This window comes from Tribolium castaneum, chromosome 7 (genome assembly GCF_031307605.1).
Source record: "Tribolium castaneum strain GA2 chromosome 7, icTriCast1.1, whole genome shotgun sequence".
Lineage (NCBI taxonomy): Eukaryota > Metazoa > Arthropoda > Insecta > Coleoptera > Tenebrionidae > Tribolium > Tribolium castaneum.
This window is the reverse complement of record NC_087400.1, coordinates 16,427,115-16,571,293: the sequence shown is the minus strand read 5'-3', so window position 1 is coordinate 16,571,293 and position 144,179 is coordinate 16,427,115. Positions and strand designations below refer to the sequence as shown.

The window sequence follows — 144,179 nt, the reverse complement described above, 5'->3', positions numbered from 1 at the left end:
TCAAAAAAAGATATTATTTCTGTAATATAATTTTACATTAACTTAGATGAATTTATTTTTAATTTTTATATTTTTTCTAGCAAATCGCCTCGTCGTCCAGAAGTGCAACTGGCGAAGCGGCGATTACAACAAATACTACCACAGAAAATGTAAGTTATAAAAATTTAAATTGTAATTATATTTTGTTTAATTTTTAGTAAAAGTTTACTGATAACTCTTATGGATATATTTTTAATTTTTTATCTTATTTGCAGGATATAATTACCATCAATTTGTTAACGCCTGTTTACCCCCAGGACATTCCAGCAAATCAGGCAGAATTTGAGGAATTTTTTAATTCTGGATGCTGGAGTGACTGGAATAGTCAACTAGAGTTACATGAAGTGTCCATTGTAAGCGAGGACATAGAACAAAACTGTGAACCTAAGGCCGAACCGAGAATTAACATAACTTCAAATAAACTGATCAGACCGATAAGTAGGTCAAGAGGTGTAAAGGACCTCAATCTTCTGAGGGAATCCTTTATCGAAAACAGTTCTGAGGAAGAAGCGGAGGAAGCCACCCTAGCCACCCAAGCCACCCAAGCCACCCAACCTGAAATGAGGTTGCAACAAATGGTGGAGGAAGTTGCAACCTCATTTAATGCGGAACGGATTGAAGAAGAAATTCGGGTCCTTAAAAAAAAATTTTTGATAAAGCGGAAGCGCTCAAAAGGACCCGAAGCTTCGGGGAGGACCTTTTGAGGGACCTCGACGCAGAAGAAACGGAAATTCGGACGAATATGGAGCGTCAAATTTCAGTGGTAAAGAGAAGGCGTCAAAACATCCAAAAAATTTTAGACACCCAAAAAAAAGAAGAGGACGAATGCAATAGATTTCTGAAAAATATTTTAGTTTAATTTTTATAATTATTTTTGTAAATATTTTTTTGTATATATTTTTGTTTATATGTTTTTAATTAGTTGTATAATAAATAGTAGTTAGCATATCTGCCTTTTATTTTCACATTACAGGTTCAGTGACTGAAAGGTGATATGGTTGCGTACTACAAGAGGTTATTGAAACTCAGATCGTTGCATTCAGAAGCGTTCACAAACAGAGACTTACAATACGTATAAAAATTAAAAACCTTTACATTACGCTTTAGTTGCTGGTTGTTCATCATCATGCGAGTAATAAAACAAAAAACTAAGCTTCCAATAAATATCAGTGATTCTGATATTTTAACGAACCAGAATCGAAGACATGGTGATTTACTCATCTATTCGATGTTTAGTTGTAGGTCCAAGCAATTGCGGTAAAACTAACTTATTTATTAATCTTATTGAACAGATGAATGGAGTCAGATTTGAAAATTTATACATTTATTCAAAATCATTATATCAACCAAAGTATCAGTATTTGGAAAAGCTTGTAAAACCCATAAAAGGTTTGGGATATTTTGCATTTAGTGGATTAGAAAACAATCTTCCGCAGCCGCATGAAGCAAAACCAAATTCTATATTTATATTTGATGATGTAGCATGCGATAAACAAGATCTTATGAAAGCATATTTTACTATGGGACGACATAAATGTATTGATTCATTTTACTTATGTCAAACATATTCACATGTACCAAAGCATCTAATTCGTGATAATGCAAATTTAATCGCTCTATTCAAGCAGGACAACCTAAACTTACGACATGTTTTCATTTTCATTTCAAAGTTTAAGATAGAAACGTTGATCATTGTTTTATTTGAGTTCAGTCCCAATTAAAGGTGGTGAAATTTATGTAATAGTGATTAGTGTTGTGAAGTTTTTGTGATTTGAGGTAAGTAATTATTAGAAAAGTAAGGATAATTTCATGTGCATGAATTTTTTGTTACCTAAAAAACTAAACAAAAAGTTGGTTTACAGAAAGTAAAATTAAAATTTAATACAGAATTAAACTAATTAATTTGCCATTTAAAATTTATTGACAAATGTCATGTTAATTGCGAATTAAACTTTAATGATTGCGATTAAAGCGATCTGTAAACTGGCCCTTAGTAATCATTTAAAATACATTGACAAATGGCAAGTTAATCTAGAATTAAAATTTGATAGCAATTAAAATGTTCTGTAAATGCTTAAAGTGGTATTTTAATTTTAGAAAATCTCTTATAGTTTATGCGATCTTTACATTAACTTTACATTACATAAGCATATAACTAACGTGCTAATACTCCTTTAAAATGATTTTTAGAATGTCTGATGGGCGAAAAAGATTGTCTGGTGCTCAATACAAAAAGAGAAGACTCGAAAAAAAAGTCCAAAGTGAAAAACTGGCTGGAAGTTTATTGAATTTTCTACAAAGTACGAAAAAAAAGGACGAAGACCCAGAATTCTCTGACAATGAAACAGAAGCAGATCTTGATGTTGGGGCTACCGTCGAAAATATTATAGATATCGACACTCTTCAAACAGAAGCTATCCCGGGGACATCCAAGGAAGGGACACTTACTATCACTTCTGATCCAGCATCCTGGCCAAGTATTCTATCAGACGCTGACAGAACATTTTTAGTAAACCAAGGACCACCCAAGGCATTAACGGAATATAACTTTCCACACGATGACACAGGTCGAAGGTTTAATACACGTTATTATTTTAGAATTTTAAAAAATGGAGAAAAAGTAATGCGTAACTGGTTAGTTTATTCCATTACAAAAAACTGTTTATATTGTTTTTGCTGCAAACTTTTTGGTTGTACTGTTAATTCACTTTCAACAGAAGGGATTAAAAGTTGGAAGCATCTTATTGAAACTTTAAAAGAACATGAAACCTCAAAAAAACATATTTTAAATCAAAAATCTTGGATTGAATTTAGCCAACGATTACAATGTTCTAAAACGATTGATAGTGAATCACAAAGACTTATTACTGCAGAAACAAATTATTGGTACGAGGTCCATCTACGCATCGTTTCAAGAATCAAAATGCTTGCTCAAAATTCTTTGGCCTTTCGAGGTACAAGTGACAAATTGTATTAGTTTAATAATGGCAATTTTTTACAAATAATTCAGTTACTTGCTCAGTTTGACCCAATAATGGAAGAACATGTTCGTAGAGTACTGAAAAAAGAAGAGACTAAAGCCCACTATCTTGGAAAAAATATTCAGAACGAAATAATTTCTCTTTTACATAAAAATATTAAATTACATATTATTAACGAAGTTAAAAAAGCCAAATATTATTCGATCATTTTGGATTGTACTTCTGATGTGAGTAAGGTTGAACAAATGACATTTTTAGTAAGGTATGTGTCTGTAGACAAATCTAACCCTAATGAAGTAACCGTTAAAATAAATGAAAGCTTTTTAGGGTTTCTTCCAGTTGAAAGATCGACAGGAAAAGAACTTTCAAATTTAATAATTGAGAAACTTGCAAAATTAGCATTATCTTTGCACGATATGAGAGGACAAGCCTATGATAACGGAGCCAATATGAAAGGCGATAAATCAGGAGTACAATCTAGAATTAGAGTTTTAAATCCACGAGCATTTTATGTACCATGTAGTAGCCATTCCTTAAATTTAGTCGTTAACGACATGGCAAAGGCATCCTTAGAAGCCGCTAATTTTTTTAATATGGTCCAAAAAATTTATTTATTTTTTTCTTCGTCAACTTTCCGTTGGGCCATATTATTAAAACATGTTGAAGGGCTCACTTTAAAACCACTAAGTGATACTCGCTGGGAAAGTCGAATAGAGGCTCTAAAGCCTTTAAGGTATCAATTAGGAGGTATTTACGATGCTTTACTTACTATATATAACAATGCTGAAATAGACAACTTAATAAAAGTTGAAGCTTCTGGATTGTTAAATTGTTTGAAACAATTTAAGTTTTTATGCTCCATTATAATTTGGTACAAAATCTTAAATTGTATTAATCCAATAAGCAAGCTATTACAAACACAAGACTACGATTTACCAACTGCTATGGAACTGTTGAAAAATTGTACAGATTTTTTTAAGAATCTCCGATCGGATGAGGCTTTTGATAATATCCTTTGTGATGCAAAAGAACTGGCCGATGAAATTGATATTACGGATAGTTTTGAGATAACACAGCCCCGTCACAGAATTCGACGAAAAAATATTAATTTTGATTATGAAGCACAAGATAATCCAATAGAAGACCCTAAATTAAAATTTAAAATAGAGTTTAATTTTTTTACAATAGATCAAGCTATTAATGCCTTGAAATCCAGATTCAGTTTAATAAGTACCCACAGCAATTATTTTCAATTTTTATACAGCGTGCTCAAAAACTGGCGCACCAACTCAATGGTGTGTGGTAGAGAACTGGTTACATATAAAGGTAAAAATAGTAAAAAAAATTCTTTGTATTAAAGTTATTGAGTAATAACGGATTTTAGATAAATGATATGTGGCAACGTTGTCTAACAGTCATGATCGCAATAGAATTTGAGCAACAATAAAAATAAATCATTTTTGAAACGGTTTCCTAGGAAATAATTCCCAGTGTTGGCACATCTACACATTGTGATTTTTTGGATAAATTTTAATTTTTTTAAATTAAAAAAACTGCTAAAATCTGATAGTAAATTTAAAAATAATTATTCATCGTTTTGTTACGGAACGATTACCTGGTATGAAACATAAAAACATAAAAAAATAATGAAAACTAAAGAAGTTAACACAACAAGTTTGTAGCTCCAGATTTTTTAAAATATGACTTTAGGAATTTTTTCAACATTTTTCCCGTAATCTGCACTTGCTTCTCAATAACGTACCACTGAGTTGGTGCGCCAGTTTTTGAGCACCCTGTACAATGTACATGAATTAAAAGATACGTCAAAGGAAAAAATAATGAAACACTGTAAAGATTTGGAAATTAATTTGACCGATGGGGAATCAGTAGATATAAGCGCGCTAGATTTAGCTGACGAAATAATTGCAGTTACGTCATTACTAGGCGAGAAGAAAAGTCCAAATGAAGTTTTGAAATTAATATTAACTTTAAATTTTGCCCCAAATCTTTGCATTGCTCTAAGAATTTTACTTACTTTACCAATAAGTGTGGCAAGTGGAGAAAGAAGCTTTTCAAAATTAAAATTAATAAAAAAATTTCTTACGATCTACAACTTCACAAGAGCGGTTAAATGGTTTAGCAACTTTAGCGATTGAACACGAGTTGGCTGACCAAATTGATCTTAAAAGTGTAATCAAAAAGTTTGCGGAATTGAAAGTCAGAAAAAAACAATTTTAAATATCGTTTATTAGTTTTACTTTTGTTTTCAAGTTACGTAATTATTTTTTATTGTTGTGTTTTATTTTAATTGACTGTTTTTAATACAAATTATGTAATATTTATGTAAAATAAATTTTTCTCTTACACTTTGCCGTTTTTTTTCTTTTTTTATAATAAATAAAATTCAAAGAAAATCAATTTTTTCTATTTGACTTTCACAGTCACCACTGAATTTAATAATTATTAATAAACTCACCTATAAATAAAAAATATCTTTTACAATAATTTTTATTCTGTGAGGGCGGCATTTTCAGTTTTGTCCGGAGCGGCAAATTCGTTAGAGCCGGCCCTGTGTACAGTTCAGATCTGGTTATACATGGTTCCTAAGAGTTGTTCTTGAGTTAATGTTAATTTACCTTTAATGTTAAGTCTGGTAGTTGTTGACATAAATACTCAACAACCCTTTTTACTTCATTACAGAATGAAGTCTGAGCTGGTTGGTCTATCCGCTGGAACGGCCTGACGAAAGAACTTCCTGACTTGTGATTTGAATTATTATTGACAATGTAATTAACGCCCAAATAAAAATATCTATATTACAGATCTAACAAATATTGTGTATTTCACAACTAGTCATTATAGTTTTAACAAAGGCTGTTAAAGTGAAATTCCTAGCCAGTCAGTATTGAAATACACGGCGTGAAATATGCACTTTTAGTTGGAAACCGTGAAAAAAATTACAAGCTGCCAGAGTCTATGGAAATTTCAAAATTCAAAAAATAGTTTTGAAACAGTTTATACCTAGGAATGACCACAAACTTTAAAGAACTCTGCGTTACCGACGCCTACTGAGCTCTATCCAATCTTCTGCTGCTAACGTCATTCGTTTCCTTTTGCTTGGAAATTGACAGCGACTGCTGATTTTCTTTCGGTTTCCCCTTACCAAAGGTAAAATATCGTTTAATTTAATTCTCTCCTACCTCCTTTAGGTCGATTTTTACAGTCAGACATTTAGGTTGCAGTAAGTATTCGTTATATCGATATCGATACAGCAAAAATTTGAACGTTAGATCACGTTGCGCATTCATAGCGTGGAAATGGGAAAATCGAACATATCTTCCTCTCGATCTAGTTCTGTCTCCAACACGAACATTCATAGACGCAGCAGTCAAGACAAATCTGACCTTGAAAGGTGCTTACGCCATTTGTAACGGAAATTCCGCAAATCTCGTTACGCCCGGAAAGATCACACCAGGCGTAGTCGTTCTACATCTCTTTCTCCAAGTCATACATATGAACGTGGAAAAAGAACAAGTGCTACTTACAGCGGGAAAGGGTCAGAAATCTGAGGAGATTCATCTTCATGAAGCACTAACTGTACGATGGAACCATAACAGGTAAAAACAGCATTATTGGGAAAATACCAAACATCAATCAATTACAAATTACTCAAAGCACCAGAAATTAATCCGGAAATTCTGCCTGTATTAGCCGATATACAGATTAAGAAGGATAAGTATCAACGTTTAGCTCATTCTCAATTGGGTGTCGGCCTTACCTCACTTGGTGAAGCCTTGACCCTTCTCCTGAAGCAGAGTGGTTCCCAAAATGAGGAATTACTGAAATTGTTGATAGATTCCGGAAAAATTTTGATAGACATTTTCTTTAATATGTCCCGATCTAGAAGAGCAAAATCAAAAAATGATAAAATCAGTGTCGCTTCCTCATTTGGAAGTGCTGGTACTATTGAAAGTCAATCAGACCAAATATATTCTCACAAGGAAACTTGGAAAAGTAAACATGTAAATAAACGGGCATCTTACTTTCGAGGAACTCATTTAAAGAAACAATTATTTGCTGATAAATTGAATACTATCCAAGAAGTCTCAGAAGTACCCGAAATAATTGATGTGGATAAAGTTCCGACATAAATGTAATGACACCTGTCGCCGAAAAATCGTTTCAAATAAATTTCTTGCCCAATGGCTTAGTAAACTCCATCGAGTATTATTTAAATAATTTTACCGTCAGCTGAGCGAATACACTTTGGATCCTTTGTGCTCAACTGCAAACGGTTTAATGGTATATTGTATTTTAACAAAATTGGTTTCAAAACAATCAAAACCGTTAGATGATTCAAGGTCATTTGATCACGAAAAATTTATCAAAGAAATTCAAACACTTCTTATTCACTTTTCTGACGATATGACAAATAACTGTTTAATTTGTCGAAAAATGGGACTGGATAATACAGTAAATTGGATCTGTTGTATGTTTCATGACGACATCAACACAAGTCAAAATTTAGATTCGTCTAAAGCCACATTCGCCTGCTTCTTGTGTGAAAAATTTTTTAATATTGAATCATTCACTCATGAAATCGTAAACTCTCATCTTCGCGAAAATGCTTTAATAAAAAACGTTGATTATTATGTTGAATGTAAAGCAATGGGTAAAACATATACCGTTGTCGGTATAATTAATGTTTTATCAGTAGAAGATTACCAGGATCTTCATGGTCAGAAATGGTTAAGTAGCATGCTAATTGATCAATATTTAAATTTGTATTATAAGGTTAATTGCTTAACCAAGGAATGGTTCATAGAATATTTGATTTTGGAGTCAAAAAAAGTGAATTCATTTTTTTTAATGATGAACTACAAAAATTACCAAGAAGTTTTTTCAACGAGCTACCTATGCTGGCGGGAAAAAAAGTAATTTTAATTCCAATTCTCAGAAGTTCCCATTTTACACTGGCAGTAGTGGATTTTGAAAATAAAACATTCCAATATTTGAATCCAATAAAATCCAATACAGATCACACATCTCAAATGTTTATTCGATTTAAAAAGTTTATTTCAGAATATAAAAAATACTGCAGTTTTAACGCTGATCTAGAATGTTTTCAATTAAAGACGGTTGAACATGGCTACCAAACTGATACAAATAATTGTGGTATTTTTGTTCTCTTTTATACTGAGGCAATTTTAAATAAAAACTCATTAAAACAAATGTCATGTACACCACAACAATATAGAGTAAACGTGAAGGATTTGTTGTTGGAAAATTCAAATGACATTGTCATGATATACATGTATGTTTGATTGCATAACTTGTAGATATTGTAAATATTGGAACTTTAAAATAAAATCAGTCTTCAACTGGCTGTTGTCTGGCCCACTATCCTCCAACCCCGATGCCTCCATAACATGGCGCACTCACGCGGTCAAACAATTAACGCAAGTGTTACGTTGTTAATGTGAGTGTAGTACTGTGAGCGGTGCGGCAACAAATAAATAAACAAAATGAATGGAAACAAATTGGCACCACTCCAAACAGCAGGTAATCCAGCCGAAAATTGGAAGAGATGGATTCAAAAATTTGAAATCTACGCGACCGCAAGTGAACTAAACAAAAAAGACGAAAAAATTCAGTGTGTCCAATTATTGTATTTGCTTGGGGAAGAGTGCATTGAAATCTACAATTCCTTTGAATGGAAGAATGGACAAATGGAATTTGAATGGAGGAAGAAAAGGACAAATTTGAAACACCAAAGAAAAAATTTGAAGATTACTTCGTACCAAAAAAGAACTTGACCTACTGTCGACATAGATTCTTCTCGTCCAGGCAAGGAAATGAATCCATTGAGCAATTTGTAACGGATTTAAAGAACAAAGCAAAAGAATGCGAACTCGGAAACCTGCAAGATGAACTAATTAAAACGATGTTAATTACGGGAATGAAAGATGAACAAGTGAGAGAAAAACTACTTCAAAAAGATGGATCTTCGTTAACCCTTGAAAAAGCCATTGAATGTTGCATCATGACAGAAAATGCCCGGCAACAATTAAAAGAGATGAAGACGAATTCAAGGACACAGTCACAAGGAAATGCACCGGAAATAGATGCAATAAACAAGAAACGAGCACCGGCGAGATCTAAGAAGTACGAAAATCCCAGGAACGAGAGGCACAACGACCACTTCCAAGAACGGAACCCCAACAAACAAGGTAATAAACTCATAAAGGGATGTTCAAGATGTGGACGTGACCATCCAATGAATAATTGTCCGGTCTACTGGAAAATTTGTAATTTATGTAAAAAACCAAATCATTTTGCAAATTTTTGTAAATTTAACAATTCAAAAAGAAAAGTCAATGAAATTGAATATTGTAATGACGCAACAAGCACTTCAGCTGATTATTTTGTAATTGAAAGCATTGACTCAATTGAAAATAACATAAGTAATCCTAGTTTAATAGACTTAGAAATTAATAATAAAATTATAAGGTGTAAAATAGATAGCGGTGCAAGCGCTAATGTAATTTCGAAAACGACACTAATAAATTTAGATTTTGATTTAAGAAAAATACAAAAAACAAATGACAAATTAGTTACGTTTACAGGGCAAAAAATTCCGCTTCTCGGAAAATGTTATTTAAAGATCAAAATTTAATAACAAAACTTATGAGACATGTTTTTATGTAGAACAAGGCTCGCATGAACCAATAATTGGTATTCACACAAGTGTTTCGATTGGAATTTTAACAATAAATGAAGAAATTAAGGTAATAGATAAAAAGTCAAATAATTATGTTCAATTAACAAACAAGTACAAAGACATTTTTTTTGGGTATCGGTAAATTAAGTAAACCGTATCATATAAATATTCAGAAAGACACAAAACCAATCGTCAACCCAATTAGAAGTGTTCCATTTGCATTAAGGGATGAATTTAAGCAATGTTTAGAGGAATTACAAAGAGCGAATATCATTAAAAGAGTGGAAGGTAGCACAGAATGGCTAAATTCATATGTTTTAGTTAAAAAAGCTGACGGGTCATTAAGAATATTTTTGGACCCAAAATATTTAAATCAAGCAATCATAAATCAAAGTTACAAGCTACCAAGTACAGACGAAATAATTTCAAAACTAAAAGACTCAAAATTCTTATCCACTTAGACGCGGCAAACGGTTTTTGGAATATTCCTCTCGATGACGAATCAAGTAAATTATGTACATTTGGCACACCTTTCGGTAGGTTTAGATTTTTAAGAATGCCATTTGGAATAAAAATTGCAAGCGAGGTTTTTCAGGAATATTTCTACGACATATTTTGGATAGAAGGCGTTGAAATTTATATTGATGATATTTTAATACACGCCAAAATAAAAGAAGAGCACGATATTAAATTAGAAAAAGTTTTTCAGTTAGCGCGTAAGCATAATATAAAATTTAATACAAAAAAATGTCTACTCGGTGCTAATGAAGTTAAATATTTAGGTTACAAATTTTCAGACAAAGGCGTATCAATTGATGAAGAAAAATTAGAGGCCATAAAAAACATGCCTTCTCCTACAAATAAAAAAGAAGTGCAAAGATTTTTGGGTTTAATAACGTATGTAGGTCGATTCATAAAAAATCTTTCGGAAAAAACTCATCCACTACGTGAAATAATTAAACGAAAACATATTTTTCATTGGGGGGAAGAACAACAAAAAACATTTGATGAATTAAAAAATCTTTTAGCTAATAAACCGATTTTACAATACTTTGACGCAAATAAAGAAATCACTTTGTGGGTAGATGCATCGCAAAAAGGTTTGGGTGCAGTTTTATTGCAGGATAATAAACCATGTACCCATGCTTCAAGGGCAATGACACAAACACAACAGCGGTACGCTCAAATTGAAAAAGAGCTATTGGCCATCTGTTTTGGGGTAAACAAATTTTATCAGTACGTGTTGGGGAAAAAATTTAACGTAGAAACTGATCACAAATCATTAATCTCAATTTTTAAGAAACCCTTAAATGATTGTCCAGCCCGGTTACAAAGAATGCTTTTATCATTACAAAAATTCGACATAAACTTAATTTATAAGCCCGGGAAAAAATTAATAATTGCAGATCACTTATCAAGATCTAATTTAAGTAAAGAGTTCACAGACAATTTAAATTTAGAACTACAAGTTTGTTTAATTGAAAAAAAAATAGTAATAAATGATGAATTATTGTCGAAATTAATTAATGATTCTGAAAACGATAAAGAAATTAAACAATTAAAACATTATATAAGAAACGGTTGGCCTCAACAGATTCAAAAAGTTCCAGTGGAATGAGAAATTATTTCAAAATTAGGTCTCAAATTATTGAAGGAAATAACGGTTTGATTTTCATGTCACAACGCGTAATCATTCCTAAATTATGGCGTAATAAAATACTAAATGACATTCATATAGGTCATCTTGGAGTAAAAAAATGCATACAGCGTGCTAATTTATCCGTGTATTGGCCAGGTATATCCATGCACATTGAAAATTTAGTAAGTCGTTGTCACATGTGTAACACATACGCAAATTCAAATAGAAAAGAACCCATGATCTCTCACAACATAATTAAGCAACCTTGGCAAAAATTAGGAACCGACATTTGTGAAATAAATTGTCAAAATTACTTAATTGTTGTAGATTATTATTCCCAATTTCCGGAAATAATTAGTTTAAACAAAAACTTAACGTCAAAAAATATAATTAATAAGCTAAAATCAATATTTGCACGACATGGAATTCGAAAAATTTTAATCTGTGATAGTGGCACAAACTACATAAGTAAGGAATTAATACAATTTTCAAAAGAATGGAATTTTAATTTAATAGCAGCCTCACCAAAACATCAACAGTCAAATGGTATGGCTGAAAGAACCATCCAAACTATCAAAAAAATAATTATCAAAACTGTTGAAAATAACGAAGATTTGTATTTAGCTCTTCTGGCATACAGAAACACTCCAGTTTACAATAGTTTTACCCCATCCCAGCTATTAATGTCTAGGTATCTAAGGGATAATTTACCAAATCTTGACAAAAAACTGGAGCCACAAATAATTGACAAAAAATTATTTCACAAAAAGATTGATAAGGCGCAAAATATAAGCAAAAAATATTATAATCAAAAAGGAGTCAAAACTTTAAATGAACTCCAACCGAACACACTTGTGCGCTACCAAGAAAAACCCAAAAGTAAATGGGAATTAGGTCACATTGTAAAAAAAATTAGAGATAGGACTTATGAAATTAAAAAAGGGGATGGAAGATGTATAATTAGAAATCGGATTTACATCCGACCAACAAAAGAAAAATCAGAAACACTTATACAACCTCCTGAACCTAAACCACATTATGTTGACTATAATTCAGATTCTGAGGACGAAATTGTAGATATAAGTGATGTATTAGAACAAAACGGTGACTTAAATCATTTGGAACATAGTGCGGAAATTGCAAGTGATGAAAATGACAGTGCATCTGGTGCTAGTGACGAAAATAATAGTGCAAGTGAAATTTTGGACTGTAACACGAACAATACCGGAAATATCGAAACCGAAAATAAACAAAAAGACTGTAGTGCGGTAAAGTACACCAGGTCCGGTCGTAGAATAAGTAAACCAAGTAGATTTAAGGATGTTGGAAAATAAACTAATTAGTACATACGTTTGTTAACTGTTAAAGAAATAATAACATAAAAAAGGAGATTTTGCATGATACGAATTTAGATGTTATGAAATGCTAGTGTGGTAATGTTAATAGATAAGTTTGTTACCATTTCCTTATTTTGTTTTATAAGGAAAGGAGATGTCATGATATACATGTATGTTTGGTTGCATAACTTGTAGATATTGTAAATATTGGAACTTTAAAATAAAATCCAGTGTGACCAACCGTAGCGGAATTCCGCTACAGTAGCGGATTTTTACACTCTGTAGCGGCGTAGCGGAGATTTTGTAAATTAAAGCCAAATGTAGCGGTTTTTTTTCATTAATCACAAAACCTGCTAATTGCAGGGTGTACCACATTATTTTTATTTAATTTTTTTCATTCGAACGTCCTAGTGCAAGGTGTGTTGCCTATTCAAATTTAATTGTGAAAAGTAAGGTTATGTGGTTTTAACATTGACATTTGACAGTTCGTAAAATAATTTGTTCCTAGTTCGGACCAGAAAGTAAAAAAGTTTGGGTCTTGCGACTTCGCGAAGGAATGAAAAATTAATGTAAGATAATTTTCTTCTATTATTTACAATAATTTGTATACGTGTTTTTACCCATTTGTAGCTAGTTTTATAAAAACAATGGAATATACTCCGATTGAATCATCAGGCTCAAGCAGCAATGAATCAGATACAGCAGATGTTTCTTTGAAGTCCAAAACGAAAAGCAAGACAAAAAGTAGAAAACAATTCTTTTCGAACAAGTGGTTAAACGATTCGCGGTTTAAGGGGTGGTTACAACCATTAAATAATGATAAAAGCAAAGCATCATGCACTGCTTGCAACACAATTTTAAACACAAAAGTTAGTGATCTAATTCACCACTCCAGAACAAAGAAACATTTGATGAAGGTCAAGAATATAAAAACTACTTCAAAGATTGATGTGTCTTTTAAGAAAATTCTTGAAAGTCGCGAAGAACATGATGTAATAGATGCCACTTTAAGAAACTGTTTGATGGTAGCAGCACACAACATCAGTTTTAGAACCATCGACCACATAACAAGTGTAACCAAGAAAAATTTTAAGGAGTGTGAAGTTGCAAAAAAAATGGCATTAAAACGCACAAAAGGAGAAATGATTGTAAAAAATGTGTTGGCTTCTGTAATAAAAGACAAATTAAAAGAAGAATTACACAACCAAAAATTTTCTGTACTTTTGGATGAAAGTACAGACATAAGTAATAAGAGACAACTATGTATTCTAGTCAAATACTTATGCAAATCACAGATTAAGACGCAGTTGCTTGATATTAAAGAAATGGGGGCTGATGACGGAACAGCTAAAGGCATTTATTCTTTATTTAAAGAAAGTTTGAGGGAATTTAATCTTGAAGGGGCGAACGTTTTTGGATATTGTGCTGACAACGCAAGTGTCATGATGGGGTCTAAAGAAAGCGTTAAAGTATATTTGCGAAGTGAAAATCCATCTCTAATTGCTAGTGCTTGTATCTGTCATTCAGTGCACTTGATTGCAGTTTCAGCTGCTGACAAGATTCCACCCAATGTGGAAACACTTTTACAAAATATAAGTACGTATTTCTCCAGAAGCCCTAAAAGGCAAAAAATTTTAGAGGAATTTCAAGATTTTATGAAAGCAGAGAAACTCAAATTTTTAAAACCTAGCCAAACAAGGTGGTTGGCTTTATCACATTGCATAGAACGCTTTCTTTTGATGTGGGACGTTCTTAGTGAATTATTCAAAATGGCCGCTTTTGAAGATCAAAATGGGGTTGCTTCTCTCATCCACAACGACTTATGTAGCCCAGTTGTTAAAGCCTACTTGTATTTCCTAAAATATGTTTTGCCAATTTTCAATGAATTTAATATGTTTTTTCAGTCCGAAAAAAGTTTATTACATTTGTTATATTCCGAATGTTTGCGATTCTTAAAGTTTTTAGGTGCAAATTTTTTAAAACCTGAATTTCTTGATGAGACACAAATTGTAAATATTAATGTTTACCATCCAGATGTTTTAAATGACATTGAACAGATTAATGTAGGTCCAGAAGCCTTTGACTTAATCAAACATTTTGATAATAATTTAAGACTGCAATTTAAGCTCAACTGTGTGCAATTTTACCAAAAAGCATTCAGTGAATGTTTAAAACGATTTCCTTTGACTGAATTTTATAAAAATATTATCTTTGTTATTCCAGAAGTAGCTTTAAAAATTGATTCTCAATTCTGTGATATAAGCTGTGTTGCAGAAAACATTTACGCTAATAAAACAGTAGATTGTGTAAGAGAATACAATAAATTAAAAATCTTTTTTAGTGAATCAGAGAAAGAAAATTTGCCCAAAGAGTCTTTACCGTTCTGGAAACATTTACAAACCTTAAAAAATTTCAGTGATGAACACCTGTTCAAAAATATCTCAGAACTGGCACTAACAGTGCTACTAATTCCTCATGGTAACGCGGACGTGGAACGGGTTTTTTCCCTAATGTGTGATGTAAAAAGTAAAAAGAGGAATAGAATGTCAACCGAAATGCTGTGTGCTATTTTGAGGATTAAAATTGATTTGCATAATGAAAATAGTTGCTGCGAAGACTACGTATTTACAAACAAACATTATGAAAAATATAACCAAAATATGTATGACCATAAGAATAAGAAAGATAAACTTGCTGATTAGAATTATAGAATTAGTAACGATAATTAATATAATTAATATATTGTTTTTATTACTTATCTTTAAATATTTTAAATTATAAAATTTATTTTTGTTATGCGTTTTTGTTAATTTTCACGCTATTTATGTTAGTGTAAAAATTCTATATTTTGTTTTTCTTAGAATTACCCATTTAATTTTGTTAATAAAAATATTAAATTTTTAATAAAGTAATAATTTTTTTTCCAACTGTTAATAAATGTAGTGGTGTAGCGGAATTTTTGTTGTGGTAGCGGAATATCCATGAGATGGTAGCGGGGATAGGTGTTATAGAGTTGGTCACACTGATAAAATCAGTCTTCAACTGGCTGTTGTCTGGTCCACTACCCTCCAACCCCCATGCCTCCATAACAGACATGCAACATGTTTGTATGGGATGTGCCAAAGAAGTTGTAACTTCTGAAGAAAATTTGAAGGTTGCATAATTTTAGACGGTAAGGTTTACTAATTACTATACTATTTTTGTTTTGAAAGAAGGCGTTGTGTAAAACATTCTGTATGGAATGTGCAATATAAGTTTGTTACTTTATTTAATTGGATAGTAAATTTTGTGTTGCAGTCGACAATACTTAAAATATATAGTTTTACTTGGATTATACTTGCTTTAAAATTTTTCTTTTAAGAAAGACGTATTTGTTGGATGAATAATATGAATATTATAAATATTACAAATAAGTAACTAAATAAGGGCTAATATTCACAGTTTGTAGAAAACACAAAAAAGACAATTATTCAATAGTCCAGTGCCACATTGGCAGGGCCCCTGTAGGCTCGCGTGTAAACAGCCTCTTGGACACTAAAATTAAAAACAATACAGAGAAAGAAATTAACTGACTATACAAAATTAAAATTTTAGTCATCCATTATGCACAAAAATATACATCAAACAAAATGTCCAAATTTTATCTGAGTCGTCATTTTCTCCAGTAATTTCACTTGTTTCTCGGAAAAACTCAAGCAAAAAAATCGATAAAAGCATTCCGACAACTAAAAGGTCATAATTTTATTTTTAGAAAACGTCTTTCTTATTGTTGAATTGGTGATCAAAAGGGCATTGTGTGACAAAACCGATTTCGGGGTGAAATGGGGCGAAAACTGGAATAATGCATTTGCGGAGCTGGACAAGATAACATTTTTTAACATTGTTCCGACGTACATTATACGAAATTGTTTAATATGTGAAAATTATCCTTACCTTAGTATAATCCAAGGGAATGACTGAACCGTCGCAGTTACACCAAAAACTTTTCTTTCACTTTTTTGAGGTTATGTAAGCAAACACTCAAATAGTAACACAAGCACTGAAACACAAAACGCACATGTCAACTGCATCGCCCGCTATAGAATGACCAATGACAGTTTTCTCCAGTGTCGCCAACAATTTAAAACCAAATTCTGCTCAAATACAAACTCGATCTCTACATCATGAAAATGCAAAAAACGCTAAAAAGTTATGGATTAATTAAATTTTATTAAAACAAAAATAGAACACAAAATAAAAAAACAAAAATTAAATTAATAACTCTTCTCAATCAAGAGCAAATAAATAAAATATCAACTCAAAAATAAAAAACAAACACGGTTACACAGGTACTTTAGTACTCAACGTAACATTAGACACAGCCGTTATGGGAGCTTAGTCATCATTATTATCATCAGTCTTATTTTTAAAGTCATACATTTTTTGTGTATATAAATTATAATGTTCTTCAGTGAAGACATAATCTGTACAACAAATCTTACTATTAAATAAATCAATTTTAATTCATAATATTGCACGATGCATATCAATTGACAGCCGATTTCTTTTTTTAGTTTTAATGTCAGTCATGACAGATAATAAATACCCTTTGCATTTGCATTTCCATGGGGTACAATGATCACCATTAATGCCAAATTTGCAACATTTTTAAAGATGTAGTCATCATTAAAATTTTGAAGATTACCAACAAAGTTCCAAAATGATAAAACGTTTTTTTTCATTAAGTCAGTTTTTTCCTCATCGGAAAAATGTACTTTTAATAAATTAAATTCTCGAAGACATTCATCGCTATTACTACATTTAAACACTTTGGTAACTTCCATTATATTAATATTATTAGAGGAATATAAAACACAGTTTGGGTCAATAAATTCTAAGTTTTTAAAGAAAGGTGCCAAAGGGAAACGCTTCAAAGAATCATGAATTGTTTTTTGGTAGAACTGAATACAATTTAACAGGAACTGTTCTTTTAAATTTTTGTCAAAATTTTGCATAAATTCAGATGTTTGTGGGCCGACAGTTACCTTTTCAATTGGTAAAAGAACGTGGGGGTTGTAAACGTTTAAATTTAGGATTGCATTATCTGAAGGAAACTCGACTTTTACAAAGTTTGAAGCAATATTTTTTATAAATCGTAAGCTTTCTTTATAAATTTTATGGGTTAACATTTTTTCGGATTGAAAAAAAGCATTAAATTGATTGAATACTGGCAATATGTATTTGAAAAATAATAGATACGCCTTAATTACCGGATTACACATATTGTTATAGATTAATGAAGACATTCCATCCTTTTCTTCAAAATCAGCTGCTTTAAACATTTCTAGTAAAGTGTCCCACATTTCAATTACTCGATCCACACATCTTGAGAGTGCTAACTAACCATCTGGTCTGACTTGGTTTTGGTAATTTCAGTTTTTCTGTTCTCATAAACGTTTGAAATTCTTCGAGTATAGATTGCCTTTTGGGGCTCCTAGAAAAATAGCTGCTCAAATGCTGTAATAAGTTTTCTACCATATCAGGTATCATTTTTGCGGCAGCAACAGCTATTAAATGAACACTATGACAATTACAACTATTTGCTATAATAGTAGGGTTTTCAGCAAGTAAGAAAGCTTTGACGGATTCTTTAGAACCCACCATAACGCTCGCATTATCAGAACAGTAGCCAATTATTTGTTCTGTCTTAATATTAAAATAATTTAGACAATTTTTTAACAAGCTAAATAATCCCATGGCTGTACCCTGATCGGCACCTATTTCGACTAAATCTAATAGTTGTGTTTCGATTTTATAATTGTGGACATATTTAATTAATATGCAGCAGCCTCTTATTGCTAATGTCGGTGCTTTCGTCGATCAGTATTGAAATGTGATTTTTACATATTTCGTTCTTAATTTTTTCTCTAATTTGAACATTTAAAACATTTTTTGCAATCATAGAGCCCTTAGTATGTTTCAGTTGAAGTTGCTTTGCTACTTTTGAATCTGAGAAACAGCTTATTTACCTCAACTAAATGGTCAATTGTCTTAAAACTAACGTTATGAGCAACACAGATTAACGGGCTTATTTTGTAACTTTATCGTTATTTTATCGAGATCGTTATTTAACGAGAATCGTTATATGAGAATATCGATCAGATAACGATTTTTGAGAAAATGGTGATTTTGTAACTGTTATCGATATTTTTCCATAACGATCTAAAAAATAACGACACAGTCAAATTTTTTTTAAATGGATAGTACATTTTTAAATAATTTCTCTAGTAAAAATATTTATTTTTTACAAAAATGACAAACTCGCCAATATACTGTCAAAATGCTCAATTCGTTAAAGAAACGCGACGAAAAAACCACGAGAGCACAGTTTAATTATATAATTATGTCAAAAGTTAAATATTTCTGGTGGTCTTACCCGAACAGATTTCACAGATTGGAAATGTTTGGTGCAAAAGAAAGGTTGAGTACCAAATTCAATACAATATGAACCAAATAAGATATGGCGAAGCTGGACAACCCCTTAACAATTTAGAGAAAACTTCTACAACTTACTGGGAACTTAGTTGTCTCAGGGCTGTCTGGTGTTCGTAAATTAAGAGTGGTGTGTTTAGAGGGAGAACGTGAGTTTACAATAGATACATATATACCTCCCAGTAAAAGTGTGTGCTATTATTATATTTATCATTTAATTTTTAATAAACAATGTGTTTTGAGATACGATTAAACAACCGAGCTTTTTTCTTGAAGTAAAACTCTTTTTGCTAATATTTTTTATTGTGATATAGCTCCAGGAGTAAAAGAGTGTTGAATTTGATGGCAAATTTTAAAGTTCTGCGACAGATGGTCACAGATTGTTATGATATCTACTCGTTGACAGCATAACGTTATTTTAACGATTGAAGTAATAACGTTCTCGTTATTATTCGATCGATAATCAGATACAAAATCGCTTTTATAACAAAAATCGTTATTATTTCGACTCTCGTTAAATAGCGATATCGTTATAAATTACAAAATAAGTCTGTTAATTATTTACACAAACAAAAAATACTTTTTTTCTTCAAAATTTTTGGCACTCAACCAAAAATCAAAAACGCAATTATTTTGCCGAAATACTTCATAAATCACCGAATTGTGTCAAAGGTTAAATTATTTTTCTTTTTTGAGCGCTTAAGTGAGGCTTTATTAAAATGAAACGAAAAGTTGCTACACTATAAGCCAAAGTTTTCTATATTTTCTTAAATAAATTCTGGAAAAATTACCGAAAAAATTACTGAATTTGGTCAAAAATGATGTTATTTTTGCCTTTTCCGGGCACGTGAGCTAAAGTTTAAAATAATGGAAAGTGAGACTATTTCGGCATTATATGTGTTTTTTCGACCAAAAATACCATTATTTTTCAAAATTGAGAATTTTTAACAAATGTGTCGGTAACCAAGCAAGCACATGTAAGTACATACATACTTATATCATGTAAGTATTTGTTCATAACAATAAGCATCTGTTTATGAATATGTATGCAAGTATTTACTTTTAGATGGTAAATGCTAATACTAATGCTAAGTATTTCGTTATAAGTAGATACTAATTTTTATGAATATGACCCATAGATACAAAAACACTGATGCTTTATTTCCAACCACACATTGGCCAAATAACAAATTTTGCCACAATGGTTCATATTCATAAAAATTAGTATCTACTTATAAGCAAATACTTATAAGTATTAGCATTTACTTATAAGTATCAGTTGAACCTAAAAGTAAATACTTGCATCTATATTCATAAACAGATGCTTATTCTTATGAGCAAATACTTACATGATATAAGTATGTACTTACATGTGCTTGCTTCGTTATCGACACATTTGTTAAAACTTCTCAATTTTGCAAGATAATTGCATTTTTGGTCGAAATAGTCTCACTTTTCATTATTTTAAACTATAGCTCAGGTGCCCGAAAGAGGCAAAAATAACATCATTTTCGACCAAATTCAGTGATTCTTTTGGTAATTTTTCCAAAATTTAATAAAAAAATATAGACAACTTTGGCTTATAGTGTAACAACTTTTTGTTTCATTTTAATAAAGCCTCACTTAAGCGCTTAAAAAAGCAAAATAACTTGCCTTCGACACAATTCGGTGATTTATGAAGTATTTTGGCAAAATAATTGCGTTTTTGATTTCTGGTTAAACAAAATGCTATAAATTTTAAAGTAAAAAAGTATTTTTGTTTGTGTAAATAATTAAATTTCTCTTAGACTGTAACAATTTCGGCCAAATTCGGCAATTTTTTCACTTCAAATTTAACGAAATTTTGCAAATAATAATATAATATCAAAATTTTGCTAAACTAAATACATATACTAGACAATTACTACATATCCCAGTAAAATTTTCATTTTAGTGAAAGAATTTGCTGCACCACCACGAGTTTCATCATCATTTGAAATGAAGAGAAGATGTGGGACGATGAGGACGTGTCCTCACTCGATCCGCAAAAATCTAATAATAATTGCAAGGTGTGTAAAGGTTACATCGGTAAAAATGTGCCCAAAGTACAGTGTAAAGGATGCAGTATTAAAGTGCATACAAAGTGTTTCGATTATATATGCAAAGTTTTTGCAGTTGAAAGTGAAAATTGGGCATGTAAATCTTGTTATTTCCATGAACAGAATCCTAACAATGTGCAAGAAAATACTGTGTTGTTAAAAGACAAAGTGAAAATTCTGGAGAAACTTGTAAGTGAATTGGAAAATGTGAACGCCGTACAACGCGAAAAAATTGCGAATCTTGGAAAAAATGCCGATACTCTATCGCTGCCGTCGACTTCTTGCAATGAGATTTTAAAACGGAAATCCGTTGATATATTCATCAAACGCCAAGGTTCAAATAATATGGTCAGTAATCAAGTCTTCAGCACGATTCGTCGCAACGTTGATCCGGTTGCATTAAATCTTCGCGTTGATTCCACAAAGGTGTTACATAATACTCTATTTATGAAATGTGCTGATGAAAATTCCGGTAAGGTTTTGATTGAAAAACTGAAAAGTTCACTGGGCTCCGATTACGTAATAGAGAAATCGAAAAAACTGAATCCTCGTTTAATTGTAAAAGGTGCGAGTTTGGACATAGTTAAGTGGAACGATGACCAACTTATCAACAATATAGTGGTGCATAATAAGCTTGATGGTATCGGTGATGCTTCTATTGTAGATCATTTTAAAATTATAAAAAATTTAAATTTAAGAATAGTTGCAATTTTATAATTGAAGTTAATCATGTCTTACGCGAAAGAATTTTACGTAATGGTAGTAAGTTATACAGCGTGCTCAAAAACTGGCGCACCAACTCAATGGTGTGTGGTAGAGAAGTGGTTACATATAAAGGTAAAAATAGTAAAAAAATTCTTTGTATTAAAGTTATTGATAAATAACTAATTTTAGGTAAATAATATGTGGCAACGTTGTCTAACAGTCATGATCGCAATAGAATTTGAGCAACAATAAAAATAAATTATTTTTGAAACGGTTTCCTAGGAAATAATTCCCAGTGTTGGCACATCTACACTTTGTGATTTTTTCGGTAAATTTTAATTTTTTTAAATTAAAAAAATTGCTAAAATCTGATAGTAAATTTTAAAATAATTATTCATCGTTTTGTTACGGAACGATTACCTGGTATGAAACATAAAAACATAAAAAAATAATGAAAACTAAAGAAGCAAATCGAGCTTCTCAAATCTTAAACAGATTATGGGTAAAAATTTGTCTGTTGCATTTTTAAATGTTAGGTCTTTGACAAACCACTTTGCTGATTTTAGAGCGTTAATATTAAAGGAAAATTACGATGTAATAGGTGTTACCGAAACGTGGTTATCAAACAGCATATCAGATATTTCAGTAGACATTGAAAATTATAAAATATTAAGAGTCGACAGAGCCACGCGTGGTGGTGGAGTAGCTTTTTATATAAAAAATCACTTATACTGTAGTCAAATTTCTTCTAGTTTATCATTTGAACTTGAACATTTATGGGTGAAATTAACGTTTTTGAACAAGTCATATATTGTTGGTGTTCTATATAGACCACCAAATCAAAATATAACTGCATTCTTAAACTTATTCGAGGAAATGCTTTCTGATATCATACCTGCCTGTAATAATATCGTTTGTGGTGGTGATTTGAATATAAACTTACTGAATGTTGAATCTCAGAATTGTATAAATTTTTGTAATGTGATTGAAATGTTTAATCTTATACAAATTATTGATTCCCCAACTCGAATAACACGTCACTCGATGTCACTAATTGACTTTATAGTAATTTCTGAAAATTTAAAAACTCAAAATGTAGGTATATTAGATGTTGATCATATATCTGACCATTGCTTGTTTTTTTGTTTATTACAAGATGTTGTTACAAATGGTTGTGGCCGTGTAGTTGAATCTAGAGACTTTTCGCATCTTGATGAGCATTTATTAAATGAATTTCTAATATTATCGGATTTGCATAATATAGTATACATAGATAACGTAAATGATAAAGTCAGATATTTTAATAATATTTTGTTAAATATTTTTGACATTGTGGCTCCTTTAACTACACGTACTATTGAAAACAAACCCAAGCCTCCTTGGCTTACAGATAACATTTTATTATTAATTAAATTAAAAAATAAAACTTTAATCAAATTTAAACAAACTAAACAAGAAGCGCATTAGAATTACTATAAAGATTTAAAAAATTAAACTACGACGGCAATTCGAAATGAGAAAAAAGCCTATCTTGCGTGTTGTCTTAGAGAAAAGAAATTACATACTAAGGTATTGTGGAAACAATTGTCTTATCTGGATGTTTATACAAAAAATAAACCAAGTAGTGTTATTCCAGCTCATCTATATGACCCCAATAAAATTAATCAGCACTTTTTACATTCAACAAACAATACTCTTCCCAATGGAAATTTACTGAATTTTTATTTAAGTAATGAATTTACAAATTTTGGAACTCCTTTGGAATTTACTCCGGTTGATACAATAACAGTATATACAAATCTACAATATATAAAGTCAAAAGCAGTTGGCAATGACTTAATAAGCATTGACATGCTGCTCATCTGTAGAGATTATATATTACCGTATATAACAAATATTATTAACACATGTCTTCTAAATTGTGTTTTTCCTAACGAATGGAAAATTTCGTACGTAATACCTTTTCCCAAAACGAAAGAACTTAATTCATATACAGATTTAAGGCCTATTAGCATACTTCCGGTTTTGGCAAAATTAATAGAAAAAATTATGTATAGTCAAATTGTAGAACATCTTACCACATTCAATATATTGCCCGAATATCAATCAGGATTTAGGAAAGGCCATAGTTGCACATCGGCATTACTTTCAATAATAGATGATTTTATTGCAGATGTAGATAATGTTAAGACAACGGCTTTGATCTTGCTAGATTACTCAAAAGCATTTGATACTATTAATCATAAACTACTTTTGTCTATCTTACATTTTGTTGGTTTTTCACAACAGGCTATCAAACTTCTAAACAATTATCTTTCAAATCGTAAGCAATATGTAAAAACCAGTATAGGTAATTCAAATTTGGAAAGTATATCTTGTGGCGTACCCCAAGGTTCGATTTTGGGGCCGTTACTTTTCTCTATATATACCAGCAATTTTTCAACGTGCTTGAAAAACTGTAGAGTTCACCTATATGCAGATGATACCCAAGTTTACTACAGCTTCGACTTTCATAATTTAAAAGTTGCCAATGACATTATTAATAAAGATTTATTACGACACGTAGAAAACTTAAACAAACATTGTTTATCTATTAATTCTGCTAAATCTAAAGTTATGATTTTTGGTAAAAATAGAGATTATGTTTCAAATTTAATTGATGTTCGGGTAGGGAATTGTAAGTTAAATTGCACAAAAGAAGCAAAGAATTTGGGGCTTTTATTAGATACTGATCTACGATTTAAGAATCACATAAAGAAATGTACTCAAAAAGCGTACATAAATCTTAAAAAGCTATATCCTCATAGACATATTTTACCTAACAATATTAAGATTATATTAACTGAATCCCTAGTTCTAAGTGACTTCAATTATCTCGATATAGTATATGGACCCTGCCTGGACAAAGTAACACAAGAACGTATTCAAAGAGTACCAAAATCTTGTCTACGTTATATTTATGGTATCAGAAAGCATCTACCCATCTCATATAAACTTAAAGACGCTATGTGGATGACTATGTGTTTGAGACGTAAATTTCACTTTGTTTGCTTCTGTCACTCTTTAATTATTAATCAATGTCCCCCCTATTTATATCGTAAATTGTGATATCGTACCCATATTCACAATTTAAACCTAAGACACAAGGGTCTCATATCTTTACCACCATATAGGACATCAATATTTCGCCGGGGTTTTGCTTATAATATCTATTCATTCTACAATGAAGTTCCTTTGACGTTAAAAAACTCTAAAATCAGCAATTTTAAACACAAATATAAAATGTTTCTTTCAAAATAATTTTTCTGTTTTTCTTATTTTCTTATTTTTCCTCTCTGTAATTTTGTATTAACAACAAAAATTAGTTTATATTTTTTTTATTATAATTTTTATGTTTCATTAATCACATTGTTTATTTTTATTTTTTATTATTTTTCATTTATTGTCTGGGCCAAAACCTTGATCAGCTTTGCTGCCTTTTGGTTCAATTTGTGGTAGGAACAACTTGTAGAAAATTTTAATTTTGTTATCGTATTTTTTTATTTATGTTGTAACTAATTACATTGTAATTATTTTACTGTTATTATTATTATTATTATTATTATTATTATTATTATTATTTTTAGTTTGTACCCCCAAGAAATGTTGTGTTAACCACTCAATACTTTCGGCAGAAAACCCATACATTTGAATTAAATCACGTTCGCGCGGATTGTCTCGCCTAACTTTAAAATCTCTGGGTGTTCTTGGTGCCACAAGCATAGCGGCGATTAATAAATTGACTTCTGACAGACAGATAAGTCTCACGAATAGCAGACTAGTGATTTTATAAGTATATGCGAATTTTTCCTAGTAACTACTATGTTTTATGAATATAGACATTAGTCGATACTTATGTTTTTATGATCTTATAAGCATATGCTAATACTACATAAGTATTAGCGTCTACTTATTACTACAACAGTAAATACTTATAATTTTATGAATATGGATCTAAGCATCTACTTAAAAAATATAAATATTTGTTGAGTTCAAGTGATTTCCGTTGGTGCCACTGTTCTGGGAACCATGGTTCTGGGCACATTTTTTGACAATTCCAGTTTTTAAGGCTAAAGTGTTTACCTTAAAAATTTTAAATCTCTCGAAAGTCTCTTGTTTTGTTGTACATTGCCTTCTCAGTTTTTATTAGTTTTTGATGATTAATTAGTAAATTAGCTACATAACAACGCGCGTAAGCAACAAAAACTCCGGAACACCGATCCAACGCATTTTTTACGAAATACCCATGCAACAATATTATTAATACATTTAACTTTTTTGAATCAATTGTCGGAATGCAAACACATTATACGGCCCTCTAGTGGTAAAACGTCGAACGAAATGCACCAAAACGAAAAACTCAGTCCAATTTCCCTAAATACGAGTTATAGAAAACTAAACTATATCCCATTTCAGTTTATAGTAGAAATGCAACAGCGCATTTGAATTTTTTGGAGTGAAAAATAAAGCACAATTTGATCGTTTCTGTATAAAAAAAAGATTGTGTGTTAAACTAAATCTCAGCGACACTTTGAGAAAACCCTCCTGACACTTTCAATTTGTGCTCCATTTCATTCACAAAAATGCAAAAGCGTTGTTGCAAACTTGTACTATGAACTGAAATGGGATAATTATAATAATTTATCATTTTCACATTTGACGTTTCGACAGCTAGCCATTTCAAATAAGGAATGACGAGTTTTCAAATCTCGTGTAGGTTAACAAAAAGCAACAATATTAACTTTGTTCTCATAGGATTTTTAGATCTAATCCTGAACTAATTTAGCATTTATTTAATGCATACAAGTTATCCCAGCGAAGTGAAAAGTCCATTATTGACCTTTAAATGTTAGAAAATAAATCCTTTTTTTTAATGCCGTACATACTAACCTCCTGACAAATATACAGGGTGTTTTCAAAATTAGCTACAACATAAACTTATGTTTTTTTAATGGAGCAATCTATAGTCTTTGTAAATTTACTTAAAAACGTCAGTTTTACAAGCTACATCCAAAAATGCAAAAATGTATGCTGTTTTATTAAAAAAAGGCACTGGCTAAACGACCGCCGGCGGTACTCTTAGTTAATCCTAAAACGACCGCCGCACGGCGGCTTCATCTGCTCACGTATGAAAAAACCGCCGAAAATCTGAATTAAATCATTAATCACGGCCGTATAATATAAATATATTGATGTATGCCGCCGGTCGGCGTTCTTTTTATTTAAATTATCAAATACCGCCGAAATTTTGTCTCTAAATCTAATTCTAATTATTCTAATATGAATTTTTTTTTTACAAAAAAATTAATTCAGTTGAGGAGGTAATCATTCTGTGATTGCAGTCTTTGTAAAGAAAAATTGTTTGAAGATATGTTGCTACTTATCTATTAAGTATAACTTATTAAAAATAAAAATTTTTTGTTTTTTAGGTACATCGAGAAATTTGTGTTAAATTTTTTCACCCATAGAATAAAAAAATTACCAAATGGCTACTTTATTCTATCAAATTTTTGTTGTATGGCTTTAATTGAAAAAATGTATATAATTAAGTGTATTATTGCTCACCCCAAATCCGGGTACGTAATGAAAATCGAATTTTCCAATTTTTCCTTTTAAGACTATATGAACCACTTTTACACCCGATTTTGACACTGATAATTGTTTATAAAAAAACAGACCATAACTAAATGAAACAATGTACCATAGTAATCATTTGTAGAATAAAGGTTTACTACGTCTACACGTATCTATGGAATAAGTATAAGGTTATTACAACCTGATAAGAAAAAAAATGGACATCCGGAAATGTAAGAATTAAAGTTAGGTATATGTCATAGTTTATAGGCGCTGCTGTAAAAATGTGACAGTTTTCAACTTTGAGATCAATTTTGAGTTCAATTTTTCTGAACAGCAACCTACCATAGAACAATTTTCTTTGGTCAAAACAAGGAATTACAAGCACCTCACTTAAATTTACTTTTTGTCAGAAGACATATTATTTTCATACTGGGTAGTCATTTGAGAATAAAATGTGCATAACACAAAATTAAAATAAAATTTCATCTTTAACATATATTTTTGTTATTTCTAGCCTTATATCTTTCACTAATTATTATTTTTTGAAGACAAAGTTTAAACTACCTTCTTTAAACAATAATAAACTTCCATATATCTATATTTTTTGTTAGTCGGTATACGCAACGCATACGGAACGTTTATGAAAAAATGAAACTTGGCGGCACTTCCGGAGATTATTTCAATGCTTTGAATAATTTATTCTAAATAAACGAAGATTGATTTTGATTAGTTTTACCTTTTGCTTTATTTATTTATTTCAATTTACTCAGTGATTTGTACGTTGTATTCTATAAAGTAAATTGAAGAACACATGTGTATTCAGGTGGACAAGATGTAGACAAATACTATGAAAATGAAGGATTAAAATATAAGGTTAGGTATGACAACCCAATTTTAAATAGAGAACACCACCAACCGGCGGCATCTATCTATAAATTCATATTAAACCGCAAAAAATAACGATTTAATTCATAATTTTGCCGTCTTTTTTATACGTGAGGCGATAATACCTCCGGACGACGGTCTTTTTAGTATAAATTAGGAGTACCGCCGGCGGTTGTTTAGCCAGTGCCTTAAAAATAACATAATTTTGTATTGTAGCTCATTTTTGAAACACTTGTACAAGATGTTTCAAGTTTTAATGTCAGTCAAAAAATAAATATTTCTATGTAGTTGTCCAAAGGAAAAAAATATATTTGAAACGATAGAGTTTCTAACATGCTTCTCTTTCATACTTCGATTAAAAAAAAATTGTCCTCAAATTATTGCAACTCTTTTCTCATAATAAAATTCCTCGTGTTTAAGTAAGAACGTGGGAGATGCTGAAATAGTAAAAAACCCTAGGTGTTTTGCAATTGAAATCTGAATTTAGAAAACAGAGCGCGTGTCTTTGCTTAATTCACAAAAATTTTATTACCTACGGAAGATGATATATTTTTTGAACCCTCCTTTCCTCCTTAGAAAGTGATTGATTTCTATAGCAACCCGTGGTTGAAGGTTCCACGTTTGTTCATTTCACTTTTGCTCACGCGTTTATGTTTATTTTGTTTATATTTCTGGCAACATCTCCTCCCGACTATGTAATTTAGTTTTATTAATTAAATGTCAAAGGGATGTCACCTGATTCACTTTCCTTACTCTTACTGTAATTATTAATTAACAATTTTGTAGTTCGAAAGTTCTTCAGATCAACTTAGATTTAGATTGACAGATTTTTATTGTTTTTGATAGATTATCGTTTTACTCTGTTGAAGTGTCAAACACGCTACTTGCTGTTTTCTCCAACGCCAGATTTTTGTATGTAGTAATCATAAGAAATCAACATACGTTCAAAATTTCACAGCAAGAGTTATTCTAAAGACTTTCTGAACGCGCTGTATAAATATTAGCTGTTTCAAAACTATAAAAACGCCAATGTCGCATTTTACCGAATTATTTTTTCAAATAAGATTGATAAAATTGTAAAGTACTTATTAATGGTTAGACCTCTCATTGTAAGTATAAATTACGTTAGCTATTAGTTTATTAATGTGCATGAATAATTTACAACAGCTAATAGGATCTATTCAAATCATTTGCAATGTTAGTATCCTCAGTCGACACTAGAGGTGCGACTATCACTTACTCACAGCCGCGACAAACAGATGCGTTTCTGTAAAACTATGCTACAATGTTGGTTGCCTATAGTTAACATAAAAGAAGAATTTAACGCTGGATGAAAAAATTAAATACTCTGTAAAAATAGAAAACGAAATGTGTAAATAGTAAATATTCTAAATATTGTTTATTTTAAAGAAACGAATTTGTAGCTGCAAATCTTCTTGTCCACTAGGTGCAACTGTCTTTTAAACATTTCTTCTTTCCAAATGCGTCTCTGGGTCCTTTCCATTCCTTCAAAAAAAAACTTAGATAGCATATTTAACTTGAAGACTTTATTATTATTATGCACATAAAAGTCGCGTAATGTTTATTTCTCAAACCAAACAATGTATACAGAGTGTTTATTTTTTGAGCTCCATCATGAGGATCTCAATTATTATAATAGAGATACAAGGTCGGTTAAATTAGGGCGAAGTTGTTCATTTTTATGCTGAACAAATATCTAAAGGAAAATTTGTTGTGTCATCATGTTTAGTTTTTGAATTATTAAAATAATTGTAACTTTCGTTTTTAATTTCTTAAGCGAAAACCAAATGAACTAGACGTTTTTAAGGTGGGCATCCTTCAGGCACTTTTTTATAGGATATCTAAATCTGTCATCGCCTTTCCAAATCGTTCTTGATATCAGAGATACAACACTCAACTTTGGTTTTTCTTATGGACGCCATATTTGATACTTGTAGAAACCTTTTTGCTCCTGATTACAATTATGTATCACATGATATGAACGAATCTTACATGTTGATGAAAATTAAGAAAAACCGTTTTCCAAAGAGTGCTTTGGATAAAACGTCAAAAATGTTGTTTAACAAACTAAATTTTGACAGTTCTATTAAACGTGCGAACAGAATTTTTATAACTTTGTCTGGTTTTGTTTTGCAAAAATAATCTTCTAGCTTATCATTTAGTTTAGTTTTTAAATAAGTAAGCTTAGCGAAAATATGAACCTCCCAGATCCAAATTCAATTAAACCTTTAAAATCTAGTTTGCGTAAAATCAAAATTGTTGGAATGCATCGTTGTAATCAGGAATAAAAACACCTTTCAAAAATACAAAAAGGAAGAATGGCTTACATAAAAAAAACAAAGTTGAGTCGTGTTGTAACTCTGACGTCAACAATGGCTTGGAAAATGTGATGACAGATTTAGATTCCTTGTAAAAAAGTGCCTGAAGAACGTTCTAGCTAAGAACGTTTAGTTCGTTTGGTTTTCGTTTAAAAAATAAAAGCAAAAATTATTGCCGTTTTTTTTCTAATAATGCATAAACTAAGAATGACAAATGCAGATAATTGTTCAGCATAAAAATGCGCAATTTCACCCTAATTTTACCGACCTCTTGTCTCTTATAATAATTAAGATCCCCATGGTGAAGCTAGAAAAACGAACATCCTGTATACGGTAACTCAAGATCTACAAGTACTCGTATGTTTCCAAAGATCACTTAGGTACATTTAAAAAAACGAACAAAGCATTTCAAAAACAAATCATGATGCATATTCATCTCTTCAAATTTACCACTTTAAAATTCGTTTTCTATAAATTTATTAAGGTAATTTCATCTTTTTTTAATAAGAGGTGGCAAAAACATGAATGTTTACCGATAAGACTTGTACAGTATGATAACAAATATATTAAATATTGAAAATAATAGATCTAACCTAACAAAAACTTGAAAAAAACAAGACAAATATTTGCTTTCTATGAAAAGGTAATATCGGCATCAGCATACAAAAAAATGTGGTTATTTTAAGTACAACTAACAAATAAAAGAAAACAAACTTTTTGATGCACTAGATGCGTCGTTGCGTAGAAAAATTGTAAAAGCACATTTTTGTTTCTTTTTTCTACTTTGATTTCGTATTGAAACCAGTAAAAAATACAGAGTGTTTCCATTAAAAAAAATAAAAATATGGCATAAGTTTGTATTGCAGTTTTTTTCTGAAACAGCTTGTATATTCGTAAGTAATTTTAAGTGATGGGGGAGCTTAAGTATCTATAAATTTTGAACAAATCTTTAATTTCAATAATTTTACATTAACGGAAAAATTAAGGATTCTATACCAATATCCCGTATATTTAACAACACTTTGAACATTTTTAAAATAAAACACTTTCTCGAATCCCAATACAAAAATTTTTAAATAATTTTATAGCAGCCTTAAATTCCTCCCATTTTTTTCAAACAAAAAACTTTCCACGAAATTTTGCCGAAAACATTGCAATTATTTTACACTATTATTCACTTGATGCTTCTTTGGTTAAACATTCAATTAGGACAGTGTATATAAGAAATATAGGTTGCATTTCAAATTAATTAATAGCCGGCATCTCCCTAAAAGCTTATAAATAAAAAGGAATAGTTTTTTATTATGACTGTCGGTGCTTTTGATCGGTAACAATACTTGTAGATGCCTTTGATTCATCTTCTAACCAATAATTCTTTTCTAATTCTTTATCAAAGAGAAGGTTCATATATTTAAATAAGTTTTTTGTTAATCGCGATGCCGGTGGCCACAAAGTGTTTTTTGTTTGTTCGACAGGGACCTGTTCTAGAAAAATTATACCGTAAATCGATTAGTTTTTGCTTCATTTCACTAACCGCCACCACCAACTTATAAATTAAGTTAATTAGGAAGGTACAAAACAAACAAAAACAAATACTAAAAAATTTCTAAAGACATAGTAAAGTTTATTTGGAATTTAATCAAATCACTTTACTAAATAAAAAAAATGCAAAAATTGAACACATTAAACGATTTGACAAAAGGAATTGAAAATGTAATTATGTGATTATAAGCAAAGGAATTACAGGTTGCTGCATTTTGGATGTCCGAATTCGAATTCTTCGAAACTAAGAAATTTGGAGAAAAATGAGTGACTTATCCTTGGCTTTGTTTTTTGAAAAAATAATTTTGGTCAAAACCACATCCCGCTATCGCGCTATCGTCTTTTGTTTTCGACTTATAAGCAAAATGTGACATTTTAGCAAAGTCTTAAAAAAATCATATCCTCCTTATGAAAAATAAATGGTACACATTTGAAACACAGACATTATACATGCACGTTTTTACAGAGACTTTAATAATCTTATTATTTTTTTAAATAGGAAACAAAGTCGACTATGACATTCTCGAAAAGCTTATTTTTTCTGATTTGATATGTGTATTTATGTAACACATTATTTTTAAATATTAAAAAAAACATAACATTTCGCTTTGTCTTTTTAGTAGGCAATGAAAAAAATTTTGGATTTTCAATTTCCAAAAAATGTATTACCCAACAAGTATTTATAATTTAATGATTTTCTAAACACTCATTAATTCAAAAACACCAGAATAAATTATTAGTAAGTCAAATTTTTGCGATTAATAAAAATTATTTATTTTAGATTTAAAATGGCAAATTTACATAATCATTATATTTTGTAATTAAACATGAAATGTCGGAAAAAGAAAAATCTTATTAATTGTATGACTGCCTGTCAATAATATTTAATTTTACAAAAAAATGTCAATCGAAAGATCAAAATCAAATCCCATCTGCGGTAAAAAATACACAACATTATCAACGTCACTTTCATTGCACTTCACTAAATCATAAAAAATTGTCATCAAATGGTAGTGACACATCATTTTTAATTTTCTACACATTTTTTATGTAATTAAAATTTGTGACGATCGTATATTTGTTTAATTGAAAATAACTTTAACATAGCTTATTTTTATAATTTTACATTGTTAACTTTAATAACCGTTCACAAAATTTCTAGATTATTCACACCTTTTATGTGAAATAATTTTTCTATGGCCAACTACTTTCAAATATTTTAAAGATATTTTTTATCAAAAGTATATAAAAATATCAAACTGTATTTATATTGTTTTCAGTTCAGAAAAAAATAAGCTTCTCGAAAATGTCATAATCGCGCGTGTTTTAAAGATCTTAATATCCACTAATAATATACTATTTTTTTATTGGTACACTTTGAAATAGTAAATACTGATATTAACATTACAAACATTGGAAATAGTGTAATGTGAGATCAGTATCAAAGCTTTTATAAATTTTAAAATCCTAATTTGTAAGCAAAAATATTCACCTCTGATAGAAAATCATTATTTTTTACTTTTTAGTGAATCTTTTAAATAATAGCTTTTTTCTAAAAAAAACATTTTTTCAATGTGTTTATTGCATTAATAATATTTACGTGATTTTTTATTTTAATTCAATACAATCAATTTTAAAGTTATTTCTTGATGATTCCACTTGTAATTATAAGTTACTCATTTCTCTCACATGCGTAAACAGTCACAAAACCAATAGTAATTACAGTTCAATTAATCACTTTTTAATAATTCAGAATGTCTGGAATTTAACAAAACTTAGGAATCGGAAATGGTCGGAAATCCTCTAAAGCTATTATCGCATCCGACCCCAGATGTCCATCAAGAGTGCGGCAAGTGGCCCCAAAAGTAGAACTGTAGTGGGGACGTCTGCATGAATCAACTTTCTTCTCAACCGGAGACAAGATTTATTTCTTTTACGGTAAGTTAAAAGTTATTCATATGGGTTCGGCGTGGTGGGAGTGGAGTGGAGAGACTTGAGAACAGAACGAACAGTCTGTGATGTGATGGAAGTATGGAAGTGGATTTTTAGGGCGTAGAGTGTTTGGTCGGTTGGTGCAGTCGTGTGCGAGTGCGAGTTCAACATTTCATAAACGCTTTTTTTTTCACAATCGAAGTGTATTTTTATATCGGATATCCTATTTCTGTATTGTTTCATTGTTTTATGGTGAGTTTTTCATTTAGATGAGGGTTTTTAAATGTTACTCTTGACCTACCGTACTAGTGGTAGCAGACACGTGGTCGGCTTTGTTCGAATATTTATGTCTAACAAAATTTAAAAGTCAAAAAAGAACAAAACGTTTCATTCTAGTTTTTCACCTATTAACCCAAGTGACCTTTATAAATCGATCAATTTTAAGTTATCAGTAGAAATTCCAAAAGGAAAAGAGATAAAAATACACATATAATTGCTCCAGTTTTAAATTTTTAAAGTAATAATTGATTAAGATTTTGACATAATTATTGCTTAAAAATATTTTTATTATCATGTAAATATTAATCATCTTATTGGATGAATAATCGTTATGCAGGGTCTATATATTTTTTGTTATTTGAAATATTATCAGGCCGTTTTCATTATCCGATAAATCTACTTAAAGTCCACAAACAAAAATAATTTTTATTATACACAGGAGTGTTGAACCAAAGTTATTTTTTTTAATTTTAATTCATATTTTTGCATGATTAGATTCTACTCAAAAATGTATTTTATATAAACTATTTTCGTTTCGGAATTATTCAATTTTTCGTTATAAAAAAAACAATTTTGAAAAATTACTGCAAAGCCGTCTGTAAATCTTTTTTGAAAAATTTGCAACAGAAAAACTCAGAATAACCTGTACTTTTGCAATAGTCGACTTTTACTTGAAACACGGAGGTAATGTACAGGTGTGCCAAAACGCAAAAAGTTGAGTAACTCATTTTTTTCAAATGGAACACCATGTATTTTTTACACGTATCGATATCATTTTTCATAAGCTTTCTTATGATATACGTTTTGTACCTATAGCAAATTTGAAATATTTCTTAAAATGTTTTTTTTTTAATTATTTAATATTAATTCTTGATCAGTGAAATTACGTATCAAGCAATAATTAGATTACTAATGTAATTAGTCACATTAGTACATATCAAAAAATTAATTACTATTTGAGTTATCAGATTCTAGGCTAACAAAATTTCTTGTAATAAATTATTTTTTTTAAATCTCGAAAAACATTTTAAATTTTCTATGCAAACCCCATACCACTAGAAAGCTTATCAAAAATGCTATCTATACGTGTAATAAAATACACGGTGTTCCATTTGAAAAAAAATGAGTTATTCAACTTTTTGCGTTTTGGCATATCCTGTACATTATCTGCGTCTTTAATTAAAAGTCGACTATTTACTAAAACTGCAAGGTATTCTAAGTTTTTCTGTTACAAATTTTTCGGAAAATATTCATAAGCGACTTCGCTATGATTTTTCAAATGTTGGTCTTTTTTATAACGAAAAGTTAAATAATCTCGAAACGAAATAAGATAGACCCATAATAGTTTATATAGAGTTACATTATTTTTGCGTAGAATTCAACTATGCAAAAATATATAGGATGTTCCATTAAAAAAAATATAACTTTGGTTCACCAGCCTGAGTATTATACTATATTATATGTAACACCATGTGTATTATGTAAATATTTTTAGTTTGTGGACTTTAAGTCGATCTATCAGATAACGAAAACGGCTTGGCACTATTTTAAATAGCAAAAAAGTTATGGACCGAGTAGCGATTACACACCCCTGGGTCACGCTGTATGAAAAAATATAAATATACAATTAACGGTGACAAAGTTTCATGGTTATTTAAGAGGTTATTAGGTTATTACTCGAAAAAATGTTATTTTTTACATTTTCAAAAAAAATTTTTTATACTGCTATTTTGTTAATATTATTTTTACAAGAAAGCAAATAAACACATAAATACTTTGGAATTAGTTATACCAAAAGGAATTTAAACGAAAATTGCTTGAAATTGCTCAATTGTAAGTGTAAGAGAAGTGCGTACAGATATAGGTAAAAATAGTAAAAAAATCTAGACAATAAATTTGATAAATAAAAAATTTCAAATAAATAATACACATTGTTGTTACATCTACAAATTTCATTTTTTGACGATTTTTTTATTCAAAAAACTGCCAGACATTGATAGTAAATTTAAACACAATCATCATTATGTTATGAAACGATTAAATGGTGATAAGATTTAAAATAATGTGAAATGAACAAGTTAACAATAGTATATTAATATTATTATACGAATTTTCTAAGACTTTTTATTGTGTGCCACAAGTAAGTTTTATAAAACAAGTGTAATATACTGTTTTTTCTACTTTTTTTTAAATATAACTTGTGTTAAAAAAGTGTAACTCAGAAACGAAGATAAAAGTAAAAAAAAACAAAATCCAGAAAATTAGCGAAAACGGTGAAAATTAAAATACGAATTTACAAAGTTGTCTTTCCACAAATCTGGCCTTCTTTAGCGAAATGTTTGACAGAGTTTTCGAAATTAAGAAAAATGGGTCTATTGTTTTATAGCCTTATATTTTTTATTAAAAAGTCTATCCTTTTATTTAATCCTCAGACTCGTATTTTACAAACGATTTACCTGACTAATGAAAACTTTAATTCACAATGATTTTTAAGGTACTCTCGAACAAACTGAAAAATATAATATATTTTATAAAAAAAAATATATTTTATAAAACAAGTGTAATATACTGTTTTTTCTACTTTTTTTTAAATATAACTTGTGTTAAAAAGTGTAACTCAGAAACGAAGATAAAAGTAAAAAAAAACAAAATCCAGAAAATTAGCGAAAACGGTGAAAATTAAAATACGGATTTACAAAGTTGTCTTTCCACAAATCTGGCCTTCTTTAGCGAAATGTTTGACAGAGTTTTCGAAATTAAGAAAAATGGGTCTATTGTTTTATAGCCTTCTATTTTTTATTAAAAAGTTTATCCTTTTATTTAATCCTCAGACTCGTATTTTACAAACGATTTACCTGACTAATGATAACTTTAATTCACAATGATTTTTAAGGTACTCTCGAACAAACTGAAAAATATCATTTCACTGTCAAAGCACCTCAAACAAAATCTTTTGTGTATTTTTCGATAGAAAGTTTTCTCTTTTTCTGCGAAGCATTCGTGTTTTTTTACAAAGTTGGTAGCGGGGTCATTGATCCCCAAACCTCTGCATAACCTCAATTTTTGTTATTAAAAAAGCATCACTATAAGTTCAATTGTATTAAATTATTACTTCTTTCTCGATTTTCTCTTTGAGATAAATTTTCCAGTAGCATTTCTCTGAATCAGGCTTTCTTTTTTATAGCGTTTGAAAATCATGCAATTAGCCAGTAATTCAGTTATTAATAATTATACAAATTAAATCGTACAATGAATGCTTACGAAATTTCACCTGAATTATGCCAACATTTCCAACTCTTTTCACCCACTTTGATAAAATGGTAATTAGTCCCCGATTTATTGCTTTATCGGATATTGATTTCAAAATTTTAGAGGAATTTTATTTTATAGAAACGTACAAGTCTGATTAAAGAGCGGCATTGTAAACTTCTGACCCACATATGTACCAAACCGGTAATTTTAATCCGATTTTAAGAAAATGCATCGTTAAAAAGCCATGTGTCTTTGTTATGACACCTCAGGCCTCATTACACCTCGAGTGTTACCTTTTGTAATCAATTTGCATCGTTAAGCTGCTGTTACAGTTTGCTCTGTTTATAGTTACATAAATACAATGTGTTTTTAAATGCTTTTCATCTAGTCGTCTGTGAATTTCTCATGTAAAATCAGAAAATGCCTCTTCATATAACTAATGATAGGCATTTAGACATCGAATCAAGAAAGACATTTGTTAACACTCCAATTCGGAAACAATCTAAGTGTTTTCTTGCACGGTGTAACAATTTAGTTGCATTTTAACGTAATTTTTAAAAGAAACTAATTGAATTTCTCAACTGACAGATTTGACATTTATTGAGAGAAGATTCAATTGAGCAGAGCGGCACAAATTTTTTTACATATAAACCAATTTCAAAGTTACCTAGATGAGAATCATTTAGAAACACATTGTACATACAGACATTTTTATATTGTTAGAGTGACATATTTTCTTCATTTTGTTGCTAATAACTTTCTATTGTTAACTAGTTTTTGGCAAACATTTGTCAATTTTCAAAAATAATAATTTCTCTTGACTCATATTACTAGCGATCATTGCTTACTCAGATTGCACGCGAATAAAGCTATATTAGGAAATTTAAAAACTGATTCATTGCCGCTTATGTCAACATCTGTCATACATAAAAAAATCCAGTATTGTCGTAGAAGAAAGCGTGAAACAAACGTCAATTTATTATGGCCCACAAAATTTAAATTAGATGTAATTTACTTGCCGTTAGGCCGTACTTCCTGTGTGAAATACACAATCATAAGTAAGAGAAACCTCAAATATGCAAGTTTTTATCAGTGTGAAGACGTTGACTGTTATCACAACAAATACTTGCAGTTTTATATTAGAGTAGGTCACACTATGTCTTGTTTACGCATTCCTTTGCTCATTCATTATTTTTTATTTCTTGGAATTGTGTTATGTTATTAATTACGCGAAATAACAACAGAAAAACACAGGAATTTTGTATTTGACATTTGGTTAATTAAAATTTTGAGCGCAATCATGCATAACTCGTGTTTAGTTCTATTTCTTATTTGTTTCGCTTTATGATTTTGCTTACATTTTTTCACTTTTTCTTCCTTTAATTGCCAATCAAAGTTTGTGTAATACGAGATAACAGATCGTATGCAAATTGCATCGATAATTCCTCGCTGTAATTTCCGCTTGATTTCTAGCAATTATAGAGCAATACAACTTCTTGTTGTATTTCGGATTTTTTGCTCAAGAAAAGTGATATTTAAAACCGAATTAATTTCATTAGTTTATCATGTTTCCGTTTCCGATTTCGACACATCTCGCGATAATTCTTTCTTCACTCGTTACCTTGAAGTGCATTTCAATTTGCATCACAATCAACATAAATTTAAAAAACTTAAGCACATTTTTAACGGATTTGAATCTTTGTGGTTTCAACGGTTTTTCTGCAAAAGGTTGTGAATGCCGATAAATGTACAGTTTGTTGTTGTAAAGACACAAGGATACTGTTTCACTTGAATAATAAGTTGGTTATTCGAGTTAACAAAATTATTGTGTAACCAGAACAAGTCTACATGTGTTGCTTAATTAAGAGCGAAAAATTATGGCCTTTGTTAAAAGTTTATTCAATTTCTATACAGGGTGATTCTTTTAGGGCCTACATTCTTCAAATCGACCATTTTGAGTTCAACTCAATTATTTTCAAAATGGCTGAGCTTAGGGAACTACAAAAAATTGGCTCCAAGTTTGAAATTTTTGTTCTAAAATGGTTGTTCATCAAGTCATCTATAAAATTTGAACGTATTGTGCCGCTTAATTTAAATTGTGAATGTCGTCAAAGTGATAGATTCGTCAAAATAATGCAGAAAGGCTGTGGAACCAAAAACGAAGAATATACAACAACAAAAAATGACGAAAATATAAAACACAAATCAAGACAAACCCTGCACACACTTGAAACAACTTTGCAAAAAAATGCAAAAAAGTGAGTAAAAATCTAATTCAAAGATTTGACAAAGAAACTGCAATAGTCATTTAGACAAAGCGGCACATTGAATTTGAAGTCCATAGTCAACTTGATAAACAATTGTTTTTGAACATATTGTAGTAACCATACAATTTTGTTGCATATTTGAATTCACCTTTACAAGCTGAGTAAAATTTACTCAAGTTGTTGGTACTTATCTGTCATAGTTTTTGACATATGACAATTTTTTTGTTAAAGAGTTTATCTAAGATATCACAGCTCTGGAACCTATTGCGATAAGATTATAATTTTTTTGCATTCGATAACAGAAGGTGTGAAAAGTCTTTAGAATTTTCAAAATTGTCAACTGTCAAAATTCTAGTATGATTTTTTCAAAATGGTTATCAAAAAATTGCTATAACTCAGTTTTTTTTGTATAGAACAACCCTATTTTCTTAACGGCAATCGAAAGAACATCGATATTTATGGTGACTTTTATCAATACGTCCTACACCTATTTCTTACAGTTTTTGAAAAACATCGCAAAAAACGGATTTTACTTTGTAATTTTCGTAGATAATCAAGTAGAACTTGCAAAATGGTCAACGATTGTCAAAATTCAATATTTTATTTAGTTTTGAGCTGGTTCATTATCGAATTAGCAGCAAAACAATGGTATTTAATTATGGTTTATTATTATTATACTTTAGTGAATTATGTAAAGTAACTCAATCAGTCTGCCATCGAATTTTAAACTTCTTGAATAAAAGTAGTGAACAAATCGAACATTTCTTTTAATTAATAGCACAATTTTATCGTATTTTTACGATCAAATGCTTGCTTAAAAATGAAAATAATGAGCTAAATTTTTGCAATTTGCAATTTTTGCAGTTTTTTGCAATTATTTCAAATGCTGTAAGATTGCATTTGCAAATGCATTGATGTTTGTTTGAAAAAACAGGGTCATTTCATCTGAAAAAAACTTTTGTATAATTATTTTTTAATCATCATTTTCAAAAAATCATAGTAGCTTTTCAATTTGAAAGATGACATTCCTGAAGACTTGACCCTTCGAACTTTTGGCTCTCAAATGCAAAAAAATTATTTACTTATTGTAAAGGGTTCACGAGCCGTGATATTTTAAATGAAGTACTGCAAATGAAAATTTGTATAAAAAATTGACATACGACAAAAAATCTAACAACTAGGATACATTTTACTCAGTTTCAAAAAGCGAATTTGAAAATGCAATAAAAATGTGTCGTTACTATTTAAAATTTCTAGTAGTTCCGGAAATTCAGCCATTTTGAAAGTTTTTGGAATAATCGCAAAAAACTGAATTTTAGCTCATTATTTTCATTTTTAATCAAGTAAACTTTGGAAAAATACGATAAAATTGTGATATTAATTAAGAGAAATGTTCGATTTGTTCACAATTTTTATTCAAGAAATTTCAAATTTGATGCCAGATTGACTTGACATAATTCACTGAGTTATAGTAAACCGTAATTAAGTATTATTGTTTTACTGCTTATTTGATAATGAAACTAAATAAAATATTAAAGTTTGGCAATTGTTGATCATTTTGTTTTGCAAGGTCTACTTGATTAAGTATGAACACTACGAAGTAAAATCTGATTTTTATGATTTCTTTCAAAGACTGTAAGAGATAATTATAGGACGTATTGATAGAAGTCACTATAAATATCGATTTTCTTTCGATTGCCTTTAAGAAAATAGGATGGTTCTATTTGAAAAAACTGACTTATAGCAGTTTTTTGATAACCATTATAAAAAAAATCATACTAGCTATGAATTTTGACAGTTGACAATTTTGAAAATCTTAGAAGACTCTTCAAACCTTCGGTTACCGAATGCAAAAAAAATATTCATTTATCGCAAAGGGTTCAAGAGTTGAAAAATTTTACTCTGTTTGAAAATGTGAATATAAAAATGTAATAAAAATGTGTGGTTACTATTTGAAATTTCAAACTTGGCGCCACTTTTTTGTAGTTTCGGAAGCTTAGTCATTTTGAAAATAATCTGTATAGCTGTATTAGAAGTTAAAAAGTTTCTAATGTAGGCTCTAAAAGAATCATCCTGTATGTTGAAGTCGCCTGTCGACATTTCATGGAATGGCTGGTGACTCTTCATGAAGTTAAAAATTTCAAATGTAGGCCGTAAAAGAATCAGCATGATTTGTTCGGTTTTGTTTATTTGTAGTACAGTTAATTTTTCTTTTATTCAAACGTCTAAATATAATTTGATAGTTTTGAAGCACCAGCGACGAAGGAGCGGTTATCTTAATTGTGTGAAGACGGAATAATTACCTCAACCACTTATTATCCGTATATTAAAGCACTTTTCCGAGTCCAATTCAATTGTTGCCTGTCTATATAATAAAATTTCGCATTGAACACAACCGTACACAAAAATTGCCAGTACCGTTCCAAGTTCTAAATAGTGTCAAGTAGAGAGAGATGCGTACCCAGAGTCCACTGACTGCTGACCTTTATCTACTTGTTCTAAGCAAACGTTTATGAATATTTATGTGTGTGTATACTTTTTATGATTTCGTCGCGAATCCTCTTATCTCCATGGATTCACCTAAGCATTCAGACTCCTGAATTATACTTTCTCGGAATCATTTAATGCTAATTGCCTATGGTTTGAGTAAAGTGCGCTTTGAGATGTATGAAATAGTCGAACTGATAGAAATAAGAAATGGCTGTCTTTGATAGAAGCAAGTCCAATGACCTTGCGGGCGTGAATATGTAGGTATTTACGGTTGACTGGCTCTTGCAATCATTCTGATCGCTAGCTTACTTGCCATACTATGACCCTACAATAATTGATATTACAGGCAATGACTACAAAAAGATCAAGTAAGAGTAAATTCAAATTTTTAAGAAAAGTAAAACAAAACGTAAAAATGATTCTTTAAGCCGTATAATTTTTTACGAAATAGTCCTGTAAAACATGAGTTATTTTTTATTGCATTGACCATACAGTACGCCTGCCCTTCAAACTTTTTCTTTCAATTATCTTCTTGTATTGTTGTCGACATTTCTGTTGGGCAATAGATGTTTCTCAACCTTCACAGTTCTTCAGAATTTTTACGATTGTCTAACTTCAAACTTGTTGCTTTTGTACTAATTAATTAAAATTCGTGTCCACGCAAAATAATGTATTCAAATTATCCTATTTAGAAGTCGTGTAGGTGCTAAATGGATAACTTGAACTTGACGCTTAGATGAATATGAAAGGAGTCCATTTAATATCAACAGACTTTATTTGGCACGAAACAAAATTCACTTTCTCAGATTTTGAGTAGGTTTGCTTAATCGGATTTTTGTCTCATCAATCATTTGAATTGCATTTACTTTGCAAAAATAACTTGACTTCGACATTTGACTCGAGTTATTTAGGTACCTCATTGGGAAACTGAAAGTGTGCTAAAAAATATTTATTGTGATTTTTTATAGGCAAATAATCGTAAATTTTAATTAATACAAATTATGTGCCGACGACCAATGACAGTTATTAAAGAAAGTGATTCATATTTTTTGCAGCTGCAGATTGAGAAATTTTACCAACTGATGACCTTAATTTTATACGCCATACCTATATCCCGCACATAAAAATACATCTTTTACATCCCTTACTTGTGAATCTTCAACATGAAATGTGGTCGTACGATATGTTTCATTTTTTGCTAAAAGTCCCAATTACCAAAAAACTTTAGATTCTAAAGTTTTAACCAAGTATTGATGCACTGCATCAATGTCGTTGGTTTTGTTCTTTTGTTTTTGATCCATACAAAGTCCAAACTACTTTTCACTTTTTTGAAAATCTATTTTTTTCTACTATATAACCCAAATGCCATTTTTCTTCACTAAAAACAAAAAAAATTATCTAATCTACAGTCAAAAACTGTTTCCTTTCGTACAAAAGAAAATGTTAACCAGTTTAAAAGTGTGCTCTAGATAAGGTCCAAACCATTTATTCTTCAAATTTAAAAAAAAAATTGTTCTGCAACTTCAACTAAATAAAATACCACTTGTTTTCATACAGGGTGCTCAAAAACTGGCGCACCAAATCAGTGGTACGTTATTGAGAAGCAAGTGCAGATTACGGGAAAAATGTTGAAAAAATTCCTAAAGTTATATTTTAAAAAATCTGGAGGTACAAACTTATTGTGTTAACTTTTGTAGTTTTCATTATTTTTTATATGTTTATGTTTCATACCAGGTAATCGTTCCGTAACAAAACGATGAATAATTATTTTAAAATTTACTATCTGATTTTAGCAGTTTTTTTAATTTAAAAAAATTAAAATTCATCCAAAAAATCACAATGTGTAGATGTGCCAACACTGGGAATTATTTCCTAGGAAACCGTTTCAAAAATGATTTATTTTCATTGTTGATCAAATTCTATTGCAAACATGACTGTAAGACAACGTTGCCACATATCATTTACCTAAAATTAGTTATTTATCAATAACTTTAATACAAAGGTTTTTTTACTATTTTTACCTTTATATGTAACCACTTCTCTACCACACACCATTGAGTTGGTGCGCCAGTTTTTGAGCACGCTGTAGAAAAAAAAAACGATCTTTCCTACTTCACTTTTTTAAAAGATCAGTTTGTTCTACAACTTATCCTACATACCATTTGTCTTTATAGAAGACAAAAACATCGATCTGAACTGACAAAAATTGTTAAAAAATTAAATTGTTCTAAAACTTCACTAAATACCATTTGTCTTCAGAAAAGAAAACAGAAAAAAATAGTTTTCATTTACAGCCAAAAACTGTTTCTTTACGTCGTGCTCGAAAAATTGCGCGTGCTTTAAAGACCTCAATATCCAGTTATACTTTAATATACTATTATAAATACAGCGTATTAGGGAATGGTTTAGCAAAAATTTAAAGGTAGATAAAGAATGGCAAGGTTATTCGATTAATCAAAATATATGTAGAACAAAAATGCATAATTTTCCCAAAAATCATTCTGAAACTAAAGTCCCAAATTTTGAGAACCGCTGAACCAGAATTATAAAAATTAACGTAAATTTTAATATTATTGACAAAACAGCAGAGGTACATTAACTTGTTAGTCCACTACGTTATTCTTCTATTTCAATTTGTGTTTTATTATTAAATTTTACAAAAAAAAACAAAAATAAATTTTTACCTGGACAGGGATTCGAACTTTCCACACAAATGAACATGTTAGCCACAATTTTGTAAATTTCTCAAAACGCCCATATGCCACCATCTCCATTTTGTTTAATGTAAAAATTAACTGCTAATAAACTACCATAAGCTACACAGTGGCTCTCAAAAGGTAGGTTAATAAAAATTTCTGAAAAAAGTACGCACTTTTTGGAAAAATGATAAGGGTTTTTTACTCATCTTGTCATGACAAATTCACGTATGAAGTAATGCTAAGCGGTTCCCTAACACCCTGTATAACAATATATACTTTTTTGCGTTTTCTGATACTAAATGTAGCAATCTTAATTAAACTTTCACTAAATCTGCTCCAAAATCGCATTTAAATCGCCTACCATCTGGCCGAAACGACTTCAAGTCTGTCTTAATAAACATGCAAATGAAAAGAGATTGTATAGATAATTCGTATCAAACATTTTCGAAGTTCAAGGCTAAAGTTTAGAGGAAGCCGTCCTCGGGCAACTTTCCTTTTAAACAAGTCTTGTTTCAATGTTATTGTATTCCAAGCGTTTAATTTCTGTAAATTTACTGTTCTATTATGATTGTAATTTTCGCATTTCCGGGCCGTTTATTCGAGAATTGTGGCTTTAATTAAAACAGTGAGTATAAATATAGATTTGGTTCATTCACCTAACAGTGCACTTATCGAAGATTATCTCGAATATTTCGAGTTACTAAAAATAGACACCAGCATCATTTTTCAAGCGGTTATCAAACAAATGTTTCAGATGTCTGCCTGTGTGAGAAAATTTCACGAGATTTATTTATCAATGGGTATTGAACCTAACTTTCAACACTAATCAAAATTATTTGTTCCCATTACATCTGTTTGCAATAAATTATTTTTTTTGCCTTTAGTTAGTATGTCGTAACCCTTGCAATATGGCACACCTTGGTGAATAATTACGAGATTATTAACTTTTCTTAAATAAGGAAATGCAACAACATTACATAATTTTGTAACTGAAAAATTGCAATCAACTTGTTTTAAAATGAATTATTCATTATTGTAGAAGGACGTATGATTTTTTTAGCAAGAAAATTAATTGTGGAGGAAGATGTGGAAAGTTGGAAAGTCATGTAATCATTTTTGATTTCTCATCTTCAGTTACGAAAAATTCAACTATCACTAGTCTTCATTTTGTTTCAGGTTGTAATTGTTATTACTTTCGTGGAATGTATCATATTACTTCCTAGGTGAGTGATTGAATTATAATTATTAAGAATCACTACTATACAGGCTGTTCCGTCTAAACCCCACATTAGAAAATTGAAAGTTTTAATTAAAAATAAAAAACCCTAAATATTTCGTAAACGGCTACATTTAAATATAGGGAAGGTTTATGAAAACTACCTTAAAATAGCTCAAATAATCCAAAAACGCCTTAAAAAATATAGCTTTCTATTTAAAATAAGGAAGTTGATAGCGACTTCCAGTAGAACAGGAAGTGTCACCATCTTGAAAATATTTTCATTGAGCAGAACCTACGAGATTATGGTTGTATACAAATTTTCAGATGGCTATCATTACTAGAACTCCCAACGCTTCTAATGTGGGGTTTGGACGGAACATGTTGTATATGACCAAGGCTTTTTAATGTAAATCCCACATAACCATACAGTCTCAATAAAAATCGTAATTACTTTTGTGTTTTTGTTCACTTTTCAAAATTTTCAATTTGCTTGCGACAAAGAAAGTGTTTTTTATGTGTGTGACAAAGCAAGTGCTCACACAATTTATTTTATTAATTATTTTTATTTTTTAATTCTTTGGCCCCTTCCATTGAAATTAGTGATATGTACTTATTTATCTCCTCTTTGTTTTCGTGTGGGTATAAAACCAGTGGTTCACCTTGCGCCAAACTGAAAAGGAAACGTTTCATTCACATGGAGATAATATCTTGTAATTTTTGAAAGAAAGATTGTCAACGACTGGTAATAATCATGTATTACAGGTATTACACGTAATAATTAACAAGTATACAACTTGGAATAATAGTCTTTGTAATTCATGTCGCTTTATTATGAACAATAAACACACACAAGAGTGTTAAACACTCTGACACGCCAGTCACACATTTTTTTTGTAATTTTAATACACATGTTTCTGTTATAATCACACTAAAATTTTTAATCTCAACAATGACCGCTATTAAAATTCCGCCAAGAAATAGCAGTGAAAACGCGAAAATTTTAAACTTAAACACACAACATGTACTCAGTGGTTTGCATATCGAATTATTATTTCTGAAAGTAAAGTCAATAAACTTGGGTGTTTCTCTTTTAAATGAAAACAGATCATTTATTTTATTGCTTTTAATCTCTTATAAAAAACAATACTTACTTTCTTATGGTGAGAAAATAATTATAGAAAAAGAGGCAGGGCAATAATTGAATTAAGTGTTTATTAATTCATTAAGATGGGGAAATATTTGTTTTTAATTTAAAGCAATTAATTATCGCTATTATATTAAATTAGTACAAAACTACTAAAATGTTAATAAGGGAAAATATTATGATAGCATTTCGATTGTTTCGTGTGCTGGAATTTAACACTCTTGAAAATCAAGACAATGCTTTGTCTATATTAGCTTAAAAATGTGTTTATTATTTTTATTTAAGACAGATAAATACTCTATTAACTTTAATAAAACTTCGAAAGCAAAAATAAGGTTTGGTAGTTTGTAATAATTTGATAGATAATAGATTATGTGCACGCTCCGTTTTTTATAAGCTTTTATTTATCTTGCTTTGTTTGTCTGTCTGTTTCATATTTTTGGAACCAAATTTGAAAGGGTTCCCGTTGTCCCAATGTATTGAAATTTTGCATACTTACTTAATCTGTGTGACAATGCAATCCAATGTAGTTAAATACCCCCTAAAGGGATTAAGTGAGGTTTTAAAGTTTTAGGTTATGTTTTATGGTTATGGGAACGGTATAAGTCATAACAATACGGAATTATAGAATTACTTTCTTAAATTGAGCACTGTTCCTAAAACTTTTATAAATTTTAAAATTCTAATTGCAACCCAAAATATTCTCCTCTGATATAAAAACATTATTTTTTACTTTTTAGTGCATCTCTTAAATAAAAGCTTTTTTCTGAAAAACATTTTTTTTTATTTTTTTAAACCTTGTTGAATAAGTATTTAAGAATTGAAAGTTGTAGGTTACACTGGAACTCGGTTATAGCGAACCCGGCTTTTAACGAACGCTCGGATTATATATAATCTATGAAATCAGCTAGTCTACTTATACATACCTTGAAAATATCTAAAATGTTAAGAGGAAACCAAAATAAGTAAATAAAGAGAATATTTGGCATATTATCATATGCATATTATATACCTAAGTATTTAATCATTCATAAATTTGCCGAACTAATTCACAAAGTAATTATTTAAAATTTTTGTAATAAATTTAAATAATTACGGTCAAAAACTATTAAAATAGTGTGTATTTATTTTTTTTTATTCATAAATTTTACAACTAGGTGCGTGATTAAAAACTTCAACTTGTTATACAAATAACTATTATTTGTTTTTGAAATACCTATTCATTTTTTTTAATTTTTCATAGTGACGGTATTCCGTCTAAACGCCACATTAGAAGTATTGGAGGTTCTAGTAACGATAGTCATTTGAAAACTTGTGTACAACCATAATCTCTTAGGTTCTGTTCAATGAACATATATGGCGACACTTCCGGTTATACCGGATTCTTTATTTTAAATGGGAAGCAATATTTTTTAATGCGTTTTTGGGTTACTAGAGTTATTTTAAGAGAGTTTTTACAAGCTTTCTCCATACCTAAATTTAGACGTTTAGAAAATTTTTACAGTTTTAATTTTTTTTTTTTTGATTTGCACCTTCCAGTTCAAAAATCGATAACTTTGCCATTTTCGAAAATTTGAAAATATATTTCAGCTCATTGGAAAGAGGAAGCCTAGATCTTTCCCTTGGTGCTTCCAAATTTCCAAAAAAAGATACCAAACCCCAAATTTTTAAAGTTAAATTTGTAGAAATTTAAGAACTCATATGTAAATATTAAATTATGGGTACATGAAGTTGTTCAAACTTAAGCGTAAAAGTTTTGGGCACACTAAAAAACAGATATGGGCTTTCTCTTTTAATTCTCCAAATATGATTTCAAAATCTTTAAAACTGAGAGAGTTATCGATTTTTTAAGCGACAGGTGCAAATCCAAAAATTTTCCAAAAATCCTTAATATCTCAACAGTTAAACTTTGATATAGAGAGGAAAGCTGATAAAAACTCCCCTAAAAGAACTCAACTAATCCAAAAATGCAGTGAAAAATATAGCTTTTTATTTAAGATAAGAAAGTTGATAGCGACTTCCGGTATAACCGGAAGTGCCGCCATGTTAAAACTATTTTCATTGAGCAGAACTTAACGGATTATGACTGAGTACCAACTTTCAAATGAATATCTTTATTAGAACCTTCAATACTTCTAATGAGGAGTTTTGACGGAACAGCCTGCATTGCTACAGAGTGAAACAAGTTTTACAACAATTAATGTATAACGCTGCATTTAACTTAAAGTGCAATAACTTTTTTTATTGTAGATAATAAATAGAAAAAAATATTATGTTAAAGTATTACACAAAGACGTTGATATTACCAGTGTCACCCAGTACATATTAATCCAGTATTGGGAAAAATTTGATGACTTATTACATTCTTTTTAGATCCAAAGTAGCCCATAAGTTCGTATTTAGAAAATTAGTCTTCAAACGGTATTTTTAACAGTGCATTAATATTTAATGGCTAAATATGTTTAACACATTTTTTCCGACGTAATAATAAATCGTTTTTATCCGAAAAATCATTAAACTTTCCAATCCTGGCTTTTGCAATGTTTCTTATTAAATTTGTCGTTTTGAAGCAATTACTCATTAGGTGAATGCAAAATTCCGTCCTTCACACTTACTGCAACTGTTTGCACTCTCTATAATAAATTGAATAAAGATGAGTTTTTCTTCCAAAGTAATACCTTCACACTAAAAAATATAAACCGTGCGAAAATTGACAAGGTGTTTTACTGAAAATTTTTCATTCATTGAGCGTACTTCACAATTCATCGTTAAAAACTTCCAGGTATTTCTGGGTTCCCATGAACCCATCCTAATAACCATAATTTACGTTTCGAGCCCAACAACTGGATCACCATCAATTACCTTACATAATATTTTTTAAATTGGTTGGTTGGAAGAGAATTTTAATACGTAAGTATCGTGATTTCCTCCTCTTTCGAGTGATTGATTAGAAGTAAAAATAATTTTGGGATGAGGGGATCTCAGTTGTATTTAAAGACTGGTAAAAATAATACAGAGGGTGTGTCGTCTCGAGTCGTTAAATTTAAAAGGGTATTGTTCTGTTTAGGTGATTACAGTTAATTTATTGTTATTGGCTTTGATTATGGGCGATTATATAGTTTGATATTTTTTCGTTCTTATTAAACATGCAAATTGTGTCCCTTCAAGGCCATTTTCCTCTCCGTTACTTTGCAAATTTTTCCAATTTCGAATAGTAAACGGAAATCAAATAAGGCAAGGTCATACAAATCCTGCTTGCGGCTAAAAAGTTGATCTGATCCAAGTTGTAACGGAATAAAATTCCACTAGATACCGTAGCGAAATACTTTACGACAAAGTTCATCAGGTGTGGTTTCTCTATAATGCCATATGTGGACACATTAGTGTTTTTTGTGGTGATTTCTACTATCTCATTCATAGTCCAGATCACAGCCATAGACGAGGAGATTATTACTGCTTGTGTTACTGTACATTTTAGTACCGGCAGTCTGGTCACGCTGTGACACTTTGAGGTGTGCATTGTTTACTAATTTGATACGATTTACCACCGCTAGGTACAAAGAACAAGTTGTATAACATTCTTATATGGAAGGAAGTTGGTACATTACCTAGTTTCACAAAAGCAACAGTGCGGAAAATGGTATTTTATGTATATTATACAGGCTGTAACGAAAAGATGGGGACAACAGTGAACCACAGATTTCTTGAGCGATTTAGCCCAACTTACTTCTACAGGCTGATTCTTTTAGGTCCTACATTAGAAACTTTTTAACTTCCAATATAACTAGAGCTTTAAGATTTTAAATACAATGTAAATCGACTATTCTCAGTTCAACTGAATTATTTTAAAAATGGCTGAGCTTCCGGAATTACGAGAAATTTTAAATAGTAACCACCTATTTTTATGTTTTTTTTTTAAATTCGCCTCTTAAAACTGAGTAAAATGCACCTAGTTGTTAGTACTTCTCTGTCATAGTTTTTGACGTATTTCAATTTTTTCTACAAATTTTCACTTGCAAGGGTTCTTTTAAAATATCACAGCTGGTAAACCCTTTAACATAAGTGAATAAGAATTTTTGCATTTGATAGCCAAAGGTTCGAAGAGTCTTCTCAAATCTTGAGGATTGTCACCTATGAAATTGCAAGGCTACTATGATTTTTTGAAAATGATGATTAAAAAATAATTATAAAACACTTTTTTCAAATGGAATGACCCTGTTTTTTAAATGACAATCAAAAGAACATACATTTTTATACAGCTTTTTATTAACATCTTCTATATCTATCTCTTACAGTTTTTGAAATAATCGCAAAAATTAAAATTTCAAATTATTTTCATTTTTAATCAAGTAAACTTTCGAAAAATACAATAAAATTTTGCTATTAACTAAAAAAATTATCCTTTTGGTTACCATTTTCATACAAGATGTTCAAAATTCGATGGCATACTGAGTTACTTTATACAGGGTCCCGCGAGTGCATATATTTTAACCATAGATTGAGCATTGAAATTAAATGAATCAATATTTTTGATTTTTTTCCAAAAATTTTTTGGTGAAATTATTAACCTCCAATGTTGCTCCAAAAATACACATTATAAATTTTATCTTTAATAATACTTATCCAATTTTTATAAAATTTAGTATAAAGACGTTATTTTAAACACTCATTTAACAGTGCAAATTGTAAGCTTGTTGGGCAATGATGAGGGGGGCTACTGGGGCACCCTTAACATAAAATGTTTCATGACTTTTGTAGCACAAATTAGTTTAGCTTTGGTACTAATAGAATTTGAAAGCCTATTCCATTTAGAAACTTTTTTAGCTCTTCTCATTTTTTTGTAAAATTACTGTTTGTGAGTAAAATAATAAAATGTGAAATGATGCAGTCGGTATCAGCATCAGTATCGCTCCGGTGATCGCACCTAAACGGCCTTGATTGCAAAGTGTCAAAGTGAAAATGTTATTGTCAAATTTCGTTCGGGTACCAAGAATTTGTTTTAACTTTTAGATTTTGTTAACTTTTTTCCTTTGGGAGATATGGGGTTGATTTTGTCTTTAAAACCCAAACAATATAGGATTTTAGTTGCTCTGTTGGATGGCATTGATTTCAACTTCATACTTCAAATAGGAGCCGATGTATTGACAATTGTTTATAACAGTTGCTAATTACGTGTGTATGCAAATTTTGGTATATTGCGACAACAAACCCTCTTAAAATATGAAACAGGCAGACGTACCTACAACAAAGCAAGTTAAATAATAGTTATTTATTATATAAGAGTCTTACAATGCGTTTTATACGCGCAAAGATTTGAATGATGGCCTTAAAAATATTAAAATGAGCAATAATAAAAATAAAAATTACATTTTCAATTAACGTTCATATTTTGAGGACATATCACTAAGAGAAATCTTTGTGTTACGAAAGTGTCTGATCCTCAATATTTTCGTGTTACTTGCACACATAGAAAAACAGAACAAACGTTTTCTTTTTTGTTAACTTAAATACCTATAATTTAATTCCACTTGATAACCTCGCAGTGCTAAAAAAACGATTAATTCTATGTGCTTTCAGATTTGAATTTAATGCTAATATCAAATGTCAAGTTAAATTAAAATGTTAAATTGCAGGTTATCTATTGAGGCATTTAATAAACATTATTCATTTTAGTCATTATAAAGACACCTACACTAAATGATTGAGTAATCTACTTATCTAATACTTTGGGCAAACATCTCAAGCTCAGTTATGACGAATCTGAAAAAAAATTAGTGGTTCTTACGATTCTGGAGTCTAAATATTTTGAAAAAAACTACATACTACATACTTCAACTACCTGCTACAGAGTGATTCATTTAGGACTGAAATTAGAAACTTTTTAACTTCTAATACAGCTATGACTTTAAAATTTTGTATACGATCCAAATCGACCACTACAAGTTCAAGTAAATTATTTTCAAAATGGTTGAGCTTTCGGAACTACGAGAACCCTTTGTGATAAGCGGATAATTTTTAGCATTCGATAGCCGAAGGTCCGAAGAGCCTTCTAGAAGTTTCAAATTGTCAACTGTCAAAATTCAAGGCTAGTGTGATTTTTTTAAATGGTTATCAAAAATCGGCTATAACTCAAGTGATCTTGCAAAATGGTCAACAACTGTGAAACTTCAGTATTTTATTTAGTTTTTAGCTGGTTCATTATCGACTAAGCAGTAAAATAATAATATTCAATTATGGTTTACTATAACTTAGTGAATTATGTAAAGTAACTCAGTCAGTCTGTCATCGAATTTTGAACTTCTTGAGTGAAAATGGTGGACAAATTTAACACTTTTTTAATTAATGACGTATGTTTTGAAGGTTTATTCGATTAAAAATGAAAATAATGACCTAGTATTGTGTTTTTTGTGATTATTTTAAAAACCGTAAGAAATTGAGACAAAAGATGTCGATAAAAGTCTGCATAAAAATTAATGTCATTTTGATTGCCATTAAAAAAACTGGGTCATTCCATTTGAAAAAACTGTGTTATAACCATTTTTTAATTATCATTTTCAAAAATCATAGTAGCCTTGCAATTTGACAGTTGACAATTCTAAAGATTTCTAAAGACCTTTCGAGCATTTGGTCACCAAATGCAAAAAGAATTATTCACTTATTGTAAAGATTTCAAGGGCTGTGATATTTTAAACAAACCCTTGCAAATAAAACTTTTAACAAAAAATGTACATACTTAAATTTAAAAATTTTAAATACTATTTAGTTGGCTCCGATTTCTCGTAGTTCCAGTAGTTCATCCATCTTGAAAATAATTTTGTTGAACTCAAAATTTTAATGCTTTACCTACATTAGAGGTTAAATAGTTTTAATATAGGCCCTAAAAGAATCAGCCTGTATAATTTCATGGAATATTTCATTTATATTTTTTATCTTTGATTTTTCGTCTTAGCATAATTATTGCTTCACACAAACCGTCCATAAAAATCAAAAATCAGGAAGAACGCTAACGATGATTACATACATTTTAGAAAAAAAGTGTAAATGGAGGTATTTATTATTAAAACGTGGTTTCGTGCAGTTTATACTAAAGATATCGTGCAAGAATTTCACTTCTTCACGGATCGTTTTCACATGTAAGTCTACAACACATTTTATTTTGCATCTTCGGAATCTTAATTGCTTTGTAGAAAGTGAATATTTCCAATAGTGTTGAACGTAATTGATTTAGTTAAGCAACTTTACGAGGTTCTTTACTTTTTAGTTGGTACTTCGTGATGTTGATGAGTTTTCTTCAACAAAAGCGCCTGCAATTTCACGTTATGCTGCCATTAATCATTTTATTTAATTTGCAGCTGTTGCAACATAAGTGCACAATTTATCAACAATGGGCTCTCCATTTCGTGCCACCATAAAAATAATAATCACATAGTTATAACGCAACATGCATATAGATTTCTTGGCGAAAAATAATATTTCAAAAAATTTATAAAACTACAGGCTGTTTCGTGTAAACAGCACATTAGTTCTAAGAAAGATATTTATTTGAAAGATGGTACTCAGTCATAATCTGTTAAGCCCTGCTCAATGAAAATAATTTCAAGATGGCGACATTTCCGGTTATACCGAAAATTGTTATCAACTTTCCTATTTTAAATGGAAAACTATGTTTTTCACTGCGTTTTTGGATTAATTGAAAATGAGCTTAAAAATATTTCCAAATTTTTAAAAATGGCAGAGTTATCGATTTTTGAACTGGAAGGTTCAAAAAAATATTAAAAACCCTAAATATTTTGTAAACTGTTAAATTTAGCTATAGCGAAACCTTTTAAAAACTATCTTAAAATAACTCTAGTAATCCAAAAAGGCATTAAAAAATATTGCTTTCCATTTAAAAAAGGAAGTTGATAGCGATTTCCGGTATAACCGGAAGTGTCACCTTCTTGAAAATATTTTCATTGAGCAGGACCTAAGAGATTATGGTTGTATTTAAATTTTCAGATGACTGTCGTAATTAGAACTATCCATACTTCTAATGTGGAGTTGTCTGTATATATATTATTTTTGTCTTCTCTGTTTTTTTCCTTTTTTAACTTAGTTTCACTGAAAAGGGATTAACCGACGGATTAACAATCTTCCATCAAGAACTTTTTTTTTCAATTTAGTGAAACTTGCACTCGCGGATGTAAAAAATTAAAATACTAATTCTCTGATAAAAAATGGAACACCTACATAATTATACACATGACATTCACTTATTCAGTCCATTAATAAACGCACTTTTTTCATTAAAATTCTCATGAACAATGAATAAATTATGCACCAAGAGCAGAGAAAGTGATATTGTATGAAAATAAGTAAGCGAGTGAATGTCACTGGTTGGAATTTCCAATTGAGTCAAGTGAGATGTTTAAAGTTATAAATTTATGAATGGTCAAAGAGACAAGATTGTGTCACGCCGTCTTTAACCTCGGGCGACGGTTGAAATGTCTAATTAGTAATTAGAAGAGCCAGACTACAGTGCTAACGTTCAATAAAATACATTTATTTGGTCTTTTTGTAGATTAATTTTGTTACAGACTGCGAGAATTTGACCTATGGCCTATAAAATACTTCCCCTTGTTTCTTTAGACTAGCTATAATTTGAGTTCTCTATTGAAAAATTAAGCAAGGGTGTGCCCCACAGCCATAAATTAAAATGGTTTGAGTTATAGTCGGGCTGTTACAATAATTAATGCTTCACAAGAACAAAAGGGTCGATTTTTTTATTACCAAACAAAAATGGATGAATTTCTGTAGTTTTTAGTTAAATTAAAATTACGTAGAATAGGTAATAACTTTTATCTAGAGAAGAATAAAGGTATATTTCCATTAAAAAGTGTGTCACAATTTAAAATTTAAACAGTTTTTATAGCCATTAAACTTTCATAAATTTATTATAGAGGCTGTTCCTTCTGAGAATTATTCCCCTAATAAAAATACAAGAATTATTTTCGTCAATTGTAATAAGTCACACAGGCTGGTCCAGCTCAGCTCCTGTCTCCTGTAGCTCAGTTATTAATAAAGTTGGACTTTTGATATTTTGTAGACGATATTTATACTCTAGGACGTATTTCAGGAAAATATATTTGATTATATAGGATGAACCAAAAAAGTATGACGTCTTAATAATATGTTTTAACGGCATGCTATTATTTTTTGGTGCTTATTAAAATGCCTTTCTATATAGTTTCTTATATATGCCAGAAGTTTTTTTAAAATCGGTTTTACACCTTTAGTTTTAAAAAGTAAAAAAAAAGAAAATGTGCTTTCTTGATGACATTATTGGTACATACGTCTTGAACAAGGTCTAACAGACTCATTAACTAAGTTTGATTGATTTGAATTACTACAGGGTGTTTACAATTTATTTCCAATTTTTTAAATTTTTAAAGCTTTTTATTGTGCTTATTTTAAGAAGCAATTCCTGTTTATTTTTATAGCATTCGGTGTAGAATTAATCATGAAACAATTTTTCTTATTACAACCTTAACGTAAATCCTAATATATTCCGAGTTATTTGCCAAAAACTTGTTTAGTCAGCTATTTTATTGACACATTTAATGAATAAAAGTCGAAAATGACTCCAACCCTGTTTATCATTCGATGCCACATTTTTTGTTATTACAGCCCTATTGCAAATCTTAACACATTTGGAGTTATTTGCCAAAAACCTAAAACCAGTAACACTAGGAATAATCTGGGATAACCCAAAACAACCTGGAAAAACACGATATAACATTGGAAAACACGGAATAATCCGGGAAAACCTGGGAAAACTTGGAATAACTTGAGAAAACTTGGAATATCCAGGGAAAACCTGGAAAAACTTGGAATAACTTGGGAAAAGTTGGAATTACCCGAGAAAACTTGGAATAACCCGGGAAAATTCGAAAAATGTACTTGGGAAAACTCGGAATATCGCGGGAAAACTTGGAATAACCCGGGATGACCCAGAAAAGCTCGTGATATAACCCGGATAAACACGATATGACCCGGAAAACCTGGAAAAGCACGGGATATTTGGGGTTACCTGCAATAACTTGGAATATCCGTTTTTTTTTAATTATTTTGGGTTATTTCGGATTACCTTAGAGTATCACGTGCTTATCAAGGGTCAGATAGTGTTTTAGATTTTTCCGGGTTATCCCGAGTTTTTTAGGGTTTTCCCGGGTTACTCTAAATTTGTTTGGGTTTTTTCGGGTTATTCCGGGTTTTCCCGGGTTATTCCACCTTAGGTCAGGTCAGGTCAGGTCAGGTTAGGTCAATGTTTAATCATTAAAATCATTTGTCATTGACAGAATGGGTTTCTATCAAATAACTCCAAATGTGTTAAGATATACATTTGAGTTGTGATAACAAAAAATTTTTGTTATTCAGTTTCACACAGAATGGTATAAAAAACAGGGGATGCCATTTTAAAAAGCAAAATAGAAGGCTCTAAAATTTAAAAAGGTTGAAAATTGTAAACACCCTTTAGTAGGTAATTCAGATGAATCAAACTTAATTAATAAGTCAGCTAGGTTTTCTTCAAGGCGTACGTACGTAATGTCATCAAAACAGTACCGTTTCTACTTATTATAAATTTTAAAAATTAAAGATTTAAAACCGGTTGTTTTTTGGTTTTTATTTTTTTAGAGTAATTCCTGAAGCGACTAAAAAACTTTAGGGACATGTAAGAAGCTAGAAAGGCATCCTAATGAGCACTAAAAAATTATAGCATGCCATTAAAAAAATATTATAATAACGTCATACTTTTTTGTAGTACTAATTATCAAAAGTCCAACTTCACTAATAAATGAGCTAGAAAAGACGGGAGCTAAGTTGGGCCCACCCTGTATTTTAGTCAATTTCCGTAACTTTCAAATTCTTTAATGACATTCTGACAAACAGAACTATGGTTATTTTTAATAAATACGTGTAGAAATAAGATTTTTGGTTAAGCTTTTTTGTAATGGAATTCAAAATTCTTGATTTTAAGTGGAAGACGTTTATGTAATTAAAATACGAAACTACTTTTGCAATACCTGTTAGAATCTGTTAAAGTAATTTTAATTTGCTTTTAATCTCTCACGGAATGTCTAGTTGCCATAAGACATTACGAGTTCATTATGCAAAAACACCTCAACACATCCTGAGCACTAATTTCCCCACTTGAAAGCTTTGTAACTATAAATTTTCAGATAAAGTTGTTACTTCACTTTACCATCCACATCCTGAACACATAAATGCAAATCTCGCATTCCCTCCTTATGTAATATTCTACTTTTTGTCTTGTTCTTAGACAACCTTGACGGAAATGTTACTTCCGCATTTTAAACTAAAACACCTAGTTTTAATAATGTCACGACTTGAACCGATTTGTGGAAATATTTTATTTGAACGTAATCGAATGCTAACTGAAAAGGAAAGGAGGATACGGTACTGTAATTCCAATCAAATAATGTTGTACAAGTGTTTTTTTGTAAATATTATATAATATGCCAATCAATCGGATACCACTGACCCATATTTCGCCAGTTTGTAATTTTTGTAATTGTAAGGAAAAAATTAATTTAATAACTTTCATTTTCCACGTTTCTAAACATAACGTTATTTCGCTGATACTATCATTGCAGTAATAACTTTATTACTCAAGTTGTACACACTCGGACAATGCACCTTAATAAAATTTTAATATAAAAAAGTGTAACAAACATACAGGATGACCCAGGGGTGTGTAAACGGTCTCTAACTTTTTTGATATTTAAAATATTACCATACTGTTTTCATTATCCGATAGATCGACTTAAAGTCCACAAACTAAAAATCTTTTACTATACACAGGTTGTTGTATACCGGGTGGTGAATCAAAATTATGTTTTTTTAATGGAACCACTTATTTTTGCATAATCGGATTCTACGCAAAAACTAATGTAACTTTACTATAAACTATCATGGGTCTATCTCTTTTCGTTTCGGAATTATTCAACTTTTCGTTATAAAAAAGACCAATTTTTAAAAAATCAATGCAACGTTGTCTATGAATATTTTCCGACGATTTTGTACCAGGAAATTTCAGGATATCTTGTAGTTTTAGCAAATAGTCGACTTTTACTTGAAACATACAGATAATGTGTAAAAAGGCAAAAAGTTAATTAATTATTTTTTTTAATGGAACAGCATGTATTTTTTTACACCGTGTTGATAGCATTCTTATTAAGCTTTCTAATAATATGCGGTTTGTATAGCAAGTTTGAAGTATTTCCTAAGGTGTCAAATAAATTTTTTCTTTTTTTATTCATTTTATTATCAATTCTTGATGAGTAAAATTCATTTATGTATCAAGTAATAATTACATTACTAATGTAATTAGTCACATTAGTACATATCAAAAAATACATTACCATTTGACTTACCGGATTCTAGGATAACGAATTTTCTTGTAATAAAATAATTTTTTTGAAAAATTTCGAGAAATATTTGAAATTTGCAACGCAAACTCCATACCGCTAGAAAGCTTATCAAAAATGCTGTCAATACATGAAAAAAAAAACATGATGTGCCATTTGAAAAGAATGAGTTACTCTACTTTTTGAGTTTTGCCAAATTCAGTACATAATCTGCATACTTTAACTAAAAGTCGTCTATTTGCTAAAAGTATTCTGAATTTTTCTATTGCAAATTTGTCGAAAAATATTCATAGGCAATTTCGCAGTGATTTTTCAAAAATTGGTCTTTTTTACAACTAAAAGTTGAATAATTCCGAAACGAAAAGAGATGATCAACATACCGTTAATGTTGGTATAAGTTACAGTATGTACATATCAAAAACCCCATTTGTAAGCATAACCTAAAACTTCAAAACCCCATTTAACTTCTTTAGGGGTTATTTAACCACACAGAATTGCATTGTCACGCAGATTCAGTAAGTATGCAAAATTTCAATTTATTGAGTCAACGGGAACCCTTTCAAAAAATATGAAACAGACAGACAGACAACAAAGCAAGTTCAATAAAAACTTTTAACAAACATAAAGAGGACTAAACTTAATTGTTTTAGACTTTTAGTAATAACCACATTAGTTTTTATTATAACGAAAATACAAGATTAAAAAATACATTTCAGAAATAATTTCAGCATTTTCATTTTATTGCAGATCACGTTGTTGAAACTTCATCACCAAATGGCCGAATGTGAGTATTTAACTAAAACAATACTTCACCCATCCAAATCCGACTCTTGCTTATAATCCGTAGTCGTCGTCTCCCTATCTGTGTCTTGAGCCGTCTCATCATCCCTCAACAATGCCTCTATAACATCATTCTCCATATCCTCAGCATCAATCCTATCCTCCATTGTAATCACCGTTTTATTAATCCTCTTTAGCTTTGGTAACAACACCAAGAGTGGAATCACCACCGGATCCCTGATCTTACCCCCTTCACCAAACACTCCCCCACCACCACCTTCACCACCCATTTGTGGGACTTCACTCCCTGGGAGCGGATTTCCAGTGACGATCAAAGTTTCCAAATTTGGTAAACACTGCAATTTTCGAAACTCCTTAAATTTTTCGATTTTATTGTTCCGCAAATTGAGATATTTGAGACTAGTTTGAGCCTCGGAGAAACCGTCCAAATTCTGGATGCTGTTCTCTCGCAAATGAAGTGTTTCCAGACGCGAAAGTTTTGCAAATTCTGGCGAATTTATCGTCGTGATTTTATTGGCAGCCATGTAGAGTTTCCGTAGGTTAGGTGGGTAAAACCCCGAAATTTCAAACAAGAGATTACTTCTCATCTCCAGTTGTTTTAATTGCTTCAAATTGGCAGTTTCGAATTCCGTGCTGTAGATGTCGTTGTAGTTCATTTCGAGGCAGTCAAGCAGGGGTTGGTCGATGTTTCCCACCTGTTTGATTTGGTTTTGGTTGAGGGCTAAGACCTGGAGGTAGGGCATGGGTTTGAGGGCGGCTGAATCGACTCGGTTCCTCTCGGCTTTGAGGAGTATGAGGAAGGGCATTTCAGTGAGGACAGTGAGGGCGTCAGTGGTGAGGTAGTTGCCGCTGAGATCGAGGAATAGCACGTGTTTGAAGCGGAGGATTATGGAGACATCGGTTAGTTTGCGATTTGTTGCTGTTATCATCAAGTAGGCGTAGCGGCTTCCGGTTTCATCTTTGCCGAGGGTGTTGAGGCATTTGGAGGCTTCTTCGAATGTTAGTATTTTCTCTTTGATTACTTCGGGGATTGAGGGGGCGGTTGGGGGACGGAATTGACGGACGCCTTCGCCAGGAACTGGAGGTCCACCTTCACCGAAATCTTCGCCCATTACGGTTTTCTATTGATTTCAAAAATGGAGATAGTTGTTGTGTTGACAAAATCTGTCAAAACTTCAATGTCTATAAATTTCATTCCTGACATTAAAAAAAAGGTTAGTAGGACTAGAGTCCCTATATTATGACATTTTTGTCAAATTAAATTTAAAACCTGTAGAAGGTGCTGCATTTTGGATATCCGAATAGGGGATCTCCGAAACTAAGAGGTTTAGAGAAAAACGAGTGTGAAAAACGGTTTTTTGAAAAAATAATTTTGGTGAAAACCACAGCCCGCTATCAAACCTGTGCTTCAGTCAACTTCAGTCACGTAAAAATAAATCTGATGGTCCTTAATAATTAAAATAAAAATCGACCAACAATTTTAAATTTTCTCCTTCAACATCTGTAACAGCTGCTAGGAAACTAAGATATCTTTCACAATAATTAGAAAAGTTAATTTTTATGTTTTTAATGTAACCTGAAAGGTAACTCACAGAGGAAATCATTGTACAAAATTGAAGAAATGGGAAAATCTTGACGAAATAACTTAAAAATTAAAGGAAATCTTTAGAAATCAGATAGTCTAAGATCTGAATTAGGGTCGTCCCGAACCGATCTGTCTACCAGATAAAACTTATTTTTATCAAATACAGGGTGACCCAGGGGTGCGTAATCGGTATATAACATGTTTGTTATTTGAGATATGGCTATGCCCTTTTTAATATCCGATATATCGACTTAAAGTCCACAAACTAAAAATATGCATATTATACACAGGGTGTTGTTCTACATTGTTATTTTTCACGTAATAATGATGACATGGTTTTTTTTAAAGTGAAGCATTAATAAATTTAAGTTTATTAAGAGTTATGTGATGTTCAGAGAAATAGAATCCTCACTGTATACCTACCTAGTAAAATTTAATAAAATTTAAAAATTTAAGAGAATATTAGCTGTTTCAAAACTATAAAAACGTCAACATCGCATTTTACCGAATTATTTTTTTAATAAGATTGTAAAAACTGTAAAATCGTTATCAATGATTAGATCTCTCATTGAAAGTATAAATTACCTTGGCTGTTATTTTCTTGAAGTATTTGAACAGCTAATTTTGAGAGAAAATGCGACGTTAGCGTTTTTATAGTTTTGAAACAGCTTATACATATAACAACCATCACATTGTTCATGATTTTTACCCAGCCCAAAATGTTGACATAGAATAATTTTTTTCTGTTGTACAGCTTGTTCCGTCTAAACCCCACATTAGAAGTATTGAAAGTTCTAATAAATATACTTATTAGAAAGTTGGTACTCAGCCATAATCCGTTCTGTCAATGAAAATATTTTTAAGATGGCTCCAGTTACACTCTATCAACTTTCTTATTTTAAATGAAAAGCTATGTTTTTCACTGTGTTTTTGGATTAGATGAGATATTTTAAGGCCGTTTTTATCAACTTCTCCTATACCTAAGTTTAACCGTTTACAAGATATTTAAGATTTTTTGAAAATTTTTTGATTTGCATCTGTCGCTTGAAAAATCGGTAACTCTCTTAGTTTTAGAGGTTTCGAAATCATAATTGGAGGATTAAAAGAGAAGGCCTATATCTATTCTCCAGTGTGTTCAAAATTGGAAAAGAAGTTAATAAACCCAAAAATTTTAAGGTTAAATTGGAACAACTTCAAGTACCCATAACTTAATTTTGTCTTAATTTTTAAAAATAAAAATTAAAAACCCTTATTATTTCGTAAACGGCTAAATTTAGGTGAAAGGAAAGCTCATTAAAACTACTTTAAAATTTCTCTAGTAATCCAAAAAAACGCATCAAAAATATAGCTTTTCATTTAAAATAAGGATGTTGATAGCGACTTCCGGTATAACCGGAAGTGTCACCATCTTGAAAATATTTTCATTGAGTAGGACTTAAGAGATTATGGTTTTGTACAAATTTTCAGATATCTTATCATAATTAGAACTACCAGTACTTCTAATGTGGGGTTTAGACGGCACAGCCTGTAGTATAACAAAAAGAAACTAAGGAATTGATTTCATTGAACAGAAAGTGAATAATCAAAGTTAATTGCATCTATCGTTCAATGAATACTTTCATCTGCAAAAACACAAAACAACGATAAGATCCAGATAATTGTCAGAAAGTACTTGAGGCTGCGTAATACACGTAACCTAGTATACACTCTGAGTGATATAAACAATGACTAGTTGTAATTAAGGCTTTAATGTGGTAGCCTTTTTCGTACGTCAAAACAATCCTTTTGCTAACCTGTGTCGAACCTCCCTATTCAAGCAAGTTTTTTTTTGCTTTTGATTAGTCGAAAGCAATGTTAATAAGAGAGTAGGTACAGATTTAAAGAATCGTCTCGACAATCGTTCACTTTAACAAGTTTAATATCTAACGTTTTCTTTCAATTACATATTATGAATTATGTATGTATAAATAATAAAATACCTACTTTAAAAACCAGAGCAGAATCGTATTCTTTACAATATACATTTTGCAGCTATTGAAGATGAAGAATGGAAATTAGCCATTAGGACCGTTTTAATATAAGACAACTTTTCAATTAAAACAATTGTAAATTTTTGAACCAAATCACACTATAAATGTTGCAAGACTTTAGAAATTCATGCTACAATCATTGTGTTATTTCCCAGGAGACGAACGGTGCCCAGTTTTAACAATTATTGCATTAAATAATGTTCATCTTAGAAAATCGGTTTTTATTTTTTATCACATTTTTTGAAAAAATTTAATAAACAAATAGTGCGTTGTATTGCTTGTAAAGTGGGCTTTCATACGAGGTGTCACTTGACATACCACTACTTTAAAAAAAAAGTTAGAGGTGGCTGTACATTTCTAACAAGAGATAAACAAAAACCATATGCACCAAATAATAAGGTAAAATTGCCTAAATCAAAGTTATGAATTTTATTCCAGTTAAAAGTTCCACACTTTATGGAGAGCAAAATTTAAAACTCTTTTGTTAGATATAATTACTGTGATTACTACATACTACATTAATACGAAACCAAGAAAATGTTTTTCACGTAGAGATATCCGGTATAAATTCACTTCACAGATCACATCATAACTAAATTAAAACATCATTTTTTTATGATTTTAGTTTCGGAATTACTCGTTATTATTATTAAATCTAAAATTAAATAAATTTATTAAAAAACAATAATTTTATTCTGAACTAATTCATAAATCATGATCCTAAATTTCTGTATACGGGCTGTCCCAGCGAGTTGGAAAAGTCTATTATTGTTCTTTAAATTAAAAAAAAATATTTTGAAAGCTGTAGATACTAACCCCTGCCCCACCTAAAATTATTTCCAAATACACAGGCTATTTCGGAAATGAGCTACAAAACAAACTTATGTTTTTTTTTAGTGGAACACCTTATTTTTGGCATTTTTGGACGCAGCTTTCAAACTAATAATTCTGACTTAAACTTTTATATTATTTTAATTTTTTAACAAAAACACTCTATTTTTAATAATATAACTATTGCTCAAAAACTAAGAGCCTTAGAAAAATGGGACTTTTACCACCTTAAAGAAGAATGTTCAGACTTTAAGGATATATTTCTTTTAGCTCATTGCAATAAAAAAAGTAAAAAATTAGGAGGTTTGTTAAAAACTGAATAACTTAAATTTTTTAAATGGAACACCCTTTTTTTATTTTGCATCCAAAAGACCTTTAAATTGTCTATCTAAAAACAGTAATAGTTTGGTGTCTCTTGCTGATTACTCAAAAGATATGTAACCTTAAACATTAAAAAAATCATTAAAAATTATTAACTATTATTTCAGTAGTCGAAAAGTATTTATAACTTTAATGATTACCTTAGGCTATTATTCGTCATTTCTTACAGTGAAATAAATAAAATTTTAATAATTATGGCGAATCTTTGAATCCCCGTATAAATTCCAACAAATGATCCGTGGTGCAATTGCTATGGCTACGGCATGCTTTACTGTAGAAACGACAATGCTGTTGAATAGTGTGCATTGTTGCTGAAACTAACTTTAAAGTAAAATATCTTTTTAATTATTAAGTTTAGTCATTTGAAACTTCATGTTTTTAGGTAGACAATTTAATAATCTTTAAGAAGCAGAAACAAATAAGATGTTCGATTTAACTTTTCCGTATTATTCAACTTTTAACAAACTTACTAATTTACTAATTTTGTTACGTTTTAAATGCAATTACTACAAAATTTAAGCTTGACCTTTCCCCTGTAATGAGGTAAAAGTCTCATTTTTCTAGGAGTCTTAGTTTTTGAAAACACTTTTTTAAAAACAGCATGTTTTCGTTAAAAAAATTTGGATATTTCAAAAATTAAACAAAATCGACCAAGGAAAGTTTTGGTCAAAGTCATCAACTTTAAAAACTATAGAAACATAAGTTTGTATAGTAGCTCATTTTCGAAACATTTAAAAAATGTAAAAAATGTAAAAAATTAAAAAAATATTTTTGATGAGACAGGAGATTAGAATCTACGGCTTCTGGAACAAAAATTATTAATTTTGTAACATTTGAAGGTCAATAATGGACTTTTCCAACTCGCTGGGACACCCTGTATGTACCTAATTAATACGTAATTTCTGGATGACTTTTTTTAATAATAATTAGATGCAGATGGTTTACCAATTTTTTTAAACTAAAAAATTAAATTAAAATAAATATTTTATAAATTAAGTTCTCATCACCTCGCCTTTGGAAACTGTTGTATTATCAACAAGTTGTTCAAAAATTTAATTAATGGTTTTATCATTTTACTTCTATCAAATTATCTATTTCAGTCCAACAATTTTCAAATTTCAAATCTTAAAATTTTCTATAATCACTGCTACGAATTTTATTGCAGTTTAAAACCAGTAATCAATCAGCTAGTAAAAACTATGCCAACTTACAATTTAGTTTTTATTTCTGCAACTTTCTTTTAAAGACAGCAATTAATGTTATTTGTGCCAAAGATGGAATATTTATGTTTTTTCTTTAACCCAAATTTTAACCGGCTTACATAATTTAAACTTGTTTTCTTTTTTGTTCCCGCAATTTTATATGCTTCATGGTCCATAGGTGTATCAATTTCGATTCGATTCCGGTATAATTCTCCCAATGTCATTGCCACTGTGGAATGTTTTCAAACTCCCACCCACAAAAGTGAAATTAATCCAAATTCTCCACCAAATCCTCACTCTAATTTGTCCAAATGTTTTAATTGTGGCAGATGGCCGGCTTGACCATTTAGGTCAACAAACCGGTACAAGAATTCACAACGAGTAAAAGTTGAATTGAACTCATTTTTTCAGGAACTGTGAACATCACCATGTCTTCAGCAATCTGCCAAAATTTCGTCCAAAATGCGTGGAAGAAGGAACTGTGTTCGAATTGCTTCAAATCGAAGGATGAACACGCAGGACGGCCAAAACCTAAACCAATCACACTAATTTCCAGCGAAAAAGTCGAAGGAATCATCAGAAACGCGTCGAAATTTCGACCGAAACGAACCGTTTGTTTTACGAAGGAATTGACGGAGATTATCGGTTTTGGGGGCGAAGATTGGGAGTCGGAGGGTGAGGATTGCAAAGACGATGATTTGTCGTCCAGTGAAGAGGATTTTATTGCCGAATCTGAGGAAGAAGAAGAACGGGAATTGAAAAGGATAACGAAAGAAAACACCGATTTTAACACAAATAATTTGAAGGATGAAGTTGTGGTGAAGAAAACAACCCAGCTTTTGTTAGGGAAACCCCTAGTTGATGCGTCCGGACGTAAACAAACCTTGCTGGTTTCGGTTACACCATTCGGTGAAGACACCCAACCCAAAAAAATAATCAAAAGTTTGAAATTGAAAGAGAGTGTGCCTGAGACGAAACAAACTAACGTTGTTCTAACTTCTTACACGAAGAATGAAGATAAGGAAGAAAAATCCTTACTGGATGAAATAACCGAGACTTTGGAAAACGGAAAGAACCCGATCCAAATCATGAGTCGCAAAAAAACCCAAAAAGAAATCACCCTAACTGTCTCAAAGGACGAACCGAAACCCGAGCGAAAAACTACACTTTCCCGCACGCCTGCCTTGAAACGCGACCACGAAAAACCCCTAATTTACCAAACCTCCACTGCCAAAATCGAGCTCAAGCCTAAAATCGACTTGAAACCAACTCCCCCCACCACCATCGTACCACCCCCTCCACCAAAATCCAGTCGTGAGCAAGCGGGCGAACCCGACGGCAGAGCCGACCCTGATACAATCACCGAACCTCCAGCCCTGCCCTTGACTCCGCCCCCTGCCCTAGAACCACCCACTTTTCTCTACGACAAACCCAAAATTCCAGCTAAACCGGTTTTGACTAAAACAAACTCTAACGGTTCGGATGCCGGCTCTCGTGTTATAAATAAACGAAAAGCGCCGAAACCACCCGAGGTGCCTGAACCAGCCCCACGTAAGTTTCTTTCGGTTTCGACCGATAGTTTAGCGAGTGAGGATAAAAGAAAAAAGGGGAGGTTTTCACTGAAGAAGTTTCTACGGAGAGGGTCGAGTAAAGTCGATTTAAAGGGTGGGGAGGAAGTGGATGGACCCCCTTTGCCCAAACCGAGACTAGTAATCGTCCATCCCTCTGAATTAAATGGGGCTAGAGTCGAAGTTGTGCCAAAAGGTGATTACCAGAACATAAGGTATTCTGATGGTAACGACTATGAAAGTTTCGTACCGAAAAAACCACCACCGCCCCCTCGTGACGATTTAGGGTCGTATAAGCCGCTCCCCCACCCTCCAAAATCAGTCGATGTGCTTATTAAGCAGAAACAATACTCCGGGGGTGTCCCGACGAAGAAAACTGAAACTGTATATGCGAATATAGGGGAAGTCCGGTCAGCGATTGTTCCGAATAAGCCGCAAAGAACGGCGAGTATGCGTGAGAGGGAAGCTCAAGAGAAGAAAAATTATGAGTCTGTGGATGGAGGAGAGAATGTTTATGATTATATTAGTGGGAGGTCAAGTTCGCCCGATTCTGATTCTAGTCCGAATAAAAATAGTCCGACGAGTAAGACTGCCAGGTTGAGTAAGAGGTCAGAGAGTAGTATTGATGTGTCCGGGGAGTATTTCAAGTATGGGAATATTCCAAGATCGGTCTCGTTGACGTATTGTGGGAGTGAGACCGAGTCGGAGATTTATTCACCGTATAGCTTTTATGGCAGCGAGTCAGAGGTGAGTGTTACATGGCATTGACAAGTGTACAACTACGGAAAGCTTATTCTTTATTCTTAAAAGGCTAATTTTTGAAGTCACTGTAATATTTGCGACGTCATTGATTTTTGAGTAATGTAATTTTTAATTTCTTTATCTTTCTGGAAAGAATAACAAAAAATTGAAAAATAAATTTTAAAAAAATCAAAAAAGAAGAAAATAATGAAAAAAATTCAAAACTTATTGCTAATTACACATAAAAGTCTTCATCTTTTCGATTTTGTTTGTTTTGTTTTTTGTAATGTAATAGAAATATTAATTTTATGCGTTAAAAATATGTTGGCGATGGCAACACGAATTCTTTTGCGTTCCTGCTAATTTGTTATATCCTGCAATAAAATTACAGTTGGGGGCACTCTGAGCTAGACGAAAACAGTAACATTTTAAAGTTTCCGTAAATCTACTACTGTAGTAAATGCTAATACTACAGAATTGTAGTAAATTCTTCAACTAAATTCTACTTGCTGAAGAACCTACTTCTGCTCGAAGTATTTACTTTGAATTTTCCGGAAGGTGCTAAACCCTTAGTATTTTCCATGAAAAGTTTTGTAGTACCTACTAGACAAAAAAGTATTTGCTGATACTTCGATTTTGCGTGTATTTGTAGTATATTCTTCACTTTTATGAAGTTGCTGTTACACGACTAATTTTCATTTATCGTTGAAAAAAGTGTGGCTGGAAAAAAATTGATAAGAAATTATGATGTTAGAACTTATAAAAAATATTTAGGTAAGAATTGTACGAATATACCTACTCATGAAAATTTTGTATTTTTCCTAAAAATCATCACATTACCATACATACTTAAGATTTTTATGCTAAAGCATATCTAATGTTCAGAGTTAAAAAAATTATATGCTCAAATTCAGAGTGAGTTAAAGTAACGCATAAAATTCGTATTTTTATTGTGAATAATTTTTCAAAAAATCCTCGAACAGGTCGACTTTATTCTTAAAAATGCTACATTTTGACACCCCCATTTGACAGCCATTTGTGACGTCATTAGTTTTTAAGTATTGACCATTTTTAATTTTTTTTAAATGGCAACACTAATTTTTGTTTACTATTTTTGATAGTATACTTTTTTGTTACCTCTTTGTATCTCATAACGTATAACAAAAATTGAAAAATCAAATAAGAAAAAAGTAATAAAAAAAATAAAAACTTATTGATAATTACACATAAAAGACTTGCTAGGATTTTGCTTTATTTCATAAGGGAAAATTGTTTGTTTTGCTTTTTTTGCATTCCTGCTAATTTGTTATATTCTGCAATAAAATTACCGTTGAGGGCACTCTGAGCCAGACGAAAACAATGACATTTTAAAGTTTCCGTGAATTATAAAAATTCTTACACTGTTTGTCATGCTGCACTGTGCAGTTGTTAAGCTTTGTAAAATCAATTTAACTAATTAAATTTAATTAACCGACAAAATTTCCGAAAACTACGTGTTACTCTCTTCGATAAGTCAAATATCAACACCAGGGGGCATCTAATGGTTATGGTTATGGAGCTTTTTCGGATCGTTGTGACAGCCTGTATAAAACAGTGGTAGCTCTTGCTTTTTCGTGCTTTGTTCCGTTGTCAGTTTCGTAACAATTCTGGCAAACTCTGCACGATTTTCTAGGAAAAAACAGTAAAATGTAGATGCTCAACGTATATAAAGATTAAAAATTGAAGCTTTTCTGACCCGAACGATTTTTTGTCAAAAAAACCCACAAGTGACCGAGATATTTTTCTTCTAGGTGACCGAAGACGACCACGACTGGATCCAAAACGGTCGCACTCACAAACTGCGTTCGCGTAAAGGCCGAAGCATCGTCCACAAAAACCTAGAAGACAACTATGGAGCCGTCATTGTCGCCAACCATGAAGCACTAGCACAAGTCTTGGAAAACGTAAGTAGTATCAAACAATAGTATGTGATTATGCGAGTTTTATAAGACATTCTATTGTGGCACGAATGGTTTTGGAGCACGACAAAGGAGTGTATAAACGAGTGTAACATACTATTTTTTTTACTTTCTATTTTTGATATTTGTTTTTATTTAGTTTAAGTTATCAAAATCTGTACAAACTATTTCCTCTCAATTTTGTTAATTATTCGGCCTTTATTAATAAACGACTTGATTTTTTTTTTCAATTTTCAATTTCACAATGATCAATTTGTTCCTATTTCTAGATCCAACAAACCACTCACATTCAGCCGGCACTCAGAGGTCTGAAAACCCTGTCCAATCTGCGATGGACTGATTTTTCCGTAAAATCTACGTCTCAGCCTCTCGTTGTCGGCTGTCGAACCTTCCATCAAGCAATTTGGAACACCCAGCACGTGACTCTTGTAGTCAACACTGGGGCGGTACCATCAAGTACCCTTACTTTGGGTACAAGCAGTTTGATGACAATTACCGAATTTAGTGATTTGGTGCCGGCGAAATTTGTAGGAAATGAAAGTGAGGAGGAGAAGTTGGTTCAAGGTGGGTGTGGAATTTTAGATTTTGGCAAAATTTTCATCATTTTTTTGCAGCAACTGTAGCAGTTTTGCCTTGGTTGCAAGTCAGTACGATTCAGTCGTACGGTGAGAGTCTGAAAAAGGGGGCGCAAACTCTTGAAGAAGCCTGGAAAGATGCAAGTTTTATTATGTTGCAGCTTGTGAATGCCTTGAAGATTTTGCAAGCTCAGGGGATTGAGGAGTTGTTGCTGTCGCTAAACAGTTTTGTGCTTTGTAAAGAGATGGATAAAGATAGTCATCAGAGATTGTGCGTCTTACAAGGGTAAGCCATCCAAGAAAATCATGTCATTTGTTGTCAAAAAAAAAGAAAACACATCACAAAATAGTGTAGAAACTTATTGTAAGCCTTTTCTTTTCCGACGTTTGTGAATAAAAAAATACATTATTTTTCTCTTATCGAATATTTTAACATGCTAAAAATAAATACCATTCATCAAATTTAACTTTTAGCTGTTTCGACCATTTGAAACATTTTTTTGAGTCATGAACCCAATTTTCTTAGTAATTTCGATAAATGTATCTGCATTGGAAAATCACTAAATTATATCGAAAGTAAGATTAATCTTACTCTTCTGACACGATTTGGAACAATTTCAAACAATATCGTCAAAAACAAACTAAAATGGTTGAAAATTGTGGAGTTTTTTTTCGAGAGATTTTGCAAAACCGTGTCACTAAATTGATCAAAAATGAGATTATGTTGGCCTTTCCAACACGTTTTTTAATCAGAAATACAATTTCCAAAAAATCCAAGAATTAAGATAGACTTTCAATTTTTATGACTTTTCACTAAACCTGGCCAAAAAGTCGACTAGATTAGTTTTAGAGTAGAATTATTTTTTCTGTATTGCAACCAGCAACTAAATTATTTTAGCAAATTTCGCAGTAATTAAATAAATAAATAAATTGACAAATTTGGTCGAACAGAATGTTATTTTTGCTATTTTCAAACGTTTAAGCACTTTTTTAGATAAAAGTAATTTTTTGCGAAATTTGTTTAAATTTCCCAGAAAATTTACTAAGTTTGTTACCAATACCGCATTTTCTATCATAAGTAGTTATAAATTACTTATGCACTTCAAAAAATTAATAGCTAATGTAATGTATAATTTCAATGAGAGATCTAACTATTTTACATTTTTATAAAGCTTTTTTTAAAAAGAAACAGCTAATATAAGCTGTATAATTGTCATTGAATTTTTTGGATTATATTCAACATTTTTATTTTAAATTGGGATCAATACTTTTGATTTCATAATTTTTATGAGATTAGTTTTTTTGTTAAAAACATGTGTAATAATACTAATAATATGTTCTACTTTTACTAAAAACTTTTGTTTAAAAAAATTATAAAATAAAAAAATAAAATCCAGTTACACGGTGTCAATAAGAAACTTAACTTTAAAAATAATTTTGTTACAAGTAAACTCTTTTGTTAAAATGAATGATTTTAATTACTTAACAGATATGTTGCAAGTATATTTGAAAGAATTTTTATTGACAACATTTTCTTTTATTTGCTGATTTTTGATATGAGCATATTGGTTTTTTGAATTTGATATTTTTTTAAACAGTAATTATAAATAAAAATAGAACTTATTGAACATATTAACTTATAAAAAAACTAATTTACCTTTCAAATTATGAAAAGAAACATATAAGTTTCAATTAAATTAAATTAAATATTTTATTATTTTTTTTTGGTTTTTGAATGGGGCCAAAAATAAAACTTATACAGCTCTTGCTTTTTTTTAATCGCCCGGTATTTAAGAAAATCAAATTTTTGTTGCAGCCTCGGCGAAGACCTCCACCTCGCGTCCACCGACCAATACGGCACGCTCTGCACGTGCGCCTCCAAAGCCCTCTCCCTCCTCCAGCCCACCGCCAAAACCACCCCCCTCCTCCAATCCCTCCTCAACAACGAGCGCGCCGTCACCCTCACCCAGGTCAAATCGATCCTCGAGTTCTGCCTCTGGGGCCCCTCGGACGTCGCCCTTGGGAGCACCATCCGCGAACGCGAACTCGCCCTCCAACGCTGGCTCGACCTCCAGCGCGCCACCGTCCTCCACGGCCTCGTGTGCGCACGCGTGCAACTTACCGTCTACGAAGAGTGCCATCTGTTCTTCTTAGTGCGAAGCAACGCAAGGATGATGTGCGACGCCTCTCTCTTACTCGAATCGTCCAAACATAAATGACACAAATTCGTTCTCAAATGTTTATTTTTACACGGTGTGCAGGCATTTGTTAATGTTAAAAATTTTATTGTATATATTGTTATTGTAACTGCCATTTCGAGGTTTTTGTGTTATTGTCCTTTTTTATACACTTCATATACTATATTATACACTATAAATAAATTAAAAATGCTTTATAATTATTTTAAAACGTTTTTTTCTTTTTTTGTTAAACAACACAATTTCAACAATAAAAACCAATAAATTATTGCTTAAATTATTACCTAAAAAACAATAAAACCATATTGCTGTGTGCATAACTCATCACATAATTAAAATTAATAGAGATTTTGGCCTGACTCTAAAGTACGTATACTTTTCTTGAAAGCTATACCTGTGTTAACACCTAAGAATTTACTATTCTTGTACTAATTATTGTCTTATTTTTTCTCCCATCTTATTTAGAGACCTTTGTTGAAGTAGAGTAATGGAGGAATGTTGTTTCCACATTTCTTTTTAAGTTTTTCGTATTCTTCAGGTTCTAACCATTCCAATGTTGTAGCTTTGATGGAGCTGATAACGAAATAACATATTTATCTATGAAATAAAAAGCGGAAAATACCACTACATACCATCTTTGGGGAAATAGACCACAGGCAGTTGGTACCATAAATGATAGGCTGAAAAAATAAGAATAATGATTGAAAGTACTAATTTTCTTATACAAAATGGGTAAAAAAAACTTTTCTTTCGATGCTTCTAAAATTTTTCATAATTGTTGTAAAGAAAATAATAACATTTTTGGAAAAAGAAATCTGAAAAAAATTTTGATTGTTTTATTACACTGGGTGGCCCAGCTCAGCTTCCGTATTCTGTAGCTCAGTTATTAGAAAAGTTGGACTTTTTATATGTATTTTATAGCCGTTATTTCAGGAAAATATTTTTGATTACAGTGTCTAAAAAAACGTTCTTACAGCTTTATTGGAATATTGCTTTCTATTAAGATTCTAAAATTGTTTGTTCGGAAAAAACTTCTTGTACAAACTTGATGTTTTTTTCTTTTTTTTTTCTTTAAATAAAAGCTACAAAAGGCAAATTTTTAACCACTTCTATGAATAAGTTTTGTCTTAAAATCTGCTCTCCAGATGGCATTCTGCAACTGAAACAGTGAATATTGACAAAAGTTATAAATCCTACAACTGACAGAAGATTATCAGTCAATCAGTTTTATAAGTTATTAGTTTTTGCAATAACATTAAAAGTGACATGGAGTGAATAACAAACATTTGATTTCGTGCATTTTAGTCACGGGATGAATTTTTTAATGGCAAGAAAAATAAATAATTTTCAAATTGTTTTCGACATAAAAAAGTATAGTATGCATTTCGTTTTATAAACTTGTTAGTCATTAGTTTTACACGTGCTCCGCTTCCCTTGTAAATAATAAAACTCATGTATAAAATGACGTTTTACAACTTGATATATAATATACTATTACATTTTTTCCGTTTTTTTTTTTTTAATTAATGCTACTTCTTGAAGATATTTCGTTAAAAAGACAACAACGCAGTACAAAACATTTAGTCAGGCGATAATAAGGTAAGTATGGTTCAAAAACTTTTGGTGAGTCTTTGTTTTAACTAAGTTTTAACAGATATCTCCACATAGTTGCTAAGGTCATAACATTCACACTTTATAAAACCACTGCAAACAAATTAATAGTTTTAGAAAAATACGGGTTTAGCGAAATGATTTTTCTCACAGGTTGTGTGTACTATTTTTCGCGTTTCATAAATACATATTAGTAATTAAAAATAATTGTGACATAAATTTGACAGTAGAACATGAACATCTGCACAAACTGCTGACCTCAAACTACAAAAATCTTCTAAGTAACAAATAGGAGCCACTCCAAACATTCTTAGTAGAAGCCGGATTTTTTACGAAATTTATTGTTAATTACCACTAATTATTGTATTCGCTAATAGCCCCTGGCTGATGCATTAAATAGATTTAAAAAATTGTCTCCCCTTTCAATAAAATACAGAATGTAAGCGAAATAAGTACATTAATATTAACCAGTGGTAAAACTCATCAAGACAAACACTTTTTCTATGTACCATTTTTTCAAAATCGTATTTTTTAAATTGTTTCCCCCCCAACTACAAATTGACGAGCTTTTTATGAAATGCTCCAACAAAGAAAGAAAAGTAATAATAAATTAATAGTCGCAACCAATGGTAACCGATTCATACGGTAATCTTGTCGACTAGGTAACTTTGCTTCCAGTGGCGTGTAAGAAAATTGTGTAAGATTTTAGTTATTTACCTAACGAGTTTGGACAGTGCAATTTCCCACATGAGCACTTTATTTGCGGCACGAGCGCAGAGAGGGTCTATAATATACAGACTGATCCAGAAATACTGAGTCTGTTGGCAACACATTTGAAAGTATTTGTGCTCGTAATTTGCAACATTGCAACCGAATTCGATTTTTCTTGACAATTATTTGACGTACAAGAATGTTAAATTGTCGTTAACTGGAAGCGTAATCCATTGATATCCTTAATAATTTAAGTCCAGTGTTGCCAACAGACTCAGTATTTCTGGATCAATCTGTATTTTTTAAAATTTAGGTTACTCTTGCTAATGGGTTGGTATCAGGTCAAATCACCAAAAAAATGACATGACCATCGTACGAAAAAAAATTCAATAACCGATACATTTGACCTTGAATATTTTTTTGCACAAATGGGATTGATTGTGACTTTTGATATGTTATTTGTAATCGTGTCCTAAAGATCTGTCCCAATTTTTAGCTCTATGCGAATTTTTGTAAATTGAAATGTCTATTTTGACTGGACTATAAGTCCAGCTGTCCGCATTTATAACTTCCTTTAATATGTTAAAGGAAAAGGCCTGTTTATAATAAAATAAAAAATGAAAGCTACTGCTCCACAAAGTCTGGTTGGGCCAGCCACTTCTTTATCTTTCTTTATTTGTATTAATATTTTTTTTTTTGAGAACAGTTAAATACAGACTATTTCAATGTTAAAGAAAAGACATTGACATTGTTATGATTAAAAAAAAATTGAAGACTATTATTGTTTCGTGTGTGTAGTCTGCCTCTCTTTTCAACTGTTTTGCTTTAATTTAATTTTTAACTTATTTAAGCTTGAATTTTTAAAACCTACAACTTTAACTTATTGTTTCTTAAATTTCTTTACTTCATTCCTTAAAACACTGTAAAAACTAAGCCACCAACACGCACGGTCAAGTTTTATTACCTGTTAATAAAGGGTCTGTTTAATCTGTAACCACTCCAGAAAAAAGGGTGTGATAATAGGTATTCCCAAAAAAAATAAACATCATTATTACCTCTGCGGGTGGTTTCACCCTTTAGCTTTCACTTTCACATTTTTGTAATATTTTAATCTGTGTTCTGCAAACTATTTCAGTAATGTTTAACTAGCCTTAAAAGCCGTAGATACTAACCCCCTGCCTCATCTTAAATTGTTTTTAAATACACAGACTGTTTCGGAAATAAGCTACAATACAAACTTATGCTTTTTTTATATGTGACGCCCCATTTTTTTGCATTTTTTAACATTTATTGGTCGATTTTGCTTAGTTTTTAAAATATTTTTATTTTTTTAACACAAAAATGCTCTTTTTACAAATGTATTACTTAAAACTAAGACTTCTAGAAAAAAAGTGAGACCTTCACCACATTGAAGGAGAAATGTCAAACTTAAATTTTATGCCAACTGATTGGCACTTTGCATTTAAGAACGTAAAAAAATAAGAAGTTTGTTAAAAGCTGAACAATTTGAAAAAGTGAAATGTAACATCCCACTTTTTGTTTCTGCTTCTTAAAGATCGTTAAATTGTCTACCTAAAAACATAGAGTTTCTAATACCTAAAGTTAATAACTAAAAAGATATTTGACTTAAAAAGTTAATTTCAGCAACAATGCAGATTAATTACGAGCATTGTCGTTACCATAGTAAACCATGCCATAACCACTGCAACTTCACCACGTATCAACTGTTGGAGTTTATAAATAAAAAATAGGTTGTTCCATTTAAAAAACATAAGTTTTGTTTTGTGGCTTTTTTCCAAAACACCCTATATATTTAAAAATAATTTAAGATAAGGCTGGGAGTCAGTATCCACAGCTTAAAAAAACAATCAATTTTCTTAGAATTAATGTCACTAATAGACTTTTTGAGACAGTTTACGATCAGATATATTATTTGAATGAAAAATTCATGATATACGCCCTACGATTTTAGAATTTTTCTTTTTCATGGCCACCGCTTAGCAGAAATTACAATATTAAAGCATAAGATAGAAGTAGGTAAAACCTTAAAAAATTATGGAGCATTTTACATAAATAAACATATCTAAACTACTCTAAAAATAAATAAAACTTTATTTCAAGGGCGCTATTATAAAATAATAAAAATAAAAATGCTTTTGATCGAAAAGTATAATTTACACACGTATCTCTAAAAAGAATAAGTCGAAATTAGTTTAAAAAAATTGACATTAAGATGTTTTCAAGGTATAAGAGACGTTGTAAACTTTTAAATGAACAATAATTTCAACACGTTTGTTATTGCTTAACCCAGTTCATAAAATTAAATTTTTAAATAATTATCAAGAAAAAAGACGTTTCTGATTTTTACCCCTGTCCCCTCCACTTTTCGCCACTCACTTTCCCCAAAGGGTGAAAACTATATAAAGGCCGGCGTGTCTTTCAGGCAAATCATTGTTTTACGACAATGGCTTGCAGTCACGAAAATTTTTCCATCGATCGGGCCGTGGATGAAGAAGTCAGAAAGTGTTTTGATCAGATGGTTCAACTCGAAATCGAGAAATTGGGCAAGATGACGATGTTGGACCCTGAGATGAGAAGACGAGTGGCGATCGGCAGAGTCTTGGAAAGGAAAGAGGCATACAAATTGGCCAAGAAACAATACGCCGCGAAGAAAAAGGAAAAAACTTTGGTGACGAAGATCGAAAAACAGAAGATGAAGTCAAAAAGGAAACAGAAGAGGAAAACAAAGACTTTGTTACAAAAGTGCTTGATCAATTCATTTCTCGAAGAACGGAGACGTGCAAAGCAAATCGGTTTTGAGTAAAATTGTTGTAAAATTGTGACGACCTGCAGTACCAGTGAAAATATCGTTCTCTTAAAACTATTTTTAATTTTTATATTTTACTATAAAAACCAAGAAAAGAAGAAAAAGAGGGAGAAGAAAGTTGCATAGGTAAGTCATGTCAAATTTGTTGTTTATAAATATTAAAGTACTGGTTTTCAGCTGATGAAGGAATGGAATTGCACCGACATCAACAAGCCCAGTTAACAATTATTGCAAAATTAATCTGTAGTACTTGCGTATTTTTTGTACATACACATATCGTTATAGAATTTTGTACTTGTATATGTAAAAATGTAAATAAATGTTTTGTTTTAATTTGTAGTTGTGGCTTTTCACTAGGCTTTCTTAATATGCTACAAACATAACACAATAAAGAAAAAAAAAGAAATTTAATTCTACTTCAAATCGTCCTATCGTATGAGGTTATAGGGGTCTCAGCTAAGATTTTAGAGCTTAATATCTCAGTTATTTATCAACGGATTGTTATAAAATTTAGAATGCACATATTTTAGGAGGTGGTCTTCCAATTAGGGACAAAAATTACCTCAAGTTAAAAAATGTAATTTTAAAACACATTTCTTTTATATAAAATTAAGCCAAATTACCATTGGACCATTAAACCCCGAAAAATAGATGGCCACACAAAAAATTAACCAAATCGCTCGGCTGATCCAAGTAAAAAAAAATAGATTTTGTTGTTAAAAACTTAAACCAAATTTTGAAAGTATTTAAGCAGTTACCTTTTGAAACAATTGATGAAGCATTGCTATGCGGCATTTTGCGTACCGCTGAAAAAAACTGTCAAAAGTGTGCGCGCTGTCAGAAAAGTAAAATCATTTTTATTTGGTGAAATTACTTTAAAAACAAACAGTGGCATAAATTTCTGTGTTGCTGAAAAAGGAAACAATATTCGTCTATAGAAAGTGTCGTCGGACTTCTTGTGAAATGTTATTCAAAAGAAGCCTTCATAAAATTTAAAGTTAAAGAATCGGTCAATAATTTGAAGATACAGGAAGTGTACGTGAACTAAATGAAGTGAGGACAAAACACATTACTGGAAACGAAATAGTTTTGGGGCTGTAATTTAGGCTTTTGAAGAGAATCCAACCAGCAGTGTACGATAAACATTTCCAAACTCCTGAAAGTTCAAGTGTCTAAAATTTTTCAGTTGGTGTTCAAAGAAAGAATTAAAGCATTCAGTGCAACAAGTAAGTCAAAAATATTGTTTTTTAACTTTGTCTGAGTGAGAGATAAATGTGAAATGTCACTTGCGTGACACTTAGGTTTGTGCAGTTAAGAGTAACCAAAATTCAGTGGTAGTGTGCATTTGTTTCAGGGACGTATACATACGCTTTTGCATTTGTATCCACGTTTAACAGTTTGTTTTTCAATTTTCTGGCAAAATATAAGTCTTTCATGAACGAGTTTTTTCTTACAGCATTTCTTATTGACGATGAATTTTTTAATGTAAGTCTTAAATTATTTAACATTTTAAAAAGGCATGTAAAAATGACGTTTTTACTACTTGAGTTGTTACATTAATTGGATTTTAATCTTTGTCTCCTATGATATCTGTCTTTTAAATTTCTTAAAAATCCATTAACAAATATCTGAGATATCAGGCCCGAAATATTATTGGTGAGACACCCAGTATAATATTGCATTACTATTGAACAATAATACCCGAGCTTGTGTTTTTTTTTATTAAATTTTAATGAAAAAGGGAGTTTAAATAGAAAAAAGCTTTGTTTGATATGAACTTAAAACTAGAGCAAGTTCTGAATTCTTCTTCTGCTCTAATTTGAGAATTGACACTTTTTTCAATTTCTTGTGGTGCAAGCAGACACCCTTATCTAATTGCTTTCTGTCTCATTCATGATTATTTTGTATTTTCCTGAGATGCATATTTTAAGAGGTAATATTACATAGAGCTCAAAAGAAATCAAAACAACGCAACTCACCTTATCTGAATGTTTATAAAGATATAGAGAATTTTGTTTGACGACTAAATTTAAATCTGTGGTGCAGCCTTAACTTCAACAAAAATAGAAAAGAAAGAGAACACACGTTTTTGTCAATTTTTTGACGGAGATACAACCGAATTTCATTCGACAAATTTTCTGCCGCTAAAGGTTGCACCCCCTGCATTTCAAAAATTAAAAACCATAACCACCGAAAACTTTGAGTTTACCATTATTGAAATAATGATTTACAACACAGATTAAAGAATTATGAAAAAGTGAAAGTGAAACCAAGGGGGTGAGCCCACCTGCAGAGATAATAATGTTTTTCTTTGTTGGGAATGTAACACTTTCAAAATTCTTATTTGCTGATACGGTTACAGATTAAGCACTCCCTTTATTAGCAGGTAAACATTTTTAAAATAAATTTCCATAAATTAAAGCAAAACAAGAGGATCGATTCCAATTTTTTCGAATTTCCAATTGAACATAAAAATTATGATGTCAACATTAAAACTATTTGGCACGCCCCTTTAAAAACCAGTTTTCATTCGTCCTTGTGTTAATAATAAAGTTTGAAGCTTGGGAGAGACGAGTTTTTGATTCATCAAATGAATTGTTTTACTATTAATTTCAGAAAATTTTTTTTCGTTAAAGAAAAATTCAGCAAAAAGTTTTTCTAACTGCTAGCATTAAAACTGTTACTATGTATAATTAATGTTTTAATGTCAAATGTCTGCCTATTAATCAATTGTGGTTAATTAAACGGTAATGTTTTAACATTAAACACGTTCCAATAAACCCTTAAAAAATAATTAAAAAATTCCCTCCCAATAAATTAGTCTAGCAATATTAAGAAGTAACAGAATGGAGATTTTTTCTCCTAATTTCTTAAAATATTTTTATTTGGTGGTATAACGGACAAAAGAGAACAAGTTCCTCTACTCTCCCACGTCAATGGAACTAAAAATTATTTTGTGTGCAACTGTCAAAAAACGGCACTTTTTTTTCTTGATTTTGAGTCGTGAAATAGTACATTTGTTTATAGTACAGACTGATCCAGAAATACTGAGTCTGTTGGCAACACATTTGAAATTATTTGTGCTCGTAATTTGCAACATTGCAACCGAATTCGATTTTTCTTGACAATTATTTGACGTACAACCCGACAAGAATGTTAAATTGTTGTTCACTGGAAGCGAACTCCATTGGTATCCTTAAAAATTTAAGTCGTGTTGCCAACAGACTCAGTATTTCTGGATCAGTCTGTAGAACAAAACTTTGACAACGTAAAAAAAAGATTTTTTTTATCGGCCGTCAAAGACTTTTTTACGGGTCATTATCTTGAATGAAATTAGCTTTTATTAGATGATTCGAACGTTATTTATTAATATGTGATTAACAAATATTAGAGAGTTTGCGCACTTTCAGTGTCCATTTTCCTTAAAAAGCACAAAAAACAGTACCACTTTCAATTAAATAGGAATGACAAATCTAGATGACAATAATATTCAGCAACTACACAAATTCTAATTAGCATACCAAAGCACACTGCTAAATTTATTAAAAACTTTTATTTAACTTGCTTTGTTGTCTGTCTGTCTGTTTCATATTTCTAGAGCCAAATTTGAAAGGGTTCCCGTTGTCCCAATAAATTGAAATTTTGCATACTTACTTAATCTGCGTGACAATGCAATTCTCTAATGGGATTAAATAGGGTTTTGAAGTTTTAGGTTATGTTTACAAATGGGTTTTCGATGTGTACATACTGTAACTTATACCAACATTAACGGTATGTTGGTCATTAGGAAATAAATTAATACTTATTCATTTTCATTACGTTTCGTTACAAACAAATGTCGCTATTTAATTTAATTCATTTATCTTGAACTATAGGGTATAGACACAGAACAAAGGACAGAACAAAGTTTAGGATGTGCTTTCAATGCTAACAACAGTTTTCTATAGCATACCACTAAACAATTTTGCACAAAGATGCACTAAAAAGTAAAACATAATGTTTTTTTATCAGAGGAGAAGATTTTTACTTGCAAATTAGGAATTTTTACCTTTTAGTGCATCTTTTAAATAAAAACTTTTTTTTTAAACATTTAAAAAAATAAATTCGATCGAAACTTTAATTTTGGTAATTTTTCACAGTTGCACACAAAATTTTGTAATAATAATAATAATAATAATAATAATAATAATAATAATAAATATATTTGTACAATAAAACAGATGTTTCTACACAAGTCACAATTCACAATTCACAAAAATTACAAGCTAAAAAAATTATCAAAATTCAAGAAACATTTTTTAATGAGAAACGGTTTAAACTTATTTTTAAAGATGTCCAGAGGTAGATCTCGGAAATCATTAGGTAGAACATTGCAGAAAGCAATAGCAAAAAATCTGTTGCAAATTTGAATCCGAGTTAATCTGTTGTATACTGGTACAATGTTCAACCTACCTCTGGTAGAATATTCATGTGATTCGACATGTTTCTTATATTTATGAATATTTTTCCTTATGTAGAGTAGTAGACATAGAATATATAAAGAAGGTAGAGTTAAAATGTTAAATTTTACAAAAGCCCCGCCATTATCCGAATAATATAACGTTGTAATGAAAATATTCTGTCACGAATAGGAGAGTGGCCTCAAATTGTAATACCATATGCTAATTGCGATTGGAAGAGAGCAAAATATTCTGTTTTTAGTGTATCAGCAGATACATTGTTAAAGAGTTGACGGAATAAATAAGTTAATTTACCTAATTTCGATACTAAAAAGTCACCATGAGAATTCCACGTTAGTTTATTGTCTATATTTAAGCCTAAGAAGGTGGTGTGGGTCTTGTAGTTTAGAATTTTTTTATTATCAAAGGGTTTCAAGGTAAATAGCATGGATATAGTTTTTGCTTCATTGCAGCATAGTTTGTTGCTTTTATACCACTCACATGCTCTAGATTGCGCATCAGACTTATCCAGAATTACTTGTTCAATATTGTCACCTTTGTTAAGTAACGAGGTTCACATGACCGTAAACTATCTTTTTTTTTTCGAATTTTCGAATGATTATTTGGTTCATTCTCATAAAAAAAGTCTAGTTCACGACCTTGTAACATAAATAACAGTAACAGATTTGCTGTTAGATAATTCTTCAGCATAAAAATGCGCAACTAAAATAACCGACCTCGTATCTCTTATAATACTGAGATCCCCATGGTGGAGCTCGAAAAACGGACACCTATAGAATCATAGAAAAAACTTACAAACATCCAACTGCCAAAACTTGCAAGGGTCCATGCAAGACGCTTATTCTCTGCATCCACCTATACTTCTCCAACCTTTCCATAATAACCGGCAAGATGAGCATTCCTGGTGCACACATGGTGATTCTCGAAATAATGACCTGAGTGATTCCTTTGGCGGCAGCGAATCTCGACTGTGCCACGATGTTACCATTCTCGTCGGAACAGTCGATTCCGTACAAGAGTTCGTTTTGTCGCATCAGAGGGATGTTGACGCAATTGGCAGCTGCGACGGCCGCAAACGGCACATATCTCTGAAATTCGATAAATCAAACCAAAATGAAACATTTTGTTAAAAAGTGCGTTTTACTTGAACGAAAGGACTGGCACGTTTGGTCCAGTAATATTTACAGCCAAGGGCTGTAGCCATTGCTGAACCTGTGGCCGAAACGTAAGCGACTAGCAGTTGTGTGGTGGTTGTTGGCGATTTTGCGTTGCGATTCGTGTAGTTTACTAAAGCGTTGAACGATTGATTCACCCATTGCCAGAAGACTACCGCGAATGGTGTACTGGAAATACGCCCACAAAATTACATGCAAGAATTTGTCCCATGTTAAAAATTATAATACTACATTTATTCTAATACAATAATAGTGTATTATTAAACGACTTTTATAAGACACATTTTGTCGCACGCACGGATTTAAGACACGACGAGCACAGCGAGGAGTGCCATAATAGAATAAGTGCGACAAAATGTCTTATAAACGAGATATCATACGGTATTTTTTCTACTTTGCACTTTTTGTACCAAAAAATTAATTTCGAAATTTAGGAAATTTTCGCACAGACCGTGAAATTAAATTAATAATTTGGACTGTCATTAGTTTATTCGTACAAATGTATTCTGAAAGTTTGCAAGACGTTTGGCAATGTACCCTTTTAACAAATACCGACTTTTGTGGCAAATACATGGAAAACGTATACGTGAAAAAATACCTCAAGTTAAAAATGTAATTTTAAAACACATTTTTTTTATTTAAAATTAAGCCAAATTACCACTGGATCATTAAACCCCGAAAAATAGATGGCCACACAAAAAATTAACCAAACCCTTGGCTGATCTAAGTAAAAAAATTAGATTTTGGGGTTAAAAACTTAAACCGAATTTTAAAAGTATTTGAGCAGTCACCTTTTGCAACAAATGATGAAGCATTGCTATGCGGCATTTTGTGTGCCATTGGAAAAAACAGTCAAAAGTGTGCGCGCTGTCAGAAAAGTTATATAAAAAGTAATAAATTGAATTGTTGAGAAAGGAAACAATATTCGTCTATGGAAAGTGTCGTTGGACTTCTTGTAAAATGTTATTCAAATGAAGCCTTCATGAAATTTAAAGTTCAAGAAGCGTTACTTATTTGAAGACACAGGAAGCGTACATGAACTAAATCGAGTGAAAACAAAACACGTCACTGGAAACGAACAAATAGTTGGGGCTGTAATTCAAGCTTTTGAAGAGAATCCAATCAGCAGTGTACGATAAACATTTCCAAACTCGTGAACGTTCAAGTGTCTAGGATTTTTCAGTTGTTGTTCAGTCTTTTAGTCCTTTTTGAAAGAATTAAAGTATTCAGTACAACAAGTAAGTCGAAAATATTGTTTTTTAACTTTGTAAAGATGAGATATAAATGTAAAAGGTCACTTTCGTGACACTTAGGTTTGTGCGATTAGGAATCGTAACCAAAATGGCAGTGGTAGTGCGCATCTGTTTCATAGCGACCTACGCTTTTGCATCTGTATCCACATTTAACAGTTTGTTTCTCATTTTTCTTGCAAAACAGACGTCTTTCACGAAGGAGTTTTTTCTTAGGGCATTTTTTATTGACGATTACTTTTTTAATACAAGTCTTAAAAGACATTTTAAAAAGGCATTTAAAAATTACGTTTTTAAGATTTGAGTTGATGCATTAATTAGATTTTAATCTTTACCTGCTAAAATATCTGCATTTTAAATTTCATAAAAATCCGTTGACAAATATATGAGATATCAGGCTCGAAAGTGTTAGGTCTAAAATCCAAATTGTGGTCCTGCACCCATCTGCTTACCGGGAAAAACTTATTTTTTATCAAATGTAATATCAAAAAAATATATCGCAAATGGGTTGCCTAAAAAAATATGTTCAAAACTGTGATTAAGGGGGCTAAAAAGAGTTGAATTTTAAATTTTCCGCAGTGAATTACGACCGTGTTAAGTAACATTTTTTTAACTATTTTTCAGGATATATTCTTCCACTCGGGCTTTAGAGGAGAAAGTCTTTTAAAATGCGGTCATCGCTTTATTTGATTCAGAAAAAAATCTGAAAACTAAAAAAAATGTGATAAACATCTAGTACTCTTTGAAAAAATTTCCGCATCAACAATAAGAATCATTCTTTATTCCTGAAAGTCTACATCATGGCCAAAAGTATTTTATTTTCCTTTTAACACTTATTGTTGATGGGAACTAATTTTCAAAGAGGACTAGATTTTTTTCAAAGTTATTTTCAGAATTAAATAAAGCAGTAAACCCATTAAAAAAAATTCTTCCCTACAGCCCAAGTAGAAGAATGTATTCAGTAAATCAGTTTCAAAAATGTTTCTAAAATGGGTTGTAAATCATTGCGGAAAATGGCTAAAATTTAACTCTTCATAGTTTTGAACATATTGTTTTAGGCAACCTATTCGCGATACGTAAATTATTTCAAGTTGACACCAGAATATATATTAGCACGAGCACGCGCATATCAATGACTCACCCTGTATAAAGGTAAAAATAGTAAAAAAAATTTTTGTATTAAAGTTACTGATAAAGATAAATAATGAGTTTTAAATAAATGATATATGGCAACATTGTCTACCAATAACAATAAAAATGAGTTATTTTTTAAATAGATTGCTAGACAAATCTACAAATTGTGTTTCTTTATAAATGTTATTTTTTCTATATCAAGAAAACTGCTAAAGTCTGATAGTAAAAAAAATAATTATTCATCGTTTTGTTACGGATAGATTACTTATTGTAAAACATGAAAACATTAAAAACTAATGAAAACTGAAGAAGTTAGCAAAATAAGTTTATGGCTCCAATTTTTTTAAAATATGACTTTAGGACTTTTTTCAAAAATTTTTCCGTAATCTACACATGTTTCTCAACTGCGTACCATTCAGTTGGTGCGCCAGTTTGTGAGCAGCCTGTATTATCAGTCAAAACAGAATGTGACGGCGCTAGACTTCTTCTCTTGGCTCTTTTTAGAATTACGAATATACCACAACAAATCACAAATCTTGCAAATCTTAAAAGATAACATTAAAAAAGAAATTCTCCATTTTGTATTATTTCTCCTTGAAAATATATTAGTTGGAAAATGGGAAACAAAACCATTAATTTCGTCGCAACGTTTCGATACCTTTATTGTATCTTCATGAGGCAAAGAATTTTCTTTGTGTGAACGTGGGAGGCATGGCACAGTCAAGGAAGAACTCTTGTCCTTTACACCATCTTCGACGAAATCAAACTAATTGAAAAAGAAATCGTAAGTTTGAAGATAGATATTTTGTGACCAACAATCTAAAAGACCGTAAAACGAGCACAAATTTGTATGACCTTAGAAGGTGGTCATTTGACCGACATCAATAACTTAATGTTATCAGTTTTACTCCTTTTTATAATCTTTTCGAAAAAACAGAACCTTTTTTTAATTTCTAACAAAATGGCAGCCAATTGCCCCACCTTGTATGTGAATTATAAGTCATTCACACTTTTATACATAAAAATAGCTTAATTTCATAATTATGAATTAATAATGAATATTATTTATTTAAATAAAAAGACTATGCAGTAGCCTCTGCTTCATTCGAGCACTACTTTTAAAGTATTGAGAGATGTAATACTGACATACAGTCTTCTGAAAATTTGCATGCAACTATAATCTGTTAGGTCCTGTTCAATAAAAATATTTTCAAAGTGGCGACACTTCCGGTTATACAAGCTATATGCAAAGCGATCGAAAAGTCCTTCCTTTAAGTAAGTAAAGAAATTAAAGGACGTATGCCGGCGGAACTCGAGCCTAATGTCAAAGGAAAAATGTCAAAAAAATTAAACAAATTAAATTATTGTTGGAATCCAGTTTTGCCCCAAAGACACCATTTACGGGTCGTGTAGTTTCAGGTGTTATTTGTGTCACAAATTCACGGCATCTAACAGTTTACATAGAGGTAATTTCAATTTAAATTTTGACAGCAGGCTGAATTAATACCCGACACGGGGACACACGTTCTCACGTAATATGCCTACTTGATAGAAGGACTTTTTGATCGCTTTGTATAAGCTATATTTTGTAATACGTTTTTGGATTACTAACTATTATACGGCAATTTTCATAAACTTTTCCCTATACCTAAATTTAGCCGTTTACGAAATATTTAGGACTTTTTAATTTTTTTTTTGAATTTGCACCTTCCAGGTTAAAAATTATTACCTCTGCCATTTTTAAAAATTTGGAAACATTTTTCAGCTTACTTTAAAGAAAAAGCCTAGGTTTTATCTTTGATATTTTTAAATTTCTAAAAAAGAATAACAAACCTCAAATTTATAAACTTAAGTTTGCAGAACTTTAAGCACCCATAACTCAATTTTTTCAAATGAAATACCACAAGTTTTATTTCACTAATGGGTAGCAAATTTAATTCTGCATCGGTCTGTATTAACATTTCCTATACTTATCTTTAATAGTTTTCAAGCTACAATAACAATTTGTTGGGCTTGAGAAATTTATTTGCCAAAGGCCTTTTCTCATAGGTGGCCATGAAAACAACAAAAAAAATGTGAAAAAGTTTTTCAAACCAACATGCAATCAATCTATTTGGTTTTATAGATAACATAATTTTGAACAAAGTTTGTCGTTTGTTTAATTAGAAACGTTCTTATGGCAAACTATGCAAAAATAACTGTAGTTATCCAATGAAAAGCAAAGCTTTTTATTCAAAATAAAAAAGTTGATAGAGACTTCCAGTGGCAACATCTTGAAAATATTTTCATTGAGCAGAACTCAACGGATTATAGCTGAGTAACAACTTAAGATAAATATCTTTATTACAACTTTTAATACTTCTAATGTGGGGTATAAACAGTACAGCCCGTATAGGAACTTGAATTTTTAAATACAAAAACAGTACTTTTAACAGTAATTTTTATTTGTTTGATTTTATAACCTTATTTACTTCAATTAAATATATTTCTTAACTGACTTCTCAAAACAAATACCATTTTAAAATATAAACTTGGAACCAAAAAAGAGAGAGGTAAGTGATTTACTTTTTTATTAATTACTCATAGCGATAATTAATTGACAGTGTCTATAATTATATCGTCAACAAAAGATAAAACTAATTAAAAAAAAACAACGGCAGATTCTCAAAGTACAATGTTTATTTCAATGTTTCAATTTACTCTAATGTTTTGACATTCCTAAGATGTGTGTTTCTTGATAACAAAAATTACAAATCCTTGAATTTTGTTTACTTAATACATGTGTTTCGTGAATTGAAAACAATAAAACTAAAAGCGCAAAACAGCTTAAAATAATAAGTAGTTTATTATAAGTAAAAAAAGATGTTCATTACCTGTGAATCATTTGTTTCTGATTAAGATGAAAAAAAAAAACAAATCAAATAATGTACCCTTGTAATATTCTTTTAAAATGTTGTTAGAAATAACAAAATATTTTTTCTGTGTTTCTTACACCTACAGTTTGTGTCGTAATTTTCACCCTAAAAGAAACTGTAGGACTACAACATCCGAATGTGGATATATAGTCGTTAAAATATATTCTGATTAACCCGTCGTCGTCTCTCAATATGTTAAGCAATCATTTAAAATGTTATCAACTGCAATAAAAATGGAACTGTGCATTGTTCCTAAAGTTATTATTTACACTTTATTTCAATCGCAGGCCATTTTAAAGTTTATATTTTTAGAATGACAATTTAACTTTCAGTGTACAATACGCTAAAAATACTGTGTTGATAAAATTTGTACTTTTCCATTTGAAAAAAAAAACTGAGAAAGATTCTCAAAATGTCTGTGACAAATAAATGTTTCAACACAAATTTCTTTCACAACGGTTGTAACAATTTAATTATTAATGAAAACTTTATGACACATTTCAAATTTCTGCTTTTTCGCAATAGACCGATTTCAGAATTACTTGATCTTCATACATTCTTAGTGTTTGTGTGTTAACTTTTAGTAATTTAAAAAAAAATGGCACCGAAATTGCTCAAAAACTAAAAGATCATCATCATTCAACAATAAATAAATTTGTACCGAAGCTAATTTCTAAAATTTATCCCATATGCTTTATCTGCAAGTATTTACCATAGTTTTGATTAAATTTCAAATCAAAGTAGCCTGTGATTTTGAAATTAATTTGGCAACATTGTCAGTGGACAATTATGCGTCACGTGACAAATTAATTTCAAAAGCACAGCTCGCTTTAATAAGACACTCAGCAGAAAAAACTCCATCACTTCCACAGGCCATGATCCAGTAGTGCCAACAAATTTTATTGTTAACAAAATTTTACATGTACACCCGTTATTTAAAAAATTAAATATAAAAACCCTCAATTTACTCATTCAAGGTCACAAAATTTGAAATGACCCCGAATTTGAATAATTTTAATGCCTACTAATAAACATAAAACTAGCGATAAACCCAGTATTTGGCCCCATTACTCACCGATACCACTGAAGCATCGCCCCCGTGATAGCCATGCCCCCAGGGACCTGAAAAGACATCCTTCCAAACACATTCTGTTTCTCGCCGCTGTCTGGATGGAACGCACTCTCGTACAGTTTCTTCGCATAAATGACCTGCTCTACAGTGGTCCCTGGGGGCTCCTTGTGCTTCCTGTACTGTTCAACGAGAATCTTCGCCTTGTCCAACTCCTCCTCTGAGACGATACAAGTCCTTGGGTCGGTCACCCACAGGAAATGCTTGAAGCGTCCCACGAAGGTGCTCTGGTCCCACAGGGGGCCATCAATGTTCAACCTTTCCGGCATAACCTAAAAATAGAATGCGTTGCCACTCTTCAGTCAATCCAAGACTTAAAACAACACTTTTCTTACCTTAGTTTCGCAGTTTTAGGGTTTATTTCGTTGAAATTTGCTTCGTTAGGGCTGATATGAAAGTTTTTGACACGACGATCGACCCGCAAGGCCGCCAAATGTGGAACAGAAGGTTGCCAAATTTAATGCCACGAAGGCTGATCGAATATGATTCGGACGCGAAAACAGGCCGTAATTATATAATTATTGATATTTGGATTATTTTTGTGCACTCAAAGTTCACAGCTCAGGTTCAACTTTGAGGTTAGAAAAAATTTCGTTCGTGATAGCATTATTTTAATGAGTTTTAAATGGCTTAAGACTGCTTAAGACTGGCGTATGGTTATTTTTAAACATTATTTTACCTTGAGCTGTGGGGGGATAACGACTGGGTATTGTAACTATAAGACAATGTTACGATAAGTTAAACGAAAAGTTTAGGCATTTTCAATCAGATTTGTGTGTTTTAGAAATGGTGTTATTTTAATTTAAAAAAAATGTTATTGTTTGGTATTTTTTTCAAATTGCAAATTTGAAAATGAGTAAACAGTCCTGCCAACATAAATGAACAACCAATAGATGGCTCTAATCGCCAATAAATTATTGAAAATTTTGAAACAAGATTTGAAGACAAACAAAAATGAAAAACAATAAGAACTTGTACAAAAACAATGATTACCACATTATATTTTTATTTTTACTTATTATTATTAAAGTTTACTTAGTTAAGATTTCAACATTAATACATGTTGAGGACGAAGATACATAGAAACTTTACTATTATTATTAACAATTGGTTTATTATTCTTTATCTTACGTATCTTATTATAATGTTTGCAAGACCAACAATGGGTTTGAAAGACATTTTATTACGACGCCTAAGGGCAATTTTTTTTTCAATAGTAAACATGTTTAATGTCAAAATTCAGTCATTTTGCCAATGTCAGTTCGCCACCAGATTTGGAATAAGCTCTACGTTGGTTTATTTAAATGTATTTTTATTTTGCATTTTTAAGAATAACGTTATGCATTGGGCTTCATAATGACGTTTCTTTCGAATTGCAACATTTTATTAAAAGTAAAAGTTCTTAATTTTTTAATGGTTTCCAATTAATTTTTCTGAATGAAATAAAACTGATTACATTTTAAAAGATTATTTTCTTCCCTGCAGCGCGATTAGAATTATGTATCGTGGAAATAAATTTAAAAATGTTGCATAAAACTGCTAAAAAGCACTTAAAATTCAACGCACTTAAAGTTAATACATAAAAGTTAATTTAGTTACGAACAAAATTTAAAGAAATGTTATATGATATAAAGGGTGTATTAGAAATACGTGTCTTAATTTTAACAGGTAACAAAACTCAACAACTGAAACATTTTTTCTATCTGTAATTTTTCAATAAAAAATTCGTTAATTTACTTAAAATTTGGAAAAAGATAACATACTGAAACTATTTTCGTTGTGATCAAAACGGACAATTTAAACAATTTAAAACAACAATAAAAATTGTTGATATGAATACAAACTAATTATTAAATACTGACCGGTTTGTTTCCACAAAAAAAGGAAGAAAACAGTGGAAATTATAAATGAGAATTTTGCAAAATGTTATATAGAAAAGTTGTTGTATTTAATGAGTTTTATTATGTGTTAAAATTAACACACGTATTTCTGATACACCCTGTATTTCACCCTGATTACATAAAACATGGAAGAATAGCTATTAATAATACAAGCACGAAAACACAAGCTTAAAGTTCGAGAACTTTAAGAGTTTTCGCATGTTTTCAATTTTTTTTATTCATTTTAAATTTTTAATTTAAACGTGTAGATGATAAATTAAACGTTAAACTATGAAAATTACATTATTTAATTACAAAAGTTAAACATAGCGTCGAAAACTATTATCTGTTTCAAAACTATAAAATGTCAACGTCGCATTTTCTCTCAAAATTGGTTGTTATAAATTATCCAAGCACTTCAAAAAATTAATAGCTAATGTAATATATAGTTTCAATAATAGATCTACTAATTATTAATAACTATTTTACAATTTTATCAACCTTATTTCAAAAAACAATTCCGTAAAATGCGGCGTTGGCGTTTTTATAGTATTAAAACAGGTAATAGTTTTGCAATAAGCACTTTAACATCAAGAAACCATGGGTCTTACTGACATTATTTATTATTTCATAACTAAAAAAGGCGACCCTGATTATCAGAAAATATTAATTTTTAACAATAAATTGAAAAACTGAATAATGAGTTTATTTCTTCTGAGTTGGTTTAACTAATTCCGCAGTTGCAACTGTTTAACCTTATAATTTACTATTTACCACACAATTTTAGGAAAATATTTTTTTTATAATTTATAAATTTTGTGCAAAAAAATCTTTGTTAGTTTGGTAAAACATCTTTTAGCAACAACATTATTGTTGTTAATTAAACTGCCATAAGTGTTATAAAGTTTGTTTTTATAAATATTGGAGAATAATAATTAAAATCAAAATTAACATAATTTTCAACATCATTTGGTGATTTTTGAGAATCTTAAATTCTGTTATAAACTAAAATGGAATATATCTTTATGTATTCGTAGGTAGTTTGTTATTTTTTATTTTGTTGTCATCCGTTCATGTTGGCAATTATTCTTAAAAAATTAGGAAAAACACTAATTTTCTAGTGTTACTAAACACATGAAATAAATAATGCTAAAATCCATGACCGACAGAGACCTGACTTGGTTAAAATTTATGAAATAAATCGTGAAGTATAAATAATAATTGTAACAACAGGGCGAAAAGGGGCTTCGAACATTATATGTTTTTTTTTTGCAAACATTCACGTTAGTAACGCCTAGCGATTAGATAACCAAGAATATAGCAGTGTTAATTTTAGGTAGAGGCAAAACCAATTTATTAAATTCCACCTTGCCAAAAGTAAATGCGTTTTCGAGTGCACTTTTTGCATTCATTAAATACAAAACAGGTGTGTGTTTATGTTATCTAAAATTAAACAAACGTTTTTATCAGAAATGTCAACAAATTTAAATCTCACTCAGTGTCGCCACCCGTCGCACTTGTCACATTCCTAACCATAAAATAAATTCGTCCACAGCCCAAAACTAACTTTTCCTTTCATTTCCTTTAAACAATTTCCATTTCCTGTCTGAATAAACTCCAAGTTTCGTTAATTTCCCCAATCCCGAATTTCCAAGCACATTTTCACGTCGGTTTTAATTTCCATTTTCAAATATGGCGGACCAAGAAAGTTGTAAGGACATTCAGTTATTAAAAAGGACAAGAATTTCAGTTTTCGTCGATGAAGCCTTACCAGACATTCTAGTAGTAACGTACGAATTCGGCGTGAAAATATTCAAAGGAGTTCTCCTTGATTCCACCAAAAGGTGAGCCCAAATCCATTGTCTCTACCTCAAGTCATTTCCACAAATAATGCAATGTTTCGTCGCTAGAAACCTCCCCTGTGGCATCCCCAACCTCAACCCCGCATTTAAAGTGTCGGTAAAACCGAAACACGAAGATGACAGTCTTTACTCAGTCAACCAAAGATTCGCCTACACAGAGCCCAGCACTGCAAAGAAAAAAAACGTTCAAATCCCGAGTAAATACAAGAACAATAAAATGACGGTGAGGCTGCGCCCTCGTCAAGTCTTGTGTTCAAAATGCAAAGGAATTTGCAACGAAAACTCGGAAAATGTCTCGCGGAAACGCAAACCGACGGAAAGTGTTTTGTCTCCGCCTGTCAAAAGGGGGCTCAATGCGCCGATCACTCGTTCAGTGTCGATTCACTCCGAACTCAATAAGAAGAAACTGGGCGAAGCCACCTTAGTTCCGAAACTTACGCGTTTGACTCCTCAGGAGGAGAAAGACGCCATGAATGGGAAAATTGTCACATTTAAAAAGCCCCTCACTGCTGGTGAGTCCCTCAAATTTTTTTTGTTCGTTATATTGATTTTTGTGTGTTTGGTAGTACCTACTTGATTGTGTTTTTTTTAATGAACAAAAAAATAGAAATAATTGCAGGGCCTAGTTTAAAAGTCAACCCTTTATTTTTTTATTGTTATTTATTATAAAAGAAACATGGTGTCCGGTTATAACGAACTCAGAAAATGTATCATGTGTCTCTTTAGCAGTTATTTTTTACTATACATATGGAATAAGACGATATAAATAAGTACCGTATAGTCACATGAATCCTTGGTGTGAATGTAAATTTTGCATCGATTTTTTTAGCGAAGATACCACCGAATTTCATTTCCTCAAATGTCACCGCCTGTTAGTTATGTAAATTTTGAAATAAAATACTCAAAAGCTGCAAGTCTAGTTAATACAAACTTATGTTTTTTGTGAATGGAACACTTTATACATGTTGACCCAGTGGTGCTTAATCGGTCTATAACTTTTTTATTATTTGAAATAGTGCCATGCCGTGTTCACTATCCGATAGATCGACCTTTAGTCCATAAACTAAAAATATTTTTATTGTACACAAGGTGGTGGCCAAAGTTACATTTTTTAAATGAAACACCTTATATATTTTTGCATAATTGGATTCTACGCAAAAAAATAATGTATCTTTATATAAACTATTATGGGTCTATCTCATTTTGTTTCGGAATTATTCTACTTTTCGTTATAAAAAAGACTAATTTTGAAAAATTACTGCAAAGCCGCCTATGAATATTTTTCGAAAAACTTGCAACAGATAAACTCAGAATACCTTGTAGTTTTAGCAATAGTCGACTTTTACTTAAAACATGGAGGTAATGTAATGTACATGGTGTGCCAAAACGCAAAAAGTTGAGTAACTCATTTTTGTTTTTAAATGAAACACCATGTATTTCTTTACAGGTGTCGATAGCATTTTTCATAAGCTTTCTAATGATATGCGGTTTTTATAGCATATTTGAAATATTTCTTAATGTGTTAAAAAAAATTTTTTTTTATTTATTTTATTATTAATACTTGATGAGCAAAATTCATTTATGTATGAAGTAATAATTAGATTACTAATGTAATTAGTCACATTAGTACATATCAAAAAATAAATTACCATTTGACTTATCAGATTTTAGGATAACAAATTTTCTTTTTCTTTTTTCTTTTCTATGCCGTTTAAAAGCTTATCTTAAATGCTATCCATAATTCAAAAGAAAATACAATGTGTTCTATTTGAAAAAAATGAGTTGTTCAACTTTTTGCACACTCTGTATATTATCTGCGTGCTTTAACTAAAAGTCGTCTATTTGCTAAAACTACAAGATATTCAGAATTTTTCTATTGCAAATTTGGCGGAAAATATTCATAGGCGACTTCGCAGTGATTTTTCAAAAGTTGGTCTTTTTTATAATTAAAAGTTGAATAACTCCGAAACTAAAAGAGATAGGCCCATAATAATTCTTATAAAGTTACATTATTTTTTGCATAGATTCCAATTATGCAAAAATATATAGGTAGTTCCATTTAAAAACAATATAACTTTAGTTCACCACCCTGTATACAACTCCCTGTGCATAGTATAAATATTTTTAGTTTGTGGATTTTAATAATAAAAACGGCATAGCAATATTTCAATTACCAAAAAAGTTATAGACCGATTACACTTGGATCTTTTTACAATTTTGGATGTAGCCGTTAAAACTAATGATTTTGACCTGAACTTTTATAGGTCGATTTTGCTGGTCACTTTTTTTTTTAAATGCTCAGTCGCACAAAATTGTCTGCGGTTGGAATAAGCTATTTTATTAATGGGCTGTTTTTTCGCTAGCTATTTTCTCGGAGGCTATTTTGTTGGGAATTTATTTATGTAGTTTTTGAGCAATTTGAGTTTTAAAAAGAGCGTGTCTTTGTTAAAAAAAAATAAAATATTTCCAAAACTCAGCAAAATCGACCATTAAAAGTTTAGCCAAAATCATTAGTTTTAAAAGCTACATCCAAAAATGTAAAAATATACGTGTGTTAATTTTAATAGTTAACAGAGCTCGATAAATAAATAATTTTTTTATTTGTAATTTTTCAATAAGTTTCAATAATTTATTTAAAATTTGGTAAAGAAAACAAATTGAAACATGTACCCGTACAAAAATAAAGGTACCGAACTATTTTCGTTGTGATACTTTTCTAACATTTAAAGGTGGGACATCCTGTATATCTCCGAAAGTAGACAAAAATTCGGATAAAGCAAGTTGATTTAATTTGATTTTTTGGGCGCATTTTACCCCTTAAAATGTGTACACAACTATCAAATTCACACTGCATTTATGTCAAAAAACACGTTTTCACTGGCTAAAATGTTTAGTTAGTAATTTAATGTTGCTGCTTTTGCATTATCAACCCCAACATATTTCTCAAAATTCGGTCAAAAGTTTGTTATAACCGGAATTCACTGTAGTTCATTATTTTCGAAGTGTTTGGCGATGTTTTTGCAATAGAAATTTAACGAATGAACGTAGTAACAAAATGCACACTATTTTAGTTAAAATTACTTAAAAACATTATTACCCTGAATGTAATACAGCGTAATTATTTTTTGTTTTCAAATCGACCAATAGAATTAAATTTTACTGACTATTTCTTTTCACTAGTGTAATTTTGATTTCTATTGGTCAATTTGAAATTTTTCGTTACGATGATTGGTTGACAGAAAACTTAAAAACTAAAAATTAAAAAAAAAACTAAAAATAGACTCCTGCTAATGAAAATGTCTACAAAAATAATGATATGCCAAAAACTATGACACCATCATCTTGGAAACGTTTTATTCAGTTTGCGAAGGTGAATTCAACAAGCAATGAAAAGAACTGGCTAACATTTAAAATTTCAAAGTTTGTGACAATTTCTCGTGGTTTTAGAAATTCAGTCTTTTAGGTGAATTTAGTTGAATTCAGGATGGTCGATTTTGGTCCTGAACCAATTTTCAAAATAGCTGTCCCAAAACTATAAAAACGCCAACGTCGCATTTTCTTTAAAAGTTAGTTGCTATAAATTATTTACGCACTTAAAAAAATATAGCTAATGTAATTTTTTCAATGAGAGATCTAATCAGTAATAACTATTTTAAATTTGTATCAATCCTATTTAAAGAAATAATTCGGTAATCAGCTAATACGTTTGAAGTTAAATAGTTTTAAATGTAGATCTGAAAAGAATTCAGTCATTCTGTATGACATTTGTCTTGTGCTTTATGCGATTTTACGTCTAGAAAACTACATTCCGAATTTTTTTAAACCGGATGTTGCCTTTATTTAAAAAAGTCAATTGTGAAAATTGGAGAAAAAAATTCAAATTGTGTGTTCATTGTGTTGACTGTAATCTACTCTGAGGCGGCTGCCATTTGATATGCATAAACCTTTGAAATATTTCGCAACGAATGTTTCACACTTTACGGATATTTTAACTGCGTAAACTTTGTGGATAATCTCATTTAATAACAATCAGAAAAACTTTTTTTTTGAGTAATTTGTTCAGTTCCGGATGACGAAGTTTGATTTTCTTTGATTTTCTCAAAATTAAGTGTGTGCGAAAAATTGATTGAGTATAACCACAACATTTCAATTATTGTAAGGTATTATGTCTTAGAGAATTTTGTTTTGGAATTATTTAAAAACTCGATTGATGGACGATTTTAATATTTTCCTAATTTCTCTAAAAATTCGTACCCAGTTTTCTACTCGTAAATATTTCCGGTTTTATTAGTCATTGTGTTCAACTTTATTTCAAAGTTGTATGCGACTTATAATTAAATTTTTAAAATATCTTGGGTGTTTTATTTTGAATTTTAACGCATTAATGCAATTGTGCTAATGTGATCATAAGCTTTGCTTTATTTTAGAAAGTTAATATGGGGGTTGTTAGGTTAGCAGCTCCTCAATATTTCAGTTATTTAATTTAAAATAATTTACTAATTTTTGGACTTGGACTTTGGATTTTCTCAAACCATTTTGTTTTGTTTTTCAACCTTCATACAGGGTGTCCGTTTTTTGAGCTTCACTATGGAGCTCTCAGTTATTATAAGAGATACGAGGTCGGTTAAATTGGGGCAAAGTTGCGCTTTTTTAAGCTGAAAGAAAATTTGGTGATTTTTAGTTTTTGAATAATTGTAAATAAACGGAAATTTGTATTTGTTTTTATTTTTTCAAGCGAAAATCAAAAGAACTAGACGTTTTTAACATTCTTCAGACACTTTTTTACAAAGAATCTAAATCTGTCAACATATTTTCCAAGGCGATATTGATGTCAGAGATACAGTCTCAACTTTGGTTTTTCTTATGGACGCCACATTCGCTTTTTGTATTTTTGAAAAGTGTTTTTATTTTTGATTACAACGATGTATCACATGATATAATCGAATCTTACATACTGATCAAAATGAAAAAAAAACAATTTTTGCGAAGAGTGCTTTGGAAAAAAACGCCAACAATTTTGTTTTTAAACAAACTAGATTTTGGAAGTTTAATTGAATTTGGGTCTGGAAGGTTCACATTTTTGTCAAGCTTACTTATTTAAAAACTAAACGGCATGATAGCTAGAAGTTTATTTTTTGCAAAACAAAACAAGATACAACACCCTGTGCATAGTAAAAATATTTTTAGTTTGTGGATTTTAAGTCGATCTATCGAATAAGAAAACAGCATAGCAATATTTCAATTACCAAAATAGGGATGGTCCTGTTTAAGAGCTTTCTTTAAAAGTTGAACGGCGCTTTCCTTGTTTCCTTGTTTGTTCTAATAATTTCCGCAATACCGTGTCTTACAAACATTGTTGGTTATTCTTTTCAGTCTTCGTATTTCTAGTATGTAGTAGTATTAAATTACCAAATGATATTATTTTGAGAACAACTTTCAAATTTTTGTGACGGTTTATTTATTGCCGAATGTTTGAATTTCAATTTTTATTACAGTTTCGGAAAACACCCAGAAGCCCTCCTCTGACTCAGACTCGGATGAGAGCGACACCGGCCGCAGAATCCTCCGAAAGAAACGCAGCGTTGGCTCAATGGAAGACCTCTGGGACGAGAGTGTCTTTGAAGAGAACGCCAACAAAAACAACAACGTCAACACGCGCACGATTAAAATCTCGTATGGCCCCCAGGGCGAAGGCACAGTCCTGAAAATCCCTGCACAGATTGAGAACCTCAAAGAGGAGGAAATTGAAGAAAAAAGTGATAATAAAGCGGCGCGAAAAGCACTAAAAAAAGCCAAAAAGGAGGCACGGAGAAAAGTTGTGTTCACTTTGGGTGGCTCTTCGCCAAGGTACACCGTCGGAAGTGCGTCCCCGAGACATGGCTTAGGGAACAACAGCCCAAGGTACATGTGTCCAGATTTGAGCATACCGAGGAGGAGGAAGCACAAAATGAAGCATAAAAAGAAGCATAAGGAGGATCGTAAACACAGGGAGGGTGAGGTAAGGGGGCTGAACGGGTGAAGAGTGATGTACCAAAGATTTTGTTATGTGCCATTTTTATTATTTAGTGTAGAGGTGTTAAAAAAACATACAGTGTGTTCCAGACGTCGCGGACCAAAATTTGCGCACAAGAATATTGTTTTTGTTGCTTGACTGTGGAAATAAAAATTTATTACACTTTAAAAATTGATTTGTTTATTTTGGATTTAAATAAAAAATTATGATATTTGAAGTGTTTTGAAAAAATTGCTCACTGATTTTTTTGTTTAGGTAAATGCCTGTTTTTTATGAGCCATTTTTTCAAGATTCTTGTTTTTTTTTTTTTTCTAATTAAAGGTTTTGTTTATTATGTGTTACCAACTTAATTCCAAAATTACAAGCCCTTTGATCAGAAATTTAATGACGCAATTTTTTAATATTTCTTTCTCTACAAATATGCCAATATTAATATTATTAAGATTTCAAATTTGTTGTCAACTTCATGACAAAATTCACAATAATTTACACATACCCAAATAGTTTCAAAATTTTCGAACAGTTGGCAACATTGTCGACAAATGTTTTAACTTTGTAATATTTTTAACACATCTTGAATTTATAAATTTTTGAATTATAATAATTGTGATTATTATTTTCACATACGAGTATGTCATTAATTAACGAAAATAACCTTGTTTTGAATTGACTACAAATAAAATTTAATATATTTCATGAAAAATCTGATTGCAATACCTAATTATTATCTGTTAGAGGTATTATCTATTGGAGATTGGCAAAACAAGCCAACCTGACAACAAAAAATGATCATTAATGGTGCTCTGACATAATAGATAGAACCTTATGATCTTATGAAGTTCTAATTTAAAGAAACCGATTTTTTTGTTGGTAGCATTTTAAACCTTCTTTTTAATATTTGAATCCTAGATTATTTTAAAACACTATTTTAAAATAGTTCCCATAGGAACGTATTTTCACTATTTTAAACCATGCTTTCTATAGCAACGTGTTTTAAATTAAAATGTTCCAACAAAAAAAAATTGAATAACGCTTAAAGTTCTCGAGTGTCTAGGTATGCATACGCTCGTTACATAACGACAGCCCTCGAACTTTAAGCTTGTGTTTTCGCACTCGTTATAACAATTTTTTAACATCATTAAGTTAATTTATTCTTCGACACTGTCAAAATTTACGGTTTTTCTCCTGTGTAAGGAAGTTTTGACAACTGTTTGGCATTTCTCAGTACGAAACGTCAGATTATTTTTAACAAATTTAAAGCAATTTTAAGCCTTGCTGAGTCTATTTCGAAGAATAAAATGTTGTATTCAACTCGTTTTTGTGTAAATCGGTTCATTTATTTCGCCTCGTGGATGATAAACCACTCGTTTTCACTCGTGGTTTAAAAATCCACTCGTGAGATAAAGCGTCCGATTTACACTCAAACTCATTGAATAAATAACTATTAAGTTTTACATATGTTTGAGGAAAGGCAATGTTGTTTAATATGTTTGAAATATTGAGTTATAATATTATTTATTTTACCATCTATTCACTATCCAAGTTAAGATCTCTGCGGCATTCTGGTGAGACGCTCGTTTGAAAAATTTGATTTTTACAAACATGTAACAAAAGTCTTGAAGTGACAAAAAAAACTTTTAAAGCTTTGTGTCTTATTTTTACGAAAACTGAAGCAATCTTTCCTCTCAGTTTTTATAAAAAATTAATACGATAACGCGAATACACTAATTTAGCTGTAGTATAACTGTGGGCATTTATTATGATGTCACTCAAAATGACTTTGAATTTCCCGCTATTTAACAGAAAAGAGATTTCAGATTTGTCCAGCAGAGAGTGCAACGGTCTTTAGTGGCGAATATCTCTAGGGTAGTGATAAAAATATCAAACTGAGTTAAAAGTTCCTTTAAGAAATAATTCTTTGAGCCTTTTTTCACGAGATGTGGTTCTTCAAAGTTAAATTTTTAGGTTAAAGATTTGGCACATTAGATCATATTTATTTGGATTTAGTAAGCAGAAACGACATCATGCACGTGTTAAAAAAATACTAGATGGTCTCTTATGGTGTATAAAACATTAAAAAAAGCAGATTCTACAATAAAGTAAATTCGACATCAATGGAAACAAAAGAGCAACAGTTAATACGGTTGATAAGGAAAACCAAAAAAAATACCAATTAAAAATTAAGTTGTTTGGAAAAAATCTTTTTGTCTTTTATCATCGTTCGAGAGTTTGTCCGACACTTTTGAATGATATGTATAAACAATAAGAATAGAAATATGATCACAAAATTTCGTAACATACATTCAGTTTGCATCTTTTTACACTTTAATTATTCAGGTGTGAAAGTTCAATTGCGTTCCCAACATTACATTTTATTGACTGGAAAACTCGGTAACTAAATAACTATCTTCATTATTTTTTAAACGTACTACAATTGGGTAAACTCAAATTTACCTTATTGAATTTGAAAAATAAAAGAAATATGAAATTTGTATTTTTGATGGAAATCGAAAAAGCAAAACATTTCTTTTTAAGTACTTAACATGATAACACAAATTATTTATTTCAATTCTCCATTTGTACATTTTTCCCTCTTAGGTAAGTTCAACTCAAGAGGACCCAAAAGAGCAATGCATCACCCAAAAGCTGTCAATTAACTTAAAACGACTTAACAACACGTATGCATCTTATCCTACTGCCCCCTCTGACAAAACCCCCGAAGAGAACACGTCCAGTTCCGATGAACACAGCGAACAAGTTCCAGACTTCCCTCCACCAACGCCACCTATAATGTTGCGCATCAATTCGCAAACATTATCGAGCGCACCGACAGCAGATGGTGAGTCCTACGAAAAAACTAATTACTTCATCATCTACTAAAACACAGGAATAAATACACACTCCAGAAAAGTCTAGGGATATTAGTAATTTCTCTGAATAATGAAGTAATAAATTAAATTTTGGCATTTTTTAAACGAATTTTTGTTTATTAGCGTAAATTTCAAAAATACCATGAAAATGACTTTGTTTACCGTTGTTACAATTAAAGAAAAACAAAAATGAAAACTGTTATTTCTAACTTGTTCTTGTGTGACATTTTTACAGTAAAAAAAAAGCAAATTTAATAGTATATTAAAAAATAAGTTTCAAAAGACCAGTCTTCAAGCACGAAGTCAATCTCAAAAGCTAGTGGCGTTAGCCACGAGTTATTCGAAACAATGAGAGCTTCAAAGTCTTATAAAACGAGTTTTTGTTTACTATTTTTTTAATGTGGCCCCTTTTTGCCGTTTTTAAACAAACGTTGTTATTGTAGTCGATTTATGGATTTTTGTGACGGTTGGTAATGTCTCAATTTTGAAAAAGAATAAATTCTTTCAAATTTGTGTTTTATCCAAATTTTGTCTAAAAACAGAGTATGGAGGATGATAATGAAGGTAATCTTGCAAGAACGCTCCTTGAAATTTGTGAAATTGTCAAAAATACGGTCGCGAATTTGCTTCCTACAAACCTAAAAATTTTCGTAAAATGTTCCGTTAAATAATGAGTAATGACCATTCGGAAGTAAAGTTACCGTTGGGGGCGCCAATGAGCAAGGCTGAAAACAGTGCAGTTGTAACCATAAATGGCGGAAAAATCTTAATAGCGGTTTTGTGGATTCACCGAAGTATTTCTGATTTTTTTCAGTGGAAAAATTCTAACCTCAAATTCACATACTTCAATAATTTACTGTTTTTTTTTAGCCTAATATGTGTTCGTTATCCACTAAAAAACTCTTTATAATCACGAAAAACCGCACAACCAAAGGCAACGCTAATATTTACCACCACATACTTTTAAACTGACTCACTATAATGTAAGAAATTAACAGTATACACGCAGAATTGCTAAATCCGAAAATTTCGTTACTATTTTCGGCAAATACCATTTTTCATCACCAGATAATTTTGGTTGTTAAAGCATCAAAATGGCGGCAGATTACACAAAATAGTATTTTTCTACTTCGGTTTTGCGATTTGCGTATCGTAATATCCAACGGAGTGCTATAATAATTACACTAAAACCAGGGTAATTTAGTTGGATAATGTTGAGAACCTAGTTTTTTGACATTATCTGAGAGAACTGTCAGTGTCAATCGGCACCTGTTTCAAGTGCATAATTTAATCAAATTAATCAAATACGTAATCTTTAGAGGTTTTTGTACGAGCTCTGATATGTGGCCCTTTCGAACAGCTTTCGAGTAATGTACAAACATAACTTCAAAAGCCAGTGCAAGTAAGTAATTTGAGATCTCATTATCCTTCGGTCAATTTTCCAATTCCAATAATTTGCCACAAAAGCCCGTATTTGTTAAGGGATACACTGCAAAACGTCTTGGGACACTTTTAGAGTACATTTGTACGAATAAACTCATGACGGTCCAAATTATTAATTTCCTTTCACTGTCTGCACGCAAATGTTGTCAACTACCACAAAATTCCCTAAATTTCGAAATTCATTTTTTTGGTACAAAAAGTGCGAAGTAGAAAAAATACTGTAGGTATTATATCTAGTTAATAAGGCATTTTGGGGCACTTACTCTATTATGGCACTTCTCGCTGCGCTCGTCGTGCCCTAAGTTTGTGCGTGCGACAAAATGCGTATATAAAACTCGTATCATAGTATGTATACTATTTCGATCACTAATGCACTAACTAGTGATACTACAGCTTAACATTACCGTGACACACTTGTTGCCTATCTCTTCTTGTGAAACTACAATTTCGTTACTTTGGTAAAAGTTGCGGTTGGCAATATCTTGTGTAAACAAGATGTTAAGGAATAAGGTCCCTGTACCGAATTGCAGTTAAAAATGGTTTTACACCATGACTGTTTCACTTAACTAAGAATATACACTCCTGAACATGTTGAAAAAGATTTTCTCTGTCAGATTTTCTTCAAACGCGCATTCTTTTTGAATCCGGGTTGATTTCAAATCGGGATTCATCAGTAAACAAAACATTAACTCAATGTTGCAAATTGCAAGCAACAAATTCTTAAGCCCATGAAAATCTTGCTACGCGTTTTGACTAACAATTTAATGGCAATTTTTCTTTACTTGTATAACAAACTACTATTTTCTTATAGGTATTTACTAATAATGTTGTTCCTTATTCCATAGATACGAGTAGAGGTAGTACACCGTTATTCTACAAGTGGTAACTATGGTACATTATTTGATTTAGTTATTTTTTTTTGTCTTATTGGTGAAATAAGATAAAATAAAAGTAATAAAATGGGAAATAGCTATTTAAAAGCTATGAGTACAAAAAGTTATTTTTATGAAGTCTATAACATTTACGCTAATAAGTAACAATTCGTTCGAAAAAATGCCAAAATTTTCATTTATTACATCATTAATTCATTATCCAGAGAAATTACTAATATCCTTAGACTTTTAGGTTGTGTGTAATTATTCAATGAATTTCCATTAGGGTACCCTCTCGTTTTTCTCATACAAAAATTACGCATCCATAGCATGAACATTTTGTAGTTTAAACCGATATAAATTCTTGAAATCTCTTCCTAAGCATTCGCGAAGTTGTAAATTTTTCTTGTCCATCCGCCATCATTTAAATTTAGTGTGTTACTTTTAAAACGTGATGGACGTATTGGTTAGCATCAACAATTTTGAAGTAAATTCACAATGAAAAAAGTACACACAGGGTGAGTCATTGATATGGGCACTACACTTTTAAAGATATCGAAATGAATCAAATAACACTGCAAATGGGCAGGAAGTCAAAATGCACGTTCTAAAATTATTTTGCCCTATACAGGATCCTTCATTTTTACGGTGCAGCCATTATCATAGTTTTTTTTATGGCACCCCCTGTATACTTGTATATAAATATTTTTCAGAAAAACCGAGTTTCTCCCAAACTGTCAACTTTTGAAAAAACCAAAAAACTTAACAGGTAAAAAAGATGTAGAATGAGATGCTGAAATTATTCAGAGTATTAACTCAGTATTAAAATACAGGGGGTGCTATTTGAAAAAATTAAGTTATGGTCCTTTAAAATGAATATGTCACTGCATGGTAATGCTACAATACAAATGGACAGTCTTATTGCTGAAAGGTAGCCTCGACAGTTGTCGAGTGCACTGCAATTTTCTTAATAATGTGCCTGCACACGCACAAAATTGTAGAAAAAATTAAATAACTACTGAACGGTTAAATCAAATTGCAAAAACTAAACTGATTTATAAAGCCGAAAAAAGTGCAAATTGAAATATGTAAAAATATACAAGTGGTGCCATTAAAAAACATGTTAAAGGCTGACGTGTAAAAATGGAACACCCCTGTATAGGACAAAATAATTTTTTTCTTTGACTTCCCATTTGATTTATTTCTGTATCTTTGACAGTGACAATGACTTTACATTTTGTTTTATAAAGAAAATGATTAAAACGTCGACGTTAAAAAGCAAATAACCGCACAAGATGCTTTTACTTGTAGTAAAAGCTTACTTTTTCCAGGAGGCCGTATGTTGGTCGGCGATGTCGTCTGGGGCAAAATCCACGGCTTTCCTTGGTGGCCAGGCAAAGTGCTCACCATCACGAACTGTGGAGGCCAAGGGCCCCAAGCGCATGTCGCATGGTACGGTTCCTCAACGTCGTCACTAATGCAGTGCGATCAGTTAAGTCCATATTTAGAAAATTTTAAGGTGAGTCTCATTAAAATTCAGATTAAAAAAATGACAATAAATTGTCTATAAAATGTAACACCAACTTAAGTATTATTATTATTATCATCACAGATACGTTACAATAAGAAAAAAAGGGGGCCATACAAAGAAGCCATCAAGCAGGCGACGCTGGAAGCGAAGGAAAACGCCGAAATAAAGATGCGCCAACCTTTAGGAAACTCACCTTCCCATAATATCATCCAACAGGTGGTGCCACCTGCTTTGGCGTCGCCTAGAGAAATTGATGTTGTATCATAATGAAGCATTTTTCTCCTCCTTGTTTGGTGGAACATACAGGTTTTGTTGTAGCGTGTTTAAATCACGCTCATCACCCTGTATATACTAAATGTGTTAATAGCTACTACTGCGCATTGATGTATTCTTTTTTATAAAGTACTTTATATTTATACAGAAATATTTGTATGCAGCAGGCGTAACATGTTTCTTATTTTAATTCCTGATATTGTATCATCTCTTGTAAAGAATATTTTTTGTGATAACTTTGGATGATTGTTTTCATATTGAAGTGTTTTATTCAAGATTTTTATAGGGTTAAGTCATAGTTACTACTATCTGTTAAACAATAATCAATATATCTGTGATTTTATTCCTTTAGAAACATGTAAGTAGTAAAATTAAATTAATAAAGTCATTTGGTACTAAGGCCTATTTTTTCAACTACAATTTTCAGTTGACAAGACTGCATTGTGCAAGACCCGTCATGAAATATTACCATCGAACTAAAAAAATTAACAAAATTTTCCAAAAGTGATAAAAAAAATATTTAGTTGTCCCATTTCATTTCTTAATAGCATAATTTTTGGAACAATTTGCCCCAAAAATAAAATTAAAAATGTCTATTTAGTTAAGTATTCATTGTTATTATTAGATATTATAATATTACTCTTATACTTGGTTGCTAAAAAGTATGGATACAGTTAAATATTAAATAATAATTAATTGAAATCTTGTATTTGCTTAAAAGTACTGTTTAAATTCTATCGTTTTAGATGTCTATAAAATTTTCATTTACATTAATTTTGTTTCTGGGGATACAAGGCTAACTTTTTTTACACAGCAAGAAGGGTCAAATTTATTTTTTTAGTTCTTGATGTAACACATGCTTATCTCATTAAAAAAATATCTAACTAATAAAATTTTCTCTGCTTTGGAAATGTTGTCTTTATCTAACGTTAGCTCGTTTCCGCCTGAACTTTGACCAAAAAATAAGTTAAAGTTAATAATGGTTATTAAATAACACTTTTGTCTGTAAAAGAACACATTTTAATAAAAAAATTAGCTGTAGCCATACTTATTAGCCACTTTGTAAGAGCATTGACTGTCCATCTAGATTGCTTCTTCGTTAATTTATTATACGAATATTTTGCCATCAATTGTTTAATTATCTTCAAAAAATGTTTTTTGTAGTTACGACTTTTTTGCTTCGAAACTTCAAGAAAATTTGTATTTCAATTGTCGTATATTGAAAAACAGCACTCTAAAAAGATATGCATAAAATAACGTGCCAATATCATTTTTGCAAATAAATCGTTTATTAAAGTTCAAAATTTCATACTTCAATTATATGAAATAAAGATACCATAGAAAATTTAAGAAACATGAAATAACTCAAAAAATACGTAAAAGTAGTGACGAAATTTTTGCGTAGTAGGGCAGCATAACTTACCGTAGATGTGACATCACACAAGGATACGCGTGATTCGTGTAAACCCGCCTTTAGTTGTGGCCTGTCATTATAAATGCACCTTTACTGTCATTTGGCGGGCTTTTAGGTTAGAAAACTATTTAGACAAAATTTTAAATCGAAATGTTTTGTGAGAAAGCCCACGTTTTGATCAAAGAATTATCTCGAAACCGGGACGCTTTACCGCCTTACAACGTAAAAATTACCAAATTGTTCCTCACTCAATATTTTACAATTTTTTTTCAGACTGATCTTCTCAATGAAATCAACACTGAAGTCAAGCAACTCATTACTCAAAACCAAGAAGATGCGTAAGTTTACACACTTGATCCTCGAAACCAATACTTCAGCGTTTTTTTTTTCAGTCAAATTTCTGAAGATAGTCGGGTTATGAATCACGCCTCTTATTTACCTACAGTCAAAATACGGCATGCGGCTATCAAACGGAACATTCGATGCATTCTGGCTTATCACTACAATCGGTTAAAATGTCTCAGAAACATGCGCTGGCAATTCGGCAGTATTTTACCGCCAGATGTTAAATCGAATTTAAGTCAATCGGAAATTGAATGGTTTTCGAAATATTCCAGCAATTTAGTACAATATATGCGATCAATTGGTGATGAAGGGATTAATTTAGCTGTGGATTTAAAACCGCCAAAGTCTTTGTATATTGAGGTCAGGTGTCTAACGGATTATGGACAGTTTGAATTGAACGATGGTTCGGTGTTGTTATTGAAGGAAAACAGTCGTCATTACTTACCGAGAAGCGAATGCGAGGAATTAATACGACAAGGGGTCCTTGAACACGTTGTTTGAATTTGGCGCCTTTTTTTTAAACATCAAATGTCCTTGAAAATATTTAAATTACCTTATTTTTGTACGTGGTGATTCAATACTAAATAATTAGTTGTAACATAATCTTAAATTAATCTTATTTCGTAAAATAAAAGCGTCCAGTGTCGCCAACTCTGATTAAATTCCATGTTTTAGTGTTTGTAAGTAAATTGATACCTGAGTTATACACGGTGATTCTGTTAGGGCCTACATTAGTAACTTTTAACTTGTAATATAGCTAGAGCTTTAAAATTTTGTACACGATCTAAATCGACTATTCTGAATTCAACTTATTTTTTTTCAAAATGGCTGAGCTTTCGGAACTACAAAAAATTGGCGCCAAGTTTGAAGTTAAATCACTACTTCGCAGTTTTCATAGTTAATCAAGTAGAACTTGCAAAATGGTCAACAATTGTCAAACTTATTTAATTTTTAGCTGGTTCATTATCAAATAAGCAGTAAAACAATAATATTTAATTATGTTTCATTATAATTTTGTGAATTATGTAAAGTAAGGCAGTTTTACGGTTGACAATACAGAAGATTTTAGAAGATCTTTCAAACCTTTGGCTATCAAATGCAAAAAGAATTATTCACTTATTATAAAGGGTTCACGAGCTGTGATATTTCAAATGAACCCCTGCAAATCAAAATTTATATAAAAAAAATTGACATATGATAATTTCTCGTAGTTCCGGAAAATCAGCCAGTTTAAAAATACTAATTTAGTTGAACTCAGAATGGTCGATTTGGATTGTATACAAAATCAGAAGTCGAAAAGTTTCTAATGTAGACCCTAAAAGCATTAGTGTGTATTGTTTATCCAGATCTACTAACTACCATGTCTCTACTAACCAGTAACCATGGTTGAACCCAAACAATAACATCCAATCAGAATCAAGCACACGCAACGCATGAACATGGTGGCAAATGTTGTAACCCTCAAAGTCAACAAATATGGCTATATCTATGAAGCCATGTCCACCTATAACAGCACCCTCTGTTGAGCAAGCTTCTAATTCTGAGTTTGATTCCCCCCACCACTTTTCTGTTTGGTACGGTTCTGCGTTGTACGTTTCTAATGAAGTATTTTTCTAAACAAATACGTGAAATACGTTGCTGATAATGTATTTTTTTTAGGTCAATACTGTTCTGTTATGTATGTTTCTAGTTTTGTCCGATTCTGCTTGTGTATGTTTCTAGATTTGTCCGATTTTGCCTTCTGTTTCTAAGATGTATTAGCTGTTTCAAAACTATAAAAACGTCAAGATCGCATTTTCTCTCAAAATTCGCTATTATAAATTATTCATGCACTTCAAAAAAAAATAGCAGCTAATGCAATTTATACTTTTAATGAGAGATCTATGCATTAATAACTATTTTACAATTTTATGAAACTTATTTAAAAAAATAATTCGGTAAAGTGCGACGTTGGCGTTTTTATAGTTCTGAAACAGCTAATACAGTTTTGTCATTTTATTTTCTGTTGATGACAAATTCTAGACGTGAATTTTTCTAGATCTGGACGCGTTTTTACTTCCCAAATTAAATTTTCAGCGCGCCGTCCTGGTGATTTTGTCTGTTGTGTTGGCAACACTAACGCTGTCACAAATTTGACAGAAGTGATCCCTAACCCCACAAACGTTCCAAGCGGCTTCCCTAAATTCCGTTAGAATGTCTGCCGATTTTTACATACGTTACTACGTGGGCCACAAAGGTAAATTTGGGCATGAGTTTCTCGAGTTTGAGTTCCGTCCCGATGGTAAATTGCGTTACGCCAATAATTCCAACTACAAGAACGACACAATGATCCGTAAGGAGGTTTATGTGCATCAGTGCGTGATGGAGGAGCTCAAGAGGATTATTATCGATTCGGAGATAATGCAAGAAGACGATTCGTTGTGGCCGCCACCGGATAGAATCGGTCGTCAGGAGCTTGAGATTGTGATCAATGATGAACACATTTCGTTTACTACCTCGAAAACTGGGTCTTTGGTCGATGTGAGTCAGTCGAAGGATCCCGAAGGACTGCGCTGCTTTTATTATTTGGTGCAGGATTTAAAGTGTTTGGTGTTTTCTTTGATTGGAATGCATTTTAAGATTAAGCCAATATAAGCGTAATTTTTGTAAAGTAATGGTGAAAAATAAAAGTTTTGATAAAATTTATGGTTTTATTTAATTGGTTTCAAAGTTCGTAGTCGTCAGGGTGGTACAATTCGGAGAGGAGACGGTAGACGTAAGATGGTGCGTTGCCACCCCTAAAAAAAACAACATAGTAATAAAGGGTGAACCAATATTATCACTTTTGATTGTAATAAAATTTGACGACGAACCAACTTCCTTAAGAAGTTTTAAATAAAAAAACGGGTTTGACGTTTCGTTTATACATGGTGTAACGAAAAGATGGGGACAAAACGGAACCAGATATTCTCCAAGTCAAAGTAAAACGATTTAACCCAATTTACCTCTATACCAAGTGTCACCGTTTAAAAGTTAGAAGGCGCCAAAGTTAAAAAATTATTTTTGTTCTTTATTAGTAACTTCTAAATGAAATATCATTAAATTATTCCATTAAAAAGTTATTAAATAAAATCGAAAATAATTTTTGAAATTGGAGCCCTCTAACTTTTAAACGATGCAACTTGTAAAAATGTTGAAAAAATTCCTAAAGTCATTTTTAAAAAATCTGAAGCTACAAACTTATTGTGTTAACTTTTTTAGTTTTCGTTATTTTTTAATGTTTTTATGCTTCACACAAGGTAGTCGTTCTCTAACAAAACGATGAATAATTATTTTCAAATTTTCTATCAGACTTTAGCATTAAAATTCATCAAAAAAATCACAATGTGTAGATGTGCCAACACTGGGAATTATTTCCTAGGAAACCGTTTCAAAAATAATTTATTTTTATTATTCGGAAGTAAAGTTACCGTTGGGGGCGCCACTGAGCTAGGTCGAAAACAGTAACCATAAATGGCGGGAAAATGTTTATTCGGATATTTTGAGCGTTGTACGAATTTTGAGGCTTCATAATTATTACATTGCCAATGCGGAATGACTATTGTATCTTTGGTGGAAGATACGAATGTTGACAAATTAGAGATGACGAGAAAAACGCGAATAACGAATGACTGTTTGGTTCACTTTCTTTATTGGAAAATTATTACAAAGACATTGAAAAGCCTATCTTTTGGCATAATTTATCTTTAAGTGTATTAACAGTTGTTAATCTGAATTGTAGTTTTGTTGATTTATCGAAGTATTTCATGATTTTATCAATAGAAAAATTCTAACCTAAAATTCACAAAATTCACTAATTCATTGGTTTCTTGAGCCCAACTTTGTGTTCGCTGTGATCCATTACTTATAGTCTTTAATTATAACACTTTGATAATACTTTATAATGAAAATTTAAATCTTTTTCACTTTTTATTCACTTTCAAATTCCAACAATAAACACTTTATACCACGAAAAAACGCAGAACCAAAGTCAAAGCTAGTATTTACCACCACGTACTTTTAAAGTGATTCTCTCTAATGTAAGCAATTAACACTATACACGCAAAATTGTTAAACAATTTATTAGATGTCAATTAAATATGGAATTACGAAAATTTCGTTACTGTTTTCGGCATAGTTCAAAAGTCATCACCAGAGGGCGTCTAGTTAATTTTATTTCCGAATTGATCAAATTCTATTGCGATCATGACTGTTAGACAACGTTGCCACATATCATTTATCTAAAATCCGTTATTTATCAATAACTTTAATACAAAGAATTTTTTTACTATTTTTACCTTTGTATATAACCAGTTCTCTACCACACACCATTGAGTTGGTGCGTCAGTTTTTGAGCACGCTGTAGAGGTAAGTTGGGCTTAATCGCTCTATTTTGAGCTGAGGAATTTTTGGTTCTATGTTATCTCCATCTTTTCGTTACACCCTTTAGTTTTGTATCCACAAAATCAGTTTTTCGTTGCCTTTCGCTAAAATGGACCTAAAATATCACCAAATTATGTCCAAAACTTTTTCATTTCATTTCCTAAAATTTCGTAGTTTTTTTCTAAAAAAGTTTTTTTTTACTTTAAAAACGTACACTATTTTTTGGTACAATTTGGGAGAAAAAAATCTCATTTATTCTTCGACATTGTCAAAATACAGGGTGTATGAGGAATACGTGTGTTAAAATTAACAGGTAACAGAGGTCAACAAATAAAACATTTTTTTTTATTTGTAATTTTTCACTAAAGTTTCGACAATTTCAAGTAAAAATTTGAAAAAAAGCACATATCGGTACGTGTACCTGCCTATGGGTACAAAAATAAAAATGGGAAACTATTTTCGTTGTGACAGAATCGGACAATATGAACAATTTAAAACAACAATGAAAATTTTTGCTAAGAATACAAACTCATTATTAAACACTGACCGGCTCGTAAAAATAATAAATAAGAATTTTGCAAAATGTTATATAGAAAAGTTGTTTTATTTGATGAGTTTTATTACGTGGTAAAATTAACACACGTATTTATAATACACTCTGTATACATACTTCACTTGGTACTATGAAAATAAAATATTATGACAATGATTATTAAAAAAATATTATAACACGGTTTTTTCAAATGCAATGACCCTGTTTTTTCAATGGTAATCTAAAGAACATCAATTTTTATGCAGACTTTTATTAATATCTTCTATATCTATCTCTTTAGTTTTTGAAATAATCGCAAAAAACGAATTTTAGCTCATTATTTTGATTTTTAATCGAATAAACTTTCGAAAAATACGATCAAATTATGTCATTGATTAAAAGAAATGTTAGACTGAGTTACTTTACATAATTCACTAAGTTAGCATAAACCATAATTAAATATTATTGTTTTGTTGCTTATTCTGTAATAAACAAGCTAAAAACTAAATAAAATGTTGAAGTTTGATAATTGTTGACCATTTTGCAGGATCTACTTAAAAAATTACGAAGTAAAATCCGTTTTTTGTTTCAAAAACTGTATAAGAGGTATAGGACGTGTCAATAAAAAATCCCCATATAGGTTTATTCGTATATGAGACAATAAATGAACCTCTAAAAGGACCTATAAAATGAGCCGATTGAGATTATACCGCGTGTCCTATCGAAACTAATAAGTAATAAGAATTTTACAGCGCTGGGAAGTAGGGGTATGGAAAGAGGTTTTTGTACCATAACTTTGGAACCATTTGACCAAATATTACGAAACTTGGTAGACTTACTAAAGAAAACATGCCTTTTAATCTGGTAATTACGAAAACTGGATACATCCATCCCGTTTCCGGTTGCAGCATTTCCGGGTCACATTTTTTGTTTTTTAATTTTTTGCCCTTTTAACACTACTTTTTTATTGCCTAAATCGATAGAGTAATCAATTGTGAATAAAAAAGGTATAATCTTTTACATCGCTAAAATACACCATTTAATAGTTAATTTAAACAGAGGCTTGCACCTGACCAAAATCAAAAAAGTATGAATTTTGAGCAGGCGATATCCGTAGCAACAAAAGTGCATCTGCACTCAAGACCCTGTCAGGCACTTGCCAACTTTAACTCTGGATAATTTAGGACTCTAAATTGAAAATATTTAATAAAAGAGTTTAGTTTCAGTCCTTTAACATAACCTACAATAAATTTAAACTAATCTGATAGCATTTTTCATTGATTAATTCACCAAAAATTCACAAAAAAAATCATTAATCATTACCTGATTATTTGTTCCATTCGGTACGTGTATCACACCAAATTCCGAATAAAGACATTAAGATTCTTAAAAGTGCACAATTACTACGTGGGTGCATCTATTCGGTTGTCTTCCAGACACTAAATGAACCACACTCAGTTCACTACTAATTTGCATTATTTTGTAATAAAAACAGCGGTATTTTTGACTGAATTGTTTGCATTTTGTATTGTTTTCTTCTAAAAAATCTATTGGTAACATTGAATTATTGGCCTCCCTGCTAGCTTGTTATATAGAGCTGTTCCACCAAAGTTTCACCTGACTGTCATGCCGGCGATCGCCAGTCGGAAATTAATGACATTAAATATATACAATATTGACATTGAAATTCGATAGTGAAAGTTGCCAAATTAAGATTTCAAATTTCTTACCAACCGGACGACAAGAATCACAATCTTTAAAAGTCACCCGGTATTTTTTTTAAACTTGACGCCAATTTTGTGTAGTGTCGGAAGTTCAGGCATTTTGAAAATAATTTAGTTGAACTCAGAATGGTCGATTTGGACTGTATACAAAATTTTAAAGCTCTAGCTTTGTTAGAATTTAAAAAGTTTCTCATGTAGGCCTTAAAAAATCACTCTGTATAATTTTTTTGACTTACTGTAAAATGATAAATAAATAATAAAAAACAACAAAATATTGAAAAAAAAATACTTACTGATGTGATATAAAAAGCGTCACCAATTCTGGTGGAACGTAGTCAAAAATCGGATTATAAACAGTAATCTTATTCAAAAGCGGTCCAGTTGAATAGGGAATAACATTAGCAGGCGATGCACACATATTAAAGGTGTCTTTTTCATGTGAGCAGACATAGGTCGGAGTCAATTTATACATGTGAGAGAGAACCATAACAGGAACTGAGTAGTGTTTAGCCGCCAGAGCAATAGCATGAACTCCACTTGCGGCACGGAGACCTCCATCGGCCATAACACTGTGAGTGCCAATTATAACTTTATTGACACGTGACATCATTGCAAAAACTCCAGAATCAGGAATTACAGTCGTTTGGATGTTGCTGTTGGCAAGACTTGCTGCCATTTTATGACCCTGGAAAAGATAATTATGCAAAAACTACGAAGAGCTAAATACTAGGAGATAGAATCTACTACTACTAGAGATAGAAATCTTTTTTGTACCTAAAGACTTAGTGTTAAATTTAAATTAATTTAAATTCGTTTTTTTTGTTTTATTTTATTTTTCAAGTTGCACCGATTAAATACAATATGTTCAAAAATGGTTGTTCATCAAGTCACCTAAGAAATTTGAACGTAATGTGCCGCTTAATTTAAATTGTGAGTGCCGTCAAAATGACAGATTTGTCAAAATAATGCAGACTTCGAATCCCAAAACGAAAGAAAACACAACAACAAAAATCACAGAAATATAAAACACAAATCTAAACAAACCTTACTCTTGGAATAACTTTGCCGAAAAATGTAAAAAAGTGAGAGAAAAACTAATTCGAAGATTTGACAGAGAAACTACAATAGTGATTTAGAAAAAGCGGCACATTCAATGTCAGTTAAATTGATGAACAACCATTTTTGAACACATTGTACATACAGGGTGTATCAGAAATACGTGTGTTAATTTTACCACGTAATAAAACTCATCAAATACAACTACTTTTCTATACAACGTTTTGCAAAATTCTTATTTATAATTTACAATGTTTTCCTTCATTCTTTTGTGAAAACAAGCCGGTCAGTGTTTTTATAATTAGTTTGTATTCATAGCAACATTTTTATTGTTGTTTTAAATTGTTCAAATTGTCCTTTTGTATCACAACGAAAATAGTTCGTGTGTTTTATTTTTGTACCCATAGTCGGGTACACATTTCAGTATCTTATCTTTTTCCAAAGTTTAAATAAGTTTGCGATTTTTTTTTTAATTACAAATAGATAAGATGTTTTATTTGTTGAGCTCTGTTATTTGTTAAAATTAAAACACGTATTTCTGATACACCCTGTATTCAACCAAAATTGCATTTCTTGACGCCTGAATCTGAATTCAGTGTCGAACCGTGAGTTCTACATTAGATAAAGAACCAAATATAGTACCTATTCACAAAGCATATCTTAGTTTTTTAGCCTAAATATCTAAGCTACAAAAAATGAAATTTCGTTCAAAAAGGCTAAAAGGCTTGTACGTAAAAAAAATCTCTTTTTAATTAAAAATCACTTAAGATTTTGAAACATTTTCTTCTAATACGGTAAAAGATGATGTCATTTGTCACCTTGTTCTAATTTTATAAATAGAAAACACGTTCTTCTCTTAAAAATGCATTTTTTTAAGAAAATTTATTCAAAGACAAATGAAAACACGTAATTTGAAACATACAGTAGCTTTCTTTAATAACTACCAATTCTTTTCTCAATAAACAAATATAAAATATTTTAAGTGTTAGCTTATGTCAAAATTTAGATTGAAGTGTGTTAGTTTTGAAAAAAATAAATAAGAAAGAGAAACACAACAACAATGAAAAGTAATTAAGACGCAAATGTAAAACTATCAAGGAGAACAAAAGAAACAAAACCAAAGATGAAAACAAATTTTGAGAAAGCAAAATGAGTTTAACATTAAAAGAATGCAGAAAATGTGTAATAAATACATATGAAAAAAATACAAAAGTGCTAATAAGACAAAGCTTCATGTCAGCGGAAGACAACTGAATTGACGTTTGAATTTAACAATCAATGCCGCCAACTCGATTTTAAAATCATAGCCACCCCAAGATCCAAAATGTAAATAATATGACTCACCCTGTATAAAGGCGCAGCCTCGACGACAATCACTTGAAATTTCCGCTGTTTGGCCGCATGTTTTAAGAATTTTTCCACAGTATTTGAAATCCCAACCGTTAAAATAATCTCATTTGTGTGAATATGTTCCAAGGCTTGTGCCGCGATATTCTCCGTGCTTGTCTCCAACTCGACCTTATATTCGGTCAAATGGTCCAAAAGTCGATTTCGCAAGTTTCCGTGTGACTCCGAATAGTCAAGTTCGTCACTTTGATCACCTGTTACAATCTGGTGTAGTGATTGTCCCTCGGCTTTTTTCTCTGAGCCCAAATCAAACTCTTCACGGATTACTTTCAAAATGTGGCGCATTATGTTAGTGGCGGTGGCTTCAAGAGGGAGAGACTGCGAGACTTGTCTGATTTTGTCTTTGATTTGTTGCATCAACTCTCTTAAATTTGAATGATTGATTAATTAGTTGGTAGTGATTGGGGTTGGGTTAACTGACCGTGCATTGTTCCACTGCCCCTCAGAGATGAGTTTTTCTAAAAGTTGCTCAGTTCTGAGGGCTATTTCGTACGAGTTGAACACCTTCCTGTAGTTACAAAATTGTGAAAAAGACTTAATTTAAATTGTATAATACGAACCCATGACGAATATCACTTATTAGTTTAATAACGTCGGTTAAATTTTCGTTTTCTGGCATTTCTAATACGGTTTTTGAGATATTTTAAAATTGTTATATTTGTAGGTTAACTTAACATATGAAAAATGTCAATAGCATAGCGTGTATTACTGGTGGCCTACAGTGGATTTTTTATTTAAAGCGACAAAGCGAGAAGTAAAAATAACATTAGTTTACAATTTTTTTTTCTTTTAGGTACCAAGAGATGATTTATACTAATTTTGTTTTCTGCTTACTCGCTGACAATTAAAATATCGTAAAACCTCGTAACAACGGACACCGGTGGTAAATCTTTAATTGGGGTCCGTTGTGGAGAATGTCCACCAATGAGAAATGGGTAATTTTAAATAAATAATTTTAAGCATCATTCCACTGCCCACCAAACATATTCAAATTTAAAACAGCAGCAAAAATATATTAGACAAAAATATATTCAGAATTTTTGAATAAGTGAAATATGTATACAGAGTGTATCAGAAATACATGTATTCATTTTACCACGTAATAAAATTCATCAAATGCAACTTTTCTGTATAACATTTTGCAAAATTTTTTATTATTATTTTCACTGTTTTCCTCCTGTCTTTTGTCCAAACGAGCCGCTCAATGTTTAATAATCAGTGTGTATTCATAGCAACAATCTTCATTGTTGTTTTAAATTGTTTAAATTGTCCGTTTCTATCTAACGAAAATAGTTCGGCTCTTTTATTTTTGTACCCATAGGCGGGTATACGTTTCAATATGTTATCTTTTCCTAACTTTAAATAAATTTGCAAAAGTTTTATTAAAAAATTGCAAATAGAAAAAATGTTTTATTTGTTGAGCTTTGTTACTTGTTAAAATTAACACATGTATTTCTGCTACACCTTGTATATTGTTAGTTGATTGAAAAGTATAAAAACGCCAACGTCACATTTTCTCTAAAAATTAGCAATAGCTATTATAAATATTCATGAACTTCAAAAAAATTATAGCTAACGTAATTAATCCTTTCAGTGAGAGATCTGATCATTAGTAACTATTTTACAATTTTATCGACCTTATTTAAAAAATGCGACGGCGTTTTTATAGTTTTGAAACAGCTAATACATGGGTTAAATATGTTTCGTATAGCTTTAAGTTTAGCGTTATATTCTTCCAATTGTGACCATATAAGCATTTTGTTATTAAAATTTTTAATCTTAGTAAGGTAGGATGTGTTTTTAAATGATTCCCATTCAGTTAACTTTGAAATTGGTTTATATGTAGAAAAATTTGTGCCGCTCTGCTCAATTGAATTCTCTGTCAAAATATGTCAAAACTGTCAGTTGTGAAATTTAAAAATTGTCAATTAATTAATTTTAAAAATTTCGTTAAAATGCAACTAAATTGTTACACTGTACAAGAAAACACTTTTATTGTCGAAGCTTATTTCTGAATTGGGGACTTAATAAATGGAGAATGTTAATACTCGGTGTCTAAATGCTTGTCATTAATTCTATAAAGCGGCATTTCTGATTTTACATGGGAAATTCACAGACGACTAGATGCGAATTATTTAAAAAGCCGTGTTTTTTATAAAAAAAATTTACATGACATACAATTTAAGCTATTTTTTAAAGGATTGAAATACTTAAACAACATAAGTTTTTATGACGTTTTTCGAAAAAAAAAATACATTCATCAATATTTATTTCTGGATTTTCGATTTAGAATTTTTCATGTCTATCTGTTGTGAGAACAAGATGAATGTTTCCATCAAGATTTAAAGTCTTATGAAAAAAGTTATTAAGGTTTTTAAGATAAAAATGTTATTTGTTTACTACTAGTCTATATTAAAATAAACTGACCCTGATAGTACAAAAGAAGAAGCAGTCTGTAACATTTTTGATGTTACAAAATTTGTGAAATACTGATACTTTATAATTAATATTAAAAAAACTTGACGTCCTAATTTTTTTTCGACATCAAAATCACACGTAGGTAGGGTTAATTATTCTACCTGAGATTCTACCGATACAGGGTCGTTTTATCTTTCATCTAGTAGTAAAAACGTAGACAAATGTAATTAGTAATTTAATTTTTTATTAACATTTTTTAATTTAATTTAATTTAATTTAATTTAATTTAATTTAATTTAATTTAATTTAATTTAATTTAATTTAATTTAATTTAATTTAATTTAATTTAATTTAATTTAATTTAATTTAATTTAATTTAATTTAATTTAATTTAATTTAATTTAATTTAATTTAATTTAATTTAATTTAATTTAATTTAATTTAATTTAATTTAATTTAATTTAATTTAATTTAATTTAATTTAATTTAATTTAATTTAATTTAATTTAATTTAATTTAATTTAATTTAATTTAATTTAATTTAATTTAATTTAATTTAATTTAATTTAATTTAATTTAATTTAATTTAATTTAATTTAATTTAATTTAATTTAATTTAATTTAATTTAATTTAATTTAATTTAATTTAATTTAATTTAATTTAATTTAATTTAATTTAATTTTGTTGGACATCTAAGTTTCACGAGTCGCGTTTCGTTTCCGTGTGAACAATAGTTTTGTTCATATAAGTGTGCCGTGCATATTTTGATCAATTCCGTCATTTTGTATTTCGATTTACTTTCATATTAAATATACTATTATTAGAAGTCTCAAGTATCTTATCCCGAAGTTCCAACAGGTTATGGGCCCAGGAACGCCAGGAACGCCAGAAACGCATGTGCTTGTAATTCGGGTTTGATACGTGATTGAAAGTGAATTAACTATCATGTCGGGAAACTCTAGTGTATCGCGAATTGAACTTTTAAACAAAGAAAACTATGATACATTACAACTATGATATTAATACAGATGCAAGCTGTATTAATCAAGTGTGATTTATGGGACTACACGAACGGCGTCAAAGTGAAACCTGAGCCGGGTGAAGACAATCAAAATGTAGCCGACATAAACGAGTGGATCAAAAATGATCAAAAAGCAAAATCTGAAATGATCTTGTCGATCAGCTCAACCGAACTGCGACAAATCAAAAATTGTGTAACGTCACGGGAAATGTGGTGTAAACTAGAAGAGTGTTATGAGTCAAAAGGACCTGCGAGAAAGGCAACATTATTGAAGAATCTTATTTTGTGCAAGATGTCTGATGGTGACGACGTGCGCTCACATCTTAACAATTTTTTCGCCTCCGTTGACAAGCTAGTAGAGATGAATGTTGACATTAATCCTGATCTACTTGCGATACTGATGCTATACAGTTTACCACCAAACTTCGATAATTTCAGATGTGCAATAGAATCTCGTGATAATTTGCCCACACCAGAAGCCCTGAGAATAAAAATCATTGAAGAAAGTGACGCGCGAAAAGGCAACTTACGTGAAAATTCGTCAGGAGCAATGATTGCAAATAAAAGTGGACAAAGGCAGTACAAAAAAAAACTCACGTGCAATAAGGTATACAACGGAAAGCACAGCAAAACCACAGAAATACGATGCTTCAAATGCAACAAAATTGGTCATCGAGTGGCAGATTGCAGAAATAAAGGTAAATACGACACTAAAAAGTGTGCGAAAAATGTGTGTTTGGAAATTTCATCCAAATTCACGAGTCGATCTGACGATTGGTGCTTGGACAGTGGTGCGACGACACATATGTGTAATAAATCGGGACAGTTTCAAGAAATCAGTTGTGTAAAACAAGGTACTTTGAATCTCGCGAACAATTCTTCGACGGTAACCACGGGTGAAGGTACTGTTCAGTTTTTCGCGAACGTGTACGGTGAAAAAACTCACGTTACGTTAAATAACACGTTACAAGTGCCAGACTTGAGATCAAATCTCATGTCTGTGAGTAAAATTACCGATCGAGGATTCGAGGTTTGTTTTAGCCGTAACAAAGCGGTAATTACTGACTCAAAAGGAGAGGTTTATTTGTGTGCTGATCGTGTTGGTGATCTTTACTACATACGTGGTGCATCAAACGACGCACGAGCTGCATGTACCATGCAGAAAAGTCAAAAAGTCTCAACCAAGTTACTACATCGCAGATTGGGACATCCCAACATGACATATGTCACTAGTGCCATACGAAATGGATACTTGAAGGGAGTCGAGATAAAAAATCGAGAAGATTTTGAATGTTCTGTTTGTGTGAAAGGAAAAATGGCTAGAACACCATTCCCGAAAAAGTCTAACCGAAAAACCAGTACCCTGGAGCTGATACATTCGGACGTTTGTGGACCAATGAGGACCCAATCCCTGAGGGGGGCCAAATATTATGTAGAGTTCATTGATGACGCTACGAGATGTGCGAGGTCAGATTTTTGAGAAATAAATCTGACGTATTCAAGGCGACAGCAGATTATATCAATCTCATCGAGAATCAAATCGGAAAATCCGTAAAGTGCCTTCAATCCGACAATGGAACAGAATACACGAACAAAGAACTTGATGAATATTTGAAGAAAAGAGGCATTTCGAGAAGATTGACAGCACCTTATAATCCTGAACAGAATGGAGTTTCGGAGAGGAAAAACAGGACCTTTTTGGACACTGCACGATGTCTTCTTATGGAGTCCAAACTACCGAGTTCTTTCTGGGCCGAAGCTGTCAACACGGCCAATTATCTCAGAAACCGACTACCTACAAAAAGTCTAAATGGTCGTACACCGTATGAGGCATGGACAGGCAGAGCACCTGACCTGTCACACTGCAAAGTTTTCGGAGCTCGAGTATTCTACTTGAATAGAGAACGTGACAGAGGAAAATTTGACCCTCGAGCACAAGAGGGGATTTTTCTTGGATATGCCGAAAATTCCAAGGCATTCCGAATTTGGTCGCCGGAAAAACGTAAAGTTTTTATAACTCGGGACGTGAAATTACTAAAAGATGATGAAGATAATGAAGACAACTTCGATGTTTTTTCAAGTCCTCCAGATCCAGAGGAATCATCATCGAGTCGAGAGTTTGTTGATATAGAGTTCTTATCTTTGCAGAACGAGACACCATTGGAGTCGACAGAATATGGCTCTAATATTTATCAACGTATTTCTGATGAAGTATTGACGCCTACTCAAGCAGTCGGCGATGATGACGAAGAGGCTTTCCAAGACTTCAACGTCACCGAACAAGTTCAGATGAACGAGAACGCAACAGAAGATAATCGTGTGAAAGCACGAGGTCGACCAAGAATTGAGCGAACTGGACGTAGAGGCCGACCGAAAAAGATATTTCAAATGAGAAGTCGTGTAGCAGAGGACGATAATCGTGATAATGAACTGGAGCAAGAAGAGAACGACATTTCCGAAAATGTCGAGCAAACATTTTTGTCAGAAGTTCCAATGCGCGAGGCGATGGCAAGCAACGATGCAAGTGAGTGGTTTCAAGCCATTACTTCGGAGATCACATCGATCTTGAAGAACGACACCTTCGAACTAGTTGACCGACCTAAAGAGGGTAATGTAATCGGAAGTCGAGTCATTCTTCGCAACAAGTTCAAATCAAATGGCATGTTGGAACGTAGGAAAGCTAGATTAGTAGCTCAAGGTTTTAGTCAGAAACCTGGTATTCATTTCAACGAAACGTTTGCCCCAGTCACTCGCTTCAGCTCGATACGATTATTGGCAGCATTAGCCGTCGAGCATGGGATGAGAATCCAGCAATTCGACGTGACTACTACTTATCTTAATGGTGAAATAGAAGAGGAAGTTTTTATGGAACCACCGAAAAATTTCGAGCAGATTTTGCAACAAATAATAAGACGAGAGAGCAACAGTACTATCAGATCAAGAGCCAAGCAGATGCTACAACAACTAAGAAGTGGAGACAAAGTGTGCCGATTAAAGAAATCGTTATACGGCTTAAAGCAGGCTGGTAGAAATTGGTACGAGAAGTTGAGTTTTACACTCAAGGAAACCGGAGCAGTCCCCACATCCTCAGATCCCTGTTTCTTTCGTTTGGGTTCAGGGGAAGATATCATCTTCATTGCTGTTTATGTTGATGATATTTTGGTTGCATCACGCAATCGAAACATGATTTCCAAAGTCAAAAATTGTTTGTCTAGTAGATTCGACTTGAAGAGTCTGGGAGACGTGAAGAGCTGTCTGGGTGTGGAGTTCGATCAACGAGACGGACAAGTAACCATACACCAACGAGGATACATCAATGAAATTCTCGCTCGGTTTGGTATGACCGATTGTAAGCCGGTATCTACACCAACTAACCCAGGCACGAGACTACAAAAGAAAGAAGACGAGAACGAAAAATTGCCGTATCGTGAGCTTGTAGGAGCTCTCACTTACTTGGCAATGACAACGCGCCCCGATATCGCATTTGTCGTAAGTCAACTTGGACAGTTTAATAATTGCTACGACGAGGAACATTGGAAAGCAGCTAAACGCGTGATGCGATACCTCAAGGGCACCATTCATTTGGGGTTGTCATTTAGAGCAACGCACAAACCTATTCATGCTTACGTAGATGCAGATTGGGGAAATTGTACTGAAGACCGTAGATCTTTCACGGGATTCATCTTCCTGCTGAACGGGAGTGCAATTTCCTGGGATACCAAGAAGCAACGTACCGTAGCTCTGTCTACAACAGAGGCTGAGTACATGGCCATGGCAGAGTGTGCCAAAGAGGCCATTTATCTTAGACGATTCATACAGGAGTTGGGATTTGACAAACTGGCTGACGTAAAAATCTATTGTGATAACCAGAGTGCAATACGTCTTGCTGAGAATCCAGTTTTTCATGCGAGAAGTAAACACATAGACGTCCGTCACCATTTTGTACGCGAAGTTTTGAGAGACAAGCAAGTATCTCTCGAGCATATCCCTACAGAACAGCAAGTGGCTGATTTCCTAACTAAAGGACTCGCTAAACAAAAACATATTTGGAGTGTAAATGCAGCGGGACTACAAGTTATCAATAGTTAGGATAGTTGCCAGAAGTTTTAGTGGAAGGACGAATTTTTTTTTTTTTGAAGTATTCATTCTAACGACACACGACTCGAGGGGAAGTGTTGGACATCTAAGTTTCACGAGTCGCGTTTCGTTTCCGTGTTTTGTTCATATAAGTGTGCCGTGCATATTTTGATCAATTCCGTCATTTTGTATTTCGATTTACTTTCTTATTAAATATACTATTATTAGAAGTCTCAAGTATCTTATCCCGAAGTTCCAACTAATTTAAATTTAATTTAAGAATTATTAATTAAAGAAGCAGTAATTTAATGGTAAGTAATTCCATCTTTGATGTAACAGTATCTACAATATATTAGATGTAAATTAGATTTGAATCGATACAAGAAACATATTGTGTTTTTAGTTTGAGTTGCTTTGAGACACATATCGCTGAAAGTAGGGCTATGGTTGCTTAAACTTTTTTGTAGGATATTTAATTCTCTACAGCTTTCTTTCTTTTATTTTTCTTCTATATTCAATCGTATTTGCAATGTTTTTAAAAATATGGAACGGGACGGGAGCACACATTAAATTTTTTATTGTACCAGATAAAAAAATAAGGTAAAGTATTCGTGGATAACTGATTTTGCTCTATTTCGAGCACTCCGGCTATAACGTCGTGTTCGAAACTTATATATTATATTTTATATTTATATTTTAATATACTATTAATGGGTATTACAAAGACATATTTATTATTTCTTCTCGCCTTTATAATTTTTTGTAGAGGGTTATGCATTTTGGATGTGCGAATAAGGGATCTTCGAAACTAAGACGTTTAGAGAAAAACGAGTGACATTTTCAGGTCCGTTTTGTGAGAAAATAATTTTGGTCAAAACCGCATCCTGCTATCGTCTTTTGTTTTCGACTTATAAACGAAAGTTGACATTTTAGCGAAATCTAAAAAAATCCTATCTTCCTTTTTATAAAAGATACACATTTGAAACCTAAACATTATATCGGCGCTTTTTTACAGAGAATTTAATAATGTTATCAGAGGTTCTATTTAATCATTCGTTTAGCTGTAATAACATAACACAAAGTGGTTTTTTTAAATAGGAATTATAGAAGGCTATGACATTATCGAAAAGCTTATTTTTTTTTTTGAACTGAAAACAATATAAAAACAGTTTCATATTACATTTAGTGAAGTGCACTGGAGGTGAAATTGATAATGTTATATATTTTTTACCGCAGATGGCATTTGATTTTTGTGTTTGGATTGGCAATTTTTTGTAAAATAAAGTTTTATTGGGAGACAATCATACAGTTAATAAGATTTTTCTTATTCCGACATTTCATGTTTAATTAGAAAATGGAATAACAATGTAAGCTTATCATTTTAAATATAAAAACACATAATTTTTATTAATCGTAAAGATTTAATCTAACAATAATTTATTATGCTGTTTTTGAATTAATTAGTGTCTAGAAATCATTAAACTATTGGGTGATACATTTTTCAGTATTAGTTGAAAATCCAAAATTCTTTTCATTGCCTACTATAAAGAAAAAACGAAATGTAATGTTTTTTTAAATATTTAATATGTAATAATGTATTACACAAATAGACGGAGCAAATCAGAAAAAATATGCTTTTTAAAAATATCACAGCCGCCTAAGATTCTTATTTAAAAAAATAAAACTTTATGTTATTACAGCCAAACAAATGGTTTAAAAATGGCTGATAACGTTATTAAATTCTCTGAAAAAAAGTGCCTGTATAATGTCTATGTTTCAAATGTGTCTTTTATAATATCGAAGATATGATTTTTTTAAGATTTCGCAAAAATGACGATTTTTGTTTATAAGTCTAAAACAAAAAACGATAGCGAAACGCGGTTTTGACCAAAATTATTTCCTCAAAAAACAGACCCCAGAATGTGTCACTCGTTTTTTATAAACCTCTTAGTTTCTGAGATCTCCTATACGGACATCCAAAATGAAGCACCTACATACTTTTAAGTAGGTAAAGTTCAAAATTGTAATTTGAGTAAAACTTTATTTACTCTGAATAAAACAATAAATTTCAAATAAGAAATATCATTTCAAAGCCATTGGTTAAAATTATGACAATTCCGGACTGAAAAAATACTATTTATCCTTGATTGTTATAATTACTTTGTTCTTGTTACGAGCGTAGGAAATATCATGTGGACCATTAAAATGTTGAAAGCCTGCACACCGATCAATGGGATATTTTTGATGCATCCTAAATTTATCAATAGTTCCATCGCTAAACATCAAAGTCATTTCAAAAGGACAATGAAGAGCATTTTTGTTGAGTTTTGCAATTCTTTCCTGGGAGGTTTTAGAAGGGATGTACGCTCTATCGAAAAGGGGACCAGCGCGAACCCAATCAAATTCATCCATTGATGACATTGTCGCATCCATAATATCGCTATTGGACTTGTTGTCAAGTTGAAGAATTGTGACTTGGTGGTCATCATCATCAGACACCAAATTTTCTCCAACTCGGAGTATTTTGTCCAGTGTGGGTAAGAAAGCCATTACAGTCGATCAATCAGAGTTTCCTACAAAAATTAGTTGTTATAAAAATGATATGTAATTTAATTACCTACCTAATATAATAATATACAGAGTGTTACGTCTAAACCACACACTGGAAGTATTGAAAGTTCTAAAAAAGATATTTATCTGAAAGTTGATACTCAGTCATAATCCGTTGAGTTCTGCTCAATAAAAATAGTTTCAAAATGGCAGCACTTCCGGTTTTACAGGAAGTCGCTATTAACTTTCTTATTTTAAATGGAAACTATGTTTTTCACTGCGTTTTTAGATTGGGTGAGTATTTTTAAGGGAGTTTGTATCAGCTTTCTCTATACCTAAGTTTAACCGTTTTTAAGATATTTAGGATTTTTTGAAAATTTTTGAAATAGGTAACTCGCTTAGCTTTACAGATTTCAAAATCATATTTGGAGATTTAAAAAAGACGGCCTATACCTATTCTTCAGTGTGTTCAAAATCGAAAATGAAGTTAATAAACCCAAAAATTTTAAGCTTAAGTTTGGACTATTTTAAATACAGATAACTCAATTTTTTCAAATGGAATGTCCCAATTTTTATTTTACTGCATAGAGCAGAATTTCGTTCTACATGAATCTGTATTAATATTCCCTATACCTAACTCTGATAACTTTCAAGTTATGTTGTTTTTTTTGTCATTGTAAAAAATTTCTTACTAACCACAGCTATTTTTGCATAGTTTGTCATAAAGATATTTTTGAACTTAAACGATAAACTCTGTTCAAAATTGTGTTATCCTTTCCCTAAAAACAAATTAAATTAATTGAATGTTGGTTTAAAAAACTTTAATGTCTCACATTTTTTCATTTGTTTCCATGGCAGAGTATGAGAATAGACTACGAAGGACTATAACTAGGAAACGAAACGAGATACAAAATCGCACGATATTCTGTACCCAAAAAAAATAGTACGGCAGAATAAAATGAGGGCGCTTTGAAAGTTATAACGTCTCGGTGACAGATCGTTTTAAATTAATTTAAATTCAACCAATTCACTAATTACTTGCAAAAAATGCAGAAATGTTGAGCTTTGCTTTCTCAACAAACTGAAGAAAGCTGCCGACTAAAATTTTCATGAGAAACGTGAGAAAAAAATTATTTAAAATTTAAAATTTGTGCTTCGTCTAGTATTTTTCAAAACGCTGCAAATACGGTTAAATATATAAGAAAAATGTTCAAAAGAAAGTTGTAGTAAATTAAATTTTCTTTAAAAAAGTCATAGATCATATCTCTTCAACGGTTTAGGCCCTAAAACCGCTCAAAGATGCTCAAGCGACGGATTTCCTTCAATTTGCCGGTGGTTTAAGGGCCGTCCGGAGTGAAATCTCTTATGGGAGTTCCAATGTTCATGACTACCGCTGTACCTCAAAAACTATCAAACATATTTTCATAAACTTCGTATCATGTAAAAGAGATTTTTTTTCCTGTTTATCGGCCATTTTAGATATGCGATAGGTTACCTACAATCTCTAATAAAGGTAGAGAAAGTTTGACTAAAGTTAAGGATTTCTAGAAAACGCATTTTAAGAGGTTTTTTCGAATTTTTTAAATGGCCAATAAATTTGTTCTTGTTGTTTAACCCGATAATTTCAAGTTCGATGAAAAAATGTTTGTAAATAACACCTCCACAGAGGTAGCCTTATTTGCAATCGAAAATCGAGTGAGCAAGAGATAATTTACAACTCGCCCATAAAAAGTAACCGCAAACAATTAGACCCGGACTTCAAACATAATTTATAATCACCCCTGAAGATGCAAACAGATGTGATGTCTAATAAATGCCTAGATTTATAAGAGAAGATTTCAGAGATTTTAGAATTTCTTTGGGATAAACATTCTTTTGAATAAATGAGAATTGTGATTTTATTAAAAATACAAGGTGCCCAAATAAATGTTTTGCTTTTATTTCTTGTACGAAGGACGAAAGTTTATTTATGAGAATGCATTTGAAATGATATTGGTCGGTCATTAATTACTCCGATTATTTGTCTCGAATTTATGTACCTGGACGCACATGCGTCACTGGCAGCCCTTGGGTTCAAAACGAGCAATTAGAAAATTATATTATTTTAAGCTGAGAATTGATGTATTTTGTATTTTTTTTTCAAATATGATGTCACTTTGATCTATTTAGTTAAATTTACCATGTTTTATGATCAGTGAGAAAAATTGGAAATTTTGTTACTTTTACGTTTTTAGAGTATTTTATCAAGTTTTCAGTAAAGAACTGATTTTGGTAAACTTCCTAAACTCCTATTTTTGCTTAAAATAATATAATTTTCCACGTACCACGTGGATCGCGGTATCATGGAAGCGATGTACTTTTCTAATTAGGCGTTTTGAACCCAAGGGCTGCCAGTGACTTATGTGCGTCCAGGTACCCAAATTCGAGACAAATAATCGTTTTTTCCAGAAAAAAAGTGACAAAGACGTATTTACAGGGAACTGGCTAGATTATATACCTGGTTTGTTACTCCGTTCCCCAAATATTTAAATATTTATTTATCACCAAAGTAATTAATGACCGACCAATATCATTTCAAATACATTCTCATAAATAAACTTTCGTCCTTCGTACAAGAAATAAAAGCAAAACATTTATTTAGGTACCTTGTATTTTTAATGACACAATTCTCATTTATTCAAAAGAATCTTTATCCCAAAGAAATTTTAAAATCTCTGAAATCTTTTCTTATAAATCTAGGCATTTATTAGACATCTGTTTGCATCGTTAGGGGTGATCATAAATTATGTTTGAAGTCCGGGTCTAATTGTTTGCGGTTACTTTTTATGGGCGAGTTGTAAATTATCTCTTGCTCACTCGATTTTCGATTGCAAATAAGGCTACCTCTGTGGAGGTGTTATTTACAAACATTTTTTCATCGAACTTGAAATTATCGGGTTAAACAACAAGAACAAATTTATTGGCCATTTAAAAAATTCGAAAAAACCTCTTAAAATGCGTTTTCTAGAAATCCTTAAATTTAGTCAAACTTTCTCTACCTTTATTAGAGTTTGTAGGTAACCTATCGCATATCTAAAATGGGCGATAAACAGGAAAAAAAATCTCTTTTACATGATACCAAGTTTATGAAAATATGTTTGATAGTTTTTGAGGTACAGCGGTAGTCATTTACATTGGAACTCCCTCCCATAAGAGATTTCACTCCGGACGGCTGAAATGAATCCATACCTAAACCGTTGAAGAAATACGGTGTCGCGGACTTTTTTGTAGAAAATTTAATTCTCTACAACCTCGTTCCTTACACTTTGTTATATCTTCAACCGTATTCACAGCGTTTTGATAAATAGGCGATAGTGCGAAAAAATTATCGCTTAAAATTATCAATTTGTGTTTCACTTGATATTTTTGAAAGTCCAGCGAATACGGTTGAAGATACAAAAATGTCTAAGGAACGTGGTTGTAGAGAATTAAATTTTCTACAAAAAAGTTCGCGACACCATAATTCAGTCTTCAACGGTTTAGGTATAAATTCAATTTCCAATACTTGACCATCTGCAAAATGAAGGAAATCCGCCGCTTGAACGTCTTTGAATGACTTTGGGGCCTAAGTGGTTGAGGATGGTCTCGCGGACTTTTTTAAAGGAAATTTAATTCTCAACAACTTTCTTCCTGACATTCGCAGTGTTTGGATAAATTTGGGTAGAGTGCAAATTGGTAAACGTTTGAGATTTTTTAAATATAGTTTAGGATATAATTTGTACATTATTTTTATCTCTTACTATTGAGAATTTACTGCTCTATCTGCCTGTATTTTTTTATTCGCCTTATGCTAACCGTTATTTAATTACAACTATTTTTATAAATTTATTGCTCTGAAAACTTGAACGGTAATGGAACAATTGCGCCTCTGGTGACAATACCAGAACCATCAAGGACGGAGACGTTTTATTTGTACGTCGTTTCATATCCTTAGTTTTAGAATATCCGTAGATTAGACCTATGGTTAATGGAATTTCTCAATCCCAACAAAAAGTTATTGTAACTTGAAAACTATTAAACATCCTCGTAAGTATAGGGAATGTCAATACAGATCAATGCAGGATTAAATTCCCTACCATTTGGTAAAATAAAAGTTTTGGCATTTCACTTGAAATGAGTTCTGAGTGTTTGAAATTCGGTAAACTTAACATTAAAAATTTGGAGTTTGTTATTCATTTTTAGAAATTTGAAAACACCAAAGAAAATATCTCTTTCAAATGAGCTAAAAAATATATCCCAATTTTTAAAAATGGCAGAGTTATCAATTTTTGAAATGGAAGGTGCAAATTAAAAAAAAAAACGTAAATATTTCGTAAACGGCTAAATTTAGGTAAAGGGAGAGCTTATGAAAACTACCTTAAATAACTCTAATAATTCAAAAACGCATTAAAAAATATAACTTTCGATTTAAAATAAGGAAGTTGATAGCGACTTCCAGTGGTCATGATAATGTATAATTTGACGAATATGAGATCAATACCATTTTGTTTTTCGTTTGTAAGGATTGAAGAATATTTTTACTTCAAAAAACAAAAAATATACAGTCACGATGAAAAAAATGACATCCCTAAAACCGCAGCCACAAATCTTTTCGATATGATACGTTTAATGCGTATATTTGGCAAATATACAAATTAGTTAGATATTGTGTCAACTAGATGGACAGTTGTAAACAAACCTATTTGTTGAAATTTATACCCAAAAGATTTTAGCCGGACTTTTGCTATCCGGCCCGGTTGGTGGAGATGTCATTCCTTTTGATCGTGACTGTACCTAGGTATGGGTACAAAAAGCAGCGAATGTAATACACCAACCTAGTTTAGACCAGTTAAGAACTAGCACGACTAAATTTTAATATTAACTAACAAGCACAACAATAGGACAAATTTATATTTAAGCTATCTACTTTAAGAAAAAAAAATAATTTTGTGGTGAGGATAAACATACAAACAATACCGGATGTTTACAGTATTGAGGTTGACATTTTACGTAATATAGAAGAAAAATAATAATACGCTATACAAGAACGTGTTAAAATAATATCTTAAAAACGAAGTTTTTTGAAATCTTGAAGCAATAATTCAAATTTAAAAAACGACTAGCTTGCCACTAGTTATTTGATACTATTTTTTGTAATTTGCCGCCATTTTAAAGCTGTAATAGGCATCTTAAAGCACTCAAGTCATCAAGTACGATGTGATAATAGTCATTATTTGACGGAAACTCTTGTTTTTTGACAAAACTTTGATAAAACAAAAATTTTAAATCAATTTTTAAGTTTCAAAATTGCGACATTACCAACCGACAGAAAAATCCCAAAATCGCCTAAAATAACAAATTTTGTTTAAAAACGGCTAAAATGGTGCAAATTACAAAAAACATTAAAAAAAACTCGTTTCATAAGACCTTGAAGCACTCATTGGTTTCGTACATCAGAAGTAGTCTTATAAAACTTGTTTTTTAATATACTATTTTGTATCATCAACATCATCATGTGCCATGGTTTAATAGACGTTTTACGAAAATTTTTAGGTTGACAGTAAGTAAATTCATGACTGGAATTTAGGAAAATTTATGAGTTGCAGAGAGCGTCCATTACTTTCATTATCATTCATATAAGTGATTTTGACATAATTTGTAGAAAACAAAAATTTTAGATCACTTTCACTTTTAAAATTAAGATTACTAATCGTCACAAAAATACCTAAATCGATTAAAGTATTTGATTCACATGTTGTAAGAAAGCGGAAATAATAGACCTGTTTTGCAGTCAACTAAAAAAAATTAAATCCCTAAAGTTTGAACATTCTTCTTTAAAGTGGTGAAAATCCTATTCTTTTAGAATATTCTTAGTTTTTGTGTAATAATTTGTTTAAAAAAGCGTGCTTTCGTCATATACATCAATTTATTTTAAAGTCGACTAAGACAAGTTTAGGTCACAATAATCAGTATAATTACAGCTACGTGCAAAAATACAATAAAATTTAAGATGTTCCATGTAAAAAACCATAACTTTAGTGTTATTTTTAACACTAGTGTAAATTTTAACTCAGACTGATTATGAGCAACGCGGCACAGCGCATCAAAATTTTAATACTGAGTTCATGATCACCTAAATATTTTTCAGCAAAGAGAGTATTTGAAATTGTCGTATAATGATTTTTTATTTTAACAAATCATTTTGCTATTATTTTTAATTATTTTTTAATTTTTGTTTTTACATTTAAAGCTTTTTAACGTCATTACGATGGAATTGTCATTTATACCCTGTAGAGTTCACCAACGGCGTTTACAGAGAAATATTTCTGAACAGTGTACACACTTTGATTTTAGTTGAAGGGCTTAGGCCCACCTGCTCAGTTCGAGCTTAGGTCCGGTTGCTCAGTTCGAGCTCAGCTTTTGCTTACGTAATCTCGGTTTAAATTTAAACTAAGTTTAAACCGTAATGTAATAATATGTGAAAAATTATGACAGATAAGTACCAACAATTTTAGTAAATTTTACTCAGTTTGAGAAGGTAAATTGAAAATTGCAATAAAAATGTTACTATTTAAAATTTCAAATTTGGCGCCAATTTCTTGTAGTTCCGGAAGCTCAGCCATCTTGAAAATAATGGTAATGGTCGATTGGGATCCATGGATTTGGATCGTATATAAAATTTTAAACCTCTAGTTTTATTAGAAGTTAAAAAGTTTCTAATGTAGGTTCTAAAAGAATCATCCTTTATAGAGATTAGAACAGCCTGTATATGCACCGCAATGTTTTAAAGTATGCAGCAGAAATTACCAGTATAATCTAAAAAAAAATAGTCAACATTTCTAATATGAACCTTTTTCGGATCGTTGGGACAGCCTGTATGACAGCTCTAGAGTTTACCTAATTTTTGGTAAAGAAAATAATTTCTTTTACTTTTTCACTCAAAAAAATGGTTTGTTATAAAATGTTATAACCTAAACTGCCTTCTAATTTTATAAGCAAAACTTTAATTTCTTGTTTCATCTTTTGAATAAATCGAGAAGGTACCATGCGATTTTTTAATATTTTGATTTAAGTTGTTATCCATGACAGTTTTGCCAGCAGTGAAACGAATTGCGTAAATAACTTCAAAATGTTCACCGAAGAACATAAAAAAACTATATTTGAATCTCATTTCTCTAATGAATATCGGGTTAACATAACTGTTATGGAAAACTAGAAAATTAAAAAAAATCGCATGGTAAAAGGGACAGACAGGTTTTGTGTAAAGTTTAAAAGGCGTATTTTGCTAAAATTTTATTTACTCTGATAAAAAGAATTATACAATGTGTTTTTAAATGATTCTCATGTAGTCGTCTGTGAATTACTCATGTAAAATCAGAAAATGCCGCTTCATGTAACTAGTGAAAGGCATTTAGACATCGAATATTACTATTCTCTATTTATTAAGACTCCAATTCGTGAATTCGGAAATAAACTTCGACAATAAAAGTGTTTTCTTGCAAAGTGTAACAATTTAGTTGCATTTTAACGAAATTTTTAAAAGAGATTAATTAAATTTCTTAACTGACAGATCTGACATTTATTGACAGAGGATTTACTTAAGCAGAGCGGCACAAATTTTTTTCCATGTAAACCAATTTCAAATTTAACTAAATGAGAATCATTTAAAAACGCATTGTAATATCAATTTGAAGCCGAAAACATATTTTTATATATGCTGACAATGATAATAATTCCGGATTGGAAAATATTATTTATCCCTGATTGTTATAATCACTTTATTCCCGGAAGATGAGTAGGAAATGTCATGTGGGCCATAAAGGTGTTGAAAGCCTGCACACCGATCAATGGGATATTTCTGATGCATCCTAAATTTATCAGAAGTTCGATCGCTAAATAACAACGTCATTTCAAAAGGACAATGGACAGTATTTTTATTTATTTTTGCTACTCTTTCTGCTGATGTGTTACAGGGGATGTATGCTCTATCGAAAAGGGGACCAGCGTTAATCCAGTCAAGCTGATCCATTGATGACATGGTAGCATCCATTATATCGCAACTGGATTTGTTGACAAGTTGAAGAAATGTGGTTTCTTGAAGTTCAGATAAAACCAACTCCTGTCCAGCTTTGAGAACTTTATCTAAGAAAGCCATTACAGTAAGGGTTTCCTACAAAAATTACCGTTGTAGAGGACTGGGATTTATAATAGTTAATTTAAGTAAGATTCAGAAAATCCAGTTACATTTAAGCAGCATGTAATCATTTGAATGTATAATAATTAGAGCAGACCTTAATATTTTTTTAACATACAGGCTGTCCCAACGATCCGAAAAAGCTCTGTAACTTGTTTATTATTAAAGATATTGACTCTTTCTTTTTTTAGATCATAGCTGCGTTCCTGCGACATGTTTTTAAAATATTGCGGTTAATATGCAGGATGTCTCAAAATTGACGCCCGTGCGTTAAGAATTTGACTCAGGAGGTTAATACAAATTGAAAGTTAAGAGTAAAAAAATTTCCAATTGTCTTTAGTTTTCGAGTTTCGAGCTTTATGCTGTCTTTCCAATTATTTGTGGAACATAATTCATTACTTGACGTTAGCGATGTTAAAATTCTTTGGATCACTCTGTCTAGTGAGGAGTACTATTAATTTTCGTCGGTTTTGTATGTTTAAAATGATACGATATTACTACATTATTACATTCGAGATTTTGTCGATTGTTAAAAGTACGGTTATAAGTTAGAGGTGTTTATGATGGCAATGCCGCTATAGACGCTAGGGCATATGCGGAAAAGTTTCTAAATCGCATTGTAACGTATTTTTTGACAACAAATTTGGTAAATTCACTTTTACTAAAATTTAATGTTTAAATTTTCAATTTTAGTTTCGTATCAATAACTCGATAATGAAGGACAATCGGACAATTATCCACTCTTAACTTTCGATTTGTTTTAGTCTTCTGAAGCAAACCCTAAAAGCACGGGTGTTAATTTTGAGACAGCCTGTATATACGGGATGTTCCAATATTAAAAAAACCACAAGTTATGTTTTTTCAAATGAAACACCTATTACCTTATTGGACGTAGCTTTTAATACAAATGATTTTATTCTCCACTTGCGCATTGGTCGTTTCTGCTTAGTTTTTCAATTAATTCGATTTTTTTGACGAAAACACGTTTTACTTAAAAATGTATTACACAAAAATGAAGAATCGTAGAAAAGTAGAACTTTCACCTCTTAAAAGGGAAAGGTTCAAACTTAAATCTGTTCCAATTGTTTAGCGTATTATAATTAGAAACAGAAAAATTAAGAAGTTTGTTAAAAGTTGAATAACTTGAAAAACTTAAATAGAACACTTTATTTTTTGTTCTTGCTTCTCAAATATTATTAAATTGTCTACCTAAAAACATAAAGTTTCAAATGCCTAAAGTTGATAACTAAAAAGATATTTCACTTTAAAAATTAATTTCAACAACAATGCACACTATTCATGAGCACTGTTGTTACCATAGTAAACCATATCATAATCATAGCAACTCCACTACAGACCATTTGTTCGAGTTTATGCGGGAATTTAAAAATTGGCCATTAATTAATATTTTAGTAATTTTTACTGTAATAAATGACAAATAATGACCTAACGGTAACATTAAAATTATTATTTGCAGAAAATTTTACTGTTTGACTAGTGAAACAATAGTTAATATATTTTTTTAATGTTTAATGTTAAATATCCTTTACGTACTCAGTAAAAGACTCTTAAACTGTTAATGTTTTTAGAGAGACAATTTAAATGTCTTTTAGATGCAAAAATAAAAAATTGCGTGTCCCATTTAAAATTTTTAAGTCATTCTTGATTGCAGTAAGCTAATAAAAATAATACATTCTTGAAGTTGTGAAAATTATACTTTTCTGAGATTCTTATATTTTATGTAATGATTTAAGAAAAAGCGTCTTTTATTGTCAAAAAATCAAGTTATTTAAAAAATAAGGCAAAATCGACTAATAACAATTTAACATCTGTGTAAAAAGCTACATCCAAAAATGCAAAAAACAGAGGTTGTTCTATTAAAACAAAAACATAAGTTTGTGTTGTAGTTAATTTTAGAAACGCCCTGTGTACTTGAAAATAATTTAAAGTGAGTCAGGGTGTTTATTAGCTGTGTAACTATGTAAACGAAACGTCGTAATTTACCAAAAGATTTTTATAAATAAGCTGGCACGAATAGTTTTGGAGCATGACGAAGGAGTGTTCCAATATAATGAGTGCCACAATTAAGTCTTATAAATCGATCGAGTGTTATATACTATTTTTTCTACTTTTCTACAAACTTTGTTTTTGTTTAGTTTAATTTATTAAATCTGTTCAAACTATTTCCTCTTAATTTTGTTAATCATTCAGGCTTTATCAATAAATGACTTGACGCTGATGACAAATCACACACTAAATTACAGTGATGACTGATGAGTGATGACACCCAGCCCAGCACTACCAATACAACTCCTAAAAATTTACTAAAAGAAGTTGCACAAAACTTCTCTTTGTTATTTACCTAACAAGTTGGGAAATTGCTTTACAAATAAGTTAGGTACAATATTTTTTGTAACGAATATTTAAAAAAAATTTTTTTGTAACTTCATTCTTTTTGCTGATGGGTTTGTAACAAGTCAAACAATCATCAAAATGACATAAACTGTCACTTCCATCTCAACGATAGCGATACCAACCAAATGTCTCTAGCCATTGTTGCAAAAAGTAAAAAAGTAGTGCTGAAGCGTGTGAGAAATAGCTAGCTAAAAGCTATGAATGCAAAAAAGTGTTTAAATTCTAACATCTGAGAGCTTTTCCAAATTTCTATCGCCATTTATTTTGAAAATTCAAGACTAACTTGATTTTTTTTAAACGGCACGAAAGGTTAAATTTAATAATTTTTAAAACAGCATTTTTTTTTCTGAATTCAGTGATGTAATATAATATCCACCTTTATTTTTATTAAAAAGTAAAAAAAATAAAAAATTAATTCTGGATTTCTGGAAAACATTGACCAGTTACCAATCCATCAGCAAAAAGAAATAAATTATCAAAAAAATCATTTTTAATATTGTGATATTTGTTACAAAAAATATTGTACCTAACTTGTTTGTAAAGCAATTTCCCACATTTGTACTTCATGCAGCAAACAAGTGCTCATGTGGGAAATTGCACTTTCCTAATTCATTAGGTAAATAGCTATGTAACAACTAATTTTAATGCGGCGTTAACTTTACATAGTTTTGAAACAATTAATATGTATATTGTAAGTTCCTCCAAAAATGATCAAATTAGATCAAAACTGACATTTTTTCGGTCGGTTTAGGAGTGATTTAGCTCGTTTTTTTAAAGTAAGATCGTACTTCACCTGCTACTTCACCAACTCTTCTCAACTGTCACACATCTTGCCCGATTACCACATTTCAAAGAAACAAAGCACTCAATACATTTAATTTTGTTGTAATACATTTTCCTTTTTTAAACAACTAATTCGGATTGCAAAATCACTAAAATGTTTTCCATTTTTTGTAGCCATGATCAAAATTATTTTGTTTACTGAATTAAGAAGAATATGTATACCAACCTAGTGAACTTAAGAACCAGCACGAATTAGTTTTAACACAAAAAAAATAGCAGCAAGAGAAATATTTATTATGTTTTAAGTTATCTACGTTACGATAAAAAATAATTTTGTGGTGAGGATAAACACAAAAATCAAAATACAGGATGTTTATGTTATTAATTTATTAAGATTGCAATTTTAATAATTGATAAGGACGATAACAGAAAAACACTACGTTATACAGGATGTTCAAAAATAATTTAAAAAATTCGAATTCTGTTTTGCCATGTGAATTTATTTTAATGTGGCGCCATCTATAAAACTTCACTTCTTAGTTTTAAACTAGAAATTATAAATCTTCTAGTGATATAACCGAATCTAGAATTGTTTTCCTCTATGGTGACTCCTCTTTTGAGTAAAAAAAACACAATATAAAAACATACAAAAATTGGAAGGAAAAATAGTAAAAAAGTGAAAACAACCAAACATGTGCAATAGTTTATTCAAACAAATGTACATAAAGTTATTTTAAGGTAACAGTAAGTATATTTAAACATTAATTTCAACAAAAATCCGATTTTAAACATATTGTGGTTGATGACAATAATTATTATAATCGACTGATATGATATCCAGATTAGTTGTTTGAAGCAAATTTCATGTAATGAGCTTTCAATTTAATATCTTTTACGAGCCTGTTGTAAATTACAAAATCGTTTTTACATATATTTATTTACAATATCATGAGAAAAATTCTATTTCTATTTTTTCAAAAATTGAACACACTGATGTATGGTTTGTTGTAGAAACAAGGTAGGCATTATTGGGTATTGTGTAAATACACCCTGTACACACATTGACAACAAAAATCACAACTCTGTAGTATTAGGATACTGAGATCATTTTTGAAAAGTGACAATTTATCACTTTCTTATTTTTCGGGAAAATATCTTCTGTTCAACAATTTTAATCAAAGACATTGAATTAACGTGATTTTAATAATGTTTGGCCTATGTTGGAAACACATTTATTAAATTAAAATTATCTGTTTCAAAACAAAAGTAACTAAGAATGCTAAATATACGGTGTCAATCATTATAAAATAAATTTGCCGATATCTTCAAAACTACCAAGACTTTGTAGTTTGCTTAGAAACCATAGATACCTCAAATTATCTCACATACGTATAGCTCAAAAATATATTTTTTTTAAATTTTAACGTAATTCACTGTAATTTTAGTTAACTCTTCAATTTGTTTATACAGGGTGTTTCACATAACTTTACGAAGCTTGCGCCTATTGTACGCATCCAAACATATAAAAGTCACAAAACACTAGATATAAAAAATATACATTTTTGGTAACCCATGACAGTAGTTGACCATGACCGTTTCATTAATAGTCGTAAATTTCTGTTTTTCTCAAATAATTATCATGTGTTGTATCAAGAAATAGCATGAGTATGATTCTAATCATATTCTTATCTTAATCGATAACTAACTAAAACCGGTGTAATTTTTTATAGGTGCAGGCTTCGTAAAATTATGCGAAACACCTTGTATTGTTAGTTATTGACAATGTATATTTCATAATTCATTGTCACATCTAAAGTCGTTATTTTGAAACAAATATGTGAGTTAATTTGTGACGTATGTATTTAACAAAAAGAATATTTAAACAAATACATTGTGTTTGTTCACAATTTCGATCTATGATTTCCAATTTCTTGTACTAACGTCACAGAATAACGCAGAAGCTACGAAGAACTATAACTTAGGAGATGAAACGTGGTACGAAATCGCAGGATTTTCTGAAACCAAAAAAATAGTACGACGGAGTAAAAATAAAGACGCTTCGAGCATTACCCGTCTCCGTGCCGAATCGTTTGAAATTAATTAAAATTCAACCAATTTACTAATTACTTGGAAAAAAAATCAAAAATGTTGAGCTATGCACTCTTAACAGACTGAGAAAGAAAAACTAATGGCTAAATTCTTTATCAGAAATATGAGAAAAAAATTATTTAAAATTCAAAACTTTGCGCTTCGTCCCGTGGTTTTCAAAACGCTGCGAATACAGGGTGACTTAGGGGTGTGTAATCGCTCTATTGCTATTTCAAATATTGCGATGCCGTTTTTAATATTCCTTTTTATTATTGTATTATTTCTTTATTTTTCACCGAATGCCCAAATACCAATTTTCATAAATATAAGTTCAAAAATGACGGATTTTTATATTTAATCCCTTTAGGAGTAGAAATTCCAAATGTTCTTAATCTTAAACACACGATTTTAATCTTTAACCGAAAGGTCAAGTACCAATTGCATGGATGCAAATTAAAAATTACGGATTTTTATTCAAATTCCAACCTCTGTTCTGTTAGTATTTCCAACTAAAATAGTATTTCTTTACTTTTCATGAAAAGCCCAAATACCAACTTTAATTAATGTAAATTCAAAAGTTAGGAATTTTTATACAAATTTTATTACGCCATTTAACCCTCTTAAGGGTTGATTTTTCGAAAATTTTGAAACACGCCTTTGTTCTTTTTTAGCCCAAATACAAATTTTCAAAAATATAACTTTAAAAATGACGGATTTTTATTCAAATTTCGACACCCCATTTAACACCCTTAGGGGGTGATTTTCTAAAAATTATTTCTTAGTACATGCCTACGTTATAAAAGCTACCTATTGTGAAAATTTCAGGTTTTCAGGTTTAGGCTGTGCGTTGATAGGTCAGTCAGTCAGGGCAAGCAATTTTATAAACCGACTGTCCATAAAAGAGTGTAGGATCTCAGGTGGTTCTGAAATTTGAATTTGCCGTATTTAACTATTTTATTTCTATGAAATTTCTGAAAAGTACCAATTTTTATCTACTCGGGTAACCAGTAAAACCAAATTTTTCATATATTAACATTGTGCGTTTTTTCTTGAAAAAAGCGGCAAACTTTTACTACCTACTACGATCCGACATTCAGTTATAGACAGATTGTATGTAGATTTAATTCTCTACAACTTTGAGTGGTATGATTAAAAAAAGTCTTTGCTGTTACTTCAAGTAAGTACTTCATGTAGTTTTTACTTCAAGTAAATACTACCTAACGTAGCATTTACTTCACGGTATATTTGAAGTAAGTAGTAAAAGTAAATACTTCAGACTTTGCTTTATGTACTTTGGTATATAGGGGGCAATACTATGGAAACTTCCAATTATCTGTAGTATTTGCTTCATCGTGAAGTATTTACTGAAGTTTTTGCGAAGTTGCTTATGGAATAACTTCGATTTCGTGATTTCGTCAAAAAACTGCTTAAAATAGCTAATTTTTACCAATTATAATATAACTCATAGACAAATATACGTAGAATATAATGATTAAAATAAAGCAGAATTCTTCTAGCTTAAATGCAGAAAACGTTAAATGGATGAGGATCACTATAATCAATAGAAAACAAATAGGATGAGAAAATCTAGTATATCCTGGGTTTCTAGAAAGTGTTGAGGATTTTCTTTTAAACCAGTAAATGATAACTATTAACAATTGTTATTGGCCTAGACACTTAAGTACTATATCACTAGCGCAAACAAATTCTCACAAGGCTACAAACACCATTTCTAACATTATTTTCACTTTACGAAAAATAAAAAAATTAATGTCAATCAGTTGACATTAGGAAAGCCGTAATATTTACTACACAGAGAAATTTTTACTTTATGTAAAAGTTTACA

General features: G+C 31.0%; 7 protein-coding genes and 2 long non-coding RNA genes across 13 annotated transcripts; 4 read left to right on the top strand and 5 right to left on the bottom strand.

The window, feature by feature from the left end:
• The first annotated feature begins 34,202 nt into the window (after positions 1 to 34,202).
• On the top strand, positions 34,203 to 74,136 carry LOC656470 (uncharacterized protein). Of its 3 annotated transcripts, none has more exons than XM_064358132.1 (8): positions 34,203 to 34,291; positions 46,449 to 46,495; positions 60,811 to 60,847; positions 67,305 to 69,208; positions 70,993 to 71,145; positions 71,430 to 71,724; positions 71,775 to 72,021; positions 73,552 to 74,136. In XM_064358132.1, the coding sequence occupies exons 4-8, from the start codon at positions 67,322 to 67,324 to the stop codon at positions 73,952 to 73,954; spliced, it is 2,985 nt and encodes a 994-aa protein (XP_064214202.1). In that variant the 5' UTR covers positions 34,203 to 34,291; positions 46,449 to 46,495; positions 60,811 to 60,847; positions 67,305 to 67,321; the 3' UTR covers positions 73,955 to 74,136. The 3 variants fall into 3 exon arrangements, with proteins under 3 accessions (XP_064214202.1, XP_008196798.1, XP_968092.2); XM_008198576.3 differs by lacking the exon at positions 34,203 to 34,291 and adding an exon at positions 34,327 to 34,537; XM_962999.5 differs by lacking the exons at positions 34,203 to 34,291; positions 46,449 to 46,495 and adding an exon at positions 34,327 to 34,537.
• On the bottom strand, positions 60,711 to 62,218 carry LOC656556 (leucine-rich repeat-containing protein 23). The gene has a single exon (XM_963081.4). It carries the CDS (start codon positions 61,974 to 61,976, stop codon positions 60,873 to 60,875), a length of 1,104 nt encoding a protein of 367 aa, XP_968174.1. The 5' UTR covers positions 61,977 to 62,218; the 3' UTR covers positions 60,711 to 60,872.
• Sfxn2 (Sideroflexin 2) lies at positions 73,961 to 91,792 on the bottom strand. The gene is made up of 6 exons (XM_962847.5): positions 91,481 to 91,792; positions 91,092 to 91,417; positions 84,687 to 84,885; positions 84,338 to 84,630; positions 74,566 to 74,613; positions 73,961 to 74,506 (listed from the first exon to the last, which is right to left on the bottom strand). Exons 2-6 carry the CDS (start codon positions 91,412 to 91,414, stop codon positions 74,395 to 74,397), a joined length of 975 nt encoding a protein of 324 aa, XP_967940.2. The 5' UTR covers positions 91,415 to 91,417; positions 91,481 to 91,792; the 3' UTR covers positions 73,961 to 74,394.
• On the bottom strand, positions 89,761 to 91,085 carry LOC107399084 (uncharacterized). The gene is made up of 2 exons (XR_001575761.2): positions 89,975 to 91,085; positions 89,761 to 89,926 (listed from the first exon to the last, which is right to left on the bottom strand). It is a non-coding gene; the product is annotated as an uncharacterized LOC107399084 (long non-coding RNA).
• Positions 91,793 to 94,514: 2,722 nt separating the features above from the next.
• Positions 94,515 to 108,289, top strand: LOC100142024 (PWWP domain-containing protein 2A). Of its 2 annotated transcripts, none has more exons than XM_008198552.3 (6): positions 94,515 to 94,869; positions 94,936 to 95,399; positions 100,383 to 100,885; positions 103,499 to 103,739; positions 107,417 to 107,604; positions 107,698 to 108,289. In XM_008198552.3, exons 1-6 carry the CDS (start codon positions 94,718 to 94,720, stop codon positions 107,881 to 107,883), a joined length of 1,734 nt encoding a protein of 577 aa, XP_008196774.1. In that variant the 5' UTR covers positions 94,515 to 94,717; the 3' UTR covers positions 107,884 to 108,289. The 2 variants fall into 2 exon arrangements, with proteins under 2 accessions (XP_008196774.1, XP_015840252.1); XM_015984766.2 differs by lacking the exon at positions 107,698 to 108,289 and adding an exon at positions 106,059 to 106,104 and having other exon boundaries at positions 107,417 to 107,546.
• A 1,071-nt stretch (positions 108,290 to 109,360) lies between these two features.
• LOC656137 (DNA replication complex GINS protein PSF1) lies at positions 109,361 to 110,299 on the top strand. Its single transcript, XM_962686.4, has 3 exons — positions 109,361 to 109,525; positions 109,577 to 109,641; positions 109,696 to 110,299. Exons 1-3 carry the CDS (start codon positions 109,454 to 109,456, stop codon positions 110,147 to 110,149), a joined length of 591 nt encoding a protein of 196 aa, XP_967779.1. The 5' UTR covers positions 109,361 to 109,453; the 3' UTR covers positions 110,150 to 110,299.
• A 1,458-nt stretch (positions 110,300 to 111,757) lies between these two features.
• On the top strand, positions 111,758 to 112,329 carry mago (mago nashi). Its single transcript, XM_962611.4, has one exon. It carries the CDS (start codon positions 111,842 to 111,844, stop codon positions 112,280 to 112,282), a length of 441 nt encoding a protein of 146 aa, XP_967704.1. The 5' UTR covers positions 111,758 to 111,841; the 3' UTR covers positions 112,283 to 112,329.
• Positions 112,319 to 119,493, bottom strand: eIF2Bbeta (eukaryotic translation initiation factor 2B subunit beta). Its single transcript, XM_962529.4, has 5 exons — positions 119,329 to 119,493; positions 119,190 to 119,276; positions 118,706 to 119,132; positions 116,599 to 116,990; positions 112,319 to 112,425 (listed from the first exon to the last, which is right to left on the bottom strand). Exons 1-5 carry the CDS (start codon positions 119,385 to 119,387, stop codon positions 112,353 to 112,355), a joined length of 1,038 nt encoding a protein of 345 aa, XP_967622.1. The 5' UTR covers positions 119,388 to 119,493; the 3' UTR covers positions 112,319 to 112,352.
• An 8,813-nt stretch (positions 119,494 to 128,306) lies between these two features.
• Positions 128,307 to 140,562, bottom strand: LOC107399088 (uncharacterized). Of its 2 annotated transcripts, XR_001575766.2 has the most exons (3): positions 140,472 to 140,545; positions 128,907 to 128,965; positions 128,307 to 128,858 (listed from the first exon to the last, which is right to left on the bottom strand). It is a non-coding gene; the product is annotated as an uncharacterized LOC107399088 (long non-coding RNA). The 2 variants fall into 2 exon arrangements; XR_010334865.1 differs by lacking the exons at positions 128,307 to 128,858; positions 128,907 to 128,965 and adding an exon at positions 136,134 to 137,023 and having other exon boundaries at positions 140,472 to 140,562.
• Between the last annotated feature and the right edge of the window lie 3,617 nt (positions 140,563 to 144,179).

Coding starts and splice junctions, on each gene's coding strand:
- eIF2Bbeta (XM_962529.4), bottom strand. CDS start 119,387: ATGCCAGAAAACGAAAATTTAACCGACGTTATTAAACTAATAAGTGAT. Junction 119,277..119,328: donor ATAAGTGATATTCGTCATGG/GTTCGTATTATA, acceptor TTGTAACTACAG/GAAGGTGTTCAACTCGTACG. Junction 116,991..118,705: donor AGGCTGCGCCTTTATACAGG/GTGAGTCATATT, acceptor TATCTTTTCCAG/GGTCATAAAATGGCAGCAAG.
- LOC100142024 (XM_008198552.3), top strand. CDS start 94,718: ATGGCGGACCAAGAAAGTTGTAAGGACATTCAGTTATTAAAAAGGACA. Junction 103,740..107,416: donor GAGCGCACCGACAGCAGATG/GTGAGTCCTACG, acceptor TACTTTTTCCAG/GAGGCCGTATGTTGGTCGGC. Junction 107,605..107,697: donor CATATTTAGAAAATTTTAAG/GTGAGTCTCATT, acceptor TTATCATCACAG/ATACGTTACAATAAGAAAAA.
- LOC656556 (XM_963081.4), bottom strand. CDS start 61,976: ATGGGCGAAGATTTCGGTGAAGGTGGACCTCCAGTTCCTGGCGAAGGC.
- mago (XM_962611.4), top strand. CDS start 111,842: ATGTCTGCCGATTTTTACATACGTTACTACGTGGGCCACAAAGGTAAA.
- LOC656470 (XM_064358132.1), top strand. CDS start 67,322: ATGTCTTCAGCAATCTGCCAAAATTTCGTCCAAAATGCGTGGAAGAAG. Junction 69,209..70,992: donor TTTATGGCAGCGAGTCAGAG/GTGAGTGTTACA, acceptor TTTTTCTTCTAG/GTGACCGAAGACGACCACGA. Junction 71,146..71,429: donor TAGCACAAGTCTTGGAAAAC/GTAAGTAGTATC, acceptor TCCTATTTCTAG/ATCCAACAAACCACTCACAT.
- Sfxn2 (XM_962847.5), bottom strand. CDS start 91,414: ATGCCGGAAAGGTTGAACATTGATGGCCCCCTGTGGGACCAGAGCACC. Junction 74,614..84,337: donor GTTTTGGCAGTTGGATGTTT/GTAAGTTTTTTC, acceptor TTATTTTTTCAG/CCTATCATTTATGGTACCAA. Junction 74,507..74,565: donor GGTCTATTTCCCCAAAGATG/GTATGTAGTGGT, acceptor TTTCGTTATCAG/CTCCATCAAAGCTACAACAT.
- LOC656137 (XM_962686.4), top strand. CDS start 109,454: ATGTTTTGTGAGAAAGCCCACGTTTTGATCAAAGAATTATCTCGAAAC. Junction 109,526..109,576: donor ACGCTTTACCGCCTTACAAC/GTAAAAATTACC, acceptor ATTTTTTTTCAG/ACTGATCTTCTCAATGAAAT. Junction 109,642..109,695: donor ACTCAAAACCAAGAAGATGC/GTAAGTTTACAC, acceptor TTTTTTTTTCAG/TCAAATTTCTGAAGATAGTC.